The sequence below is a fragment of the Martes martes genome (genome assembly GCF_963455335.1).
Source record: "Martes martes genome assembly, chromosome: 3".
NCBI lineage: Eukaryota > Metazoa > Chordata > Mammalia > Carnivora > Mustelidae > Martes > Martes martes.
The window spans coordinates 149,435,890-149,557,885 of NC_137890.1; the positions used below are offsets into that span (position 1 = coordinate 149,435,890).

The following is a 121,996-nucleotide window of genomic DNA, read 5'->3' on the forward strand; positions in this document are numbered from 1 at the left end:
CATTCCGTGGCAGAAACGTCCCGCTTGCTGGGAATCGGGCAGCAGCTGGCCCAGCACCGCATCTGGGGTGTTCTGAGCAGCCCAGGTGGGTCCCAGACATGACAAGGACAAAACACCTGCTGATGGCAGCAGATTCTCCTGGGCCCGAAGTTGACCCCACTCCGAGGACAGTGTCCAGGTCTCTCCCTGGAGGAGTTGGCAGTCCGCCAGGGCATGCAGTAAAATGACGGTAGACACCCGAACTCCACTGGCACCAGGCTGGCGCAGACTTCAGCTCGGGTCATGGTCTTGGGGTCGTGGGATCGAGCCCCACATCAGGCTCTGCACTGAGCCTGGAGTCGGCTTGAGATTCTCTTTCCCTCTCCTGCTGCCGCTCCCCGGGGCTCTCTCACTCTCTCTATTAAAAAAATAAATAAATAAATCTTTTTAAAAATTTCAAGAAGCTAAAACTCCAAATTTCATGAGGACAAAGAGAAGAGAGAAACTCAAGACCCCAGCACAGAACAAGGACTGTTCTGTGACTGATAGGCCAGTGACCAGCCAGTGGCCCTGCAGCCATAATCCCAGTGTACCTGGGGCCTTAGCCAGCCAGTGTGTCCCAGAGGCCCTGGACTTAGGGCCCACCCCCACCTTCACTGGCCCTGGGGGCCCCAGGCTGCAGCTGCCTGGCTGGCAGGTCCCTTTTGGTCCTGTTGTCAGGACACATGATCTTCCCAACCTGAGGCTCTGGGCTTCCGTGCCAAGCTGGGAGGTACAGGGCTCACTGTGGTCCCATGGCATCTGCTGTCCCTCCCCAGAGTCTAGCTCAGTCAGTGTTTGTGACCACGCATGAACCACGTGGGGAGCCTTTAAAAATCCCTGCCTGGTGATTCACAGTTGGGGCACCGGCTCTGCCCAGGTGGCTGTAAGGGGTCACCCAGCAAGACATTGCTCTCCCAAAGGGCTCAGGGTCTGTGAGGAAGCCAGAGACACCACTGTCAGATGCCAAACTCATGTCCCCATTAAACGGAACCAAATAGTGGAGCTGACCCTGCCCAGCAGGACTAGGGGAGGGGATACAGAAACCCCACCCAGCAGGACCGGGGAAAGGGGGACAGAGCCCACCACCACCCAGCAAGACTGTGGGGGGGTCAGAACCCCCCCACCAAGCAGGACCGGGGAGGGGAGACAGAGCCCGCCACCCAGCAGGACCACAGGGGGATGGGGGACAGAGCCCAGCACCACCGAGCAGTACCGGAGAGAGGGGAGAGACCCCCCACACCCAGAAGGACCAGGGGAGGGTGGACAGACACACTACCACCCAGTAGGACCACGGAGATGGGGGACAGAACCCACCACCCAGCAGGACCATGGGAGCATAGACAGAGCCCCCTCACCCAGCAGGACTGGGGGAGGGGAGAGAGACCCCCCACACCCAGCAGAACCAGGGGAGTGGGGACAAGGAGGCACATGAGGCTGGGGGTCCACAAGTTGGGTGCAGGTCCAGCTGACAGGAGCACAGGTGAGCCAAAGGGGGAGAAGCCCAGGTTCTCAGTTCAACCTACGCACACCATAACATGTTTCTCCTTGGCTTTTCCTGGATTAGTTTCTTCCTGAGCCCCCTTCATCCGCCCATGGCTGTCCAGGGCAGGGCCGTTGCGGGCAAGGCTGGCCCTGCTCCATTCCCCTCCATCCCAGCCCCCCGTCCTCTCCACCCCCGTGTCTCCTACCCTGTGTCTCCCCTGCCTCCCCCTACAATGGATTGCTCTGTCCGGGAAGGAATTCCGCCAGACTTTCCAGGGTCTCACACATTCAGGGTGCGACCTTCCAGGCCACAAACGTGAGAGCAAAGTCTAAATGGTCAGCTGTGTTGGGATCCTGCTGCATCCAGAGCAGAAGCCCAGTGTTATTAATTCCCAAAACTATTATAAGTGACAAACATTTATTTTGAATGTAAACGGAAATAACAGACATGCACCTGTTTTTAAATAAGCCCCTTTCTGTCTTGAGCCTTTTTTCAAACTATGATTACACACATAAATGATGGTAAGGGGCTGAAGGGTTATGTCCGTCCAGGTGGGACAGGACAGCTCGCGCACCTGTCCTGTATGGAGATAGTAGCTGCGCCCAGGCTCCCACCAGAACCACCAAACATCCTGCAGGCCAGGCTCATCATCGCCATCCTCAGCACATGCCCGGCCTCCAGCAGCCGCTCCAAGAATGGGGGCAGACACCAGGAGGGGTGGCCAACAGGGACCCTCATGGCCCCTCTTTCAGAACAATTAGCATTTCCCGGGATGAGTCACAGAATCCTGCCCCACGATGAAGGCCAGCTGAGGGCCGGGCCCACCTGCACACGGGAGCTGGGCGGTCTGTCAGCAGCCGAGCCCCCGCCCCATGTCCATCTGCCGGTTTCCGTGGGACGAGAACACCACCTAACCCAGCAGGCCAGCTGCCCCCAGGCCCTCCCTAGGACAAAGCAGCTGGGTCACAAAGGGACCCTACAGTTGGGTCCGCAGCTCAGTTCCCACGAAATCCACACCAGGTGCCAAACTGCCCACAGTTCCGGGGCTCCCCCTGTAGACGTCAGCTCCAGGCCGGTGAGCAGCATGAACACGCAGGACACCCTGAGGAGCTCCAATGATGTAACTTCCATCCCCATAAGCCTTGGCGCTCCCGACAGCAGACATGGGGGCCGCCTGACCAGGGACCCCCAGGTCCCAGCAAGCAGGAGGGAAGTGACTGTAACTGGGCAGGGGGACTACAAACCCTCCTGCAGCCCTCGGATTAGCACATCTCAGCACCATCCGGTCGTGGGCAGAGGGACGAGGGGCATCACGCTCCTCACTCCGGGCAGAGCAGCCCCAGGATGGCCATCCTGGCCAGGGATGCAGGCCTTCAGGTGAGCTCAGGGCTGTCTCTGGGGTTGGGGGAAAGGGGTGTGTCTGCTGCAGTCCACAGAGCCTCCAGCTCGGGCAGGGCAGGACTGAGATGACGCGTCCTTCACCAGTAAGGCCCCTAGCACACCTGTGGAATAACGGGGTCCAGACAAGCCATGAGGCGCTCTGCTGCTCCGGGCGGGACTGCCCTCCAGAGGTGCACACTGTGGGATGATGGAGCCGTTCCATGGCTCGCTCCTGGTGCAGGCTGTTCCCGGGGACACCCTTCCTCATTGCCGAGTCGTGTTCCCTTGCATGGAAGCACCGAGTTTGTGGGTCCATTAAGCGACTGGTGGCACTGTCTCCCGTGTGAGGCTACTCTGCAGAGTCCCCGGAGCGCTCGCCTGTGCCCCTTGTCTTCACTCCTCCAGGTCGGCCAAGAGCACGCATGTACCCATATTTGGCAAACACCACCAGTGAATGGGAACAGGCTGTCCTAACTCCTCCCAACCCCAGCTCCCCCAGGGCACCTTCTGGATTAGGGGCTCGTGCCCTGACTGCCCTCCCCCACCCACCCTGATGGGACCATTGGAAGCAGGAACCTGAGATGCTTTTCAGGCCAGGGAAGCCTTTCTCACTGTGGAGACCAGAGACCAAGAAGGGGAGCCCTGGGAGAAGCTGCCCACAGCCCTGGGCTCTGGGTTTGCTTTGATGCCTTCCTGACCCTCACGGGAGAGGCCCACAAAAGCCGGGTTCCGCATGCCCTACCTCCTGGGACCCACGGACAGCAGTCGTTCTGAGTCAGAGACAAAGAGGCCCTGTCCAGTGGAATAGACACCGAGCACCAACATTTGGAAACCCAGACCAGGTACGCATGGAGCCCAGGGGACCTGAAGACACTCCAGCCTGTTTCTTGGAGGGGAAGCAGGTATCTGGGTCTCATCTAACCAGACAAGGAAACACATCTCAGGCTTCTGTCATGTGTCCCCTTCACTACACTCCTGGCAGCAGAAGAGGGATTTAAATCCCTCAAACGAACTGCCGATTCCCGCTGTCTCATCCTCCCTGCAATGATGTTTATCTGCATAAACACTGAAAGCAAAATGCATCTACGCTTTCAGACACATGCCTGCGGGTTCAACCCTTGCTTTGGGAATGTTTTCAAGAGTTGTGTTCTCTCGAGAACGTTCCCTTGGCAAGTGGAGCATTTGCACAATTGCTTCAAAACGGATCTCTCTCTCTCCCTCTGAAAGAGCGTCAACCAAAGGCTCTCTTTCAGCCATGAATCAGGCTCTAGAGTTTAGACCAAGCCGGCTGATTAAACGTCGGCCCAGACTCAGTGGCCAGTGGGACACTGCAGCCCCGGCTCTTGGCTGCAGACATGGGGTTGACCACCCACGCCATGGGATGGAAGCCAGAAGGTCTCACGGTGGTCAGGTCTGTCCACCGGCTGCAGACCGAGGCCATGTCCCCCTCAACCCCAGCCCTGGCGTCAGCCGCTCCTCAGACCTGCCTCCCTCGGTGTTCCTGTCACCCATCATGGGCCAGCACAACCTGTCCTGAGTCACAGTGGCCACGCACGTGACCCTGACATTCCCAGAGCAGGCTGGCTGGCCCCAGCCAGGGCACGGCCTTTCTGGCGGGGCCTGGAAGACGAGAGGCTGGCTTGGCCCGTGGGCCGTGCATTTGACATGGTTGCTCATCCCAGGAAGAGGCCGTGATGTCCCGCAGGGGACGCTCTGGTCCTGCTGCCAGTGTGGCTCAACAGCGCAAAGCTTGGGGTTTCTAGAACTCCCCACTCCAGAGACATCTGGGACCTTCCTGGTATCGGGGTCTGGGGGAGGTATCTGGACAGGTCCTCAGTTACCAGCACACTCCATGTGGAGACCGAGGACAGCATCACGCATCTGCCCCCCTCCCCACCACAGATGCCTGCTCCTCAATGCACAGCCCTCCCACCCTTCCCACCAAACAGCACTCTCCCACCCACCCTCCATCCCTGACTCAAGTCGCTGGGTGAAGACTGTGTGGTCCCCTGCTCTACAGACTCAGCTAGATTTGTAGAGTGCCTTGCTAGCCACAGCGTCTCCAGCCTCTGCTCCGTATGTCCTGAGGTCAGAGTAAGAGGCTCAGCTCCAGGGCCAACTCTGCACCCAGGGGACTTCAGGAGGGCAGCCCTCCAGGTGCACATGCCAAGCTGCACACCCTCTCCAGGTCCCCGCCTCAGGGTTCCAGAGTGCTGCTGTCTGATGCTTTCTCCTCAAACCCAGGAATGTGGGTCTTTCTAAACCTCCTCAGCTGTGTGCGAGGACCCTTCTCCCACCCCAGGCCTCCCTGTGGTTGTGCGTCCCGTCTCAGCAACGAGGACCTGCCCAGCACAAAACCACAGTCTGTGCTTGGGTGTACCTCCCGGGGAAGGGCACATGTGTCCGGCCCCGTGATCCCTACTGCCCCCCATGCTGCTCCTTTAAGACCCTGCCTGGTCCTGGGGTGCTGGAGGGACCCCACCGTCCTGACACCAAGGCCCCAAATTGCAGACATTCACCTTCAGACAGTCACCTGACCCTGCTCCTTGGGACATGGAGGTTGCTCTTCTGGCTGTTTCTCTCCACCTGGCTCCTAAGAGCCCCCCCCCCCGGCAACCCCCCACCCCAGGAAAGCCAGCCTCCAACCGCATGGTGGACGCTCCCCCAGGGGAGCTGACAGCCTTACAGGCTTCCAGCATCTTCTTCAGAAAACATGTTTCTTCTCATTTTTGCAAAAAAAAGAAAATCCCAGAAGCAACAATGTGCCTTAACCATTCCTCCTACAGGCGCCAGATACCCCTGTGAGGCTGCAGCTCTCCGTGGAAACCTGGTCACGGTAGCAGGCAAAGCACGCAGCCTGAAACCCTGGAGCCCAAGTCCTGTGTCCTGCAGAGATGCCTTCCCTGCGGCTACAAAGTGCATTTGTGCAGGGAAAGGGGGATGGCGCCAAGGTCAAGGGAGAAGTGCCCTACCCATGGAGAGAACGAGTACAGAAGGCTGAACCTCAGGAAACATGGGGTCTGGTCAGTTTCCATGGTTACTTGCCACTATCTCGGCTTTGGAACGTGACAGTGATGCCATCTGGGGGACCAGATGCCTTTGTCCCTGGAAGCAGCTTGGCCCCACTCTCATTCCATCCCCAAGACCAAGCCTGTGCACATAGGAAGCCACATGGGACCTCAGGTGAGCACATCTCCTGATGTGCACTGCTGGTCCCACTGCAAGTCAGACTATGGAGGCAGATGCAGCATCCTTCCCCGAGTTCTCCAGGTCCGGACTCCCAGCACTTGGCTGGAAGGGGGTTTGTGGTGTGCAGTCGGTTTCCAGAGACAAAGGTCACTTATAACCCTGCTCCGTCCTGCGGGACCCCAGCTCTCTGTCCTAGCGACTAAGCAAAAAGGGAAGAAACAGTGTGAGAAAAACAAAATTCATGTGCATCCATCCAGGATTGACCAATCGGCAACCCACCCAGCAGACGGCTAGGGCTCGGGGAGCTGTAGGCAACGCACACAGAACAAACAGGACGAGGAAGCCATACTGGCAAGGGGCAGGTGTCTGGACAAGGTCTCCACTCCCTTTAGGGGACAGCCAGGACCCAGCAGGCAGATGACCTGACTGGGTTAAGATTCTATCTCTGGGGGAGCCGAAACTGTAATTAGGTGAAGTCTGGATGGTGAGAAGGGGCTTTTCCGGGCCTGCTCTCTTGTTGTGAACAAGAGAGGAAAATGGGCCATGCAGCTCTGACATCCATGAGTCATGAACGCAAGGGTCTCTTCCCACTGTCACAGCTGCAACCCCAATGCCGGGGAAGGGGCAGCCCCACGCTTCCCAGCGTGAAGGTCACAGCCCAAATGGCAGGGCCCACGAGGGGCTAACACCTGTGAGCCCCTGTTCCCACCCGGGACCCCAGGAAGGATCCTCCTCAGAGCAGAGAGTTGGAACAATAAAAAAACAGTCTCCATCTGAACAATGAGGCTGGCCCCTCATCTACAGGGAAACCACGTTCTGTGAGCCACACTGGCTGCTTTGATTCTGTGGCCCCATCAGTGAGCCCCGGCCACCCCCACTCTCCTCCCCACTTAAAACAGCAGTGACCCTGAACGCATATTTACACATCGGCCCAGCGAGCACCCATGGCCAGAAGCAGCTGTCCCATGCCAACAGAGGTGAGCCGGCAGGTAACAGCCGTTCCCACTGCCCAACAGCGGCTGTCAGGGCCCCACCGAGCACCCCGAGGGACCCTGCAGGTGCCTTGGGTGCAGGTCAGACACAGAGCTCCTCCCCAGGCCCAGGGACTCACAGGGAGCCCTGTGGGGAGCACACGGGCCCAGAACTAAGACCCAGTGCCAGCTGCCCCCAGGCTGCCCTGTGCCTTTAATTCAGGCAAGCCATATTTTTATTTAACTGTTTTTTATCTTAAAGTGCATGGGAAGACAGTCGATGCCTAAAGGATTTACTCCCAAGTCCTGTGATCTTCCTCCCAATGGCCAGGGCCCCATCCCACTCTCCTGGGATCAAGGCCCAGCACTAAGGCCCCGGGCGGTCCACCAAAAAGTGAGGCACTGAAACAGCCTGGCATACAGGAAAGTTCTAAGTACAGATTCACCGCAGGGATATAAATAGCAAAACACCAAAACCCACCTAAACATCCAGCAATGTCTAGTGAATTCTAAACCTCCCCCACATCAAACACTGAGCAGTTAATGCATTTACCAAGAGTTTGAAACCACACAGAAGACTCCTGTGGCCCAGGGAAAGTAAGCTGTGAGATGATGCGTGGCCCCTCCCCCACCACCCCCCCTCCCCTGCCCTTCCCCACCCTCCTCCTCACCCTCTCCCCCCCCTTCCCTTCCTCCTCCCCTCCTCCACCCTTCTACCCTCACTCTGCCCCTTCCTGTTCCTCCTTCCCCTCCCCATCCTCCCCTCCCCCTCAGCTGTATTCTGAGGAATACAGGAGAGATGAACATCTTGCACTGGTAGGACCTAGGGGACACACAGACCCACACATGCAGACCTGGGTCCCACCCATCGAGTCTGAATCTCTTTGCCGACAAAATCGGAATTCCATAAAAATATATGTGACAAACTTTTAAACAGCCTTGTGTGGCACACCAATCCTGACACCACAAATCTGGTAAAATTAAGCTCTTCAATCTGCTTCGGCAGCCGTAGCCGGTCCCCAGAGCTCAGCACAGCATTTGAAATCACTCAGCAAACCCTTCCCAGAAGCTGAGTAAATCTGGTCATCAACACAACTCTGATTAAAGGGAAGGACCCCGAATGGCTGCTGAGAAGGAGGAAAATGAAAGAATCCCACCACCAGGACCCGCAGTGACCCACGGTAACCTCGGGGGTCCAGGTGGGGTCAGGCTCAGCTGCCCCGTTACTGCCCACGTCCTCGCCACCTCCCCTTCACCAGCTGGAGAACGGAGAAGTCAGCCCATGGAGAGGGCACTAAACCAAGCAGCAGGGGCCTGGCCTGCTAGGCGGCCTGGGGCACGAACCCAGGGCCCCCAGGCCCCACCCCTCCTTTGCAGTACAGAGTCCACCTCCCAGCCCCTGCAGCAGACCCCAGGAGGCCTGCCCACTCTGGCCTCCTCTCCCGTTCCCACCATGAGGGTGTGTAAGACATCTCACGACTGTCCCCGGCTGGCCTGCTGAGCACACGGACACAGGATAGCCAGACTACCCTGCCCTCACTTCCCCTGCGGCTGAGCTCAGAAGCACGGTCCAGCCCTGTCCGGTCAGCCTGGCCTGGCTCAGCCGCCACATCCTCCCCACTTCTGCCGGCTTGTGGGAAACGAACCCAGGTCCGTGGCTGGTTTGTTACATGGCAGTAGCTAAAGGACGTGCGCGTAGCGAGTGTTAACTTCTCCTCTCCCACTGCCACCAGGTCACAGGTGACTGTCTGACAACCACATCCTTGTCCTTTGTAGATCCATCCCTAGGGACCTAGGTTGGGCTTCCAGCCGGATAACAGCCCTCGTGCCTCTGGCTTCGGGACATCGGCCACGTACCGCCAGCCCGAGGCTCTCCTCCCAAACACGGGCCCCTCTGTTCTGGGAGACAGAAGGGGCATCATGCACCTGCAGCTGCACTCTGAGAAGCCAGTCGTGTAAATCACACAGGAGGCTCACAATCAATGTGGTTTAGCACCTGTCAGAGTCCAGAATCCTTCAAAACCTCTCTGAAGCGGCTGAAACCTGCAGGCTCTCCTAAGATAACCTCCAACCTCTGCGCAGCCTGCCAAGTGGGCTAAAGCCGGTGTGAGGAGGACCCCCGGTCTTGTGACACTCGGTGGCTCAGACCTAAGTCCTCTCCCTTTCACATGGTTTGACATGAAAAGAATCTCATCAGGAAAATCTCCGCCTCCACCAGCCGCCCTGTCCTTCCTGTCTCTCAGAGTAGTCCCAAGGAGTGATTGCTGTTATATCAGTCTCAGTAAAGTCTCATGTCCTGGAGGGCAGCTCCGGTGCCAGTGGGGACCCCCTGGGACTCCCTTCAGCGTCCTTGCCACCCCAAAGCTCTGGGCCACGTGGCAATGGGGCTGTTCCCTCCGAGCAGTGGAAACACTGTATTTTATGGTGGTGCTTATGTGCTCCCCATTTCCAAGAAGATCCTTAGGGAGATTTTAACAGGACACAAACGATTAAAACAGAAAACCAAAGCTTCAAGAGAAGGGGTCAGTGATGCGATAAACGGAGAAGAAGCCCAGTGGGCGCCGTGGACCCCAGACTGAGCACACGGCCAGCCTGTGGGCCCAGGAGGGGCAGGGGCACCCCCCCACTTGCTGTTCTATTTGCCCAGCAGTGCTGGGGGGATGTACTGACGGAGGCTACCCCTCTCTCCTCTGCCCCCGGTCCCCACAGAACGGTAGCCCCACTCTGGAAGCCTGGCAGGAGGACCTGTGACTCTTTGCCACTGAAAGCCCCAGAGCAGCCCCTCTCATGGATGAACAGGCACTTGACATTGTGTCTCAGCTCCATTCCATTTACCTGAAGTGACGGCACGACTTTACTGCTGCTCATAAACCCCAGGGTTCTAAGGGTTTGTTCTAATGTTTGCAGTGCTTTCCCAAAATCTGAAAAGGAGTTCTCTGTCACCTGATGCCCCAGCTTCCGTGGGCTGTTCTCCTTCCTTGAGGGGTGGGGGGGAGGGGTTTGAACCCGATCACAGCCCATCTCCCTTCAGGGGATGAACGTCTGTGGTCGAGCCAGACAGGGAGAACGTTTGTGGATTTATGCTCTCTGCGCTCCGCGTTTACAGCCTTTCAGCCTGGCGCAGGCAGCTGGAAGGAAAGGGGGCAGCATTTCCCATAAATGTGTCCTGCTAAGAACTGCCAAAACGTGAAATCAGCAAAGCAGCAGCTTCACAGTTTCTGCAGAGCAAGTGCGCCTCAGCGAATCCCCTGAGAGACACATCTTCGCTCTGGGGGCCCGACACATGACTCATTTCCCTTGTGATGCCACGTGGCCTTTCCGGTAAGCAGGCGATGCACCGTTCAGAGCTAAGATCTGTTCAGTCGATCCAACCGCCCAACAGCCACTGCCCAGCAAGGGCCTTCATGTGCCAGGCAGGGGGTGAATGCTGGGGACACAAGGGTCCCTGCTCTCGGGCACCCCAGCTAATGACCGGCAAGTGGAGAGTTGGAGGGACCCAGGGAGTGGTCCTGGGTTTTCAAAATCCACCCCTGTGGTTTACCTCCCAGTGTCCACACCCCTCCTGCTTTGCTATCAGCTATGGACGCACTCTGCTCCCCACCGGGCATGTGTTCCTGGTAAGACACCGAGTCAAGAAGACCTCCCCAGTCTGCTGGGACACACAGCCCTCTTCTCCACTGGGTTTGGGCAAGGGGTGAGCTGAGAGGCGAGAACACCTGAGAATGATCAAAGAAAGGGGCAGAACCAAAAGACCAGAAAGAAGCAAGCTGCTCCAGATGGCATTGAACCCCTGGATCCAACTGTACCTGAAGGCAGCCCATGCTACACTTTTCAGCTTTATGACCCAATGAATTCTTTCTCGCTTGGCACTTTTTTTTTTTAAAGATTTTATTTATTTATTTGACAGACTGAGATCACAAGTAGGCAGAGAGGCAGGCAGAGAGAGAGGAGGAAGCAGGCTCCCCGCTGAGCAGAGAGCCCAATGTGGAACTCGATCCCAGGACCCTGGGATCATGACCTGAGCCAAAAGCAGAGGCTTTAACCCACTGAGCCACCCAGGTGCCCTCGCTTGGCACTTTTGAGTCAGTTTTCTGTCCCTTATGGACAAGATCCTGACATCTATTCCATTCCAAACAGACTCTGTGTTTCTTTGATTCCAGCAACGTGGTGGTGGAGATACAGTGAGCCACGGGAAGCAAATGTCCCAGAGTCATGGGGCTTCAAGACCTACACCCACACTTCCCACGATGAGGGTGGGACATCTGACGATATACTTCCTGGGGTCAGGGAGTCCGTGAGATTTTTGTAAATGCTGTGTGTTGTTCTTAGTGATGATCTGAAGCCACAAATAGCAACACTCTGGCTCATACGAGTGACGCTCAGCGTGGAAGGCGGCCACCTGGTTTCATAGCCAAGTCCACAAGCGAGCGGATGGTCACATCCTCTCTGGTGGGCATGGGGGGCCCTCACAGGGCACTGTAAGGGCCAGGTATGCCTGCGGTGTGAATACAAGGAAGCAGACCTGTCTGGCCTCACTCAGCACGGAGGGGCCCTCAGAGGCACGCCCCAAGCTCACAGCCCACACGCCACCCAGCACTGAGCAGAGCAGGAAACATGAGATGGCAAAGCCTCCTCGGAAAAGTCATCTTCATTTCTCAGCACGACTTCGGGCGTGCACCATCATATTGATTATCCCATCAATATGACCTGCCGGTCAGTAAAGCTATTGCAAATGAAAAATTACCACAGTCATGATGAAGAGCCAAGTGACAAGTCATCTGGGCAGAAATTCTCATATCCAGGTAGGACACCAAGAAAGCATAAAGAAGCCAAACACACCTGTGGTTAAATTCAGCACTGGACTTTTGTTTCAGAAGAATCTCACCACACAACTTAATCAGGGCTATTACTCGGACCGATTCTGTGGGGAATCTAAAGCTCCATGTGGGGATGCCCGGGTGGCTCAGTGGGTTAAGCCTCTGTCTTCAGCTGAAGTCGTGATCTCAGGGTCCTGGAATTGAGCCCTGCGTCGGGCTCCCTGCTCAGCGGGAAGCCTGCTTTTCCCTCTCCCACTTCTCCTGCTTGTGTTCCCTCTCTCACTGTGTCTTTCTCTGTCAAATAAATAAAATCTTTAAAAAAATAAAAAATAAAGCTCTGTTTGGTCAATACCTTTGTTGTCACTGTGTAGTGGAAAAGATGTGAAAGAAATAGATGTTTCGGGCGCCTGGGTGGCTCAGTGGGTTAAGCCGCTGCCTTTGGCTCAGGTCATGATCTCACGGTCCTGGAATCAAGTCCCGAATCGGGCTCTCTGCTCAGCGGGGAGCCTGCTTCCTTTCTCTCTCTCTCTGCCTGCCTCTCTATCTACTGTGATCTCTTTCTGTCAAATAAATAAATAGAATCTTTAAAAAAAAATAGATGTTTCTACACCGTCTGTGTTTGCAGACAATTTAGCAACATGAATAACTTATTGATACCTTTCCCTTCCGGCAGCCTGTGCCCGCTTCTACAACAAACAACACATATTTACTGCTCACCATTCTGGAGGCCTGACGTCCAAGATCAAGGTGCGGTCAAGGCTGCCTCCTGGCACAGCCCCATCCTGGTTGAGGGCCATCAGCTTCTTGCTGTGCCCTCCAGGAGAAGTGGTGAGGGAGCTCTGTGAGGCCCCTACAAGGGCTCTAACGCCATCCTCGGGGCCCTACTGCACTTGCCATCACACTGGGGTCAAGATTTCTACATACAAACTAGGGGGAGGGGACATAAATATTCAGACCATAACATGTGGGTTTAAGCAAATTATGATAATTTTGCAGGAAGGACCCTGAGCCCGAAATGTAGAACAGTCTTCCCCCATCTCTGAGAGAGTCTGGGGCAGGGGGCTGGAGGGTGGCCAGCCCCCACCCACCAGCTTGTCCATGTGTTTCTAGCAGGGAAGGGAAGGCACTAACTGCACCCCCATAGGACAAGGGGGCTGCAGCCCACACCCCACTCCCTGCACCGCACTAACAGCACCATTTCCCAATGATGTGTCCCACAATTCACCATGAGAGCCCACTCCTGGTGGGGTCGGTTAGGGCCCCTTGGCCTCCAGCTGTGACCTCAGGAAAGCAGCATCCGGAACGCAGGACCTCATACCCGCTCGGAGCCCAATGCAGCACACCCAGCTTTGGAGAGCCTGCCGGTCCTGAAACTCCAGGGATGGGCATCTTCTGATTATAAGCCTGTCTTTCTCCCCATGAACCTCCCCTTTTGGGCCCCCGAAGACAAATCAAAGAGAAAGGTAACCTCAGCAGCTATTGTCGCTCCCATGATGACCAGCCATAAACACAGTCACGGGGTGACACCTTCGTCCTCAGGAAGCCACCACATTTAACCGCCTCGTAAGCTCACTGACACCCTTCAAAATGCAAGGGGTAGAAAGCAAACCAGTGGTGAAGGCACTCCCGGCTTCTAGGTCACAGATGAACCTCGTGGGAGGGCAGGAAGCCTCTGCCTCTGTAATCACCCCCCTCTCCATAATCTGCCCCAGGAGCCCACCCACCAGCCTCCACCCACTGATTGGATTTAACCAGAATCTTCCAGGTTACAGAGCTGGGTGGTAGTCCCTGCCCCCCACCCCCTCCCACCTGCACCTCTGCTCCTATGCCCTCCCACCCCACCCCTTCCTATCCCCTCCACCTCTACTCCCTACCTCCCCACCCCCACCTCCACTCCCTACCTCCCCCTCCCACCTGCACTCCCACCCCTACACCCTCCCACCCCTACTCCCCACTTTCATCCCCAACCCACCTCTTCCCATCCCCTCCAACCCACCCCTATCCCTGACCCACCCACTAGCCCCACTCCCACGCTCTCCACCTCCACCCCCTATCCCTCCAGCCCATCCCCTTACCTCCAACAGTGTCTCTCCAGGCTTTGACCAGGAACACAGGACCTCCACCCAGAAGAGGGTCCTGCCACCACCACCCAGTGCAACCAGCCTGCCTCACAACAGCCCTGGCCTCCCCCACCCTGCCCCCGGCCCAATCCAGGGGACATATGGCCCCAGAGGCAGAACCTGTGAGAGCCATCAAGGGACAGTTGAGCCCAGATGGCCCAGGAGTGAACACTGATTAGCGGGTGGCACAGCTATAAGCAGTGACCACAGACTTGGTTATTAAAACCAGAGATGGGTTTTCTCACGGCAGCAAGGGCCAGTGTCATCCACAAGACCATGCTCCCGGGGGTTCTGGGACAGTCCGTCTCTCTCATGTGGAGCATTACCAGCAAGGGAGACGCCATCTGCTCCAGGCTGCTCCCCTACATCTCATGTCTCCTCTTCTTGGAAGGACACCCATCGCTGGATCTGGGGTCCACCCTTGGATTATTAATGACACCTACAAAGACCCTTTATCCAAATAAGGCCGCATTTTGAGCTTCCAGGTGGACATAGACATCAGGACACCATTCATCCAACCACAAACATCCAAGAAACAGAGGAGGAAATGGACCCTGTTCTCACCTGCAGCTGCTTCCCACAAAGAAGAATGGTCATGGGGGTGACAGCCCACCATCCCCAGGAACCATGCCCATGCCTTCAATCCCTGCCCCCGACTGTCCTGCCCACCGGGAGGTCAGTATTGTCACCCCTCCCACTGTGGTTCTGTGATCTCTGCTCTCAGACCAGTACAGGGGGAGAGCACAGCTGGCCTGTTCCCACAAGCAGCCCCTTCAGCTACTGTACCTCCTGCCAGGAGGTCCCCACTGACCCTGTGCAGCTCCTTGGGACCCCAGCCCGCCCAACACGTCCCAACCCACTGCCTGACCACACGGTACCCAGTGCTCCCAATCTTCCCCCACCCCAGCGGAGGTTCCTTCAGTCCAGGGCGCACCCCACTTCGCCCGCCAGGGCCAGTCCCAGCACCCCCCACCAGGGCACCTCCCTCATGTTCCCAACGCCAGCCCCACACCATCCTCGACACCCTCACACAACACCACACGTGTCTGCTGACCACGCACGTGAGCGCCTGCAGGGCGTGGGGGTCCACTCCTGCACAGTGGGGCAGGGGTCGGGGGGAGAAACAATGAGGGCGGGGCTTCACGTGCTGATGTCTGAGGGCTTTGCTCCTTCTTCCAACCTCACCTCCCTGTACCTTGTTGTTGATCAATCAGCCTTCCCTAACTGGGCTCCTTCTCTATTAAAACGACCCCCTTCTGATCTCCAGATTCTCCAATGGCCTCCAGTGTTCCGGACTCTCCTACTGGAGCTGCAAAACTGGGCAGATGAAAACTGGCCCCTGTTGTTCCCCCAGGGGTCCATGAGATGGTGAGTCATAAACCCCCATTCCAGGGCTGGAAAGCACAAGGTTTCAGGAGGAGGCCAGTCACAGGGTTATAAACGATTCACAGGAAGCTGGGATATGTCTAAGAGCTCATCGGCATGTGGGGAATGGTCAGCACATCCAGGCCTCTCTTCCCATCGGATCTGGCAGGTTTACGCAAGACTCGCCCCTGGACTGGAGGAAGGGGCCCAGGAAACCAGACCCAGGAGGTGAGGCACGGACTGTCCCCACTCCCAGCCGCGCCAGCTGCAGATGGAAACCATGCCGTTTGCACAGGGAGGACCTCAGGCCCATGACGCTACATGACCTAGGCGGGCATGCACTGGGCGGCATGAGACACGCAGGAGGTCCTCTCTCCTTGTTTCTTATCACAAGGATTTTTATTTTGCTGTTGCGGTTATTTCTACCTCCGTTCGTCCCACAGGAGTTGGAGCAGTTTTTTGTGCATCTTTCTGGAAATCTGCAGGTTTCCAAAGCAACTGGCATAGCATGCCTCCCCACCAGGTGTCTAGGGGCCACTGGCCATGTGGACGCCCACCAAGGGAAGAGGAGGATGGCTGTGTGGTTCCCCAGTGGGTTTCAGGCTTCTCTTCGGGGTCATTACAAGTGGACCTGCCACATCATTCACCCTCTTGTCTTTGCACAAGTGGGCTCATGTCCCTGGCATCAGTCCCCAGGAGGGAAATGCCCGCACCCGGGCAGGTGTGCGCTCACCCTTGTAACGGACTGCCAAGCTGTCCTCCAGAGTGGTTCGGTCTTGCCTTCCTTCCCCCACGTCCTCGCAGTGCTGGACGGGACCCACGCCTTCCACATTAGCCACTGGGAGACATGTGTTGTGGATTTACTGTGCATGCCCCTAGGCATAAGGAGGGGAGCATCTTTGCGTGTGCTGCTGAACCCACGTCCCTCTTTTGGTGAAGTGGCCGTCAAGCCTAGTGCCTGCCTTTTCACTCAGTTGTGGGACGTTTTCCTGTGTTCAGGACACAAGTCCTTCCTCAGATTCATGGTTTGCAAATGTGTTCTGCTCCTCTGTGGGGTGACTTTTCATGCTCTCCACGGTGTCTCTCAAAAAGCAGATTGGGGAGCCTGGGTGGCTCAGTGGGTTAAGCCGCTGCCTTTGGCTCAGGTCATGATCTCAGGGTCCTGAGATCGAGTCCCGCATCGGGCTCTTCTGCTCAGCTGGGAGCCTGCTTCCCTCTCTCTCTCTCTCTGTCTGCCTCTCTGCCTACTTGTGATCTCTGTCAAATAAATTTAAAAAATCTTTAAAAAAAAAAAAAAGCAGATTGGATTTAAGTGACGTCCAGGGTCTTCGTTGTTTCTATATGATTGTGCTATTTGGGGTCACTGCTGAGGAACTTTCCCCTGGCCTATAGTCACAGAGACTCTCCTTCCCCTCTGCTCTCCTCCAGCTGTGTTACACACTTAGTCGTGCGAGGGATGCACTGGGGAAGGGGGCTGGAGCCACAGGACGCTTGTGGGCCCAGCCTGGCTCTTCCCTTCCAGGCCCCCGGGGTTGGGGCAGGTAAGAGAAGGAGTCTGGACTCCTGCATACCCATCCATCTGTGTGACGGCACAAGGTGAGGCGGCCCCTGTGGCCCAGCCACAGACTTGTGGTCATCCGAGCCACCCACAGGGACACACAGTGTCTAAAATGAGCAATCAGGAATTCACACTGTTTCCGGATAACATGCACAATCAGACTACTCTCACTTCAGCTTTAAAAAATGCACTCAGGTGGGGGCTACTGGGTGCGCAGTTGGTTAAGAGTCAGGTCATGATCCCAGGGTCCTGGGGTCTGGGGATCGAGCTGAGCCCTGAATCCGGCTCCACACTCAGCAGGGGTCTGTGGCTCCCTCTGCCCCTGCTTGCACACTCGCTCTCTCTCGCTCTCTCGCTCTCTCGCTCTCTCTCTCACTCGCTCTCTCACTCGCTCACTCTCTCGCTCTCTCTCACTCTCTCACTCCCTCTCTCGCTCTCTCACTCGCTCACTCTCTTGCTCTCTCTCGCTCTCTCTCGTTCCCTCTCACTCCCTCCCTCCACCAAATAAATAACTCATACCTTTAAAGGAAATGCACATGTGTGTGTTTGTCTGGGAAACCATACCTCCCGGCTTTGCAATCGCATCTGCCCCCTGGCGCCCGATCCACTGCTCATACCAACAGAGCAGCAGGCTTCCAAAAACCCAGCGGAGGAGAACTGCTCCCGGGAGCAGCCTGTGCTGTTTGGAACAGACCGACGGTGACGCCTGTTGGAGGGAAATATCCATGTTAGATGAAATGCTGGGTTCATTTGAATCAATGTGGCTCCTGATGCCCCCGAGACCACATAGCATGGTTGGCTTTTACAACACATCCTGCCAACTCAGCAGATCCTCATTTACACATTTTCCTACCGAATTAAACATCTGTGTACAGCTTTTTTGGTTACGTGGCCTGGGAACTTGTGAATAGCAGAATTATTTCACCTTTCCCGGGTTGACATGGTCAGGTTGGCAGCTGGAAAGTGTCTCAAGTCAGCGGTCGGAACCGATTCCACTCCTCACCAAGAGAACCGGCTGGGACACGCACATGGAAAGGGCTGTGTGCTCCCCGTGCTGCTCAACACAGGGCCTGCGGGCTCGGACCCCCGCCCTTGGACGCCGTCCCGGGAGCCCTGCCCGCCTGTGCCACCAGCTGGACTTCTCTCTGCCCCCCGTTTGTCAGGTCCAGATGCACCGTTCTGTCCGTGGCACTGCTAATTGTCATCACTGGTAACAACCATTGTCCGAACACAACATGCCATTGACTGGCCTACCCAGGGGACGTCTGGGCCCTGGGGGGTCATGCGTGTGCCGAAGACGGGACTTGCTGGGCGGGCATGCACATGTATGACTCTAGTATGTCGCACGTCAGGCTGTGTTCTGAGCACGGTACCAGCACCTGTGGTCCCCAGCAGCCCAGGACGCGCTGGCCGCTCCCTGCTGGCCACAGGCCAGCACAGACGCCGTGGGACTGACTGCAGCCGCGCTCAGCGTGGGGCCAGCGCTCCCACCTGTGCCCTTTGTTCTTCCCATTTGTGACGCGTTTGGAGGATCTGGCACCAGTTCTTTAAGTCTGTCACCTGCTGCTTCTGCTTGATTTGTGCCCATCCTTCCCATGTTCTGCTCAGGGACCTTTGCAGCCAGACCTCATACCAGTATCTTCAGTGTCCTCTCCCATCCCGCATGGGCCCTTCCCGTTCTTTGTCTTTGGGTGGTTTTCCAGACTGAGTTCTGGCTCCGGGCTCTGCACCCGCTCAGCTGGAACCAGAGTTCCTGAGTCCAGGGCTTTGTCCTTGAAGAAACGCTTCTGCCCTGACCCCATGTGCAGCGGAGTGAGGACACGCATGGCCGCATGGAGACAGGCAATCGGAGGATGAGCCCACGTTGGGAACTGACATCAGCCTGCTATGCAGAGCCTGGGGCTGTCCCTACATCCCCAAGTCCAGACGAGAATTATTTCTATGTCTCCCCTTAGAAAGTAGTTCATTTACACACTGACAGTAGCTAATTGCATTTGAGAGGGCTTATGAAAATAAGTCAGAATGAGAAATTAATAGATTGGTACACTAATAGCTGAAAAAATCAAGGTCCAAGGAAAACAAAGGCAGAACAAGTCAGCAGTCTTGAGTGGACAGTTGTCCCGTTTGGTCCGGGGATGAAATTCAGATTATCAAGAATGATGTTAATATTCAGATTAATCACCAAAGTGTCAAAGTGTGTGCCCCAGGATGTTGATAGAATGTCCACAAAATAGATGTGGGTCCTATTATCAAATACATCCAAGAAATGTAGGGTTGGAGAGAAAGACAAGGGCCACCCAACCCCAGAACACTTCCAGCCAAGGCTCGTAACTGAATCTATAAAATCCAGCATCCCTGCATGCAAAACCCTCTTCTGTGTGCTCTGTGGTGCACAAGTGGGGAAACTGAGACCAGGAACCCTTAGCCTGGATACCAGAACCCAGGGACTCTAGTCTCCGGTCAGCACCAGCCAGCACTGGTCAGTTATATATCCCGACAAGGACCCAGAGTGTGGTGACGCACCCCCCTTGGGCCGGCCATGCTCACAGTCACCCAGTGAGAGCGGGACCCAGGGATCCACAGCCTGTCCCAGCTGAGCCCGCTCCCATCACACCAGCGGCCTCCTACATCCCCTGGGCAGACTTAAAGCAACTACCAGAAAGCGCTAGAAAACCACCAAAAGCAGAAAGCAACTGGCGAGACCCTGGTCCTTGGAGGAAGACATGCACTGGACATGTTTCTCTCTTTCAGGACATTTTGCCGGAGTGCAGCTGGCCCCACGCAGGGAGACAAAACTGTCTTTAGAAAACCCACATCCTGGGGCGCCTGGGTGGCTCAGTGGGTTAAGCCTCTGCCTTCGGCTCAGGTCATGATCTCAGAGTCCTGGGACCAAGCCCCACATCGGGATCTCTGTTCAGGGGGGAGCCTGCTTCCCTCTCTCTCTCTGCCTGCTTCTCTGCCTACTTGTGATCTCTGTCTGTCAAATAAATAAGTAAAATCTTTAAAAAAAAAAAAAAAGAAAGAAAGAAAGAAAGAAAGAAAAAGAAAACCCACATCCAGCTCGTGCAAAGAGCCAGAGCGTGGCTGGGTGGCTGCCGGGGTGGCGGATCCTGGAGAGAGGAGCTAGAGAGGGAGCCCCAGGTTGGCTGCTGACCCCAAACACACGTGTGGGACTCCCAGCGGCCCTTGGGGACTGGTCAAGGAGCCAGGGACTCAGAGCTGGGAATTTACCTAAGTAACCTGATTCAACAAAAACACAACATCCAAAAGTCCAGGACGCAATCCACAGTCACACACACAGGAACGGGGAGCTGGGACCTGTCATCCTCGCAAAGGCAGTGAGCCCAGCCCGCCCCATGGCCCAGATGTCCAAGACAGCAGACTCAGGTTCTGAAGGGCGGTTAGAATTTGCTCATTTTGCATGAAATGAAAGGAAATTTCAACCACAATGAAAACGACAGTCAGTGATCTATTTGAACCTCAGAACCCAGAAACATGGAGTCCTACAGGCACAGAGTGGATCTCGGGTGACAGAAGCACGAGGCACGAGAATCCAGCTGGCCTAGGAGAAGGGGGGCTGCACAGAGGGGCGTAGGGTGCAGCTTGTGTGGTTGGAGCCACAGATGGAGAGGACACGGGAGGGACACACCCGAGTCAGCAATGCTGGTGACTGGCACCCTCCGCCCCAGTGCACAGACAGCCGGCCCAGCGCTCATGGAGGAGAAACGGGAGGCCCAGCCCTCCCCGCAGGAATCAGCCAGGGCTTTGCCGGCAAGTTCCCTGTGTGATGAGAGGTGGCTACGCGATGCCTCCTGCACAGTGTCCCCCAGCCACATGGAAACATCGAGCCCACGCACCTGCCACAGGGAGAAACTCAGCACCTAGCCAGGCATCTGCGTGTGTGTGGAGCCCTCCAGAGACAGAGCAGACAGCGGGCCTTCCAGGGATGCAGGGACCTTGCCCGGAGCACCCACAAGCCCCGTCAGCCCTGGGCTGGGCCACACTTGTGTTCAGCAGCTTCTCGTTCCAGCTGCCCTGACTCCACCTGGGGGGTCCGGGCCAAGCCCCATGCCACCTCAGCTCCCAGATCTGTCCCCTCCTCTTGGAGCCCAAGCTTTGAGGTGAGCTGCTGTGCCCAGGGAGTCAGTCTGGGCCCTGCTGTCCACCCTCAGGGGCCCCCCACTGGCCCTTCCTCTATAGAGGGCCTGGCCTTCACCAGGCCCCAGGAGCTGAGCCCCTCTCTCCCGCCCCAGCCCCTCCCCTGCCTCCTGCCCTGTGCAGAGGGCCCCACAGTATCCGGGTGCGAGCCCTCTGATGGCCCCCATCCCCAGAGCCATGGGAAACACAGCAGAAGCATCTTGCCTTGCAGGAGGACTCCCTCAGTGTGAACTGGGGGTCGTCACCGGGTGGGATCCTCCTGCCCACCAGCTGGGAGCTGGTTCACACCCTCCAGACCCAGGAATAGTCAGGGGCATCCTCCGGGGCCATGCTTGCTTCCTGCAGCGGTCATGACAGCTGTGACCACAAACAGTGGCTTCAAACACCAGAAGTTTATCGTCTGGGGTAAGACCACAGAATCCCGAGCTCAGGCGCCAAGCAGGGCGGAACCCCTCTGAGGACGAGAATGTGTCCCAGGCTCCCCGGCCACTGGTTCTTGTCCTTCCCAAAACGTGGACACGAGGGCACCTGGGTGGCACAGTGGGTTAAGCCTCTGCCTTCAGCTCAGGTCATGATCTCGGGGTCCTGGGATGGAGCCCCGCATCAGGCTCTCTGCACAGCAGGGAGTCTGCTTCCCCCTCTCTCTCTGCCTGCCTCTCTGCCTACTTGTGATCTCACACATTCTCTCTGTCAAATAAATAAATAAATAAATCTTCAAAAACAAAAAAAAAGGTGGACACGACTTCTCCACTTGCCTCTCATGTAAACCCACAGTCCTTACTCCCCTTGTCCCCAAAGCCTCCTCCCAGTACACCTCTGGAGAAAAGGTGGCCGCTTCTGTTGGATGCAGGATGTTCAGAGCATGGGGAGCGCCTGAGCGCCCCCCGGAAAGTTTCAGGGTGCAGCCCCCGCCCTGTGGTGGCAGCAAGGCCACTGAATGGGGGAACAGCAGTCTGAGAACAGGGCGCCCCAGGAGCCGAGCCAGGCAGTCCCCGGAAACCCAGCCCTGCCGGCAAGGTGCGGACTCTGGTGGGCTTCATCCCTGCGTACTCCTGCCAGGGAGACTTGGGAGGAGGAATACAGCTTTGAAATACATTTGGGGGAAAATGACCAGATTTAAAGAAAAATAACATCAAGCAAACCAGGGCGTCTCAGTAAAGATGTTAGGAAGCCCTGGCTTGCGGAACAAGGCACCTGGCGATCGGGGTCAGCAGCGGGCGAGTCCACAGGACCAGCCACACGGGGGAAGAGGCAGACCCGCATCAGGAGGGCCCCTCTCAGTGCCAGCAGCGCATGGCATGGACGCACAGGCCCTGGTCTACCACCACACAGGAAATGAGGGAGGTCCCTAACTGGACACGCAACCCAGACATTCGAGAGAGAGGCTCCAGCCCCACTTTGAGTCACAGCCAAACACACACATGTGCACGTGTGCACACCCCCTAGTTTCTCCTGTCCAGGGTCAGCACTCAGCCAGAACACCGGTCACCCCTGCCAACCACAGCTGGGGAGGGCTCCCTGAGCAAGGGTGAAGGGTCGCTGCAGGCCTGGTGTGCACGACTGGTGTGCAGCTCAGCAAGAACTCAGAAACCCCAGAAGGAGGGGCTCATACTCCAGCTCCACAGTCGGTGAACCGGGAAGAGAAGAGGTGGCCGGGCGAGGCTCATGGGCTCCCAAACCTGGCCCCTGAGCCAGGCCACGTTCCTGCTGGCCTGGAAAAAATAAAGCATCCAGGAAAAATGGCCTTGACAGGTGGTTCTGGTCAGGAAACTGATAACAAAAAATCACCTGCCCCCCAACACCGATGGTTTGTGAGCTGCCTGGGGTCTGTGCATCCAACTGTCCTCTCCTGGCCATCCTGGCCCAGCACAACAAGAGGGAACTGGCCCAGGGCTCCTGACCATCTCCAGGCAGGGGTTTTGTCTCCTTCTGGAACCCAAGTCCCCCACAGTTCCTGCAGGCTCCCAGAGCTCCCCGTGCCTATTGTGCCCGGCCCTTGTGCAGCTGGCTGGCTCGGTGACTTGAAGTTAATTACTAGCCAACACTTAAAATCTGGATATGGCCCCTGAACAATCCAGACTTGGGGCTTCCATTGAGAAAGCATCTTCAAAGCATCAGTGAGCCTGGGCTGATGGCCAGCTGCCCTTCCTGCTGCACTTCCTGGGTCTCCGTTTGCCACAGACTTCACCGCTCCCAACACGAAGCTGTTGTAAAGGAAGGTTGCTGCCCACCTCGTGCTGCCCCACCCAGCCTCTCCCCCTGCCTCATGTGTCCCTTCCCCATCCTCCTCATTCTGCCACTGAGATCCCCCTTGTCTCTCAGCCACTGCAGATGCCGCCTCCTCTGTGGGGCCTTCTGGGATTTCTCTTCACACCCTGGACTCCCACAGCATTGGGGTTCGCTTCTGTGGGAGGATGTGTACCTCAGTGCCCTCATGCACTCGATGACCAGTGACGGCTGCAGCCTGGACGCCGCTCTGGTGGACACGGCAGCAAACCCCTACCCCAGAGAGCAGCATTCCAGTGGGAAAGCAGGGTGGGCCCTGGGGGGCAGGTGGCTGTTTCAAATAGCAAGGCCACAAAGGACCACATGCCTGCCCAGAGGACGTCCTGAGCATAAACACCCGACGTCGGTCCTTTGAGAAAGCACAGCCTTCATCCAAAAATGGCACCCAGAAGGGGACAGCCCTCCAGGGATGGACAGGCACCACACCCCACACCGGGGCCCACACCTGGCAGTCTGCCCTGACCACACCCCACTTCTTCCCCGATAGGTGTCCCACGGACGCTAGCTTTTCCTTGAGAGTCTTGTGTTTTATGTACTTTACTGCATTTGCAGATTGGCCCAGGAAGGGCTGGCAGGCACCAGGCTGGCAGGCTGAGTGCTGGGAGCTGAGAAGCTACAGCCTCTGGGCCATGAGCCCCCGAAGACCAGAGTCACCGGCAGGCTGCCGAGGACCCTGCCCGGGCATCCATGGAGCATGGGGCATGGCTGCTGAGCCCTGGGGAAGAGGGGGAGTCTGAGCCACAACTGTTGGGGCTGTGCTGGCCTCTCTGAAGCCGGGAGGCTGGTGAGGGTCCCAGGACCTTCTCTCCACGCAGGGGCGGCTACGCAGCCGTAACAGACACCAGGACTGGGTTCCCCGGTTTTAAGGGAGGGCTCCGCCGAGAAACAGGTACTGTTTCCTGGTCTTCTACCACCATCTGTTGGCAAAGGTGGAATTCTGGATGCGGGAGGAGACGTCGCATCCTTGCCCAGGGGACACACAGCAGCCATAGAGCCCATGGCTCCATGGGCTGCTGCGTCGCTGCACCCGCCAACCACAGACCCAAAGACACATGAGAACATTTGGGGAGAGGACCTTTCTCCCAGCAAAGCACTTCTTCGCGTGGCTGGCTGACCAGCCACAAGTATCTCCCAGCTTAACCAGGACGACAGCCCGCGCTGGCCAGCCCCTCGCGGCTGCAGGGAGTTCTGCTCGCACATCTGGCACCCGGCTCTCGCCACAGCTCTGCCGTCACCTTGCTGTCCTGTGACCTCCTGTCTCTTCCCTTCTCCATCTGCAAGTGGATTCAACCTTCCTTTTCTGTAAAAGCTCTCTGAGTGTTGTGGACACGTCGTTTCCCTGACATCGAGTTGTGAGGTTTTTCCAATTGTGAGGTTTTTCCAAACACATCCCTGGCCGGCCATCTCGGCTCACTGACTCCCTACAGCTGAAAACCCGCATCTTGTTTTAACTTGACCAGCTTGTCTGATTCGGGGTTTTTGCAGGAAAAGTCTATTCAGAGTGTCACAGATCCAACCTCCGGGTCCTCCTGAGTCGTGCCCTGGACTTGGGAAGATCAGAGGAGAAACCCAGAAAGTTAGAGCCCCTGCCTACGGCAGACTGTGTCCCAAATGCCTCCCTCGGCTCTGGTTTTCCTGTTAGACAAATAATTCCTGCTCAACTCAAAACACCTCGTAACCTGCTGAGGAAAGGAACGCACCCCCGGTGACCTTGTCACCATGATGGAAGCAGGACCCGCACACACCGTGGTGACCTCAGAGGTCCTGCCTCTTATGTGTAAAAGAAAGGGGTCTCTCTCACTGTTTGCTTGAGTTGGAGATGGGCACTTTGGTGTTGCTGGTGGGCGGGCTGGCCTCCCTCATCCACCAGCCAGTTCCAGGCAGAGCAACCCAAAACACCCCTGGTCCCATGTTGGGTGCGTCCGGTTGTTGTTCTAAAGTGACCTGCCATGTACTGGCTGCAAAGACCTCCCTTCCCGAGGCACAGGCCTGGGACCCAGCGTGATGCTCAGCCAGGCCACATGCTCGGGTAGCAGTCAGGCCCGGGGGCCACCCTCTGCTCAGGCTCCAGCTCCCCGTCCACCTACTGGGCTCCCCGGGAGCAGCATCTCAGCAGAAGAAAGCTGTTGGGTATTATAACGCCAGCCGGCAGGCAGCGAGCTCAGCAGACTCCACAGTCCTGGACTGAGGGCCGAGGCTTGCGTGTCTGCCAGTAACTGTGTTCCAGGAGCCAAATTATGTCTCCAGGGCCTGCAGCCAGATGGGAGGCCGCTTGTCCTTCCTGGCAACTGGACTGGCGCCAGGTGCCACGTCACAAAGGCCATATAAGAGTGAGCGAGCTCCAGAGAGACGCTCAGAGGACGGCCACCCCGGGGGAGATGCCCTCAGGACACCCAGAGATTTGGCTGGGGAACCCCTGAAACGTAAGCTCTGTCCTATTTGCCAGATGACACTAACCTTGTGGGAGACGGGCTTAGGGTTGGGGGCCCCATCAATAAGAAAAACAGAGGGGAGCTGGGGCGCACACAAGAACTGGAGACTTTTCAAGCATATTTCTGGGGCAACACCCCAGGTGCAGACGCGGCGGGGCGTACGGTGCTCTCGCGTCTGGCTCTGGGCCCTGCTGGCGTGCTGCCCTCTGCCCACTTTCTGGTTTTCCCTTTGTCTGTGGGCTGGTCGTCTTCACTGCAGAAGGGTTTGCAGGCCGAGCCTCTGGGGAACCCACAGAGGAGAGCAGCCAGGTCTCAGCCTCAAAGCCTTGACTTGCCACACAGGAAGTTGATGCCAGCCCCTGGTTTCTCTGAGGACTTCCATCCAGACCCCTGAGGGCCACCAAATCTCCCTGTGGGCCGCTGGGGATGGGTGCGGTCTCAGGCCGTGTGTCCAGCTCTCAACCAGCCGACACGCTCACTCCCTCACCCACCGGGCACACTGACTTTGCGCTGGTGGACATGGCTGATGGCAGCCTCTTGCAGGAAACTGCCACATTGGCTCCGTATACCCTCACAAGGGACCTGGGAGCCAGAGTCCAAGAGGATCCGTCGCAAGGGACATATTAGGCAACCTGCCCGGACCCTTCTCTCTCCAATAGTGGAACTGAACTTTTTAGTGTGTTCTGGCCCATTCAACTCCCCAGCCAGGAGTATTTCAGACCAAGGGTTAGTGACCATCAGGAAGCTGAGTGAAGGTGACCCCAGGGACAGTGCTGGTGACAGGGTTGGCCCAGAGTCAGTCCATATGCTCCGCAGCCCAGAACTAAGTCTGCCAGGCAACCAGTGCTGGTGGGCTTGTCGGCCACCAGTCAGCTCAGCACAGATGGGCCACGGCTCCACAGTCACCTTTCTCAGAGACTGGAGCACTCCAAGGGCTGAGCAAGAAGCAGGAGACATAGACCCAGAAGCTGGCCTCCTGGGACCCCTGCACTTCTCCTGAGACCCTGCCCTCCCTTCAAAGCTTGCATCTGCTCCCAGAATCCCCCGCCCCTCCTCCCATCTCCCCTGCCCTCCTTCTCCCAGAACTCCTTCCTCGCAGGAGTGAGCATCGCCTCGCATCCTCATCAAGATGGGCTTCCTCTTCTCCTTTGTCTGACTCCGTCCATGTGTTTGTACAGCGCCGTCTGATGGGAAGTAATTTGACATGAAAAGCTCTGCATTCCTGGCTGGGTCTGACCCTCCCTCGGGCATCTCTGTTGAGTCTCACACGGCTGAAACAGGATAAAACCGAGAGCCCCGTGGTGTGGCAGACACCACTGTTCTCGCAGTCAGATGTCTGGGGTGGCATCAGCTGTGCTGTGACCCTGGGGCCAGGCCAGACCCAGAAGCAGGCAGGCCCTGAATGCTGCTCGCACGCATGCCCACAAGTTACCCCCTTGACAGATTCACGGGGGGGTGGGGTCCCCACAGGGGTGTCTAAGAATCCCTGAGAGCACAGTTAGCCTATGGGGCCATGTCCTGGCTCTAGGATCCTAGTAAGTCCCGTGACAGAACCCTCCAGAAGACCCTTGGGGTGCGAGGATGCCATGTGGGGGCAGTGGGCGTCCGAGCTCCGCAGCATGTCACACGGCCTGCAGCTAGAAGTTTAACTACCGATTCGCTGCAAGCCAGACTACAGGCCACCCTCTCCTTCTGGACTCCTTAGTTTTTGCCAAAAGGAAGATCTCTATACTTACTTCTAACCTACACTGTTCAGTGCTATTTCTCTGCATGACTAGCAATGGCTTCTGGGGCTTCTCTTGGGGCCTCGAGGCCCAGGAGGGGAGCTCAGACCTCTGTCACTCACCAACGGGGCTGCAGCACAATTCTGAGGCTCTGCTGCCAAGACACTGGCAGCCTCCACTCACCCCACTTATCCACACTGCTCCCACATCCCCCCTTCCCCAGCGCGCAGCAGACAACCACCACTGTCACCAGACCATGCCAAAAAACAGGTGGACAGGGCCCTGTCTGGGAAACAGATGTGCAACAGCTGGATTCTGCCGTGACTATTTCAGAGCCTTCCTCTGCATGGCCTCTGTGCCCGCCTCAGGCTCAGCGCCAGGCTCAGTCCCCCGGCATTCCAGATGATGCCAGCCCTGGCTGGAGCCCTGAGGCCACCCTCCCAAAACCACAAAAAAAACTAGACCCTTTCTTAAGTTTGGAGAAGCCCGAAGGTCCCAAAAGCGTGTTTTATCAGCTGCTGCCTGCACTCATGCGGGAAACCATTCAGAAGGCAGCAGGGCAGAGCGCCTGCTGCCCACAGCTGTGTGCTCCTGAGCCCGCCTTCCCGACATCCCGGCCCCAGGGTGCCCCCAGAAGCACAGGGGGGCATCCGGTGTGTGGGGCTGAGCCAACGCCATGATTGTTAACACGCTGGTTCCCTGTGCTGTCCAACCGCATGGGCACAAACGCTAAGTCCTGTCAACTCTCCCTTTTCCAGAGAATGAGTGACAGCCATGCTCTGAAGCGCCCAGGAAGGGTGGCCTTCGACGCCGGTGTGATAAAGAAGTTTTGGGAGGAAAAAATTGAGCTGCACACAAGACAACTTCAGAGCGAGGCCATGAGGACCCGCAGGAGTGCCCTGGACAGGTGAGCTCGCTGAGCAGCAAGGCTTGGTCTCCACGGACAGGAGCTCCCACGAGGGGCCACCCCCGCTCACGACTGGGGCCGCAGCCACCTAGCCACCAGTGCCGCCCCCCAGACCAGCTGTCACAGCAGGAGGGGTCACTGGTGTCACTGCAGGAGGGGCTGGAACTGCAAAACCACACCCACATCAACAAGGCCTGCAACCACCACCAGGTCAGCAGGTGGGAGAGGGCAGCAACCCACCCATCCACCCCCACCCAACACCACCTGCCCTCCATCCCACTCCTCCATCACCCACCCCTCCATCCCACTCCTCCATCACCCACCCCTCCATCCCTCACCCCTCCATCCCCCATCCCACCCCTCCACCCCTCCATCCCCACAGAGCACCACCTGCCCTCCATCTCACCCCTCCATCCCACACCCATCCCTCCATCCCTCACCCCATCCTTCCATCCTGTACCCCATCCCTCCATCCCATACCTCATCCTTCTATCCCATACCCCATCCCTCCATCCCTCACCCTATCCCTCCATCCCAGCCCCATTCTCCTACCCTACAATTCACCCCCATCACTCACCCCATTCCATATTTCCCCATCTGCCCACTCCTGAAGGTCTTGTGGGAAGTTGTCAGAGAATCTGTGTCTGGTTAGGCTGATTTTCTGACAGGCACTCCCCGAGGGCAGGATAAGTTCATCATACTCTTTCCCACACATTAGCAAATCCAAAGCCCCCTTTCATCCCTGGCATGGAGGCCAGGGGCCTGTGGGTGCTGAAGAGGGTCTCCTGGGTGACCGTGAGCAGACCGAGGAGTGCCTGGTCTCAGGGACAGCTAAGAGGGCAGATTAGCACATAATTCGCACCTAGACAAGGGCTCGAATGGACAGATATTCCAAAGTGGTCACAGCTTTCATCCCCAAATAGCACCAGCAACTGCTATCCGGGAGCCCAGTTGGAAAGAGGGTACCTGGCAGCCGCGATGGGACCAGACTTGGTGCTGACCTTGCCAGAGTCCTGGTTGCTGGGCAGGCCACCCACCCTGTCATCCAGGACATTCCCCTGTTAGGTGTGGTATGGGAAGCCATTGTGCCATCCCCCTAACCTCTCAGGGTGGGGGTCCCAGGACAGAGCCCAAAAGTAGGAAGAAGGGACCTGCTCTAAGGCCCCCTGCTCCCCCCTGTGGTCTCCAGGTCCTCATCCTTGTCCTACACATGCCATCAGGCACTGGAAACTTCTGGTTCTTCTGCCCACAGTACAGGCCCCAGAGATGGGCTCGGGGGCAGATGGCGAGAGTGTGGTCAGCGATGGCCAAGTTAGTCACCAAGGGTCTGGGCCGCTCAAGGACTGTGGAGGGTGACATTCTGCAGGGACATATGGCTGCTAATGAGGGCATGGACCACAGCCAGAAGGACTGTGCCCCATCCCCCAGACAGTAGCAGCTCCTCACAGTACCCCCTCGGCATCCCACAGGCCCCCAGAAGCCAGGGGCTTGGTGAAGGGGGCAAGAGACTTTCCCATGGGGGAATAGCCAGGCCATTCCCACCCGGGTCGCCCCTGTGCATCCTGCTGTGGTCACTTTCCCAGGCAGGGGCGCCAGGCAGGCGGGCGGCACAGGGAAAGGGGAGCACTCCAACAGGGGTGCCAGTGAAGGAGTTCAGTTCTCTGGGCCTCAGAAATTTCCAGAAGCTGCTTCCTGGGCAAAGCACTTCCCCTCTCCAGGCTAGAGACCCGAGTGATGTCCTCCATGTGGCCCCCTGGCCTGGACCGGCCAAGCCCTGGGAGGTTGGCTGCAGGGCTCTCTGGGACCCCACAAGGTCACAGCCGCTGGCAGCCTGGGGGTGCTGGGCCGTGTTAGAACATATGCTCAGGTGCCGACAGAGGCCTGGCTGCCGCCCGGCCCTAAAACAGTGACTCACAGGCTGAAATTATCACTGTCCCAGGCTCCGCGGCGAGTGGGCTCGGATGCTGGAGGGGAGGAACAAGGCACTGCAGGGCCCCCCGGAGGTGGCCACCCGGCCTTCCCTGCTGGGCACTGAGCCCTTCTCCACACAGGACACTGCTGCCACCTGAGGCCTGCAGACTTGCCCTGCCCGGGGTCCAAAGTCACCCGAGGCTCAGTGAGGAGGCTCGCGGCAGAACAACCGCCGGGACCAGAGCCGCTGAGAAGCTCACGGGCTCTCCTGGCAGCTTTTGCTTTTCTAGCACACAGCGCATGCCCAATAAAACCTAAGATAACTGCATTATGTGTTTCCTGCAAAATTTTACTCCTATCATTAAGTCTTGCCCACATTAGAAGCTTCCCGTGATGTTACTGAGCTGGGACAAATCCCAGAGGAAGTTGGAGCCTGAGGGGGACAAGTCGGTGCTCCCATCTTCTCCGGCCTGCGACTTAAACACATCTGTCCTCCCTCTGATCAAAATATGCACGTTAATCCCCACCCTGGGATACCGTCCAATGCGACATTGTGTAAAGCTTCTTGCTTTTCCAAATCCCCTTAAACACATCATTCATGACCCAGAACATCTCAGGAACTTACACATCCTTATTTTTACAGTTGGAATGTGTGTGATTCCGAGGTCCACGAAGGCCCTTAGCACCAGGATCAAGGGCTTTACTGCTCTCAGTCCTGTCCCTCTGGGGCCCCCACGGTGGCTGTGACCATCCTGGAGGGGCAGGAGGGCCAAGCACACAACAGAGGCCAGGCTGCCCGAGGACCTGGGCCACATCAACTGATGGGGACCCAGACTGCAGCCAGCACGGTCCCAACAGCTGAGCCCAAACCCCACTACCCGCATTCCTACTGCGTGCACCTGCTGTCACCACTGCGTCCCATCCTCAGTGACTTAGGACCCGGCGTGGGGGATGGGATCCAGCCAGTGTCATGTCTCCAGATGTAACTACCTATTGGGTTTGGGTTTTGTTGTGACTCCCCAATCAAGCTGGCAAGCAGAGGGGGGATAAGCACGGCTTTGCCAGTCATGAGACACTTCCCGGAGAAAACACATCGACCAATAGCTAAGGGGCATTTGGACACCTTGTAGGGCATTTCCAGAGGGCAGAAAGACAGGTCCAACCCTACACAAAGCGCGGATGTCTGGTTCTCCAAATCAACATGTGGAGAGAACCCAGAGAGTGTCCCTTGTGACACCAGCCCATGAACACATGTTCCTCCTGTGGCCCCCAGGCTGTCCGACATCACTCGTGACTCAGATTCCACTGATGAACACACTGGGGGATGTGACCATTAATAGCCCCAAGTAGTTCCTGGGCAGAGGTCACTCCCTGGCGCCCGCAACGCCCCAGGCTGCGGGAGGGTAACTCTGTCTAGTGGTGTACTCAGAATGCTGTGGCACAGAACGCTAATCAGCAGAGCTGTCCAGTTAGACTGCGGCGGGCAGACGAGCGTGTTCACACAGCGGCCATGCCGCCAGGATCTGAGGAATCTTCTAGAACAGTCATGCCCTCCTTGCTTTCTGTCGGTGGTTGGAGCCCGTGTCTCTCCAGTGAACCACTGCCTTCCGACGCCGGGGTGTGGACCAGGTACATGTGTGCTCTCTCCACCACTAAGTGGCTCCAGGACAAAACCAAGTCAGGCTCCCAGGCAGGAGACATGGAGTGAGGAAGGGGTTAGGAATGGGCAGGGGGTGGGGTACTTTGGGCCCCATGGCACTGTCTGGACGCAGGGACTGGGCCCCGAGCTCACCCAGCTCCGCACCTGGGCCACCGTGCACCGGCCACTCTGAGTGCTCCCACCCAGTGCTCCTGCACACAACCGTTGGGTGCCAAGTGCACAGGGGAGAGGTGCCTTGACCCTGTGGGGCACTGACGGGCACCCGCTTCCCTGCTCTCTGAAGCCGTTCCACCCAGGTCTGCAGCTCGTTCTGAAGAGCCCGGCTCGCTGGGCTGCTTGTGCCGGCCACAGCCTCGGAAGGCATCCCATACTCTGCACCCGATTGTGCCAGATTCACTACAGGCAATGGGACAAAGCAGCCCTGCATGTGAGATGGGCTCGGGGAGCATGGCCACAGTCTGCATGTGCCCACGTGCCTCTGATGGACCAGAGGCCAGATGGTCCCTTCCTTCCTCACCGGCTACTGGTTTGTCCTCGAGCCTCTCTCATCCTTTAAACACAGAAACACAGCCATTCACTCTAGAGGTTCCAGGGATTCAAAGTAAAGCTGGGACTGTCCCCTCCCACCAAGGACCAGCGACAGGGCCTCGGTCCACAGCCTTCCACACCCCAGTGCAAAGGATCCCCTGGGCTCCCCTGATCCCAACTGATGGACCATCTCACCAGGGGGATGACCCCCCCATCACCCCATCCCCTTACCAGGGGCTGACTCCACCACCCGTCACTCCTTACCCTCACCAGGGGCTGACAACCCCCCATTGCCCCCTCTCCTTCATGGGCAGCACCCCTGCCTGAGGCTGAGGGCCCCTTCACCGGGAACAGTTTGGTCCTAGGGTTCATAGACAACCATATCAGTAACTGTATACAATGCAAAGAGAGAAAACAAATATAAGGCAGAGATTGTCAGACGAACAACAAACCTGAGGATATGTAAAACATGAAGACACAGATGGGCACCTGGGTGGCTCAGTTCGTTGATGGTTGATCCTCGAACTCTTAGTTTCGGCTCAGGTGATGATCGCAGGGTCGTAGGGTTGAGGCTGGCATCCAGCTCTGCCCCTGGTGTGGAGTCTGCTTCAGATTCTTCCCCTCTTCCCCACAGCCCCTCCCCACAGAGCTCTCTCTCTCTAAAACAAATGAATCTTTTTTTTAAAAGAAGAAAGTTAAAAAAGAAACATAAGGACACGGTTAAATATTCGAAGCAGAGACAGATATGCCCTGCAGAACCCAGCGTAAGGAAGCTTCCATGGAATGCTGTCGGGCTAAGTGGTCTCACCAGAGGAACGAGGGCAAAGAGACAGCCTTTCAGGAAAACATAAAAATCCTAACTACTTATGAAACTGATAACAGAGTCTCAAAATATATAAAGAAAAACGAGCGGAACTAAAGGGGAAAGAGAGAGCCAGAGCTTGTCCCATGACTGTGGCCACTGGTGCAGGGGGAACATTCCCCCTCCAACCAGACGGGGCACCAGGAGGCACAGCTTCACCCTCCTGACAGATCAGGGGCTCAGCAGGGATCCTCACAGAGCAGTTCACGGCCCCTGTGAGGGACACACCACCCTGCTGCCCTCGGGCTGAGTCACAGATTCAGGGCCTGCAGTCAGCATAGCTGTGGTCACCCATCCCCACCTCTGATACCCACGGACCAGCTGAGACCTTGTCCATAAACAGGTCACACAGCCAAGGCCCAGACAAAATGTGGCCCAGCCGCAGCCCCTCACACCTGTGCTGGTCCTGGTGGCTCCTGGCTCCAGCCGCCAGTCCCACAGCCTGTCCTGCCCTCAGCCTCTCGGGAAGACCTGACTGTGGCCTCGGGCTGGGTTGCCGGCCCACCTGGACCCCGGCTGGGGACAGCAGCCTGCCTGAGCTCCATAATGGGCCCTGCTGGGATCTTATAGCCAAGCTCCAGCCAGCCCCTCCTGGCAGGGGGAAGGCCAACTTTGGGAAGCCTGGCATAGGGCAGCACCCACTCCCCCACACATGAGGAAGGAACGAAGCCCTACTCGTCGGCTGCATCACTCACGGCCTTCCCCACTGCTGCCACCCCAGGGCCCCTGGCCTAGGCTAACAGTCAGCATTCTGAGTGGGCTCCTGGCAGGCTCTTCAGGAGGGTATGGGGGGGGGGCCGGGGGAGGGGATCAAGGGGCTGGTGCTCCACCCCACACTTCCCCGAACCCCTGAGCCGCTGGGAAGATCGGGATTGGGAGGATGAGCGGCCTTGGAGCACCATGGAGGGGGCTGGGTCTCTGCTTTCCTCTTTTTCAATAATAAGTGTGTGTCACTTTCATGATGTTCTTCTTGTATTTAAAAGAAACACGACGCCATCTTTCTGTCCTTGCCCTGAAGCCAAGCCCAGTCCTGCAGGCCCTGGGTCATCACCGGGGAAAGTCAAAAATCCCAGGCAGGCTCAGGTGGCGGGGTGGCTGAGCCGGCGCAGGAGGGGACTCAGCTGTTCCAGACTCATGTTCAGTGAAGAATTATTCTGACATTGAAAGGACACACAAAGTCCCGTTTTGTCATGATCTGAGGATAATAGTGCTGCAGGAAGGTGTAGGGTAGAAACTCTAGGAAGATACACAGCAGACACCCCAGTGACATCCAGAAGCAGAAGGCATACACAGTTCCCGAACCCTCCACTTCCCCGGGTTTGAACTCTTCATGTGACTCTCCTAATAAAAATAGGGGGAACGGTTCAGACCAGGAGCAATACTAAGTGTGTGTTTCCTGTGAGCGCCCCAGGAGCTCTGCCTGGAGGCAAGCCCACCCCGTCTTGGGTGCTTGGGGTCTTGCCCCACCCTGACCAGGGAAGGGTTTGAAGATCTGCCTGCCCCCAAACTCACCCAGCCCTTTTGGGATTATGACGGTAGAATTCTAGAATTTGCTGGGAAGCAATGTCAGCCTACACTTGCTGATGAAAATAGCTGGACATACAGTAGATGTGTTTTCTAATCTAAGTCAACAAATTGTCCTCTGACCTTTCAACTCAGAGAAAACATTAAAGAAGAGCATTTCAGGTGGGGCAACTCAAAATCAGGAATCCAGCTGTTGCCGTGTGCGGAGTGGGGTCCCAGCTGCCTGCTGCTGGCTCAGGCGAGGGCATGTGGGACCTGCAGGATCTAGCCACGTGATGGGACATGTGCTCTGGGCACTGTGTCCAGGTGCGGGACATGACTATTCTGGGTCCCCGGCTAATCAGGGTCTGTTTGGTGGAGCCCCCTCCCCCCTGCCCTGCGGGTGATCTCCTTGAAGTCCTCCCTCAACAGACAGGCCCTTGCTTCTTCCCCCCAGCTTGAGAAGTTCATATCAGTGTGCCCACTGCCCAGGGTGCAGGAAGTGTGATTCATTCCTTCACTAGAACATTTAGCAAAAATCAGGAAACTGTTCACACTTTGAGGCCCCAATTTTGGCTGAACTAACAATAATTGCATTTAAAATGTGACTGCCTTTGGTTCTGTTTAAAATGTTGTATACATTCTGTGTCACCATTACCAATTGAGTTCCCAAAAATGGTTACTGCTACATCATACTGAATTAGGCCCAACTTGATCATTCAGGCTGTACTAGAGACAGGTGTGGAATTAGGTACAGACTCAAGTACAGGTTCAGGTGAGGGCTCCAGTGTGGGCTCAGGTGTGGGTTCTGGTGTGGGTTCAGGTGTGGACTCAGGTGAGGGCTCCAGAGTAGGTTCAGGTGTGGACTCAGGTGTGGGTTCAGGTGTGGACTCAGGTGTGGGCTCAGGTGTGGACTCAGGTGTGGGTTCAGGTGTGGGTTCAGGTAGATTTGAGTCCCAGACTTGCCCTTGGCATTTTAACTGATGTCTGTAAGCCTGAGGTTTCCCGTGATTATGAAGGTAGACGTGGCACTCAAAATACCTGATCTGTTTACACATTGGTCTGCCACCCAGCAAGTGTGTCTACTGCATTTGCTCTTGGTTTTATTAATGAAACTTAATTCTTCTTTTAAAAGATTTTATTTACTTGAGAGAGAGAGAGAGTGCGCGCCCGCACCTGCACAGGCGCATGAGTTGGGGGAGGGGCAGAGGAAGAGGGAGAATCCCAAGCAGACGCCCCACTGAGCAGGGAGCCAACACAGGGCTCGATCCCACGATCCCACAATTCCAGGATCCCATGACCAGAGATCATGACCCGAGCTGAAAGCAAGAGTCAGAAATCCGCTTAACCAACCCAGCCACCCAGGCGCCCTGATGAAACTTAATTCTTCATGAATTAATTCTTAATGACTTAATGAAATTTCACTACTCATAAAGACTAATGTTAATGATGCTGATGGCGAATGGAGTTTGCTAGATTTTAGCAAAACTGAGAAAACTGAAACAGTTAAAACAGCAGCAATAGATCTCCCATCTCTGGGCTGCGCTGCCAGCCAGCGACCACACGGGGGCGCCGCAGGACAGCGCGGTCAGCCAGGACAGGAGCAGGAGCCCGGGGTCTGGAGGAGGGGGCTGGGGCTGGAGGAGGGAGGGGAGGGACGGAGGAAGGGGGAGGAGGAGGGATCTGGAGGAGGGGATGGGGGCTGTGGCTGGAGGAGGGGTTAGGGGCAGCCGGGGACCAAGGGCTGGAGGAGGGAGAGGGGGCTGGAGAAGGGGAGGGGGCTGGAGGAGGGGGGAGGGGCGGGGACTATAGGGAGGGTCCAGGAGCTGGAGAAGGGGGCGGGGGTGGAGAGGGCCCAATGCAGCCAGCGGGGCGGAGAGACCAGGCAGACCCACACGTCCTTACTCCTACCCGAGCTGACTGGCTTGGGTCCCTCAAACAAAAGACACCAGGCGGGAGCCGCTGGTTTCAGATATTAGGCCCCTCCCCAGGGCGGCCCTGGTGGGCAGGGTCCCCGATCTGCAGAAAGTGAGCCAGAGGGAGCCCTCTGCGGGGAGGAGCAGGGCCTCTGAGGAGCCCCTCTCAGGTTCTGGGCGAGGGTCAGGAAGGTCTCCACCCGCAGGCCCAAAGGGGTGCTCCCCAGGATGGGTGGGGTCTGTCCTGTCCTGGGACCCCTGCGACAGCAGACAGATTGTCTCAGGAGAAAGTCCAGCTGCAGTGCCCCCACAAGCAGCCATTTCCAGGGAAAGCCAGTGATCTGGGCAGGGACCGCTGTGTGGGGACCATACAGAGCCGGCCACATGGAAACTTCCTAATCAGACACACCCCTACCGAGCCACCCAATTCGGTCTTCACCCCCAGTGTGGACAGGACCCCCATGGTGGGAAGGTGCTACCTGCTCAAGGACAGAGGGTTCTCACCTGCTGTAGACAGGACCCTGAAGGTAGGCAGTGGATCCTGGCCTTACAGTGAGGGCCCCACCCGGTGTAGACAGGGACATGGAGAGTCCGGGTTTAGGTCTTCCCTGCCTCCCCCAGCAGGGTCCTGCAGGATCCAGGTCAGGCTCAGGGCAGCTGGACACAGAGCCCTGGACAGAGGTCTCCGTACACTCACCCCTCCCCACAAGGCAAGGCTTCCCCAGACCCTCTTATCTGACCCTGGGGTCCCTCCAGACCCAGCCCCACCTACCTGGGGTGCTGGGAGCCAGGTCAGGCCTAGAGGAAGAGGGTGTGGCGACCTGACAGGGTCATGCCCACTGACCTACCTCGCTGGGAGCCACGCAGCCCAACCCCCACCCTGTGGAAGTGGGCTGTCTGGTCTTTGAAGGTGGAAATCCAGAGTGTAACTGATGGACAGGAGGGCTCTGACTTCCGGCACGGACAGCCCTTCTCAAACCGCACCAGTGCTGGAGGGGTCCAGGGTCCCGGGAGCTGGCAGGGCTGTGTCTCGGCCCCTGCCCTCTGGGTGGGATATGTTTTCTTGGCCACGGTTCAGGGGGAACAGCTTTGGGAAAGATGCATGCTGGGGGGTCACCAGCCCAGGCTCAAGGGGGGCTTTAATCATTCCCCAGAGTTGTGGGAGCATCCAGGAAAATTCCATGGATGCACACAGAAACGCTGCTGAAGGCGAGGCTGGCCTGGATGTCCTGTCCCGTCACCCCTGGCCAGGAATCCAGAAGCTGTCAGGGGAAGAAGTGCATGTGACCCACTCCCCACAGGGGCCGACGGGGGACAGTGACGTGCCCAGCACACCCTCCCACCTAAAAACCTTCTCCTGGGGGCCAGCTTCCTCGCAGCGCAGGCACACTCTGTTGTTTTTCTCCTTTTAACTTTTATTTTATTGGACCATAACACTCACACAGACAGGCGCCTGAACCCCAGGTGGGCAGCTTGGCGGATAACCACAGTGTGGACGTCCATGAAGCCACGACTCCCATCAGGAGACTACACACACAGAAGCAGGGGTGCAGGAGAAGGCTGTGGGCCCAGGCTCAACTCGGGGAGGGCGGGCAGGAGTGGGTTGGGGGCCCTGGGGTTGCGGGCAGGGGCAGAGGGTCCCGCTGCTCTGCGGCTAAGGGGCACGGGGAGACCCCAACAGGCAGCGTCAGGCTTGCGGTGGCCATCAGGGGCTGAACTTGTACAGGTACATGATCCAGAGGACACAGACGGTCATGGACACCCAGATCCACACTTCTTCATAGGGGTCGAAACGCGGCGCGCAGCAGCCATCATCCCAGCAGAAGTCCTCCTCCCAGCCGGGATCGGAGCCGGACCCGCTGATCCTGGCCCTCGGCTGCATCATCTTCTTGTCATAGCCATGCATGGCCAGGCCACTGCTCCGGCGGCCACTGGCGATGGAGCCGGGGCCCTTGTGTCTTATGAGGTTGAAGACCGAGAAGGGGATGCTGATGGAGCCCTCGCTGATGGTGACGGGTCTACGTGCATTGGTGCCCGGGAGAGGCTCCTGGCCCGCAGGGGCAGGGCCGTCACCGCCACCCTCCTTCTCCTTGCCTTGGGGGGTATTGGCAGGAGCATTCTTGCCTTTGTCTTCATCCGTAAAGATGAAGGGGAAGGTGACGCAGCCGTCAATGCCAGGGATGGAGTTGTCTCTGATGAGGTCTGCCAAAGACGAGGGGAAGGTGACAGAGCCTTCTCCATCATCCGTGAGGCCAATGATATAGGAGACTGGCGGGGGGTCATTTCCAGCAGCACTGGGGACCGAGCCCAGGCCCTGCTCAGGGTCGGTGGGGCTGGAGATGGAGCCCCGGCCTTTGAAGATGAAGCCTTTCAGCTGGAAGGGCTTGATGCTACTGATAAGGAGGCCTCTGCCATGGAAAATGGGGCATTTGATATTCACCAGGAGGCCTCTGCCCTTGGGCGTGGCCTCGGACCTGGCTGGCAAGTAGATGGAGCCCTTGGCTATGATAAGCGGTGTGTGGGGGTCAGCCACTGGGGGGTAGCCCAAGCTGGGGCCGACGTGCCCCTGGTCCCTACGCACATGCACGAGGGAGAAGGGGACGGTGACGATGTCATCATCTTGGCTGAAGAAGTTGCTGCTCTCAGAAATCGGGTTCCTGATGAAGTCGGACACCGACAGGGGGATGGTGATGGAGTTGGGGGTGTAGCCCCTGGCACGGTCAACCACAGGCCCGCTGCCGAGGGTGAGCAGCTGCTTGCCGGCAGCGGGGGTGGCCATGCCATCCTCTCCATACAAGGTATACCTGCCCTTGATGGTGGGGGTGCTCCTGACCTCAGGCCCCCAGGCTGGATCTGGGGGCTTCTGGAAGAAGCAGACGCCCAGATCACAGGCCTCACAGCGCTCCCCGAAGCAGATCTCGGGGCACTGGTCGGAGCTGAGGCTCTCCCCGTAGCACTTCTGCAGGATGACCGGGACCAGCTTGTTGAGAAAGAGCCGCACGTTCAGAAGGCTCACCTGGCAATCACCCCCAGTGCCCGGCGGGCAGAGCCGGCACCGCTGGCCCCAGATGCGCATCTTCACCAGCCCCAGGCGGCTATCCTCGTCCAAGCACGCCTGGAAGAGGATGTGCACGTGGGCTGAGGACCAGCCCCACTGGCAGCGGCCACACTGGAGCCTGGGGATGGGGAGGACAGAGGCAGCCATGAGCAGACTGGCAGGGACGGACCTTGCCCCTGGCCGGGTTGGGGGCTGGCCCAGCAGGAGCTCCTTCACCCGAGACCCCTCCCATGGGTGCACGACCCTCACCTGCAGCACGTCATCAGGAAAGCTGAAAAGCAAATCCCTTTCTATCAGTTTCATACCAAAAGCCCGCTGGATGGCAAAGCCTGGGCTGACCCCTGTAGGAGGTCACTCCCTTGCTGCTGCCTCGTGCTGCCCTTTTGTGTTGTGGCTCGGGCTTCACTGCCCTGAGGACATGTCACCAAGAGCCAAAGACAGTCCTGTGGGTCCTGTGAGGGGAGCAGATGGTGTCTCCATGCTGAGCAGAGAAATGAGGGGAGGTCCTGGCAGGAAGAGCCCCATCCCCACAGAGAAAAGGTGAGCTAGCATGGGCGGGGGAATCTTAGGACACGGAAGGTGGGGGAGAGCCAGGAGGGCTGGGGAATCCCAGGACGATGGCAAGTGAGCCCCTTGGACAGGTCCTCTCTGGCTCCAAACCTGTGAGCAAGACTGCCATGCACCCTGGGGCTGAAGAAGGTACCAGTCCGGGACCTCTGTGGCCATGTGCCCCAGGGCCAGGAGGTGGGCCCCTTCTCCAAGACCCTTAGGTCACGGACAAGCAACCACACGCACACCGGAAGCCCGCCCAGCATCTCGCAGGCAGTCCCATGGAACTTTCTGTGACAGTGAGGACAGGCTCCATCTGCGCGCCCAGCCTGCAGCCCGCAGCCACAGGTGGGGCTGGACTCAGCGAGCGCCCTGGGGAGCTGAACTTTCAGCTTCATTTCAGTGTAACCGAAGGCCACCTGTGGCCAGCGGCTACCATGTTGCAGAACGTGGCACGGTCCCTTGTGCCCCACCCAACCCGCTCCCTGGTCTTTCTATCTGTAGGAAAGCTGAAAGGCAAGGGAACGGTGTTTGTGACCCTCCCCTACCGCTGAAGGCAGCTCTGGCTTGGCTGTGGGAACAGGTGCTTCTCAGACACAGGGCCGGGGGGGGGGGGGGGGATGGGGATGCTGATTCTCCTAATACCCGGGAAACACAGCCTCCCACTGGACACCTCTCCCCAGGGGTTGCAGACACCGCGAGCTGTGGCATCTGTGTCAGAATGTGGCTGCCCAGAGTCCCCACAGTGACCTGTCCGTGAGGCTCCCTCCCCCACTGGCCCCCCTCCCTGCCGGCCTCTGGAGGGCCAGGGATGCCTGGCTGGGTGGGGTCCCTGCAGGCCTGTCCTGTCCCCACCATTGTCACCATGACAGTGAGGAACAGGGCTTACCCAGGGACCCCCACAACACTGGGGCTCCCAGCCGGGCCCCTGCCTGGCCCACAGCCCAGCCCAGACACAGCTCCCCCTCTCTGGGCCTGTGCCCCTTTGGGCATGACTCAGCCCCCGATCCTCAGGCCCCTCTGCAGGCTGGGGGGTGAGCACAGGCACCTGCCCCTACCCAGCTCTGGCTGGCTCTGCTGCCATGGAAACCAGGAGATGCTGCCTCAAGCAAACAAGGCTCTCAAGCCAGGGTGGCCGAGTCACACCCCAGCATCTGCCCCGCCCCCGCTTCTGCAGGGCCCCCACTGGGGTGGCCAGCACTGAGGGACTGAACAGAGGTGGCTCCCAGCCCCCCACCTCCCCCGGCCCACCTACCTGCTGGGGGCCAAAAGCCAGCTGGGTGCATGACCCCTCCCGGACCATGAGGGCCGGTCGGCGGCAGCCCAGCCTCCAGACTCAGGGCCAACTGAGCTGGGGGTTAAGCAGCTTCAGCCCCTCCCCTCCCAGTGCCCCATCAAAGCCCCTGCCCGCCGCCACGCACCTGGAAAGCCCCCTCAGCCGGTACTGGAAACCACCGCCCTCCATGTGCCCAGATGCCAGGTTCTCCTCGGGGACCAGCTCCCAGGTGTCCTGGGGTTTCCTCTTGGCCATCAGCTGGGCCAGGGTGCTGGCCCACACGTCCACCCCGTCCATGCTGGCACCGGGCTCCGCAGTGCAGTCTGACAGCTGCGCCAGCCCCAGCTCCCAGGAAGCCCGGGATCCTGCATCCCGCACCCTCACCAGCCAATCGCAGCCTTGACAACCGTCCAGTCTCCATGGCAACCGGGTTCGTCTCCAAGACATGAGAAACAGGCCTTTCCTTCTTATCCCCTTGAATATTTTTTATTACGCAAGCAATATATTTTCATTTTAGGAAAAATGAGAAAAAAACAGATACATCCAAAGGAAAACATACAATAGAAAATAAATCTGCACAGAATCATCACGGTGGGCTGATGTCCGTACGTGGCCCAGACACACATACACACGCACACTCTTATGTCTTCTTCTCAAGCAAGAAATCACACTGAACGTGTGCTGGTGCACCCTGGCCTCTTCGGCCCACAACCTGTCATGGACAGTGCTGCCCACTCATCCACGTGCAAACATCACCATCCATCCAGCCACCTTGGTCCCTGACCGCTCGGTGCTCCTTCGCCATCGGAAACAAGGCCAGGAGGACATGCACTGTGTGTATCCTTGCAAATTCTCCCATGGGTTTTTTTCAAACTTTATGTTGGCTAGAAACATAGAACGTTTGCATAGACAATGGCTAAAACATAATGCAGAGCATCACAGTTTTGTAAAGACTTGTTGGGCACCTGAAGGGCAGCCCCCCACCTACTCCGTAGGCTCCTCCCCTGCAGAGGCCCCGCCAGCCTGGCCAGGACCCCTTCCAGCTCCATGACCGGAGACGTTCCCCTTCACCACTTTGGGCTTTATGTAAACGGAATCATGCAGGACACATTTTGTGTGTGTGGGTCTGGGTCCCCGCCCTCCCCCTGGCTCACAGAAGCATCACAGCAACCACCCCCCTCTTGTGCACACGGCCATGCTGCCATGTGCCCCACATGAGGCTTGTGGCACCCGCTGGAAAACCATCCTCAGGCCTCAGGCTTCCACCCCTCCCGGGACCTGGGCTCCCTAGGTCTTTCTGCCTGCCCCCCTCCCCGTCCCCGTTCCCATGCCTCCTGCTGGGGTCACAGTTTCATTTTTCCATTCCCACCCCTCTAGGGCTTCGAATGCTGCACCCAGTCCTGCTGCTTTTTTGGTGGCCCCAGAAGCTCCAGAGTGGGACGTGAGCCCACACCTCCCAAGGGTAGAGCAAACGCCTCACCCCTGTGGCTCCCTGAACCCCTTGCTCACCCTCTGTGCTTCCATGACAGCCTCTCTGACCTGCGTGCAGAGCGATTCTTCTCCTCTCTCAACGGCTGACGAATTCTCTGCTCATCTTTGTCCCGTCCGCAGCTGATCCTGGCAAGTGAGTGGATGTCCCTTTCGCATTTTGCATTTCCGAAACTTCTTGGCTGTCTCAGCTATGCGCCATCTGTCTGCCTTGCAGCAAAGTGAGATCGCGGGGTAGGAGAGGAAATGATTGGAATGTGCTCCTGGGAAGGCTGAATCCTGCAGGACCAGCTGGCTGGGAAAACCCCCACCCCTGCACTCTTCCCTACGTCTGTTCGTTGATGCAGACATGATGTCTGGCACTCCTGCAGCGCCCTTGGACCATGAGGTGAACTTGCAGTTAGAATCCACATGCGGAGGAAGCAGAAAGTCAAGACTTTGGAACCTTGATGACAGCTGGAATCCCTGTACTACTTTAGGATCACCTACTTCCAGATTTTTTGTTCAAAAGAGAGGTAAACGCCCAGATCCTGCTCTCATGGTAAGTAAGACCTCATGCTCCGGGTTTTCTGGCTGGTCTAGGGCCATTGTGTGTAGGTGAGCAAGCGTGTGGACCTGGTCACGTGGCCAGCAGTGGTCCCAGGGGACAGCTGGAGCATGGTCTGCAGAGGTCCCCACAGGGCTTTTCCTCTCCATGTGGCCTCTCTGGACCCCTCGCCCTAAGTAAGTCCACAGCCTGCTGGGTGTGGGAGCCTGTGCTCCACCCCGTGCTACAGCCCCATCTGCATGGCCCACCCCACAGCCTTCTCTGCTCCAGAAACCACAACCTGCCTCTGAGTTTAGGGAAGTCTTGGTATCAGGACTGACCACCATCCAAAAATAAGCTTTTTGGTTCAGGAACTTCCTTATACCTTTCCCAGAAGATTGCTTGAAAGGCATAGGGGACAGACCCCAGGGAAACCAGCCTCCATGTGCCTCTTCCCATACGCCCATTTATCTGTCCCCCCAAACCCACAAACCAAGCTCTCTGCAAAAGCTACTCACACGCCAGCTAACAAGTTGGTTGGCTTCTTCACCAGAGGGTGATGGAAAAGGCAGAATACGGCACAGTGTTCAGCCAACACCTGAGGGCTGTGCGTGACCCCGAAGCTGGCCTGCTGTGTGGGGTCCACCTGCATGGACACAGGTCCCTCCAAGCATGGACTCTAGGAATGAGGCTGGCTAGCAGCCCCTTCCACCCTGCTCTGCCCTCCGCCGTCTGCCCACCACTCTGTGACCAGCCTCCCAACGCATCAGTGACTCCAGAATGGGCCGGGCTGGGGATGGAGAGTGGTGCCAAGGGCAACTGCCCTTGCTGCCGCCCACCTGATGGAAACAGCACTCTCTTGTCCCCCATGGACACTCCTTTTGGCTCACACTCCCCTGCCTGGCACTTAGCTTCTTGAGTTCAGTTTTTGGAGAAGGTGGTTAGAAGGCAAGGCTCAGCCCTCACCACTGGGGGACCTCTAGCTGGAGCATTTGAAAGCAGATCTTCTGGCAGCCCTGACGAGCCATAAGGACAGTCTCCTGCAGGTGACGATGCTCAGAGCCTCTGTCCCCCTCTTGGCCTGGGCAGGTCCCCCCAAAACCCCTCCAAGCCATGCTGGACCAGAGAAATGCCAGCTTTGGGACAGGACAGCATAGCCAAGGAGTCAGAGCTGAAAGCCTGGCTGGGAGAAGAGGGTATCGCAGGGTCCAGCTCTAGGCCACCTAGCTGATTGGACCCCACCTTGTGTGTCTGGAAGGAGAGAAGTTGAGAGAGACAGACAGACAAGGAGAGAAAATCAGGTGGAAATAATCATGCTGGGCTCACCCCTGCCTTCCCCCAAACCTCGGCTCCAGGGACACAGGCCACTTGGGCAGACCCCAGGCCCAGTCCCCAGCAAGCAGGCAAGGTGCTTGTCTCTGGGCTACGGGCGGGGGCCCTGGAGTCAGCGGCTGGGATAGCAGTGTCTGTCCCTTGCAGCCCCACGTCCAGCGTCCAGCGTTCTGCTCCCACAAGCCCTTCTCACCCACCCCCCACTCCCCAAAGTTCCTTGCCCTGGTGTCCACCGGCTGCTGCCCTGCCGGGGGCCAGTTACATCTACCAAGCCCCGGTGGGGAGGGGGCTCGCCCTGGATGGAGCCATGAGAGCCACGGAGACTGACCTTGGGCCACAAAGGGATGGACCAGGGACCTCAGGGCCAATGAGGGGGGGCCCGGGTGGCTGGCACTTTGGCAGCAGACTTCTTTGCTGTAAGCAAGTTCATCACCTAACTGACCGCCCACACGGCACTTTTGTGAAGGATAAAACATAACTGGCAAGAACAGCTTGGTCTGACAGTTCAGTTTCCCACACAGGTGCACAGCCGGATTTCACAGCTCCACTGAAATCAGCAGGTGAGTGTGGGGCAGGGCAGGGTCCCTCCTCACCCACATCCACCAGAGCAGAGTGGAGGTCCCAGAGGGCAGGTAGCTGGCACGTGCCTGGAGTCACAGCCTGCAGGGGGGCTGCCCCTGTGTCAGCCGGGGGACCAGCAAGCTGGGAGTCCGAGCGTGGACACACGGAGCACACGTCTCACATACATGTGTGAGCGCAGACACACAAACACACACACGTACCCATCACACACACCCCACACAAAATGCAGCCACATATACACACAAACACACATGGAAATTTAAACTGCAAGTAAGTTCACGTTAAAAAGAAGCGTTCTCGAAAGTTGACAAAGCAAGGGGAGCAGGAAACCTGTAACTTGTCACCTTAGCGAACAGACACCCCAACCATCTCGGTTCTTGTCTATAATAAGTGGTGTCATGTTTTGTTCACATTTTTTACACTTGATCTTAGCCAAAAGGCTGAGAAGCGATTGTTGTTCACATTTTTTAAAATTGGGTTCTTAAATTGGGCAAATAACTTGGGTGCTCTTTTTTAACTTCTGGGAAATGCTTCAAAAACAGGATAGAACAAAAAGTTTTTATTTGCAAACACTATTAACCATTTCCTGTTCCGACCTCAGAAATACTGCGAACCCGCCGCTGCCTCCCGGGGCCGCAGCTCCGTCCAGGCCGGGGTGACATCACCGCCCAGCCGCACAGAGGCATTTTCAGGATGATCCTTCTGCTTCCTTTTTTATCTTTTTTCCTGTTTTACCATAAATGGAAACTTCCCTGTGACGGGCTGCTGCCTCGGGAAAGCGCGGGGAGATCCCCGTCTCCCCCACTTTCCATCGTTCTGGCTCAGGTTCCGCCCGCGGACCCGCCTGCCTGCCCGCCCGCACACCCCTGCCTGGCGTCACAGCTGGGCTGGCACCTTGGAAACTAGACTCCTCTTCTCTGACGGGGAGGGTGGGAGGGCCCCGGGCAGGAAGCTTCTCCCGCCCCGACAACCAGACCCTCCTGCTTCAGGGGAGATAGCGGCACCCACCTTGCCAACAACCCCCCACCCTCAGAGCCATGTGTTGGTCTGGCAGGAAGAACATGGGGGGGCGGGGGGGCGGCGGGGGGACAGGGGGAGCTTCCCCAGGGAGCACACACGGCCCAGGTGGGACCACAGGGCAACAGGCGTGTGGCGGGGAGCACGTGGGACAGGAGGCCCTCATGGGACGGAGGCTGCAGCTCCCAGACTCCCTGCACTGATCGGCCCCAGCACAGGCCTCAGCCAGGACCAGCCCGCCAGTGCTCAGCCCACTGAGGAGCTCTGTGCGGACACAAGAAGGAGCCCACCACCCATGCAGGGATGTGGACAGATCGTGCCATAGGACACCCACCCCACAGGCCACATGCTGGATCACCCCCAGACTGACATGGAGCTGATGTGAAGGCCGGTGGTGGCTGGAAGGAGGGACAGGCGTGAGGGGGCGGTGACTCCTGTGTGCGGGGGTACAGGGTGGTCCCAGGGCCAGAAGACATGCACACAAGAACCACACACGGGAACTGACTGTGCTCAGGGCACGGTCCCCGTGTCAGCATCCTGGTTGTGACACCACAGTCGGTTGTGCAACGTGTTACCGAGAGAGCCTGAGCCACGTGTGAGGGGCCGGCTCTCGGCTGTTTCCGAGACTGCGAGGGATCCTAGTTACCTCAGTGACCACACACATCTTTCTTCATCAACCATCCCTTGAACGGGGCTCCTGGGTTGTCCCTGATGCCTGCTTATAAGTGGGAACAGGGATGGGCAACCCTGGCTGTGACCTCAGCTGGGACCCCCCCAAACCCAAAGGGGTGAAACCACAACACAGGGCAGGGAGGAGAGGGCCAACCTGTGGGGAACACAGGGAGGGACACAAGGGACCCTGATCTTGCCTTTCCCTCCAGCCAGGAAGCCTGTTCTATCCCTAAGAAAAGATGGTGAGGGAAGGAGACAGTGTGTGTGACAGGGACAGTGTGATGGGGACACTGTGTGACAGGGGCACTGTATGTGATGGAGACAGTGAGTCTGACAGGGACGCATGTGGTCTGAACAGTATGCAGTGGGGACAGTATGTCTTGGGGGGATGGTGTGTGTGATGGGGACAGTATGACGGGGACACTGTGTGACACACACTGTGATGGGATCAGTGTGTGTGATGGGGACAGCATGTGGTTCGAACAGTATGCAGTAGGGACAGTATATCTTGGGGGGATGGTGTATGTGAAAGGGACAGTATGACAGGGACGCTGTGTGACAGGGACACTGTGATGGGGACAATGAGTATGATGGGGACAGCGTGTGGTTTGAACAGTAGGCAGTGGGGACAGTATGTCTTGGGGGGACGGTGTGTGTAATGGGGGCAGTGAGTATGACAGGGACACTGTGTGACAGGAAGAATATGTGTTTGGGGAAAAGTGTGCTATACTCCCTTTGGGAGTATAGCACCCCAGCAGTCCCTGGGACCCCTGCCCCCTCCGGCACCTGTCCCAGCTTCCTTCCCAGACTCTGATCCCATCACCTGCTGAGCCTGCCCACCCTAATGTGGAGTGTGAGGTTCCTCCAGGCTGTGTACCCCTCCCTTTCCCTCCTCCAGGGTCTTTGTGCCCTCCTGTGACTCCGAATTGGCCTCTTGACCCAACCCTCCCGGCCGCAAATGCCCCTTCCAGCCTTTTGAGTGGGCCGTGCCCACAGCCCCTCACCCCAAGGGAGCTCAGCGGGAGGGAGGAGAAAGGAGGCTACAGAGGGTGCTGGGGGAGGGACACAGTGCATCCCGACTCAGGACAGGTGGACATGCATCCAAGCTCTTGCTGATGGAATCACAGCTGGGGTGGCTGGGGGATGGAGGTTGGGGATGGCCAGGGCTCTGAAGTCGCCTGGCATCCCAGCGCACACCCTTCAGACTCGCCTCCAAGGGAGGCATGTCCCCCAGCACAGAGCCTCAGGCTACAAAGTGCAGGTCCCCCGGTGCCCACGGGGTCCGAGACTTGCCGGGCGCCTGGCAGCCCCGAACCGCACCTGACCGCACATCCCCAGTCCCGGGCCCTAGGGGAAGCCCCGAGGGCTGGCGGACCAGGAGACACCTGTCCGGAGGGCCCACCCACCCCCCAGCAACCCGAGCTCTCCGGGCGCTTGCCCCGCCCCCCGCCGCCCACGCGGGGCTCGGGGAGTGGCCCTGCGCTCACCACCGAAGCTTCCTCTGCTCGCCTTCGCTTGCAGACACCATCTTTGATGCTCTTTTTCCACCGTTTCAGTTGTCTTTAATGTTTTCCCTTGGCAGCCGAGCCCGAGGTGAACGGGGCCGGGGCGGCGCCAGCTGTCGGGCTGCTGCTCGGGCTGTGAGACCCACGCAGCAGGCCTGGGGCCGCCGCTGTCAGCAGTTTCCTCTTGCGCTTTCCATTCATCACCAACCGCTTCCAGCAAACCCGCCGCGGCCAGACATGTGGCTGCACGCTGCTGGCGCCCTGGAGACCCCGGGCCCACGACCCAGCCCGCGCCGCCCCCTCCCCGCCCGGATGAGCCTGGAGACCCCAGGCCCACGACTGCCCCCGACCCTCCCTGTCCCCAGCCTGCGCTGAGCGGGCGCTGGGTGAGCCCTGGGCAAGTGGCCCCGAACGCTGAAGGTTAAGCCCCCAACACTGGACGTCCTCAGGAGGCCGGCAGGTGGCACCCCGAAGCTTGGAGGCTGGGGGTGCCAGCCTCCTGCAGCAGCCCCCTCCCCCCACCCAGGGCCAGGGCACTCCAAGGCCTGGGGCAGCATTGGAGTGGAGGGAGTCTCAGGTAGGCCTACCGGAAATGCCCTTCCCAGACCCAGCCTTGGGGCTCAGGCACACCATCACCTGCCCCAGTGTGGCCTTGCAGCCCTGGGGGGAGGGGCACACCCTTGGCAGTGGCCCTGCCCCCACCTTCCCCAGCACTGGCTGAGTGTGGTAAGTTCAAGCCTTTAAGAGAAGACAAGGTGGGCATGGGCTTGAGCCCAGCCCTCACCGCAGCTTCAGGGGCCTGAATGCAGACAGTCCACCTGCAAAGGGCAGAATGGATGGGGGAGAGAACAGAGAGTCCAGTATCCCTCACCAGCCTCAGCAGAAGGGGAAAGAAGCCACAACAAATGACAAATTGCTCAGATGGAGAGACCCCACAGGGGAAGAGGGGCAGCTAGGTGCACCCCCTCCTCCACCCACCTGTGCTTCACTCTTCCCCACCCTCCTACCCCCCACCCCGCCCCCCACCCTCTGTACTTCTTTCTCTCGCCCATCCCCCTTCTCCATCCCCCATTCTGTCTCCCCCATCTTTCTCTCCCTCAGTCCCCCAGTCTCTCTCTCGGGCTCCCCTCCTATTTCCACCCACGTGGAGGAAGAGGAGGAGGAAGAGGGGGTGGGGCTGGGGCGTGTCCCTCCGTCCTGACCTGGGACAGTTTCCTTTCTGCTCACACCTCTGCCAGAGCCGTGGAGGAGGAGACTGGCAAACGAGGCTGGCTGCGATCTGGGCATGGGGACCCCACGGGCGCCCTGGCCGCTCGTCTGGGCCGTGCTGCAGCTGGGCTGGTGGCCAGGACGGCTCCTAGGTATGTGGGTCAGGGCTGGGTGGCACAGGATCAGGTCTCAGGGAAAGACCGCTGGCTCTCGGTCCCTGGCAGACAGACAGGGAGGAGGCTGTGCTGGGGTCTGGCCTCATAGGCCTAGCACTGCCCCTGGCAGGGTGCTGTGTGGCTTTGGGTGGGTGAAGGGCATCTCTGGGCTCCAGCTTCTTGCCTGCCCACCTCACTTGGCGGTGAGTCCAGCCCTCACCTATGAGCAGGCAGGAACGTCCCAGATGTTCCTCAGGGTCCCATGGGACAGGCTTGCCCCTCTGTAGGGTAAGGGCTGACCAGAGCTCCAAACCTCAGCCCAGATGCCTCATATTTTCCAGGGGTTGCGACCAGCCCCCCAGGGGACTGACTGTCTCTGTGAGGTCCCAGGCAGATGGCCAAGAGACATTTCTCTAATTATATCAGAAGAGTGACCATTCAAGTGGAGACTCTCCACCTCTGCAGCCCACCTGCTGTGGGCCTAGGTCTCTGGACGAGACTCTTGTGTGTATAGGGTCTGGGTATGGCTGCGAGCATCCACGGCAGGTTCCGGCAAGGGGGCCTGGCCCTTAGCCCCCTTGCACAGGTCATCTATCACTGGGGGCCCCTGGTCGAAGTCCAGTGGTAGGGGAGAGGGGCCAGCTGCCCTTGTCCTCGGCTACTGCACAGATGGGAACATTGACGAAGGTGGATCCTTGGGATGGGCCCAGGGTCTTTCCTCTGGACCTCATTGGGCTGGGAGGTGGCATGACCCCCAGAAGGACCACGACGAGGCCCACTGGGACTGCCCATCCTGGAGTCTTGGTGCTCCTCCCGGGCCTGCTGGGCAATGGTGGGGTGCCAGGCGCCCTATGTTTCCTCCCCAGCCCAGCCTGGCTCTCCAGGAAGGTCTGTAGGCCACTCTCAGGATTAGCGGAGGAAACTCAGAGCTGAGGTCAGAGGCCCAAGGGCATGTGGCCAAAGGTGCCCCGTCGGGGGGCCTTGCTGGGGAGCCCAGGCACAGAGGCAGAGGTATGAGTATCACCCCAGGAGGGGGAACTGAGGCATAAATGGGGGCCCTGACTCAGCCCTGGAGGCCCGCAACCCCCCAGGACCCCTTCCCCAAGTAGGGGAAGGTGAGAATGAGATTCTGCAGCCACTGTCCAGAGTCAAAGGCACCAGCTTGGGGCTCACCCGCCTCAGTTTCCCCATCTCAGCCCTGAGCACACCACGTTGCCAACATCATATGTCGGGTCACCCTCCTCCCCTTCCACCAGACTCAGGCGCTCCCGGCTGCAGGGACATTTGAGTCCGTGCTATCTCTTTGCCTTCCTAATTTATTGCCCTTATTATTTGGGTCATTCCCATGGATGTCTCCCCCCCCCCATACCTCCTTACGTACATGTTTTTCTTCCATTTAATGGAATATCCCAAACTCAGTAGCTGGCTGGCCCAGATCCTAGTGAATGAGAGTAAGGAAGAGTACAGGCTTTGAACAGGACAGGCTTGAGTTCAAAGGAAGGCACAGTTGATGAGACCTTTGGCAAGTCATCTCGTCTCACTGGGCAGCGGCATTCTTACCTGCGGCTGGGGACACTAGTGTCTGCCTTGCACTGAGAATTCAGCCAGGTCAATTCTGAAAACTGCCTGCATAGCCCATGATCTGTTTTTTGAAGTGAGATTTGTTTTAGTTATTTTTCCAACTTATAATTTTGAAAAATGTCTGAAACATACAGAAAAGTCACAAGAACGCAGCAGTGAACACCCATTACTTCGAGTCTCCGATTGGCCATATTGGCACCTTTGTGAATGGATTTGCTGGGGCTGCGGGGACAAAAGCCAGCCCCTGAAGGCTTCAGCACCTGGAGGTTGTGGTCTGGCATTTCTGGAGGTGGGAAGTCCGAGACCAGGTGTGCATGGGGCCGGTTCTGGCCGGGACCGTGAGGGAGGCTCCCTTCCAGGCTCTCCCAGCGCCTGGTGTTTGCCAGAAACCCTCAGCCTGTGGACGTTAACAGCCCATCTGGCTCCAGCGTCATATGGCTCTCCCCTCATACACTGGTGTCCAAATTTTCCCCTTCTTGTAAGGACACCAGCCGTGTTGCGTTAGGAACCCATGGGTTCCAGCTTATCTTAAGAAATTATGTCTGCAATAACCCTTTTTTTTTTTAAGTAGTCTCCGTATCCAACATGGGTCTTGAACTCACCACCCTGAGATGGAGAGTCACAAGCTCTACCCACCAGCCTGGCGCCCCTACCTATTTCCAAATAAGGTCACACTATGCCATGCTGAGGCTCAGGGCTGCCCCAGCAGGTGCACTGGGGGGCACGGCTCCACTCATCTCACAGAGGTCAGACCTCTCTACTAACACTCCAGGGGCTCTCCCCCGGGCCCTTCGTTCTGATGTTCCCCCTTGCTGGATTATCTTGCCCTGATGAGAGCCCAGTCAAGGGCCGCCTACCTCCCTGGATGTCACTGTCCTCAGCTTCTTTTGACTCTGGTCAAACGCCAGTTCTCTCTGTCACCACCCCTGGCATTCTGGTTGGTTTTTTTCTTTAACTCAGATCTTAAGTTTATTTTAGATATGGAAAACTTAGAATTAGGAATATATTTTTTAAAGATTTTATTTATTGGGGCGGCTGGGTGGCTCAATCAGTTGAACATCTGCCTTTGGCTCAGGTCATGATCTCAGGTCCTGGGATCGAGCCCCACATCAGGCTCCCTGCTCAGCGGGGAGTCTGCTTCTCCCTCTCCCTCCTCCTTTGTGAGCTCTCCCTCTCTCTCTCTCTCTCTCAAATAAATAAATAAAATCTTTAACAAAAAATATTTATTTAAGAGAGAGAGCACAAGCAGGGGGAACAGCAGAGGGAAAGGGAGAAGCAGACTCCCTGCTGGGCAGGGATCCCGATATGGGGCTCAATCCCAGGACTCCAGGATCATGACCTTAGCCGAAGGCAGACGCTTAAGCAATTGAGCCACCCAGGCGCCTGAATTAGGAACATTTATATTAGTTGTAGGTGTACAGTGAAATGATTCGCTATTTGTACGTATTACAAAATTTAACCAGTTAACACATGTCACCGCACAGAGTCACAAAATCTGTAAGGAGAACTTTCAGTATTCACTCTTCTAGCTACTTTGAAATATGCGAGAAAGGATTATTAGCTACCATCCCCATGCCTTACATCCCATCCCCGTGACTTACTCATTTTAAAACTGCAAGTTTGTGTCTCTTGACCCCTTCATTCCTTCCACTGACACCTCACTCCCACCTCAGACGACTACTAATCTGTTCCCTATATCCAGGAGCTAAGTTTTTGTTTAATTTTTTCTTTTTTTTTTTTTTTTTAGTTTCCGAGTGTAAATGAGATCACACAGTATTCATCTTTCTCTGACTGACTTATTTCTTTTTTTTCTTTTTTAAGATTTTATTTATTTATTTGACAGAAATCACAAGTAGGCAGAAGGCAGGCGGGTGGGGGCAGGGAAGCTCTCTGCTGAGCAGAGAGCCCAATGCGATTGGGGACTTGATCCCAGGACCCCGCGATCACAATCTGAGCCAATGGCAGAGGCTCCAACCCACTGAGCCACCCAGGCGCCCCTGACTGTCTTATTTCACTTAGCGTAACGCCCTCCTTGTCCACCCATGTTGTCACAAATGGCAAGATCTCATTCTTATGGCTGAGTGACGTCCCATTGTGCGAACACACCACATCTTCCTAACCACTCATCTGTGGACGGACACACGGGCTGCTTCTGTACGTGGGTCTTGTAGATAATGCCGCAGGACACATGGCAATGCACATGGCTTTTTTCTAATTTGTGTTTTTGTTCTCTTTGGGTAAATACTCAGTGGTACAGTGGCTGGATCCTAGGGCAGCTCTATTAACTTTCTGAGGACCCTCCACGCTGTTCTCCGTGGTGGCTGCACCAGCTCTCATCCCCACCAACAGCGCACGAGGGTGCCTTTTTCTCGTTGTTTCATGTCTTTTTGAGTCTAGCCATCCTGACAGGTGTGAAGTGGTATCTCATTGTGGTTTCCATTTGCATTTCCCTGACGATGAGGTTTGGTGAGCGTCTTTCCTGGTGTTTGTTGGCCCTATGGACGCCTTTAGAGAACTGTCTATTCAGGTCCTCTGTGCATTCTTTAATCTGATTATTTGGGGGTTTTTGCTATTGGGTTATGTGAGTTCTTTACATGTTTTGGATATTAACCCTTCATCAGATAAATGATTTACAAGTATTTCCTCCCGTCCTGTAGGTTGCCTTTCCATCATGTTGATGGTTTTCTTTGCTGTGCAAAGGGTTTGAGTTTGGTGTAGTCCCCAACAAAAACTTGCTTGTTTTCCCTGCCGTGGACCCCCATGTACCCCTGAGGGGTCCCAGCAGGGTGGGTAGGTGCGTGTCGTCTGGGTGCTTCCCCTGTGGGAGATCAGGGATGTGTTGGTCCTCCATGTGGCAAGTTCAGGGACCCCACGGCAAGGAGGTGAAGGCACCCTGTCCCCCTCCTGCCGAGTGAGAGACTCATGGGGGTTGTAGGAGCTGACCGTGCACCGGGTGACTCTTCCAGCACCACAGGCGGGTCTTGCGTAAATCAGCTGCTGGGTACTAGATGAGAAAGTTGTGACCTCCAGGACAGCAGCGGCCGTGCCCCCTGCCACGCAGCCCATCCCACCACCCTGGGCCGGACCCCGAGATCTCCCCGCCTGACCCCGCCTGCACACACGGGTCCCTCCTTGACCCACTCCCCAGACAAAGAAAGGCCCTGGGGCCCCTTACCAACATTTTATTATCAAATATGAAATAAATACATGACACTTCAATGTTTAAAGCCAAACAACACAAGATTCACAGGTGTTCCTACTGTAGGGATAGCCGTACTCAGTCAGGCTCTACTACCAGTGCTCCTCTGGGAAAGTTTGGGTTGACTTAGAGGTGTGTGTACACAGGGTCCCTGTCCCATCTGGCCGTCACACCTGCTCCCAGAAAGCAGAGAGCCCAGTGCCCACCGAGCCCCCCTCTCACCCCAGTGAGGTCTCAGCCCCGTGCTCCCGCCGGCCCTCTTCCCGGGTGTCCCTGAGCCCCCATTCCAGGGAGTTCATCTTTCTCCCTGTGGACAGGCTGCTGAGCACCCAGCCGGGATCCCCCCATGGGCCTGCACCCAGCCAAATCGTCAGAGACCTGAACAGCCATGCACCTTGTGACTTTGGGGAGGTGGGTGCTCCCTGGTCAGAATGGGCTCTGGGGCAGCTACAGGTGAAGGGCTGCCCCTTTCTACACTCCCCACAGGGAAAGCCACCCCAACCTGTCTCGGGCCGGACCCATGGCTGCTGCTGCATCCAGGCCCTGGCGCTGACCATGCTGTGAGACCCCCAGGGGTGGGGGTAAAACAGGCACAGAGATGGGAGTGCCCTGGAGAGGGGTCCAAGGAGAAGCAAGGAAGCCATGGTGCCCAGAGGGAGTGGGGTCTCGAGGGCCACCAGGAGGGACCTGGGAGTCAGCAGAGCCTGAGCAGGACCAGAAGGCTGCCACGTAGAGACCGAGCAGAGGCTGGGCTAAGGGCCACTCAGTGTGCCCTCCTCGCTAAGTTCGGGTTCCCCAAGAGATGCTGCAAAGAGCCAACCAACAGACAAATGACCCAAATGGTCACCAATTTGGGTGAGGGGTGGGGAAGATGAGGGCCTGACCCAGAGTCCACTCAAGAGCCCATGGGGAGGCCTGCCAGGGTCGGGGGGCTCTGCAGGAGGGGAGGGGATGCCACGCACCTTGCGGGACCCCAAGGGCCACTTCTCGGAGGCCCAGATCCCGGGAGGGCTGGGGTCTGTCTGGAGGCCTCAGTGGGAGGGGGTTCCTGGTGGGCATTTGTCAGGAGGCAGGCGCAGGCACGTCTCTGGTGGGACCAGGGGCATGTGGGGCTGGGCAGGAGACATGCAGAGATCTCTGCATGGGAAGGCCCATGGTCTCTCCATGGGAAGGCCCACGGACCCAGCAGCCAGGGCCAAGGCGGTGATGCCCCAGCTTACTTCAGCACGCCCACGGCCCGATTGCCTGGTTACCCCCATGATGCTCTCTTTGTAAACGTGTGTGCTTCTCGAATAAACGGATAACGAAGACATCTGTCAGGACCACCAGGGAGGTCCCACTGTGGTGGGCCGGCTGTGAGTGGGTGGGACACGCAATGACAAATAGTAAAGGGGTTTAGCGTGGTCCCCTGTGGGGGGGGGTCTCCCCTGGGAAAGCCGGGCTGGGGGCCATGGGCAGATGCCTGGCCCCACAGAGCAGTGGGCCTCTTGTCTTCGCAGTGTTTGGGAAGCTGAGGGGTGTGGGACGTGTAGGGGGGCCAGGAAATGACCTCACTGGGCCACGTCTTGGGTCTGGGTATTCCCTCCCTGGTGAGGAAGCCAAGGCCTAGAGCAGCATGGCAGTGGCCCAGGAGAAACCCCGGGCTTCCAGGCAAGGTCCCCTGGCCAGGGTCAGGGCAGCCGGAGGCAGACCTGGAACTGGGTCCCGAGAGAGCAGCTTGAGGCCTGGCGCATCCTCCATCTGCGCCTTAGTCCCCGTGTGTCGATCAGGAATCACAGCACAGCCTCCCTGGTGAGCCAGCTACAGAGACTAGAAGGCTTAGCACATATGGGCTTGGTCGTGGCTCCTACCTTGGGACCCTGGGAGCCTCTGACCTGTTCCTGTGTCACCTTGACTCTCTGTGGGGTGTTGCTGTCCTGTGGCCTGGGCCAGATGGGAGGGGCTTCTGCCAAGTGTCGGGGGGGGGGGGATGGGCACACACACTCACGCAGGCATGTGTGCATGTGGTGGTGAGGCAGGCACCGGTGGAAGGAGGCGTGAGCCCCTCCAAGGATGTGGGGGTATCCCCGGGGCCAGGGCCTGGCAATTAGGTGTTCTTGCAAGAGGAGTGTGGGCCAGAGTCCAGGACCATCAGGGGCCTCCATCTCTGTCCATATCAGGGGTGATGGCCCAGCTGCTCTGAGCTCCAGTCCCCAGAGTCATGGCAGAAGGCAGAAGGCAGACCCCGTCCCAGCTCTGAGCTTGTCCCGCAATGGGCCGAAGGCTGGACCCTGAGCCTGCCGGATGCTGAGCTTTCCAAGGGAGGCCCCCACCGGCCCGCCCAGCATCCCGGCCCACCCCTGCCCCCCTCAGGGTACACAGGACCAGGCTAGCCCGATGAGCCAGGGACCCAGAGTGGTGGAGCTAGGAACATGATGTTTAGGCCTGTGGGGAGGACCTGAAACCCCACTGTTTGGGGGAGAAATGGGAGACCTGGGGGTCAGAGCCGGAACACAGCCCGGGCCTCGGGTCCTAGTACCGTCAAACCCCACCCCACCATGGAGTTGCCTGGTGAGAAGTGAGCACCACATCCCTGGGGGCGTGCAAGAAGTTGCAAGGCTTGGAGGCAGAGGCCCTGCAGTTGGGGGAGTTGGGGGGCAGGATCTGGGCAGCCGTCCCCACGCCCCTCCCTCACCATCTTCTGGTCCTCCCCCACAGACTCCCCCGACAGGCCCTGGAGCCCCCTCACCTTCTCCCCAGCGCAGCTCACTGTGCACGAGGGGGACAACGCCACCTTCACCTGCAGCCTCTCCAGCGTCCCCAAGAGCTTTGTGCTTAACTGGTACCGCATGAGCCCCCGCAACCAGACAGACAAGCTGGTCGCCTTCCAGGAGGACCACGTCCAGCCCGGCCCGGACAGACGCTTCCACATCACACGGCTGCCCAGCGGCCGGGATTTCCACCTGAGCATCGCAGCTGCCAGGCCCAACGACAGCGGCACCTACCTGTGCGGGGCCATCTACCTGCCCCCCAACACACAGATCAACGAGAGCCCCCGTGCGGAGCTCACCGTGAAGGGTGAGGCCTCAAGCCCGAGATGGAGGGGTGCAGTGGCCAGGGCCTCCCCGGCTCCACGAGCAGCTCTGTCCACACCCAGGCCCACAGGAACAAACGGCATCAACCATCAACGCTCTGGGATGGGACACACCCCCAGACCCCCTGTCCTTTTCGGGAGGGCACAGCTTGAGGGAGGGCGGCAGGTGGCTGGCGCCTCTCAGGATGCAGCAAAGCTCAGGCTCAGCGGAGGTGTGGGCAGGGCAGGGGCGGGGGTAAGACTGGCTAGTGCAAGACCAGGAGCCAGCCCCCTGGACATGGAGAGCGGAGGGGAGGGCCCTGAGTCCCCACCCTGGCCTCCCTCCTGCGACCCCCTCCCTGAGTCCCTTCCCTAAGCCCCCTTCCTGTGCCCTCCTCCCTGAGTCCCCTCCTTGAGTCCCTCCCTGTGTGCCCCTCTCTCAGTTCCCCTCCCTGTGTCCCTTCCCTGTGTCCCCCTCTCAGAGTCCCTCCCTGTGTGCCCCTCTCTCAGTTCTCCTCCCTGAGTCCCTTCCCTGTGTCCCCCTCTCAGAGTCCCTCCCTGTGTGCCCCTCTCTCAGTTCTCCTCCCTGAGTCCCTTCCCTGTGTCCCCCTCTCAGAGTCCCTCCCTGTGTGCCGCTCTCTCAGTTCCCCTCCCTGAGTCCCTCCCTGAGCCCCCACCCTGATTCCCCCTCCCTGAGTCCCCTCCTTGAGTCCCTCCCTGTGTGCCCCTCTCTCAGTTCCCCTTCCTGAGTCCCTTCCTGAGCCCCCACCCTGATTCTCCCTCCCTGAGTCCCCTCCTTGAGTCCCTCCCTGTGTGCCCCTCTCTCAGTTCCCCTCCCTGAGTCCCTCCCTGAGCCCCCACCCTGATTCCCCCTCCCTAAGTCCCCTCCTTGAGTCCCTCCCTGTGTGCCCCTCTCTCAGTTCCCCTCCCTGTGTCCCCTTCCCTAAGTTCTCCTCCCTGTGTTCCCCTCCCTGAGTCCCCTCCTTGAGTCCCCATTACTAAGTCCCCTGTGTGAGTCTCTCTCATTTTGCCCCCCCAGAGAGAATTCTGGAGCCCCCCACGGAGAGCCCCAGCCCCCCACCCAGACTCCCTGGCCAGTTACAGGGGTTGGTCATTGGCGTCACAGGTGTGCTGGTGGGGGTCCTGCTCCTGTTGCTGCTGACCTGGGTCCTGGCCACTGCCTTCCCCAGGGCCACTCGAGGTAAGGCCCCACCAAGCCCCACTGCTGTCACTACCCCAGTCTCCTACAGCTGGGACCCCCCACACACTATCCTCCCCCCAGCCACCTCCACCCCTCCCCTCCCCACCCACAGTGAGCACTTCTCAAGGAGGGGCTGGGGCTGAAGTGGGACTCCCACGTTCTGGGGTCACCCCTCTCCCATGCACCTGCTCTAAGGAGGGGTCTGAGGGGAGTGGGGTGGAGAGGGTCGTGGCCAAACTTACACAGAAAGGCAAGCAACAGCGCCCCCAGGCTGAGCCATCTATGCTGGGAACACAGGGCCCTCCCAAACCTCAGGCCACACCACAGCCCACAGGACACTGAAGGGATCTCTCACAGCCGCTGGGCTCTGCCCTTGACAACCACAGACACCAGGGTGGTTGCTGTGAGCCCCCCAGCCACCCCCGCTCACTCCCACTCTGCACACATCCTGACCTCCTGGTTGTCCTAGACTGCTTGGACTCAGTCACTCTGATGACCGTGTCTGGAGCTGGAAGGAGGCACCCAGAGGGGACCCAGCCCAGGGGTCAGCTCCTCCGAAGGCCGGGTCCTGGTCTCCTGGGCCAGGGGGCACCCCAGGGAACATGTGGCCGAACAGGAGGCTCCATGAGGTCCCAGACAAGCCCCCCGGCAGCCATGTGGCCTCCGTTGGAGAGAGGCTGGCCGCCGCATTGCTGATCAGGCGTCCGCTGTGCGCTGGGGGCTGGTGCCTGCACGTGTCCCCGTGGGGGGTTTGTGGCCAGAGATTGCAGGTTCCCGTGGCAGGAGTATGGGAACTGGAAGCCAGTGGGCCTGTGTGGCCGCCACCCAGCACAAATCCCGGTCAACATGGGACCTCTGGCTCTCCACTTGATGATCAGGGACACGGGGTCCTTGCGTGGGAGGCGGGGTTAGCCAGACCATCGGGCAGGGGAGAGGACGGTCTGTCACCCTCGTAGGAGCCCCTGGGGAGGAAGGGCCCTGCTACAAAGCCCCCCAGCCCCACCACCTGCAGGAGCGTGGGGTGTCCCGGACCTCCTCACTCCAGATGCGCTTCTCTGTAGGTACCTGTGCCTGTGGGAGCGAGGACGAGCCCCTGGTGAGTTCCTTCCCCTTGTGGCCCCGGGTGGTGCGGGGTCCGCAGGCTCAGGAGCACGCCTGTCTCCAGCCTTGTCATGGGGTCTGAGCACAGGGACACCAGGCACTAGCAAGGGTCTGGGAGCCCAGGCCCTGCCCTGGCCCCTTGTGGGCACGCGTGCACCTGACTGTCCACCACTACAGACCACTAACGACTCCCTCTTTCTCTCCCCAAAGAAGGAGGGCCCCTGTGTGGCGCCTGCGTTCACCGTAGACTATGGGGAGCTGGACTTCCAGTGGCGAGAGAAGACGCCGGAGCCCCCCGCCCCCTGCGCCCCTGAACAGACGGAGTATGCCACAATTGTCTTCCCCAGCATGCCAGGATCCCCAGGCCGCAGGGTCTCAGCCAATAGCCCTCAGGGACCCCAGCCTCTGAGCCCCGAACATGGACCCTGCCCCTGGCCCCTCTGAACAGCAGCTTCCTCGGGCGGCCTGCATCCCTCAGACCCTCCACTGGGAGCCCAGGTGGGAGCCTTCCCTGAAGAAGCGTGCAGTGGAGAGGAGGTGGGGGGTCGCCCCAAGGCTGAGCCCGGTGATGGTAACCAACCCTGCCTGCGCCAGCCCTGCTCAGCTCCCCTTGTACAACCTGGGAGCGGGAGGTGTCCCTGTCACCCGCTGTGGTCAGGAAAGGAGACTCACCCAGGACTCCAGGCCCAGCTGCCTGAGCCAGTCACTTTCTGGTTCTGCTGCACTGGGCCTCCCACCAGTGCCTCCCCCGGGGGGGGGGGGGCGGTGCTGGTCTAGTGCTGTGGCCTCCAGAGGGTCAGGCTGCCTGAATCTCTGTGGCCCCCCACCATCTCCCAGGGGAGCCTGCTGCCGGGACACAGGAGCACAGGGACCCTGGTTGGAGACCCTGTCTTGGAGTGGCCCGGTGACGTGCCCCCTCGTGCACCGGGAGGGGCCCAGGTAGGGGTGGGGACCTTGTGCTCCTCCAGGCCTGGGAGGGAGCTCCTGGCAAGGCAGAGTGGGAGCCCATGGGCCACCCCGGGGCACGGCCCCACCCACCAAACAGCCCCAAGGTGGGTGGCTAGCAAGGAGAAGAACAGGCAGAGCTTGAATCACCCCCTCAGAGGCCAGTCCTGGGGGACCATCCCCCGGGAGGGAGTCGCCCTCCCCATTGGTGACCACGCACGGTGCTATTTAAAGGGGCCTCACCCAGCAGGCAGGTCTGCTGTGGGGCAGTCCGGGTCCGTGGCTGCCTGGGTGTCAGAGACTCGGGAGCACATGTCCTGTCTTGCATTCCACAAACACTTCAGAGCCCCTCACCCTATTCTATTATATTATAATTAAATAATGACAAAAGCTCTAAGAAAAGCCCAAATTCTCTCCTGCTCTTGTGGTGGGAGGGGAGGGGGGTGAGTTTCTGCCCAAAGATGGAGGACCCAGCCAGCCCTCCCCAGGCCCTCATCTTCACTGTCCCAGAGACCCCCTCCCAAGGCCTCTCATCTCTGCTCCCCCCACGTGCATGCCCCACAGCCTCCGCAGGGTGAGATCCCTATAGTTCAGGGTGCCATGGGGCATCACCCCCCAGGAAGCCTGTCCCCAGACTGCCTTAGCCTGGCACGGCTCCCCCCGACCTGAGAGTCCCTCCCAGGCAGCATCAGGGCCCTGGGCACTGGGCATGCAGGTGGGCTGCACAGGGGGAGAGAGGGTGCAGCATCAGTGGAGAAAGAGCTCTTCCCACTCTCGAAGGAGTGTCTGTCCATCCTCCGGAAGAAGATACAGCCCCACTGTGAGGGGACCTCAGTTCTCATCCCAACCTCGCCCCTTCCCAGTGCGCTCTGTCCAAACCCTCAGGGGCCGTGCACAAAGCTCCCCCCAGGTCCTCTGTGCGCACACCCTGGCTTGCCGCACAGGGGTCCTGTCCTACTGCGCTGGGGTCCTGGCCAGTGCCGCGCAGGACATATATGCACCTCGCCCAGGACAAGGCAAGGAGGCCGCCTTGCTCTGAGGATGCCAGGCGGAGTCACACATGGAGGGACACTGCTGGGGAGTCTGCGGGCTGTGCAGGCTTGAGAGTCTGAAGAAACCAGTAGCTTCCATGGAAAGACAAGGACAGGAGTAAGAAAATGTCACACATTTAAAACTAACACCCAGAAACACATGGCTTTCATATTTTCAAACAATAAGCAGTCAGAAGAAAAAGTGGCCGAGATCTTCTACTGAAACAGCAACAGAGATCAAATGCCCGAGGCATCGGTTTTATGAGAAATGTGCGACCCCACAGGACAGCTTAGGTGCGAGGGCGGAACACCCTTGTGGCAGGAACACTTGGCACCGTCCAGAGGCCAGTTCTCCCCACATTAACCTGTAGCTGTAATACAGTCCCAATAGAAGCCCACATCTCTGCAACTGAGAAGTTCATACGGAGAAACACAAGCAGGTAAGAGCCAAGGAAACCGAGAAAAGAAAGTGAAAGATAGCAGCCTTATCAGACCTGCAACTAGTGACGGACAGTGGCACACACACCAGAGGACGGCCATTAGGGGACAAAGACAGAGGCAGTAGTAAGTGGTGTTTATAGCGTGAAGAAAAAGTATCAGGCAAACTCCCTCTCCCTGCCATGCACTTGCACACATCCCAAATGTAGGTGTAAAACAGAAACCCTGAGACTGGAAGGCAGGGGTGAGCTCCTCACACTGGAGCAGAAGACCTTCCTGACACTGGCTAGAATTCACAGCGTCATGAAAGAGAAAATGGAGACATTCCATTCTACAAATTAGGGAAAATGCTTTAATGTGGCAAAGAGAAGTGTCAAAGCAAACTAAGGGAAAGTATTGATAATATTACAAAAAAGGTTAATACTCCAATTAGATAAGCATCTTCTAAAACACGGAAAGGGCGAGGTCAAAGGGACAGTGGGAAAGTGAAGAGAAGCTATGATGAGGCACTTCCCAGCTACGCGCACATGCACGTGTACATGTGTACACTCATGCACGTGCACATGCATGCACAAATGTATGCACACATACACATACACATGCATGAGCACACATACATGTGCACACTTGTACAACACAACCATACGCATGGGCACGCATGTGTGCACATATGCATATGTACACAAACATGTGTGTACTCAGATGCACATGTACCACACAAACCACAAACACTATACATACGTGCACTCCACGTATATGTATGTACACATCCCTTCAGCAACAAAAGCTGTTCCATTCACTCATAAGGAAAATGCAGATTACAGGGAGACTGTCTGCAGGCAACACTGAACCATCGTCCACATCACCGATGAGGATTCAGGGACGGAGGCCCCTGAAGCACCGGGAGTGTGGCAGGCGGGATATCCACACTGGAGAACTGACACTAGCCAGGCGGGAGCCAAGCATTTGCCGTTTGACCCACGAATCCCGCCTGTGAAATACCATCCAGGGGTGAGCCAGGTGCCCGGGAGGCCCCAGGGCAGGTGGCTGGAGCAGGAGGGCCCAACACAGGCTCTGAGTGAAGAGGGTCCCTGGGACCTCGGCCCATGCTGGTCAGTGTGGGGCATGGGCAACTTGCTGCCCCTGAAAGGAACCGAGTTGGCGTCCCATCAAAAGACCAGGGAACACTTTGAGCATAAAAAAATAACAAAATTAAAAGTAAAAATCGAATTAACACATTTTGAATATGTTTTTAAACAAATGAGTTCATAATCTAAAAAAAAAAAAAAAAAAAAAAGACAAAACACACACAGCAGAGAGGGCAGGAAGCGGTGGCCTCGCCAAGCCACCGGCCGGACCACCCACTGGCAGCAGCGAGGCTCTGATGAGACCAGGCACAGTCAGCACTTTGCTGCTCACCTTCCCGGAACGCGGCCTCTGCAGCCCGCCTCCACTCACTTTTTCCGTCCCCTGCCCTGCCCTAGCCCCATGTGTCAACGGCCCAGGCTAGGGCATCTCTCCCACCCCCACCCACGCCCGCCCGGCAGGTCCCTCCCTGCCAGCCCCGCGCATCTCACGGGTGGTGGCAGCAGGAACACAGGGCGGGGGTGAGCCTGGGCTTTTCAAATGAGGCCCGAGGCAGGGAACCCAGAGCATAAGGCATGTGGTCGCCCCCACAGCCAAGGCCCACCTGAACCCCGCACTTGGAGCCCCTCTGCCCAGGAGGACGACCCCTCCCAAGACCTGGGCTACCCTTTCCTGGTCTACAGAGCTGGAGCCAAGAGCTGGCCACCGTCAGTGAGGAATCCAAGGTCACGCTGGACATACAATATCCCCTGGGGTCACGTCTCCTGTTAATGGGGTACAATGTTGTAACTGATGATTCCAACGGCGATACAGAATTATCAACCGAAGTCATGGCTCACTGAGGGCTCCATCTCGGTGTCACACACCCTGAGGTTTGGACAAATGCACAGTGACACGTCCCCACCATGAGAGCATCACATAGCATCATCCCACATCCCTAGGAGTCCTCTACACCCCACCTGTTCATCCCTCCTCCCCACAAACTCTGGCAACCACCCGTCTCTTCTCATATGGGGTCACAGGGCACGTAACCTTCCACTCAGTGGTACACAGTTCAGGGTTCTCCATGTCTTCTCTGTCTGAACGGACCACAGCTTGTCCGCTCATCTTCCAAAGGACACCCGGATTTCTTTCAAGGTCCGGCAATGACGAATGAAGTCACTATGCACACGCACGTGCAGGTTTCTGTGTGGACATGAGTTTCCAGCTCATCTGGATAAGCACCAATGACCACAACTGCCGCATCCTATGATAAGAGGTGGTTGTTGGTAAGAAACCGCCAAACTGTTCCTGGTGGCTACCCCGTCCCACCCTCTGCCCATGTCCTGCCGTCCCCACCCTCGCCAGCAGGTGGTGCTGGCAGCGCTCCAGATCCTGCCCATTCTGCTAAGCGAGCAGCAGGACCTTCCCTGACACAGGATATGGAGCATTTTTCCATACTCTCAGTTGCCAAAACATACAAACAACTCTTAAACTCAACAGTGAGAAGACAAACAGCTCAACTGAAAAAGAGGCAAAGCTCTAAACAGACACTCACCAAAAAGATCTACAGATGGTGCCACCACTTTGGAAGACTGGCGTGACAGCTTTCCCGCACAGGAAACTACAGAGTAAACCAGCACTGATGGTCCTGAGACTCCTGGCAGAATTCCCGGGGAAGCTGGGCCACCCAAAGCTCTCCTCTCCTAGTGTGCAGACTTTCAGTGAGGGATTCGGGGTCTTTAGTAGGGTTTTTCCGATTTTCTATTTCTTCTTTAATAAGTTGTATTTTTCCAGGAATTGTGCATCTTGTCTAAATTTTTAAGTGTATTGGCATAAAAAGGCTCCTAATATCTTCTTGAAATCTTTGAACATCTGGAGGAGCCCCGCACACCCTCTCCCATTCCTGATGCAGCTTATTCACGGTTCTCTCATTTTTCCATCACCAGTCTCAACAGCTTTATCAGCTTTATCAGCTTTATCAGTTTTCTAAAAACCCGGCTTTGGCTCTCTTTATTCCCTCTACCGTATGATTTTTGCTATCCCTCTAGGTTTGCTCATGACTGTTCTCTTCCTTGTCCTCCCCCTTGGATTCAGTTTCCTGCCTCCGCTACGGTGGGGCGGAGGCGGCCCCCGCTTCAGCCCCTCTCGCACAGTGCGTGCAGTGTTCACATTTCAGACTCTTTCCTCACTTTCACCAGACCTGCTTCTTTGGACCAGGAGCAATTCAGTATCGTGTTTCTCAATTTTCAGAAATCTTCACAAGGAAGATTTTAAATTTCCATTCGCATTTATTTCTAGCTCAATTTCACTGTAATTGTCAATCCTTCAAAGTCTTGTAGGGACTTGAATTCATGACCCAGCATGATGTCAGTTTTTACACCTGGTTGTATTTGAACAGGTGTAAACAGGTGTATTTGAACGCAGTTATCTCCTGCTGGGTTCTCTGTGTGTCCATTTAGTAAGGTCTGCCCAGCAGCCTGACCACATCTTTTGTATCCTCACTGATTTTGTCCATTTGCTCTATCGGTTACTGAGACATGTGTCTAAAATTTTCCACTACAACTATGGCTCTATTTTCTCCTCTAGGTCTGTCTGCTTTTGCGTCATATTTCAAAGCACAGTGTTAGGGACATAGAAATGGGTCTGGCCAGAGGGCCCATCAGGAAGGCCGGCAGCGCTCCCGAGGCTTACCCCCGTGGCTGCGAGGTTTGGGGCCTGCCGGCACATTCTGCAGGACCTCAGCAAGGGAGAACATGCAGAAGGAGATCTCCTCGTAGGAGACCCTGGCCCCACTCTCATACAGACAAGCAAAGGTCAGGGCTCCCTTGAGGGTGGGACCGATGGAGGCCAGGTCAGAATAGCCACTGGGGCCCTCGTAGATCACCCAGGGCTCCGTCCAGCTGTGGGGGTCCAGGGGGGACCGGCTCAAATGGATTCCCATGTGGAGCCGAGCCCTGCGTCCCACCGGGTGGGAATACAGGAGCCAGGTGGGGCTCTGAGACAGGGTAGCAGGGAGCCAAGGGAGTCTTGGGGCCCAGGCACCCCTGGTCCCACTGAGCCCAGACCCCAGGCCAGGCTCCTGAGGGCTGGCCCTACATCCCTCCATCCCGCTGAGCCCTTGGTCCTCTTGGACCTCTGTAATACCCTCATCTGAGGGTTGCCGGACTCCGGGACAGAGGTGTGGGAACTGGGGGTGGTTCCTGGCACCTGCCGACCATCTCTCAACCCTTAGAGAGTGGAGCGGGCCAGGGAAGCCCAGGATGCTGCCTTGGCAGCCCCAGGCGGTCTCAGCCAGTGCTGGCACGAGCTCCCCGGGCAGGAAGGAGGCCCCATCATCTGTACTGAGTGCCTGCACGCGGCTGCCCAGGGGACTCCGGGCATTGCAGTAGAGGAGGCCGCCCGCCTGTCCACCATCCAGTGCAGCCAGCTGGCACTCGCCCGAGCGAAGGTTGGGCACAAGGCCTCCACGATGCCAGGTACGACCGTGGTCATCGCTGTAGAAGGTGAAGGCATGGGGGCTGGTCCTGCAGATCCTGCCGAAGCATTCCCTCCGGTCCACGCGGTAGGTGTAGGCTGGCACCAGGAGGCGGCCGGAGCGCAGCTGGATGCCGTGGCCTGGGCCGACAGCAAATGTGGCCCAGTCTGTGGAGGAGAGGGGCTGCTGGCCATCCCAGCCAGGAGACGGCTGTGGCCGCAGCCTGGCACCGCCACCCACCCCGGGGAGCTGGGGAGGATCTGCAGCCAGTGCCTCGGATTAAGGGACGGCTCATGAGGAAGCCCCCACCGACCGTGCCCCCGCCCTCCACTCCTGCTAGCCGCTCCAGATCGTCGGGGGCCAGACAAGCCTCTCTCTAGCATCAGTAGGAGCCAGGAGCCCGGGCAGACTACTTGGCTAAGTTCTCAGCTTGTGAGCAGGTAGCCAGTCCCGGAGTGTGGATGGACAGCCACCAACAGTGCTGTCCAGACAGAGGGGCAGCCAAGGGCAGGGGCTATGCAGACCTTCAGGGTGGGGTCGAGCCCTGGGCCTGAATCCCATGGAATAGGGTCCACGGGAGAAGATCGCTCTCTAGACCAGCTCTGTGTGTCCTGTGCAAGCCTCAGAGCCTGCCACACCTCTCAGCTTAGATCCCACCTACAAGGGTCAGGGTGACCCCTAGGTCAGTGTCCCCATGCCAGGGTTGGGGTGGCCTCAGAGGGCAGTTGGTGGTCAGGCCTTTAAGGAAGGGGCAGAAGGAGTGGAGGAAAAGCTTTAGGGTCAGGCCACCTGCACAGACCTGGACCCTAGGCTGGACACCCCCGGGTTAGAAGGCAGAGGGCAAGCAGTAAAGAAGATGAGGCAGCAGCGGAGTTGGGAGGAGGGAGGGACCTCAGCGTTCAGACAGAGACAGTCTCAGTTAGATGAGCCTACTCTCCAGGCCCAGGGGGGTGACCAGCACCCATCTCCAGGACTGAGGGGTTCAGGGGAGGGGGTGGCAGCCCCAGGAAACGGTGGGAGTGGTCCTTAGGTTGGGAGCCGTTGTAGGTAGCCCCTTGACCTGTAGCCGGACCCTTCCCCTGTCCCCCATCATGTGGACCCCCAACCCAGTGTGGACACCCCCAGACCGCTATGCAGACACCTCCCCATGAGACCCTGCCCGCCACTCTGCAGGCCCCCTCCCAGTGCAGACAAGCCCAGGTGTGGGCCACGCCCCTCCCCCGTGCATCCCACCCTGCTCCCCACCGCCCCGTGAACATCACAGCCCCCTACCCACACCCCACCTACCCTGCTCTGCGCCGCCCACCGCCTCCTCCGTGAGGTCCCTGGCCGCACCCCAGCTGCGCCCCGCATCCCGGCTGGTCACGCAGCAGAGGCGAGCGGCATTCCTGCCGGTGGCGATCTGCGTGGCTTCAGGAGTGCGGCCCCGCACCGCGATGAAGAAGAGGAAGATGGTAGCCGTGTGGGCGTCATGCACCGGGCAGGGGTTCATGGACCGGTGCTCCTCCAAGGCCGCCGTCGCCAGCACGCGCACGGCGCCCCACTGCCCGGCGGAGGGAGGGAGGAAGGGAGGGCGGGCGGCCTCAGTTTACCTGTGCGCCGGGCGGTGCCCTGCCCGAGTCCTGCCCGCCTTAGGTGCCCACCACTCACCCGCACGGAGCCCCCGGCCAGTGTGCCACTTCTCTGCACCAGGCGGTGGGCGTGGGCATCATCAGGGCTGAGCCGCTGCTCCGCAAAGGCCAGCAGGGTGGGCACAGGCGGCACAGACAGCAGCGCGGGCACGCGGTACGTCAGGCCGCTCCTCTCGCGCTGGAAGAGCACAGTCCGCTCGGGGACACGTGGGGCCCCCATGCTCTGTGGGGCACAAGCCGGGGTTCAGTTTCCCCAAATAGGGGTCCCTCAACCACAGGCAGCAGAGGAGACACAAACAGACACACCAGATACACAGAAAATGAAACAAGGAGAGACTTAGGCACTGAACAGAGGCAGACACAGATGCACGCGCATTCACCATACACGGCCCTGGGAGACAGAAAGACGCTTGCATTCCACACACTCAGACACAGGCTTCTTGGAGAAGGCGCCCCAGCTGCTGCCCCCACCCTTCTCAGACCTGGGGGGCTCTGGGATTCTCAGGAGTGGCCAGGATGGATGGGGGCGGGGCGGGGGGAGTGGCCTGCTGAAGGCTGTGGGGGGTGCCAGTGGGTGTCCTGCTGAGAAGGGGCCTGAAGTCCAAGTCCGAGCAGGACGTCTGCAGGTGCAGGGGACCAGCGACCCTGCTCCTTGGGCTCCTGAGCCAAGCTGGGATTCATGGGAGATCCAGCAGAGCCACCCCACCCGCAGGGTGCCCCAAATGGCTCCCACATGGGCCTCAAGGGGGTTAGAGGCCATGCAGGCTGGAGGAGCAGTGAGCAGGACCCTGAGGAGGCCAAAGAGGTCACCCCCCTGCTGTCCTACCCCACCCCCTCCTGGCAGAAAGGGGGCCCAGCCAGCTCCAGCCTGCACTGGGGGTACCCTTAGAAAGAAGCTGCTCCCCACAGTGACAGGAGGAAGATCCGCACCCACAGTATCTGAGGCCAGCAAGCGGCTGCTCACAGAGGTGGGAAGCCAGGCTGGGGAGATTGTGCTGAGCCTGGGGGCTTCCTGGAGCAAAGGCTAAGAGGGGAGGGGAGAAGGGCAGAGAGGAGGCCACATTCCAGGCACCAGGCAGATCCTGGCTGGAAGGACCCCGGGAGGGACTCAGCAAGGACAAAGAGGGCTGTCCCCGCTGCAGTCCTGTTCCCAACTGCTCCTGCCCCTGTGTCCGGCGCCCTGCACCGCCCTGTTCCCCGACCTTGGCCGGTCACCCGGCCCCCCTTACCACAAGTTGGGGCTCCTGTAAGGGTGCGGGGGAATGACCAAGGGCAGCCTCCCTCCCAGGAGTGTGCTCCCAAGGGAGGTCACGAGGGGGTATATCTGGGGTGCACCAGGGGTCTGCGATCTCCCAGAGGGGGGTCTCTTACTCTGATTTGCACAAAGGCAGCCGTGGGCTGGCCCAGCCCCCGACAGGGACGTGAGTGAGGGAACACCTTCGGGGTCTGGGGCCAGCAGGCAGAGCCGGACTTGGAGCAGCCAGAGCCTGTGGCCAGACGCTGGTCAGCGCTCCACGCCAAGGGGAGGAGAGAGTGGGAAAAGGGGGAGAGCACAACACCCCATATCCCACTTGGGAGCACCACTCTCAGAGGGTCAAGCCGCTGCACACAGGGCACGGCCCGGGCACGTCTGAGGAGAAGGGACGGAGAGGGGCTGACCCATGACAGGAAGAACACCCTAAACAAGAGTGGCCTCGCTCAGACACACGGAAGGGCGTGCTGGCTGGCTCAGCCGACGGCCCCAAAACACAGATACCTCACCTCAGTCCACCTCTGCCCAAGGCCACCTGCTCCTGAAAGGCTCTCATGGGCAGCGCCGTAGCCTGCCCCACCGCCCGCTGAGCCCAGCAGGCCCCCTGCCAACCTCAGGCCTCGGGGGCTGTGAGAGCAACTTCCTGTGTCTGGAAGCCCTTGGGCCCCACGCCCACTCTGCCTCCAAAGGGCAATTGTGCCCCAGCAGGAAGCAGGTGTCAGTGGCACGTGTCCCTCCAGGCTGAATGGACACAAGGGCACATTCTCTGCACTTGGCTTCCTCCACTGGGCCGGAGACCACCTGGACTGCGAGGCTGCCCAGACCCGCTGCTCACTCTGCTGCCTGCCCAAGCAGGATGAGGGCATCCCACGCCGTCCTTGCCTAGGCCCCAGGTCTCTGCAGAGCCCCAAAGTCCCAGAGAGAACCTCTCAATCTAAGAGGCAGAGCAGAGCCTCGTGGGCAGCTGGCCCAGTTTGGCCAAATCGTTAGGGTCCAGGGGTTTGGCTTGACCAGGATAGGACGGCTGTGTCCCAACATCCTGTCGGGGCTCCTCCCTGCAGCCTTCTGGACAGCCCAGGTCCCCACCCACACCCCCAGAGGAGCACAGTCCCTGTCCTCCGGCAGGATCCCAGCCTGCCGCAGGGCACTTAAAAGCACGCGTATGAAGAGCAAAGGGCCTTGCATACAAGTTGGGCAGAGGGGCCGCCCAGGTCTGTCACTTCGGGAAGGGTCTCAAGTCTGACCTGAGTGACCTGTGCCAGGTGAGGGGCCAGGACTCAGTTGCAAAGCTCGGGCCTCGTGGAGCAGGGCCCACACACCCGTCAGCTTCCGCAGGCCGGGTCAGGCCCCCAGCTCTGAGCCCCAGCCCAGTGTACCTCTCCCAGCCTCTCAATCAATCCCTGGGCCCTTGGGCACCGCTGCCGCTTGGACCAGGCAGTGATCCCAGGGGGGGCATCCGTGAAGAGCATCTGGCCGGTCAGCCCTCCATGCACGGACCCTGCCCTCGGCCCAAGGAAGGGCAGCCAGGAAGACGGAGGAGCCCATTTCTGGCCCTCAGGGGCTGGGGTTCAGGTGAGCGGGGAGGGAACTCACCAGGCACCACAGAGAGGCAGCAGAACAGCTGTGGGGCAACGGCAGGAGTGCCTGTTTCTCCAAGCCAGGGAACAGGGTGGAGACAAGGGCTGGCCGGCTGTGTGGGCTGAAGCTGGAGCTGGCGGGGTCCCAGGGTTGCATCAGGACCCAGGTTCCGGACCCCCCACCCTCACACTGTGTGGCTTTAGTGCAGTGAGGAGAGGGTTCGTGCCGGGCCACACTGGGGAGGGCCCAACCAGGGCCACACAGGGCTCCTCTGTCCACCCTGCGGTGCTTGGATCTGGGGGCTCACCATCCCACAAGGCTGTGCTGGGGCAGCCTGTAGCAAGGGGCACACAGATCTCCCTGTCCCCAAGCCTCCTCCAGAGACAGCCTCCCACAAAAACCCCAGTGAGCCATCAGCCTCCTGGTGAGGTTCCACGACCTTCCCACCAAAGCCTGGATGCCAGCCCCTTTGGCTCTCTCTCAGCTCTGGCCTATGTCCGTGCTAGGCGGCCAGCGCAGCCTGGGGGTGGGGTAGCACCGCACCCCCTTCCTAGCACCAGCCACCTTGTCAGTGCTCCTGCCGGCTCTCACCAGTGACCACAGCCTGGTGACCACTGCCCAGGCCAGCGCCTCCGGGGAGCCTCAGCATCCCAGCCCGATCAGTGAAGAGGACCATCCCCCTCAGGGGTTCCCTGGGCCCCACCCACACAGCAGGACCCCACACAATAGACCCCAAGACCTGACATTTACTGCCCACCTGCTTGTACCCACTAACCTTCATCCCACGTTTTTCCTGAAGCTCTTCTTTCCAGCTGATCTCTAACTCAGGCCAAAACCCCACAGGTAAAGCATCCCATGAGGGATGCTAAAACTGCTCCCCGCCTGCCGCTCCCCCCCACCCTGGGTAATAACAACTGCCTGGACCACCCGGGACAGTGGGAGCTCAGCCCCCGACTCAAGGACTCACGCCTGTGCACATGGACTGTGGAGTGGCCGACTGATACCCCGACCTCATTATGACACTAAGACCTCTGCCAAAGGAGGAGCACTAGTCTTTCCTTGAGGCGCACGCGTGACCTTGTGCCCACCTCTGCATACAGAGACAAGGCTCCTCTTTCTGAGGATTCATCCTAACCCTAAACACGAGGACTCCATCCACCCTTGCTCAGGGAGTCATGGCTTTGGAACATATTCCCCGGGATCTCCTTACTTGGAGCAAATGAAGTTTCCTTTGTGCGACAGCTTACCTGGTGCAGTTTCCACGTGTGACTCACCGAGGAGGGAACTCAGGTCCACTCGGTTATGATAGGACTTCAAAGGGAAAACAGGGCTCTGGGAAAATGAAGACATCCTATGCTGTCCACGGGGAGATGACAAACTTGCCGTGTCTTCAGGTCCTCGGGGGAGCTGGGGAGGGGACAGAGGAAAGCCCAGGGATCTCTGCCACTGAAGGAAAAGGGGAGACTGGGAGAAGGGGTCAGCACTGATGTGGGAAACAAGGGCAAAAGATAAATTAAATTTCTTCACTACCTACAGCCCATTGACAAGTCCTTGAAACGGGCAGAGTGACCTTCCCCTGGGAGCTCGGCTGCCTCCATGTGGACACCTTCCTAATGGCACAGGCAATCGTAGCCTGACCCCCAGGATCCTGTGAGTCTACTTTAACTATAGAAATTCCTTTGGAAACTTCATCACTACCCCACAAGATACATGTTGGCCATCACCCCCACGCATATGACCCACTGATTACATCTGGAGGGTCTCATGACTGAGTTTTTACTAAACAGTAATAAATGACATTTCCCAGCAATAGTTAGCTCCCTCAGGATCCTGGAAACCTTGTTGCCAAAATACCTGGGAGGCTTACACTCTCCCTAATCCCCTCCCAACTTTATAGTATATATAATGGGCCCCTCCTTAGAACCCTGGAGCAACTCTTCCCGCCCATGGATCCCGTCCCCGTGCTTTAATAAAACCACCTTTTGGCACCAAAGACATCTCAAGGATTCTTTCTTAGCTGTTCACTCCAGACCCTAATGCTTCCACATCAAGTACCATCTCCCCATCTCTCAGGGCCTCTCTGAATCCATCCCCCTTCCCCTGTCCCCCACGTCTGGGTCTGGTGCTGGGCCCCCTGCTGAGCCCCCATGCCCCCACACCACCTATGTGAAGCCCCCGTGTCCAGCTGGGCTGTCGAAGCAGGGTGCCCACTGGGGCCCTGGAAGGAGGCAGCCCAAACACAGGCCTCGTTCCCTCTACTTGGGGATTTGAGGTTTGGGTGTGTTTGTTTTTTCATTTTAACAACACCAAAGAATGCTTAATAAATAACTTATCATTTGAAAAACTTTTATTCATAGAGGCTTTCAACAATATGGTGAAAAAAATTTTAAGTATTAGTAATCTTCCCTGTCTACTGATGTCAGAGCTAGCTGTGTTTCATATATTACTATCACCTTTCCTCCATAAACAGGATAAGAGATCTATGAGGTTTGTTTTCTGTTGGGAGTATAGTTGACACAGGACATTCTGTGAGTTTCAGGTCAGAACACAGAGATCCGACAGGTAGGTGTGTGACAAAAAGGCTCGCCTCAGCCAGTGGTCACCATCGTCCGCACAGCAGACCACTGCACAGTGATGGGCTGCATCCTCTCCCCTGTCCGCCATCCTTATTTCTGCCTTCCTAAACTGAAAGTTTGTATCTCTAACCCTACTCCTCCATCCTCTCCACCCCCTTAATGTTCTAATGAGACACCAACCTTTTTAAATATAGAGATTTCACTTAGAAATCTGTATTTCTAGCTTCTCTTGAAAAATCAGAAGGAAGGTCTGGCTCCTGGGCGTCCTCCATCCCCTGGGGCCATCACACACCCTCCCCACTCCAGCATCACCAAGGCACCAAGGGGAGTTTCTGCAGACCCTGTGCTCCCAACGCTATCATTTAGCAGCTGCAAACAACTTCAGCATTCGAAACCTCCCTTCTGGACGGAGCTCCCTTGCCGGCTGTTTTCCAAGCTGTCTCTTCTAATCCACACACACTTCACTTTGAATAAATAACCCCGAAATTCCTTCCAAAGAGACAGAACTGATTTATGTTTCCTCCAGTCATGAAGGCAAAAGCAAACACCCTTGGATTTCTACTGGAACTTTGTGGTCCCGATCCGCGTGCCACTGAGAACAGACCCCCTTCTGGGGCGGCAGGGACAGAAGCAGCCACCTATCTCCCTTACCCCACACTGGCAGGCTGGCCGGGCTGACCCATGCAAAGGGCTCTGTGGCTCGGGGGGCCCGCCTGATGCTCAGGGCACCACATTTGACTGGATACTTCCTTCCAACCAGGGTCATATTTTCATTTCTCTCTTTGGCTGTAGCTTCTTACTGATAACCCTGACCCTCCTTCAGGTTCTCCATTATCCGCCTAATGGCTCTTCTGCATCTGATTGCTTTCTCCGCTGTCCCTCAGGACAGCCCTCCACGATCTCCTCTGGGTGGAGGACGACGATCCTCGGGATGGTGTCCCCACCGCCCCTGACTCCGCCCTGCCCGTTCTGTTCTTTTCTGTCTCAGTGTGGTGCTTTGAAAGTCAAGTTTTCAGTTTCCAATATCCTCTTTTACTTTCAAAATCTCGGCAATATGTCCTCTAATCTCACTGAAAATTCATTCTTTTTAAATTTCCCTCCACGAAACTGGTGTCCCAGGGAGCTGTCTCTTCTGATTGCTAGCAGGTTCCTTGACAGGTAGATCCCCAAGAAGGGCAGCCATGCCCATACAGGGAGCCCCTCCTCAGGTGCCCCGGCCAAGCTCCTGGGATCGTCAGGCCCGAGGACCTTATGAGGAAGGAAGATGGACCGGGTGCCAGGCAGATGGGCCAGCTGAGCCTCTAGGCTTCACATGTAAGAGCAGTTCTGTTCCGTGAGTGCCCCAGACCCCCCACTTTCCTCAGGACGCAGGGTCTACAGCACTGGTGTGCACCCCACTCTAACCTCCGGGCCCCCAGGCACCCAGGATCACATCCTTCGAGATAGGGGCCCTCCGTCCCTCACGACAATTGACAAACGGGTGCCTGGATGCTGCCCTCCAAGGAGGCTCTCCTAATGCCGTCAGCCATGGGAGCATGGGACTGCATCCAAGGTGCCCTCCAGGACAACGGAGTGTGCTATGAACCGCAGGAGCTCCTCCAGCAGGTCAGACACCCCACATTCCAAGGGGGCCATCCGGAGAGGGGGCTGTGGCCCTAATCCTCACCTTGAGCTCTGGCTAAACCATTTGTCTCATAAGCAGTTTCAACTTTTCTCAACCTAAAGCCATTCTTTACTTGCAAAGATGCCTCATCCAGCCACAGATGGGAAGCTGAACATTCCAGATCCTTGCTGCCTCGTGCCAGCTTCCCAGGGCTCCCTGTGGGCATCGCACAACCCTCTCTGTGACCAGCCCCATGTCCCACAGCCAGCAGATTTGGGGAGCTGCCGGGGCTCCTTCAAGGACTCCCAGACCTGCTGCCCAAGCTTCTCCTGACCCCCTGCACTTGAGTTCCTGTGATGGTCGATGTGCCCACGTGTGTCCTTTCGAGGGGCAGTATGTCAACTTGTAATTTAGTGTCATTCACTTTCCTACCTTGTAAGTTTTTCTACCTGTTAACCAGGTTCAAACCCTCAGGTCCCAAAGTGGGACCCTCACAGCAGTGGCGCCTCCAAGAGGATGGATCCCAAGTGGGTGCTTTCAGTGGGATCTTCACCCCGACGCACGGCTGCCCCAGGAGTCCCCCTCCTCACCAGTCGGTACCCTGGTCTCCCAGGGATGACAGGAGAAGGGCTGGGACTCGTGCCCTGTCCCTGGCGCTGCCCCCCTACTCCAGGAAGGGGAGGCGTTTGGGTTTCTTTTCCGGGAACTGCAGGGCGTACAAGTGGGCCATATACTGAAGCTCGGGAGTGACCATCCTCTCACACATCTTCTGTGTCTGCTCATCCAGGCCCTGCCTGAGGTTGTAGCCCAGGATGTCGGCCTGGCCCGACTGGAAGGGGCGCAGCTGGGGGTCGGCGATCTGCGACTGGTTCTTGGCCGAGCCGTCCTGCAGACACCGGTCCCTGAGCTCCCGCCGCCGCGCCCGCAGCCGCGCCACCTCGGAGCGCAGCAGCCGCGGGCCCAGCTCGGCGTGCGCGCGGGCCCAGAAGCTGCGGTTGAAGTGCTGGTAGAGCTGCCAGTCCAGGGCGCACCAGCGCTGCGCTCGCGCCCTGCCCACAGCCGTCAGGGGGGCCACGCTGCGCGCGCTCCGCGAGTTGAGCCGGAAGGCCACCACGTCGTCCAGCCGCCAGCGCAGCGCACGCCGCAGCATCACCATGGACTCGTCGAAGTGCTCGGCGATGAGCACCAGCTGGAATTGCCGTTCCACGTCGGCCAGGCGCGCGCGCACGTAGCCCTGGTCGTCGGCGCGCGCGTCGTTGTCGAAGCCCAGGTCGAACCACATGTTGTTCCTGGCAAAGGCGTTGGGCAAGCCCGCGCTCTGGTTGTAGTAGGTCCACGGGGAGGCCAGGAAGGCATCCAGGCTCTCCACATCCCTGAACGCAGGGACGTAGTCTTTGTAGTAGGTGAAGGCGGATTCCAGCTGGAAGACGGGGTTTCTGATGATGGAAAAGTAGAAAGTGTTGTTGGGCATGACTTTCTGCACCTGTGTGGAGACCCGGCAGAAAGGGCTGGTGACTCTCAGGCTCCTTGCAGCAGCCCAGCACGCAGACGTCCCCTCCCACAGCACACCCTCCACCGCTGCCAGGAAGGATCCTGAAGCATCTGAAGTGGGCCCTGCCCTTCCCCAGCGCCCCCAGCCCCTGCTCCCCCTGCGCCTTTGGAAGGCCAGTCAGGGGAAACCCCCCACCAAGGAAGTGACCTCTACACTGAGATGCAAATGACCCAGAGAAGGAGATGTGAAGAGTGTCCCCTCAAAAATGGACCCTGGGCAAAGGTCCTGAGTAGGAAGAGGTAGAGGAGTTTGGGAAGCAAAAGAGAGGGCGGCAGGCCGTGAGGGCACTTGATTCCGAGAACAATGACAGCCAACGGTCTGCGGGGGAGAGAGCATGGAGCCTGGCCAGCCACCACTGCCCCCAGGTGAGGCTCTGGCAAGGTCTGCAGGTACACACATCCACAGCCTTCATCCCTCTGGTGTCTCAGGCACAATCACCCCCCAGGGTCACACCTCGAAGGTACAACCCCACGGGGAGCCTGGGACCGGTCCAGGCCGGTCCTTCCACTTCCACCCCTCCTGCCCACACCCCACACCTCAGGCAGGTTGAACCTCAGGTGGTTGCCCATGATGTTGAAACGCTGCTGCGGGCCTTGGGGTTCTGAGCCCTCCACGTAGCGCGCCAGGAAGAGCCAGGGGTAGCCCAGGTGGAAGCTGGAGCCTGCGGGCAGGGCCACAGACAAGTTGTGCGTCTCAGCGAAGCGGAAAAGGATGTTGAGCACAGTGCTGCTGGCCGTCTTGTGCGTCTTGAGGAACATGACATTGACGATGGGCGGCCCCTCGGCCTGACCCCGGAGCAGGCTGGGAGGAGAGCATGGCCACTGTCAACCAGGGAGGGTCCGTGGACCCCCCACCCAGCGCAACCCCCGAACCATCTTCTGTCACCAACCTCTCCCCAGTCCAAGATCCCCTGCCCCACACTTGTCCTGCCAATGATACCCAGACCCTGTGCCCCCAACTGTGCTTCCTTCCACTCACCAAGAGACTCCCAACCGGGCCCCCGGGACCCTGGCGCCCCCTCTCTGGCTCCCAAGCTCCTGTCTGGTCCCCAGGGCATCCAGCATGGCTTTGGCCCTGTGGCCTGGACCCCACACCCAGCGTTTCTTGGCTGACATGTCACACAGGGACCGGCCAGCCTGACTGCAGGGCTGAAGGGGATACCGGTTCCCACTCTCATCGTCCCATGATGGCACCCAGCCCGCTGTGCCTCCAGCCTGCAGCGGTGGGCACCCCTTCTGCCCCAGTAAGAATAACCCTTGAGGGGCGCCTGGGTGGCTCAGTGGGTTAAGGCCTCTGCCTTCGGCTCGGGTCATGATCCCAGGGTCCTGGGATTGAGCCCCGCATCGGGCTCTCAGCTCAGTAGAGAGCCTGCTTCCCTTCCTCTCTCTCTGCCTGCCTCTCTGCCTACTTGTGATCTCTGCCTGTCAAATAAATAAATAAAATCTTTAAAAAAAAAAAAAAAAGAATAACCCTTGATAGTGGGGGACAGGATATGCAGGCATGTGCCAGCCCTGGGGACAATGGAAGGAACAAGAGAGAGACCCAAGGAGCTTTGGTGCCCCCTGGGGAGATCCAACCAGAGAGGAGGCCTGGAGCCACAGGACCTCTCAGCGGCCTGGCTGAAGCACAGGGCCTGCGTGAACATCCCTGCAGACCCTGGGCCTCACAGAGGACGAACCCCAAGCAGGCAGGGGAGCAGGGGACCTGACCTCCCCAGGCCCACCCTGGACCCTAGCCCTGCCTCCTAGTACCTTGTCACCCTCTGCACACAGCCACTCCGCCCAAGACACATCCACCCCTGGCCCACTCCCATCCTCCCTGAGCCTTGCCCAGAGGTGCCTTGCCCAGAGGCAAGCTTGCTGCCCACAGGAGACCCTGGAGGGATCCAGAAGGCTGTGGATCCCTAAAGGGAAGGGCCCACCCCTCCTCTCATAGACAGGAGGAAGCTGAGGCCCCGTGTGGAGGCATGAACTGCATGATCACTAGCCAATGCAGAGTGTGACCCGGAGGTGGGCAGGCCGGGGTCACAGGCCCTGCCCCAGGGGCGGGCACACCGCGCAGAACTCACGGTATGAGCAGCCCCACGTCCATGTGCAGGATGCCAGCCAGCAGGAGCATAGTCAGAGCCAGGAGGAGGACAGCCTGGAAGCACCTGTGGGGCAAAGGAAGCCCTTCAGCCCTCAGTCAGGAGCGGGGAGGGGCCGGCACAATCTCTGCCCCCCCATTCCCCCCCCACTGCCCATCACTGTGAATCCATTCCTATAGAGAATGTACCCGCACCCATCCCCGGGGGGCCCTGGGGTGGGGGAGACCCAGGAAGGGGCTGAATCATCAGACTCTACCCCCCTCCCGCCCCCAGCTGCATTGGCAGCAGCTCCACAGCGGCTCCAAAGCTAGGAGAAGCTGGAGGGCAGAGGATGGAGAGGAGCCAGCTGATAGGCCCTGAGCAGGGTTCCCTGGGAGACTATGGCCTGACAGAGACTCATGAGCTCACGCACCCCCGGGGCACATCAGGGGAGAGGCTGAGAGGTGGGACATCCTGTAATTCTACCCCTGGAGGAGGGGAGGGGACCCAGGAGAGAGAGGCCCTTTGGAGGGTCTGCTTGCATACCAGGCGCTTAGCAGGTGGGCTGGAGGCATGGGTCCCTCCCCGTCCCTGTCACCCAGGGGAGATGCTGCAACCAGATCAGAGAAGAGACAGGACTGGGGCAAGGGGAGCCCCACAGAGTCAGGTGGGGACCCCCCCTTGTCCTGCCATCCCCGGGACAAAGGAGCTGCAGCAGCACCCTCCCACCCCACCCCATCCCACCCCACTCCTGCTAGGTGTTCCCGCTAGGGCAGGGCACCGAGGAAGCACTGGACCGCAAGCGAACTTGCCATAAGGGATGCATAAGGGATGCATGCTTTCCCTCTCCCACTCCCCCTGCTTGTGTTCCTGTACTTACTGTCTCTCTCTGTCAAATAAATAAAATCTTAAAAACAAAAATAAAAATTAAATAAATAATCTTTTAAAATCTTGAAAAAAATTAAATAAATAAAAATAACTCTCCAGGCCAACTCTCCAGGTTGTTCCTCCCTCCAGCCACCCCCTTCCTCTAGTCCTCACACATCTGGCTTCAGGGCCTTTGTGCATGCCGAGGATTTAGCTGCTGCATGCCTCACCCCCAGCTCCACTGGTCTCTGCTCCATCCTCACCTTCCCCAGTGACCTCCCCAACCCTCCTGCAGGAGCTCTCACTACCCTCACTGTTTCTCCCTCCAGCCTCACTGCTACCTGCAAGGGTCATGTATGCTTCTGTCTGAGTATAGTCTGTAGTGCCCATGAATGAGTAAGCCCCCTTGGTCCCTGGAAGAGCAACAGCATGTATAAGTCACATTTGCTGAGCGAATAAATGAAGCCAAGCACACATTCCCTCCTCCTGCTGCAGACTTAGCAATTTGGGACACGTTTGGAAGTTGTGGGAGCAAATCTTTTGGAACAAAATGTCCTGAGACCCATAAGCGGAGCTACCAGTCAGTGGCTGGAAAAGGAGTCAGCGCTCAAGGAATTGCTGTGGCACACATTTTCATGTCGGCATGAAAATGCCACATCACTTAGCTCCTTGGTCCCAAGAATCAGAAAACAGTGGTGGATTTTCCTCATCAATCTAGAAGTCTGGAGAGGGGAGGCTGCTGGTTCTGGCAGACTCAGCCCCACCACACTGAGGATGTTGACATGTCTCTTTTTCCAGGTTTGTTGCCATGGTCACAAGATGGCTGCCAAGCTCCAGACATCACATCAGCAAGAAGGGAGAAGGAAGAAGGGACAGGGCCAGTCATGATAAAGAGCCAAAAAGCCATCTAGAAGCTCCTAGAGAGCCTCCACTTCCATCCTGTTTGCCAAAATTCGTTCACATGGTCACCTCCAGCTGCAAGGGGGAGCTCAGAAAGCATTTGCCAAGTGTTTACAACTGTGTGGCGGGGGGCCAGGGAGAAGGTGGTGAGTGTCTATATAGCTCCGTTTCTATAAATCTATGGGAATGCTGGGGGGCAGCCGGGGCCCAAGCTGGGCCTGCTCACAGAGGCAAACATGTCTATGAAAGAAATACAAGTGGCTGCCCCAGACGTGGCCTGGCTGGTGGCCTGGGACCCACGTGGCCAGGCCAGCAGCTGGGGCCCCTCACAGCCCAGGGCTTCCCAGCAGTCAGGCCTCTGTTCATCCCAACACTGGGATGGCTGGCACCTTCCAGATGCCAGGCTCTTCAGACAGGATTCATGAGCACGACGGCACTGGGCACGGCTGGCTGCAGCATACCACGGGCACACGGCAGCCCACTGGGAAAACCCCGTCTTCGGGGCCTCGGGCAGTCCGCGTCTCCGCGGGTGGTCTACGTCTCCGGTTATTTTCCCGGCATGTGATAGATTAAGTGCCCATTACATTGCTGCCTGTTACTGATTCCAGCCCTTCAGCGCTGGAAACGTCCATCTGCATCGAGGTATCTTCCGCCGTGATTTCTAGCAAGCTGACCTGCAACATGGCTGCTCGAGAGAACCACGTGGACCTCCTCACTCCACAGCGGACAGCATCGCCCCACCCAGCTCACCAGAACCCTGCCCTCATGCAGATGTGAGCTCAGCTGGGGAGAGGGAGGGGTCTCTTCTGCCGGGGTCAGAATGCCACCAGGAGGGGCTGCAGCCTCTTCGGAGCCCACGGCCCTGCCACACCCCTGCACGTGGCCCAGCCATCCGACAAGTGACCTATATGGTTTAGTGGACTGTTGACTAGATTCCTTCTGCGTCCGGACTTCTTGGAGAGAGGAAGCACCTACAGAGACCTGCCTTCACCGGGGATGACACAGGGCTTGGATTCTGAGCTCTGAGAAGGGTGACCCAGTTGGAGCCACCCAGCCCCGACCCCTACCTCCAGGACAGGCGGCTGCCGGGCCCCTGTCTGCAGACACACCCAAGAAGGTTCCACAGCTGTCCTTCCCAGGTGGTTCCAAGTTTTCACAGCCTTCTCCAGACACTGTCCCCTCCCACCTGCTTCCCACGGACACAGACACCACGGAGTAGACTCCTAGCCTCTCCTTGGACAGGATCTGCAGTCAGAGGGTGAGTTCCAGACTTCCCTGTGTTTGAAGAGGGAAAAGGACAGAGGGGTCTCTCCAGGAGCCTAATCCGGGGCCTGAGTCTCCCCAACAGGCTGTGCCTGGCAAGGGCAGACTGTCTCATGGGCTCCAGCCACACAGAGGACCAATTGGTACTAAGGCCTCTGAGCAGAGGAAGTGGGGCCGAGGGGACTCTGGAGGGGCCTTTAGGAGGTCAAGTTGTAGGTCATGAGGGGATTGGATCCCACACCTGGACTCCAGAGCTTAGCATCTGGACAGGACACATGGAGGAGCTTCCTGCTTGGACAGGCGTTTTTACATAGGGCTTTACAGGGTGCATAGGAGTGTGACAACCAGATGGGGAAAGCATTCCAACCAAGGGGAAGTAGGACTGAGAACCTGGCCTAGAAGAATGGGGCAAGAGCTGGGCACCTCCATCAGGGCAACAGTGGAGCAGCAGGGAGACCAGACTTGGGCCTAGTAGGACACCCCTCAGCCTTCCCATGACACGAAGGTAGATTGGTATGGGCTGACTGCTCAGTGGCAAAAGGTGTGTCCACGTGCCAACCAGGGAAGTGGAGAGGAGGGCATGGCTGGCCCGGTCACAGCCCTCTGGCCCTGAGTCCGAAGCAAGGAGGGCTCACCCCTGCACAGCTACGGCCAGCACCCCTCCATCCTGGGGGAAAGGAGATGACTGATTTCTGCAAATCTCAAAGTTTAGGGGCACCTGGGTTGCCCAGTCAGTTAAGCATCTGACTTCGGCTCAGGTCATGGTCCCTGGGTCCTGGGATTGAGCCCCCACATTGGGCTCCCTGCTTGGTAGGGAGTCTGCTTCTCACTCTGGCCCTCCTCTGTGCTCTCTCAAATAAACAAAATCTTTTAGAAAAAAGGAGGGGGCTCTTTAAGTTTAATAATAAAAAAAGTGGGGCATCTGGCTGGCTTGGTAGAGCATGTGACTCTTAACTCTCGGGGTTGTGAGTTCGAGCCCCACACTGGGTGTGAAGCCTACTTTAAAAAATAGATAAAATACAAAACACTTTGAAGTTTAACATAATTCCCAAAGGAGAATCTTTAACTAGAAAGTCAGTTTTAAAGTTCAAATGGAAGGAAATCATATAGTAACAGCCAGGGAAATTCTAAGCGATAATGAGCAAGAGTGCCCAGTCTATACCACAAGGCCCAGAAAATCAGTCTCTGGAGCTCTTTGGGGTTTGTGCAGGATGGAAGGAGCCAGGGGCGTGCGGGGAGTGAGGTGGCTTTCTGGGCACGGGGCAGAGGGAGGCACGGCAGATGGCGTGAGCTCAGCTGGCCAACTCCAGAAAAGGATTATGTTGGATTTCCACCTCACCCCATCAATCAGAATTCATGCCACATGGGCCACATTTCAACAAGAGCCCAAGGCTGTCCCTCACTGTCACTGGTGTCCTGATCGGTACCACCTCTTTGGACCCCTCAGTTAAAATGCACAGCACACTTGCCCAGGGAGGTTGCATCCTGGGATTGATCCCGTAGTCACCACGGCTCCCCAACCTCAGCACCCCACCTGCTCTATGCTGTGAAGTCCCCACCGGTGGCTGTCGGCCCCTGGGCAGAGAGAAGCCACATGCCTGGCCTGAGGCCCCCACCAGGCAGCAGTAAGGAGCCCTGTGGCCCAGAGCTGTGTCCCCCCACAGTCCCCACTGTCCCCGCCTGGGCAGCCTTCACTGCGGCCCAGCTGGGGACAGAAGGAGACAGCACCAGCGTCCTTCCACGTGGAGCAGCGCCAGGACTCCAGGTGGAGGACATGGCCATGGTCCAGAGCCACGACGTGTCCCAGAGAGAGGGCCAGGTCAGGTCAGAGCAGAGCCGTGGTGGAGCGGGTGAAAATTGGGGCACCCCAGAAGCCCAGGGAGGGAGATGAGGGGGTGTTGGTGACGAGGAGACAGGGACTTTGCTACAATGTTGTCATCCCACGGGAAGCACTGTGCCCTCCTTAGTCAATGGCCGACCTGGGAGCTCTGCACCCGGCCTGGCTGTCTCCACGTCTCCACGGGCTCCCGAAGCACACATCCTGGCTTGCTGGCTCTCGTTGCCGCTGGAAAGGAGAGATTTCTCCAGCTTCCGTTTCTGGGCACTTGCCATTAGAGGAGAAAACCACCTGTTTCACGGTATGGCGTCACTTCCGGTCACGCCACCTATTTACCATGCATCACGGTCTTGTCCCAGAGTTCTGGCGGCCCTGATTTGGCATCCCTGCCATCTGGACTTGTCTTGGGCTCCTCCCGGCCCAGGCCCGGAGCCAGCCGCATCTCTAAGGAGCCTGGTGTCCTACTGGCAGGAATGGTCTTCAGGGACCGTCCTCTGGGGGCAGCTCAGAGAAGGTGGTAGTTTTGGGGCCCTGTCGGGCAACAGAGGCAGAATCCCTCATGAGCTCACATGGGCGTGTCCAGCTCCAGTTTCAGCTAAAACCCCAAGCCCGCAGCTCTTTGAAGGAAACTTCTTACAGCATCTCGTCCCCTTTCCCGCATAGCATGGTCTTCAAGTCACGGGAGATGGCAGAACTGGGGTCTCCCATCCTTACTCATCTCTCTACCCACAGTGCTCACACGAAACCAAAGCGAGGCCGCGTCTCGGCATCTTCCGTCCCTTGTCCACAAAGGCAGAAGGAGAGCCCACTGCCAGACGGGAGCGGGGCCCCAGCTGGACGTGCGTGATTCTCAGGGGGCCCGGGCACCTACAGCCAGTGAGAAGGGATAAGCTTTCCCGAACCCCACAGGGCTGTCCTTCGGAAGGCCACGCCCTGGTCACGGGGTCACATGGTCACGGGCTCTTGCACTAGTCCGGCCGTTTCCGCCGAGCCCTTCCCCTCCTCCTGCCCTGGGAACCTGAGTGCCAAGGAGGCCACAGAGGTTCACAGCCTGGACAGGACCATTCCAGTGCCAGCTGGTCTGCAGCCCCGCCAGCTCCCTCCAACACCGCACTATCCCGCCGCGGACAATTCCCTCTTCCAACACCACGTGTCCCCTGGCCCCTGCAGCATAGACTAGGAAAACTCTGGCACATGCTGCCCATCTGTTACAGGTTCCTGCATTGACATTTACAATCGCCCCTCTGGCCTTGAGGCAACAGGAATTTGTCTCTGTTCTTCCAGCTGTACGATGAGAACAAACGGTCCTCAGAGAAATCCGTTGGTTTCTAAAGAGAGGCTCCTCTTTCGCCAAAAGGCCCTCTGGTCCAACACTCACGGGGCCCGCAGGGTCCTGGGTTCTGGAGCTGCCGGGGGGCCAGGTCGCCAGGCGTCCGGGCTGCGGCCCGGCCCGCAGGTGGGTGGTATGTTCTGCCAAGCGGCTTGATGGGGACCGAGCCCCTCCGTGGCCTGTATGTGCCCTGCACACAGAGCATCCCACAGACGCGCGGTCAGCATGAGAGCCCAGTGCACGTGCAGTTTTAAATGGGGGCATTGTCTGATATGTGAATTGCGTCAATAAAACTGTCTAAAACAATAAAAAATAAATTTAAAAATATTCTTAAAGAGATCAGCTACCAAAAAAACCTGAAAGCTAACAATTGTGGTAATAAATAAATACAGCTGGAAATGATTACCACGTGACATTGCTTCCAAGGGTGTCTGCCAAGCTGCCTTTCCTTTGGTGGTCGGCCTGCATGCTCAGTGAACACCTTCCAAAGGGTCTCAGACCTCCTGCATCTGGAATCACCGGGGAGGGCGCTCCAGGCCCCACGTCCAGGCTGTGCGCCTGCTGCCCGCCTCAGGAATGTTTGCGAGGCTGCTTCCCAGCAGTGGTCAGGGGGCCAGCAGGCTCTCGGTCAGGCTTTGCCAGAGGGGCCGCGGTGTCCCAGCCTGTGAAAACGGAACCCCTGCCACAGAGGACTGAGAGCCAAGGCTGTCCACCAGATGCGGCTCTGGTCCGGTGCCGGTGGGGCACAGGGAGAGCTCAAGGCCCCCAGGTCCCTGAGCCCCAGATGAGTAGCTGAGGGGCAGGGGCGGGGAGCCCCTGAGCCCCAGGGGAGCACTCCAGGTGGGTCTGCCCTCAGATCACTTGGGAGAGTTCTCCCGTGTCTGGGTAAGAACCAGTCAAAGAGCTAAAGTCACAAATCACAAACAGGGTTAAGACATCCCCACTCCAGCTCCAGGAACTTCTGGTTTCACTGAGCTTGTTTACTATGTGGGAGACTCACAAGGGTTTTATGGAAATGGGATTTTTATATCCAGGATCTCTCTCTCACACATGTCAATCTATCTGACCAGTTCCTGAAAGACAGACAGACATCCGCCTCAGAGGGACTGTAGACACAGAACCCAGTATCTGCCAGTCATTCAGTGGCCAACCAGTTTTAGCCAAAATCTAGAAAAACAATACTGAGCCTTATCTCAGAGCTGACAAGTCAGCCCCACAAAATCCACAACCACCTCCCCAGCCACCCTGTCTCTCTTCCCTCTCGGTGGCCCCACAGCCTGAGGAAAGCAGAGTGGACTGTCCCCTCTGCACCCCACACACACACAATGGTTGTTACAAAGCCCTCTGTCTTGTCTGTCCTCTGGGCCTCCAGACACAAGCATGGACTTTCTTAGAACACATTCTTCCTCAGCGCACCTGGGCCCTAACCCAGAGCTCGTGTGTAGGGTCCAGAGTTGTCAGATAAAGCCCCTACCTCCACCATTCATTCTTCACATGGTCCTCATCGAGCCCCAATGCACTGCAGAGCACAAGGACAAGCCAAGGGGAGCAGGTGCAGTGGGAGACTGGAATTAGTGGGGACCGAGGACAGTACTGACCGTTCCTCAGGGCTCCCTCCCCATGGCCAAACACTTGGCCTGAAATGCTGTCCCATCAGGAGACCAGGCCCCGCAGGCCCCCTCCCCAGCTCAGCAGCCCGAGAACCAGCAGTGAGGAGCTGGCCTCCAGTGCCCCCCCAAGATGGATCAGTGTGAGGCCAGCCGAGCTGCCCAAGGTCTCCCCGAGGCTGGGGGACAGCTCCCAGGGCTGAAGACTCTGTCAGTGCCAGGTGGATGGAGGCCACAGACCAGGGAGTCGGGAGCACAGAGCCATCCATACAAAAGCCAAATCAAAAAGGAACAGGGATGGGGTATCAGACATCCAAACTCAACATCTCACAAAGAACAGAGGGGAATGTGGGCCACCCTCCACCCAGGGGCTCCTTCTAGAGAAAGAAAAGAAGGCCACATCGTCACTGTCTGCTGGATGTGACAGAGCAGAGACACAGCCACAGATGCCTGTCCCTCCACCCACCTCCCGCTGACTCCCTCCCACCCAGACTGTTGAAGCCCATGGCCCCACACCTGAGTCAGGAATGATGGCCATGCTTTGACCAACAGAACATGCCAACGTGATGCTGGGAGGTTTCTGGGGGACCCTTAAAAATCTTGCTTCTGCTCCCCGAAAACACCCCCAGAGATGGCCCCCCAAGGGGGCTGCAGTACTTCCAGAAGAGAAAGACCACCTGGAGCTTTGAGGTGGCCCAGCCAGGAACTAGTGAGCGAGGCCATCCAGGGCCTTCCAACCCCACAACCACCAGCTGAACACAGCACCTAGGGATATGCCAGGCAGGACCCCAAGAAAGGGCATGGCATCATTTCCCCTGGCTGGTTCTTGCATCTCTCCGGACTTTTCCCAAACACCCCTGCATCGTGCTCAACAGCTCAGGCTGTTGCTGGCCTAGCTGTGAGCAGCACCCATTTGCTGGGTAGTCAATTCAGTGGGTCACCCCCTCGGGGCAGGGCCATGGAGCTAGCACTGTTAGAGAATAGAGTAGAATAGACATAAAATACAGTGGAAAGGGATGGGGTGGGATGGGGTGGGTGGATGGGATAGGATAGGAGGCGCCTGGGTAGCTCAGTTGGTTAAGCATCTATCTGACTCTTGATTTCAGCTCAGGTCTTGGTTTCAGGGTCATGAGTTTAAGCCCCACATTAGGCTCTATACTGGGCATGAAGCCTACTTTAAACAAAAAAGAATAGGATAGAATGGAATGGATAGGATGGGTTAGAACAGATACAGAATAAAATATATGACAGAATAGAAAAGAATAAACAGAACAGATTAAAATAAACATGGAGTAGACAGACCAGACCAGAAAATGCCTGAGAGCATCAGCTGTGGAAAGGTTGAGGGCTGTGCTGTGACACTTGTCTTCACACTGACACACAGACTGAATTGTGTCCTGGGCAGCAGTCCTCCCATTGTGAGAACTGTGAGAACACAGTTTACTGTCACTGTGAGAACACTGTCACTCCGCTATCCCACAGCAGGTGCCATCCTGCTTCTGCCCCCATCGTGCTTAGTCTGGGGAGCCCCCGTCCACTGGGAGGGCTGCCCCAGGCCCAGGAGTCCTGGTCTGTGTGGGGAATGTGCAGGCTGTGGTCTCTCCCAGCCTCTCTGGCCCGTCCCCACTTTTCCTGGGAGCCCCATAAGTCCTGGTACAGCCTCTTCCCTGCACCCACCCCAGGTGGTGGGAGACGCTATCCGCTCTAAGGGGCAGGCTCAGACCCTCCTTCCCTCCACTCTGGCCAGAGCTGGGGTGGTGGTTCCTGGGTGGGTGAGCCTGGCCTGGCCCTGGCCCTGCCCCTGCTCGGCTGCCCTGGCTTCCCTCACCCTGCCTGGGGAGGGGGGATGAGCAACCACCACACAGAGCCACACCACCCGCCTGCCCTCCCACCTCCCAGCTTGTCCCAGCCAGCTCTCACTTGAGCAAGGACAAACACTAATGTTTGAAAAACAATTGTAATCCGCCTTGGGGCAGAAAGGAAAGGGACCCCCTTCCTTTTGTCCCAGTGTGGACTTTGAAGACTTGTAATTGTGAATTCACCATCTGTACCCTTGAGATATGTGTACAGTTCTAAAGAGCTGAGTAGATTCTTGCCGGTCTTACAGCCTGGGAAAATGTGCATCCTGCTGGGCGGGGGTGGGGGGGGTGTGGCGATCAGGCTGTCAGCTGAGCCCCCGTGTGAGGGCATGACTCCCAGGGGATTCCATGCCCTGTCCCTTCCACACTGAGAAGGACGCTGCACCCCAAGGCCCCAGGCCAGCAACTTGGGCAAACAGCCTGGTCTCTGAGGCCCTTGTCAGCCTGAGCCTCCCACAACAAGCTGAGCAGCTCCATGAGCCCACAGCCCACCAGGCCAGCCAGGAGGACACCCCCTCAGAGCCAGGCCCTCCCATCAGAGCCCCTCGACCTGGCCTGCACCTCCCCTCCTCATCGACAGCAGCCCCCTCAATAAGTCTGCTGAAGCCTGCACACTTGCTGCCACTGTGGGCGCGGGGTCCACGTAGCCGGCCCCTCCCCTGGCCCCGCATACCCAGGGGACCCACTGCCTTGGGGGGCCCTTGGCAGCGCCCACCCCCCACCAGTAGGAGCAAGCCGGTCTCCACCTGACAGGAGCAGGTGGGGGAGGGGCAGGCAGGGTCTCCTGGTCCCACCCACCCCCGACCGAGCTCCCAGGGTGCCTGCAGGGGAGAGGCGGCACCAGGTCCCTCTGGAAGACCCCGTGGACTGTGGCCTCTGGGGCTGGACACCTCACACTGCGTCCACTAGCGCACTGTGAAGGCCCCACCCTCAGGACCACTGCAGCGGCCACCAGGCTTGAGTCTGGAGGGCCAGCGGTGGTGGCCTCCCCCTACCTGGGCGCGCCACCCCAGCAGGCACCAGTGGGCCATAATGCTGGGAACATAGAACACAACTTGCAAAGCACTTCCCATGTGTCCTTCACAGAGGAGTCCATGGTTCTGAGAGGCCAGCAGGCTGTGAGCCAAGCCTCTTCTGGGGCCAGGAGTGGGGACAACACGACCTCATGGTCTTCAGCCCTCCGTGCTCCTCCCACCCTGCTCCTGCTGAGAAGAGAGGAGCCCCACAGGGTACCAGCCACCAAGATCAGGATGGCCACATCTCCAAGCTGTGGTCAGATGCCAAACACAGTGCCTTCCAGAAGGCGTGGTACTGACTGCTCCTGAGTGCAGCAGGAGCTCCGCCCTAGGGTGTCTTCCAGATGGTTCTTTCCTCTATCCACCGTCCCCAGACCCACACAGCACGCCCCCTCCCCCAGCAGGAGCCTCCAGGAGACCCGCACTGATGGCCCAGCCTCCCCGGGGTCCCAGCCAGCCGGCTCAGCGGACACCTCTCCGCCGCTCAGTCGGGGCTGCCCACGGATGGGCCAGCACTCTCGCTGTGGTGGGGTTGTAGGACAGCTTTCAGGCAGAAGCCAGGCTTTTCCCAGGAGCATGGTGACCTCACCGGACCACAACTGGGGCAGCACCCTGGGGCCTGCCATCAGCCCCAGGCCTGGTTCCCTCTGGCCTCCACGCACACCCTGTCCAGCCCATTTGGGGCCCCCACAGCCAGGCACCAGCAGACTTTCCCCAGAGCCCCCTGCGCAGCCCCCCACTACTCTTAGAACTGGACCCATGGGTCACATGCCTCCCAAGGGGTCACACATGGGGACACACTGGCCCTATGGGCAGGACTCCTCAGGGCTCAGCACTCCAGGGGCTCCCTGGTCCCCAGACACACAGGTTTTCAGAGGGCCCCCCATGACACATTCAGGGCCAGGACTCAGTACTTTGGGGTTTCCGTTCTGCCATCCAGAGACTCCATCACCTGGGGCTGGGGTCCCCAGCAGCAACAGGAGTCTGCTGGGGGTGCCAACCACGTCTGGGCTTGTCCCGAACCTTGGGGCAGCTGGGAACGGTTTGTGCCTTCGTACATCACGATCCCGGAACTCTCTGAGAGGGGGAGGTCTCGTCTCTGCTCTAGGCAGCTCCTCGAACCACCCAGGGCCCGTCTCGGACTGTCCCCCTGTCCTCAGGGCCATGGCTGAGCCCACCTATCAACCAGCCAAGCACACTGGCCTGCGTGGGAAGAGCCTCCAAACATTTGCATAATTCAAGGAAAATAAACAAGAAGTTCTGGACAGTCCGTGCCTCTCGGGGTGTGGGAACAGTAAGTGAATGTGGCCACAGTGACCCAGGGGGCCCCTTCCTTCTGGGGCTTCAAGCCAAACCAGGGAGCCTGGGACACACAGAGCACCTGCGGCACCAACCCTGTGTCAGCATGGTCACCTTCGGTAGGACTAAGACACACCATCGTGCTGCCCCACCAGGCAGCCTGCTTCCTGGGTCTCCCCCTGGGGTTCCCTCTCCTTCCATGTCACCAGAGGCCTGGGCAGCCAGTGGGGCCCGGGCTTGGCCTCTAGCTAGCCAAGAGATCCTTCCCAAGCCTTCACATCTCCCCCTTACAAGCACGGTGACCCCATTCACCTCCACGGAAGAGGGACACCTGGACCTTCCCCCCTCGGCCAGCTCCTAGGGGACCCCCTGTCCTCACCAGCGGATGAAAGTCATGTCTTCAGAGAGGTTGGTCGTGCTCAAGCCCAGGGCCCACAGGGAGGCACCCAGAGGCACTGACTTCTCCCCAGAGCATGTGGGATGAGATAGAGAAGGAAAATGCAAAGCATTTCCAGGCACACCCACCTCCCCTCCACACCTAAACTGCGTCAAAAAATCCAACTCCTTCTATGTCTACAAGAGAAAACAGCGCTTATGACTCAGAGCCAGCAGGGCCAGGCACCCACACCCTAGAGGGTACTCGCTCTAAGTCCCTGGAGCCCCCAACGAGCACCCTAACACACATGCGGGGAACTGGCCGGAAGGGTCAGGGGCTCAGGCAGGGACACCCCCGAAGCCGGGAAGACCCATGCTGCAAACATAGGGGCCTGGCCATGGTCCGGGGACCAAAGGCCTGGAGGTCCCAGACTCCTAGCCGCCGCCTGCCCAGGCCTCAAGCCCAGACACCGAACTGTTGTCCCCTGAGCTTGAGCCCCATATCCCCTCAGAGCCCCAGGACCCAGGAGGGGTCACTCACAGTCCGAAATGAAGCCCCAGCCAGTGAGTCTGGGGTATCAAAAGAGAAAAAAAGCCCCAGATCTAGCGACTTCCTTTTTAAAGACACAGAATAACTTCTGCCAGGTCCTCAGACCACCTAGGAATTCAAGACATGTTTTGTGTCTGTGCTGCCAACACCCCCAGCTTACCTGTGTGTGCCCCCCAGCAGGGGCGGCATGCTGTCTGGGGCCTGCGGTGACGGCAGGGGCAGCTGGTGGGCTGGCAGATGGAGCTGGCTCTCAGCCCCTGGGCACAGGCACCAGGCAGTGAACTTCCCTCCCCGGGGAGCTGGCCCACGGCTCAGGTGCAAGTGAGGCCACACCCTCCACCCTGCGGACAGCTTCAGCCTCGGCTCTCAGGAAGATCCGGACTTTCCTGGGGTGCGGGGGGGGTGGAGAGTCTCCTCTCTGGGCTCGCCCCCCAGGCTGCACCCTGCTCCCCAGGCTTCGTCCACCAAAGGGGGGTTGGGGGCATGGGCAGCTTCCAGGGCCTCTGGATCCAGAGCTCAGGGCGGGGTGGGAGGTGAAGGCGGAGGTTCAGCCGATCCCTTGGAGGATGAATAAGGGAAACATGAGATCAAACTCAGACCTGTTCTCCTCTCCTGCTTCACAGCTCGCTTTATGCTAGGGGAAGTCCAACTATTTTGTACGTCTTAGGATGGAAAGGAACTTTAGAACAAGGACACTGCAATGTGAGATAGAAAGACGAGTAGAGAGTTACTGCAGGAGAGTTCAGTTCAGGAAAGAAGTAAACACGGTCTGAAGATGAAGGACAGACAGGGGCGGGGGGAAGTGTCTGCAGCTCTCCCTTAAGCGCTACATCCATCAGAGGACAGAAACCCCGGAGGAGCCAAGGAGGCGGGCTCGGTGGACACCCCTCGCCACACTGGCCACTGGGCACCTGCAGCTTCATGCGCCCAGCCAGCCAGCAGGCAGCAGGACATCACCGCCCGGCCCGGCCCGTGGGCCACCTTCCCACCACCCACGCCCCTCCCGGGCCAGCTGAGTCCCCACACCGTCCTCCCTGCTGGCTGGCGCCTGGCACATTGGTTACATTGAAAAGGCGGGTGGGCCAGCGGCTTCGAGGAGGAGAGGGGTGCCGTGGACAGAGGCCAGGTTAGGCTCCTCCCGTGTCCTCTGCTGCTGGGCCTCCCACCCCCAGGTCAGACGGCAGGAGCATCTTGCCACCATGCAGTGTCACACAGGACTCCTAGGTCCAGCTCGGAGGGCAGGGAGTCTGCACCCTCAGGACAACTCTCCACTGAATGGGGTGGGGGGAGGATGAGGTCTGCTGCCACCCTCCATGGGGCTCCAGGAGGGATCTCTGTAGAGCCAGGGCAAATGCCCGCCACCATGCTCATGGGTCTGAAGGAACTGGGGCTCTGCCCTCCAGGCCACCACAGATTGGACCTTTGTTCTGGGCCTGAGCAGCTGCCCAGACAGCTCTCTTTCCAGGAGGGTCACAGGGAAGCCAAGAGCACACTTCACGCCCCCACTGCAGCCCAGTCCCTATATCTCACAACATGAAAAATCACATGGCCGAGCCCAAGGTCAAGGGGAAGGGTGTGGAGCCACGCCGGGAAGTGGGGAGCCCCTCCCCATAGGGGGCCCTTCCCGGAGGTGGCAGTCATCCACGGGACATCCTGTTCAACACTCCCAGCCCCAACCCAGGTAAGAGATGTCACTGGATGTAGACCAGGTACCCGTGAGCCTCCTGTGGCCCTAGGGAGGGTGATCGCAGGGGGATGGGGCCTGGCCCGGGCCCTAGACAGACTGCGGGCCCTCCTCCCCTCTGTTTCTGAGTTCCCCGTGCAGTCCTGGCCACAGTGTCCCCTGTCCACCCCCACACTGGGGAGTCCAGTCCAGTCCAGTCCAGAGAAGCCCAGTCCTTCCTATAGCACATGGTCTCCTCTGTTTCCTTGGGGTCACCCCTCCTCGGGCCGGGATGCAGGTGCCTATCTGGCTGCCCGGGAAGGGCTGTGGTGGGGCCAATAGACCAGGGCAAACGGCCATCACTCCAGCTTCAAAAGGTCCTTCATCCACCTCAGCAGGTTCCCCCCCACCATCCAAGAAAGCATGCTTCTGGCTGACAGGGCATTCATCTGTCTGTCCACTTCGAGATGGAAAGGAGCCCCCGGGTGGGCACCGGGCCAGAATTCTCCAGCACGGACACCCCACCTCCCTACCTGCCAGGGCCTCCAATTTTGTTGTTGCTGGAAATGATTCCCTTCCCCCTGACATGCTGTCCCTGTAACCCTGACTGTCCACCAGCGCCCTGTGAGGACACTGGCCGCCCCTCACAGGGCCAGAATCTCTGACGGGTGACAAGCATCCAGCTCCATCCTGAGTGACCTGAAAAACCACAGAGCTGCCGGAAGGCCTATCCTTGTGGTAGCCCCGGACAGTGACGGGCGGGGCTCAGGGTCCAGGGTGATGCAGCTGGAGGCACCAGGTGTCCAGAGCCACAAGCCCCAGGGGGGCCTGTGGGACCAGGCCTTGGCCAGGGGCTGGGAGGCCAAAGTGAGGGGAGAGAATAAAGGGTGGTGCAGCTGAGCTCAGGGAGGACAAGGCAAGGATGGACCATGGGGTGGGGAAGGCAGGGGCTCCGGGAGAGGAGACGTCCATGGGAGCTACCCTGGGGACACGGGATGGGCAGGACACGCTGCAGGGTGCTGGGACATGAGCCCACCCCGCAGCCTCATCACGAGGCTCTGAACTTGGGAGATCTGGCTAGATGACCCTTTCTTCCACCTTTCAAGGCCTAGCAGATGGGGCAGAAAAGGGGCCCTGGTGGCACCCTGGAATGCCCCTGTCAATGCGGTGGGCTCAATGAGAGGACAGTGTGCTTCTTGCCCAGCCCCCACATAGGCCCCCCACGTGGGATGGATGTTTCCCTGTGCCTCTTGGCCAGGCAACTGCATAGGTAGGACAGGGTGGGGCTGGCCAGTCTCAGAAGGGGTCCCGCTGCTCCTCACCTGTGATGCACCCACGAACCCCAGTGTCCACTCTGACAAGGGCCTGGGATGGGGAGCCCCACATCACCCCACAACAGGCTGTTCAGGGGAGGCCCAGGGGGCAGCGTGGATGTGGGCCCCCAGAGAAACCCACGGCCTCCCTTCCCCACTCATCCATGCCTGCAGCCCAAAGTCATGATCCCAATGGCAGGTGGCGGCCTACTCTACCTGGACACACCATGAGCCTCCGCATCCCCCCTCCCTGCTCCACATTTAAGGGGGACACTGCCTTTCCACCCGCTGCCCAAACCTAGACTGTCGTCAGCCGGGAGTCACCTCTCTGATCCCTGCATTTACAGACACTGGGGCCCAGGGACATGTTTCAGCAGTTGGGATCCCTCTCCCCTGGCCCCAGGTGGGAAGAGTGGGATACCCACTGCACCCCCAGTTTGGACTGGGACTGGGGGAGCAGAACAGGACAAAGCAACGTGACATGGAGCCTCGGCAGCCCAGCCCCAGGGACGGAGGAAAGGAACCATCGTGGTGCCCAGGCCGTGGGCTGAGCCCCCAGGAGAGCAGGGTCCACTGGGGTCTAGCTTACACCCAGCAGGAGGATTCCAGGGGACACTGGGAGCAGGTGCAGTGCCCCTGCTGGCAGAGCCACAGCTGGAGGGCCCAACGGGCACTTCCATGCTGCCCAACCACAGGGTCCCTGTCCACGCTGCCCTGGCCTGCCTCACAGGAGGAGCCACCTGGCATGGGCAGGGTGCCTCCAGCAGCATGGGCCTGCTCGGACTCCTGCCTCTGTGCTGGACATGCAGTCCAGTCCTGCCGGGGATGGACAGACATGGAGGCACACCCTTCTTGCTGGCCCAGGGCTCAGGGGAGGGAGGGCCAGGACCTCTGCCAGCAGACCGACTGCCTGCCAGTGTCCACAGAGCAGGCCTCCGGGGCCCTGGCTTTGAACCACATCCGTAAACAGGAGCATGACCATGCCCGGGGGAAGAGTCACTGCCCCCACCCTGTCTCTGCTTCTGGGGCCAAAGGCGAGTGAAAACTCAGGCAGCCAGATCAGACAGGTCCCAGCCACGTGCCTCTACATCCCCTCGGACCCACCTGCCACTCATCTCCCTTGCTGTCCAGGGGCCCATGGCCACTGGGCCCAAAAGCGGTCTGGGCCCTGCACACTCTGTCCAGAGATGAAAGGATGGCATCTGACTGGGCCACTGTCCCATGGAGCACCTAGCTTCGTATCCATGGGCCAGAGCCAGCAGGGAGAGGAGCCAGGAGCCAGACCTACCCAGAAAGCTCTCTCCTCACACACTCCTGCACAGGAGCTTTTTCAGAAACCTCACAGTCACTCTGGGTGTCCCCACAGGGCAGGGGGCAGGATATGCCAACACCCATGGGAGGCTTGCCCAGGGGCCACTATGAATGCAAGACTGCTGGGGGCGGGGTCCAGCCTGCACACTCCTCCTCAGTACCCCAGGGGACAGGTCATGTCCCCACCACCCACCTGGCCTTTGGGGCCTAGTCCTTTGACAGGACAAGATCCAGCCCGCTTTCCCCAACCCCTGAGGTCCAACGGGCCTCAAGCCTAGGATGGCATGTGGTGTACTAGGGAAGTGTAGGGTGAGGGAGCCCACTGAGTGGACCCTGGTCCCCATGAGGGTCAGGCCTGGGACTATGGCCAGCATAAGCACAGTCACTGATCAGTGGGCACTGTGTCCTACAGCTTGTCACCTCTTCCCCTCCCCAGGGCAGCACCCTGATGGACACCCTCAGGGGCCTGCAGAGCCACATGACCCCCAAACTCTTCATCTGAGCCCTCAGGGTCCTCCATCATCAGACACCACAGCCTCGACCTAACAGGAAGTCAGCTCTCCCACAGACTCTGCTCCCCTCAGGCCCAAGGAGGGCGGCCCAGCCCCAGCCACATCCCGGGGTGAGGGGTAGGCAGTGTCCTGGCTCCCCCGAGTTCCCTGGGGTCAGACCGCTGGGCCTACTCCCGCCATCCCTCAGGCAGCAGCTCAGGTCCCTGGCTGGGGCTTCCTCCTCACCACACCCTGTGCCCCTCCAACCCAGGGCCTGGCGGGCACAGGCCAGGAGCGGTGAGGGCCGCTGGCCCCTCTGTTTTGTAACCACTTCTCGTGTTGCAGCAGCTTAGAGGTTTGAAGGTGAAACTCATAAGCTTTTCCTAATCCAGACACAATAACAGCCCTCAACTCCTCCCAGCGCACTGGGAGATCATCCTCGCAGAAGCCCCGCCTGCCCGGAACTCGTCCAGGAGGGGCCAGGTTCGGGTCTGGAGAGCGGCTTTGGGTAGTCGACATTCCTGACAGCCCGGTTGCCTACCTCTTCACAGAATGTCTGGTGTGGCCACGCAGCCGTGAGCTGCAGGATGGTGCAGAACTCACTGCAGTCGGATGGATGCCCCACTAGGACTCACGATGGCCCACGGCCGCTGGAGAGCCTGTTCTCCGCAGGCATGAAGACAGGCAGCCAGCGCTTCACGGGTCTGAGGCGCCATCCAGACAGCATAGTGCACGCCAGTGAGTCCCGTACATGCGCGTCTACTGTGTGTACACACGTGCGCCACATCGGCATTGGCCCATGTGTACCTCATGTGCACGTGTGTACTGTATGTGTGTGCCGCGAATGGCCCGTGTGTACCGTGTGTGTGTGTGCATGCAGGTGCATTCCACAGGGCGAGCCCAAGTGGCGCCACTTCACACTCTGACGTTTGGAGGACCAGCTCATCCTCTGGGGAGATGGAGGCTCTTCCTGCCACCTGCAGCCTGTGAACCCCAGTCATTGTGCTGCCTTCTCAAAGCCCCACCTCCACTCTAGCAGAAAACACCTAAGATCTTAAGCCTTTTAATACCTCATGTTGTTTCCATTCTCAACAGTAAATCTGCTGAGTCACGACTCTTGCTGACGATGACTATGCTGCCTCCACGCCCCGCAGCACAACACCAACATCAACCACCTCCCAAGCCCATGAGGTTTTAAGTCAGGGGTGGGGAGAAGGGATGGGACAGAGGAAGGGGTTGGGCTTGGGGTCACGGTGTCGGCGCCCAGTGTTCCAGTGCTGAGGGAACAGGCACCTCGCCATAGGCTTCACCAGATTGTTCCAGGAACAGATACAAGGACAGCGTTGTGATTAATACCCATTTTTTACTGGAAGTTCATGACAGCCAGAAAGAGAAAACGTGTCCAGACCTTCTTCACAGCCCCAGGAGTGGCCCCGGGCTCAGGGCAACAGGGGGATAGGTGAGGGTGCAGTGTGCGCGCCAAGCCTGCCCCACTGGGCACATGCACTTGTGCACGTCGGGGCTTCTCACGCTAGCCTCACGGACGTGGAAGCAGAAGCAGAAGTGAAGCCACAGCTCCGTGCACATCACTGCGAACCACCGGGGTGAACCACGAATGACTAGCGTCTGAAGACTGTCTTGCCAACAGATGGGCCTTCTAGAAAACGGGGGAACGATGCCTTCCAGGGTGGAGACCATCCCTGTTACTCTGGCTCATCCGTAGGCCCGGTCATCCACAAGGCACCAGTGAACCAGGCTATTGCTCAAAGCTCCGGGATGGAGCCCACGCTGTCCCACGGAGCTCGTCACCTCTGCCAGGGACACATCCTTCCTGGGGGACCCAGGTACAGGACCATCCATGCCTCCTCCCACAGTGGCAGCCCCCAGCACAGTGGAATGTGGTCTGGTCTCCCAAATGGGCAGAAGAGCTCGCCCACCCAGACCACACAGGACGTGCCACAGGAGGCTATTGCCCAGCCTGTAGAGGCGCCACACGGGCTGAGAGAGGAGACCAGGCGGCTTGGGCGGCTCTCCGCTCTGCCCGCCCAGCAGGGCTGGAAAGAGCCAGGAAGAATCCTGCCTGGGGGCCAGCTCTGGCCCATCGCCAGTGGCTGGGCCCCCCCACCTGCTGCTGCCCGACTCAGCTCACGCCAACCCCGCAGGCCCACAGCCACGGGCAAAACCAGGGTTGGGCTAAGGCCCCTCCTGCAGACCCTGTAGGCCCTGTCAGGCCTGAGCAGGCAGTGTCTTGTAGGGGTTCAGGATGCCCTTGGGGTCCAGGAGTGCCTTGAGCTGCTGCATGAGCCTCAGGGCCTCAGGCGGCTTGCTGTAGCTGAGGACGCCCCTCTTCTTGAAGCCCAGGCCATGCTCGGCGCTGACGCTGCCCCGCTGCCTGGCTGTCCATTCGTACACGTACGGTTCCAGGGCAGCCAGCAGCGAGGGGCTGAAGGCCTCCGACGTCACATTGAGGTGCAGGTTACCATCCCCTACAGGCACAGGGACACTGGGGTCAGGCTGGGCAGGCTGAGACCCGTTCCTGACAGCCCCTAGTCCTGCTCTGCCCTCGTGCCTGAACCACTGGCCACAGGCCTGCAGGGACAGAAGGGGCCTGCAGTGACCACGCCGCATCCTCCCTTCTACCCACACGGCCCCCTGAGGCTCCCAGCTCCCAGAGACAGACCACCAGCCCAGCCAGCCTCTGCAGGCAGTCCCACATGCCCTGAGGGGCAGAGAGCCTCATGAGCCCCCAGGAGGAGCTCCTAGAAGCTGGAGCAAACAGAGCAAAGCCCAGGGCAGCATGAGGCGCAGGCCTGGGGCCTCTGATTCAGTGACAGAGAGCCTCTCATGGTCACCTCCCTCCAGGCTTCTCAGATATAGGGAGCACATGAGGGACCCCCCTCTCCCACCAGAGTGGTCCCGCTGCTACCCTGCAGGCAGAGGCTCCAAACCCCCCTAGGAGGGGCCTGCACAACCACCAGCCAGCCTGCGGGTTTCCAGCTGGAATTCCCGCTACCTTAGCGGTCCCACGGACCCTGAGCTGAGAGTGTGAGGATGGGACAGGCTCCAGCTGGGGAGACCCAGCCCCCTCCACTCGCACCCCTGCACAAGCAAATCACCTCCAACCCAGGCCTCAAGTAATCCCCATAAACGAAGCCCCGAGAAAGACAAGCCCACACCCAAAATTCCACGCACACAAGAGCAGCCACCACGAGCAAGAACTGGCAACCTGACCACAAAGGCTTCAGATCCCCTAACTTCCAGAAACAGAACCCAAATGTCTCCTACGTTTATAGAAGTGAGAGATAAAGCACAGAAGACACGGATTGAGCAAGCATCTCAAGTCAACCAACTTCCAGAAAAGAAACTACCAATCACCAAGAGGCCAGAGTCCACAGACAGGTTTCGATGCGTGTTACCCCCCGCAGGAGATGAACAGCGCGGAAGGGAAATCAAACATGCGAACTGAACATGGTGTGAAGTCAGGGCTGGGCCGTGGAGAAGGCAGGCGGGGAGCCACAGGGCTGTAGCCCCAGGAACGCAGCCAGGAAGGCAGGGGAGGATGGGCAGAGATATCTGGGGACAGAAGGGCAGAGCCATCCCTCTCACCATAGCCCCATGGCACTCAGACGCAAAGGCAAATGCTCACCCAAACGAGTGACCCAGAAGAGCCCCCCAGACAAGGGAAGACAAGAAAACTGGGATCCCTGCGGACAGCAACACCGCAGGTCCATGCATAGCAGGCCGCCTCACCCCACGTGGGAGGAACAGTCACCGTGCGATGTTCGAATTTGAAGAAGCCCTGAGCAACAGGCCAGCAGAATCCGTGATGCTCGTCACCTCCTGTCCCTGGAGCCAGAGACAAGGCTGAAGCTCAGGCAGAGGCCACGACACCAGAATGAAGAGGGATACAGGTGTGGCTGAGCCTGGGCCATCGCCGGCTGCATAACATCGGCACCGCCACACGGGGTAGAAAACAGAACCAAACTACACTCCAGGAGGGGCACCCAGGGGGGCTCAGGTGGTAAAGCGTCTGCCTTCAGATCAGGTCGTGGTCCTGGGGTCCCGGGATCAAGCCCTGTGTCGGCTCCCTGCTCAGCAGGGAGTCTGCTTCTCCCCCTGCCACTCCCTCTGCTCTCATGCTCCTTCTCTCAAATAAATAAAAATCTTTCAAAATAAATAAATAATAAAGACAATGAACGACAAACTGCATGACAGGGAGACCCCACCTCCATGGTGTCTGTGAAAGACACATCTACACTGTAGGGTGGAAGACAGTGAAGGTAATGGGAACAAACACATGTCAGGGAAACACTAAATGGGAGGAGCCTGTGTGACTGGTCGGAGGCCAGCGCAGGTCCAGCATTCAGAAGGGTCTGTTGTGATGAGAGTGCCCGTTCACCCTAGAATGAGAGGACAGGAGCAACCCCTATCCTCCAAGAGGATGGAGCCACGGGAGAGGGGAGCAGCCTGCCGTTGCTGTGCAGACTTCCGCCCTCTCACTGATGCGGGGGGTGGGGGGGCCATGGGTGCACGCATGGTTCGGACCAGGGGGCACGCATGGCTCAGACTAGGGGGACGCACGGGGCTCGGACCAAGGGGGTTCACACGGCTCGGACCAGGGGGACAAGCATGGCTCAGAACGCAGGGGCAGGCGGGTGATCCGTGGGTTGGCAAACACAGGCTCCCCGGACGGCACAGAGCACGTTCTTTGCAGGGACTGTGGGACCACCAGGGAAACTGACCACGTGGAACACACCAGTGTGACCAAGACCAAGCTCTCTGGCAATGGTGCAACAAACAGCAAATCAGCAGTTTTAGAAACAGCAAAAAACACCTGCAAGTCTGGGAATTCATAATCCTGCCTGACGGATGGGTCAAAAAATGAGGCTAGCAGTCAGAAACGCATGGGACCAAGTGTGTGTCAGAACGCCTGGGGTCTCAGCATGGACACTGGTGACAGAACCCATAGCAGAGGCTCTCGGCAGCTGAATCTGGCTGGCCTCACCCTCCGGCCTGTCCACTCCCTGGAGCCTGAGGCCGAGGTCAGGGCAGCAGGTGGCACAGACACAAACGGCAGGAGCAGGCAGGCCAACAAGTGGCACAAAGTGCCAGATGCTTGCTCCCGGCGCCCCCTCCAGCCAAGGGCACAGACACGAAGACACCTGGGTTACCAGGTGGCCATGCCGGCCCCACAGGGGCCCCTCCAACCTCACGTGGAGCCCGACAAGGCGACACACAGACATTATTTAACAAGAGCCACAGTGGGATCGGCGAGCCTGGTCCTCGGGGGGAGTCTAACCCCTGCGACCAAGCGGAGAGGCTGGAGGCCCTGAGGACTCCCGTGCTTAGAGGCACCGCAGGATGCCTGACAGGGGAAAAGACACGAACACTGAAGACAACGGTAATGACAAGAAACATGAGACAGAACGCAGAGAGCGGCCAACTGGGTGGGACCACAGACCCCATGAGCATGCGACAGACGAGGAAAGACATGAGGAACAAACCCAACCGGAACTGAAACAGGGGCCACCTCACTAATGCTGATGTGACACGGGAATGAGAGCATGACAGACACCTCTGTGTCAACATGTCCGAGGCTTCAGAAGAAACGGACATGCTCCCAGAAAACAAAATGACTGAAACCGACCCGGGAAGCTCGGCCTGCCCTGCAGCTGGGGAAGAAACTGGCCTGCGGTCAGCCCCCCACCACCCAGCACACAAAACCCTCTGCCCGAATCCTCACCGTAGCTCCCGCCACATGGCCAATGAGGCATCGAGGCCAACCAGTTGGACCCCTTGGGGCCCGAGGGAGAGACCACAGCCATGCCACTGTGGGATGACGCTGGTGTCCATCACGGACACGGGGAAGGGACTTACAGCCCAGGACGTACCAGGGAAACCCCGCACATAAGACAGACACGCGGACCAAACAAGACACAGAGGACCGTGGCCAAGCTGGGCGACTCCCGGACTACGGCCCCACCTGCAGAAGGGGCCTGGCAGGAACAGCCTCACAGACCACAGGGAAACCAGGCCGGTCGCCCCACCGGACACCAGAGAAGCCCTCAACAGGCCATGAGTCTCGCCTCACCGGCAGCAAGGGCTACACTCAGTGCCCCACGAGGCACAAGGCGGGCCAGCAATCCCCAGCCCCACATCCGCACCCAGCAGCCTCACCACCTCGCCCAGGTCCTGGCCAAGGGTACCTGTCCTCCACCCCCGCTCGGGTGTCCACCTCCCAGAGGCCGTGCCAGGCTTCCTCCCCGACGCTGGGTTCGCCAGCCCCACATCTCCACCCGCCAACGTCCTGCTTGAGATTGCCCAATGGTTTTTACTTTCATGTAGTCCAAGTTAGCAGCAATCTCCCCCTATGGTTTATGCCTCCCGTGTGGTCCTGACAAGATCTCCCCACCTCAAGGTCACACACGCACTCTCCCATCCCCTTCTTAAAATTTAACACGTCGTCCTTCATGGGTGAGAGTCTACTCTGCACAGCAATGATGTCTGCAGGGAGGCAGGGACCTTTCCTGTCCCACAGACAGCAGGTGCCCTGAGCCACTGAATGTCCTCACTGTCCTTGATGCCGGGAACCCTTCCTCCCCCACCAACTCTGAGGGTCACCGTCTGTCACACACCGAGCATCCCAGACACCTGACTTGCGGAGCCTGCTCACAGGAAAAGTAAGGCATCACCTGTGAAAACCACTGTGATGACAAGTTCCCAAACCAAGCATCAGAGATGCCGGGACAGAGTATGCCATGTGCCAAGCCCCTCACCCCATTTCTCCAGAACCTCCCTCAACTGCAGGAGAGGGACCTGAACCCCCCATTACAGACAGGCCATGGAGGCTGCAGGCATGGGGCCCTGTGCATCCCGTACGCACGGCTTTCAGACCGCCTTTCCAAGGGCTGCCAAGAATCGAGAGGGATGAGACATTCCTTTCTGAGGAATCAATCACTTTAAACATAAAGCTTGATTTTTCTGCAAAATAGAATTATCTGAAACTAGTTTTCAAACGCTTGCACCTGGCAAGGGGAGTGAGAGGGACTCATCAGGGAAACGGCAGGCTGGGTCCGAGGACGGGCCACCGTGGTAGCCAGCAAATGGAGGTCCTTTCCAAAATGCCCGAGAACCATGAAGACGATTAGAATTCTCTCAACAGGGGCGCCTGGGTGGCTCAGTGGGTTAAAGCCTCTGCCTTAGGCTCAGGTCATGATCTCAGGGTCCTGGGATCGAGCCCCGCATCGGGCTCTCTGCTCAGCAGGGAGCCTGCTTCCCTTCCTCTCTCTCTCTCTGCCTGTCTCTCTGCCTACTTGCGATCTCTGTCAAATAAATAAAATCTTTAAAAAAAGAAACAAGAGAAGAATGTGTTAAAAAAAAAAAAAAAAAGAATTCTCTCAACAACTAGCATCCGCATCACCACCTGATCCCAGAACAGCTCACCCAAGTGGCCATAGCCCACCACATGCTTGGCCTGCGAGCCAAGGCGGGCGCGCAGATCAGACACAAGGTCGTAAAGCCTCTCGGTGGGCAGGGAGAGGTCATACTTGTACACGTAGCCGTCCCGGCTCAGCGCCTCCGAGATCCTCTCTCTCAGGGCCCACAGCGCCTGGGACGGACAGAAAACGAAGTCAGATGAGCACCGTGAAGGGTGTCTAACAGCAGTTAGAATGCTGCTGGCCTCAGATGACCAGGAAGGTCATGACAGAACTTCCCAGGTGACAAAAATATTCTGTGTTGTGACAAGCATGGGGCTCTGACCCAAGAATCCATACAGGACGAGACTCCAGAATGCGGCCATGGTTCACCCCAGGGCACATAGACAGCCCCTCTCCAGGAGGATGGAGGACATACTGGGTGGCATGGTGGGAGAGGCTGGTCGGGGCTGCTGGCCAGCGAGGGAACCTGAGCAAGAGCAGGGTCCGGCCGGGAAGACACTGCAGACAGAGGGTCGGGGCTGCTGGGCCCTGGGCTGCCCGAGACACACATGGGTGCTGGAGCTTGAGCGGGAAAGTGAGGGCAGCGTGGGGTGGGGCTGAGGGGGCCTGGGGAGTGGGGGGCTCTTCGCAGCACTGCCCTTCCTCACAAAGCCAGCCATGGCTTACTGGCTTGGCTGGCTGACTGGTCACAGAGGACACTTGAAGTCCTAGTTACAGAGTGGAGGAAACGGTGCTGAATGTGCCATCGCTCGGCTATGGGGCTGGCCCTGTCCCACTCACCACATGTCCCCCCATTCAGGAAACATCTCAGCAAAATTTCTACGTGGTAAGGACTGGTTCCTCCTGCTTTTCCACATGACACAATGCAAGGTCTGCCCCAGAAGAGCAGCAACAGCCCCTTACCTCCACAGATACCAGCCAGTGTCTGGCTTCCCCCATTCTCTCATTGGCTTTCAGGGTCACTACACAGTCCCTCTGTGCCCTCTCCTTGACTCCCACTCCCAACCTGCAGCAGCTCCTGCCCGCCACCTTTCTCACACACCCAGACCAGCAACGACCCCACACAGTCCCCCGCACTGCTGGACCCCAAGGTGGAGTACTACAGGGCCATGCTGCTGCCCACAGGCTTCCCTATCTGACCATCCATACCTGCCCCACCCACGGGCTCCCACTGCCCGGGCCCCCCAGGATGGTGACAGCAGCTCCCACCGCCACGGGCCCCCCACAATGGTGATGGTGGCTCCCACTGGGTGGCTCAGTCAGTTAAGTGTCTGACTCTTGGTTTTGGCTCAGGTCATGATCTCAAGTTGTGAAATTGAGACTGTGTCACACTTCATGCTTGGTGGGGCGTCTGTTTGATACTTTCTCTCCCTCTGCCCCTCCCCCCACTCACACTCACTCGCTTTCTCAAATAAACAGTTTTTAAAAAAAATAATTTAAAATAAAATATCACTGATCACAACAAAGACCCACAAAGCACATTTCCCAAGAGGCAGGATACCTGCTCACGTTCAGAAAACCCGTGCTCTGAGCCAAACACGAGGCCCAGCACACACGTCCTGGACCAGCTGAACACGGGGGATGCAAGGAGGCACGGGCAGCACACACATACCTTGAGTCTGGTCTGGTCCGTGGCCACGGTCCCATCGGTCACAAGGCCGGAGCTCAGCGCCCGCTCCAGGAAGTCACTCAGCTTCTCGGCGTCGTGCCCCGCTCTGGAGCCTGAGGTCTCCACTAGGACATAGAACGGACTTTCTGGAAGGCACAGAAAGCAGGATGAACGAGGCGGTCAGACAGAGTGAGGAGAGGCCTGGGTCGGCCTGTCTGAGCGTCTCTGGCAGCCCCTGTGCGGCCCACAGAACAGGAAGCCTCTGCCCAGACTTGGTCTCCGGTGGCTTAAAAACCGGTGTTTCATGGGTGCCTGGGGGGTACGTCCAACTCCTGGTTTCAGCTCAGGTCTTGATCTCAGGGTCCTGCGATCAAGCCCCATGTCAGGCTCCGTGCTCTGTGGGGAGTCTTCTTGTTCCTCTCCTCTTGGTCAAGCCCCTGCCCCCGCCCAGCTCTCAGGTACATTCACTCTCTTTCTCAAATAAATTAAAATAAAAATATAAATAGGTCCTTCCTGGGGTGCCTGGCTGGCTCAGTTGGGAGAGTATGTGACTTCTGACCTCAGGGTTGTGACATCAACCCTCACACTGGCTATAGAGATTACTAAAAAAATAAACTTAAAAAAATAAAAATAAAAATAGTTCTTTCACTGGGAAAGAAACCACACTCCCCAGAACACATGAACAGCCCTGAACGATGTCATGGGCACCTGCACAGGGCTGTGGGCAGGGAGCCCCTCTCACCTTCCCGCGGTGCTGGGGAGGCCATGGGCTACAGGAGAGACCACTGTGCCCGTGGGGTGCTGTGATGCCCACAGCGCTCAGCTTAGCACGACATGCAAAAAAGGCATGATTTTGCCCAAGCTGTCTCTTTTTTACAGGTTTTTTAAAAAATGCATTAGGAACTATAAGAGAATTTTAAGCTTGTCTTTTTTTTAAGGCTACTGTGAATTTATTTTTAACTTACTGAAATCAACAAATGAAAACACCAAATGCACAGTTCTTCCCTTTAGCACTACGTTAAAAGTGGCTTCCCGAAAAATACTACAAGCCCATCCTACTATAAGAAGAACAAGTGTTTTCTAGATATTGGCATTTCTCCATGATGAAATGCAAATTCTGCTCTTTAATTTATCACATGTCCTAGAAAACACTGGGAGTGTTTTAATTTCTATGGGCTCCTTTTCCAATTACGAAAGTAAAAACATGCTTATAAAAGGGAGTTTGGAAAACAAAGACAAGTACAAATGAAAAAAAAAATTCCCCAGCTTGCCAGATGTAGCAACCAAGCACGGTCAGTAGCACTCCTTCCTGTCTTCCAGTTAGGGAGATCTACACACTGAAACCTGCCCAGGACAGTGGGCTGGCCTGCCCTTTCTCCTAAATATGACCTTAGGAGCAGCTTTCTCACACACGCGCCCAAGGGCCACACAGATGCCCAAGGGCCATCTGCCCAGGGACAGTCCATCCTCCAAAGGACCTTCCGTCTACCCAGAGACAACCCATCCGTCCAGGGACCCTCCATCCACCCAAGGACAGTCCATCTGCCCGAGGACCCTCCATCTGCCCAGGGATGCTGTCTACCCAGGGGCACTCTGTCTATCCAGAGACCCTCTGTTCACCCAGGGATGTTCCATCTGCCCAGGGACCTTCCATCCGCCCAGGGACACTGTCTACCCACGGGCACTCTGTCCACCCAGACACCCTCCATCTGCCCAGGAACTCTCCATCCTCCCAGGGGCCTTCCATCCGCCCAGAGACGCTCTGTCCACCCAGGGACCCTCTGTCCACCCAGGGACCCTCTGCCCGCCCAGAGACCCTCCATCCGTCCAGGAACGCTGTCTACCCAGGGACCCTCCATCTGCCCAGGGACCCTCTGTCCGCCCAGAGACCCTCCGTCCACCCAGGAATGCTGTCTATCCAGAGATGCTCCTTCCATCTGGGTATACGGTCTACCCAGGGACCTTCCGCACACCCAGGGACACTCCATCCACCCAGAGACCTTCTGTCTGCCCAGGGACACTGTCTACCCAGGGAGCTTCCATCCGCCCAGGGACCCTCTGTCCACCAGAGACTCTCCATCTACCCAGGGATACTCTATCCACCCAGAGACCCTCTGTCCACCCAGGGACCCTCCATCTGCCCATGGGTCCCCCACCTTTCCAGTGATTGTAGCATATCTTATTTCTTTACTACTGGATGTTCCAATTGTTTCCCGTTCTATTGTACCAAATGCAACACCTTGTTAAAAATTTAGAGCATAAAGATCTTTCTGCCTGACCACACACTAAAGTCCTAACCCAGCCCGTCTGACTACAGAGAGGGACTCAAGGTTATATCAGGCCATAAGGGCAGGCCCGGATCCCACAGGACCGCCGCTCTCCTATGAGGATGAGGCACCATGGATCTCCTGTACACCCAAGACCGCCTGAGCACACAGCTAGAAGGGCACTGTTGGCTGCACCCGATACTGGCCGAGCCGCCCCACAATCCTACACTCTAGCCTCCAGAGCCGTAAGAAGCAGGCATCCCATGTGATGCCTTGAGCCTGTGGCTTTCCACCAGGACTACCTGCACCAAAGCCACCACATTTCGGGAGGCTCTCGGCGGTGAAGACACTGAGACCCACAGGAGAGAGCTCTCCCCTCTAGGAGCACGATGGAAGGTGGCCCTTGGAACGCAGGGCCAGGGCTCGGTTGGCTAACTGGGAAAGCTAACTGGGAAAGCTCCATGGACCAGCGGCTCCTCTGGTGGAAAAGAAGCACTTCTGACCAGCACGTCGAGGACCCTCAGAGACCCTGGGGCTCTGGCACAACTGGCAGCAGCAACTGCACCCACACTGGGGGCCCAGTTCCCACGCGGGTCAGAGAGTCTCAATGGACTCGCTGGAGCCTTGTTACCGCCTCCCCCTCTGTGGACAGGCTGATGGCCTGTCAGTGACCAAAGAGAGTGTCCCCTGAGACCTATGGCATGAGGGCTGCGGCTGAAGCTGCCTGGCCGCAGGGGTCGGTACCTTGCACGGGGCTGGCAAGGTGCAGGTGGTGTGTGACCAGCCACATGCACTCAGCGTCCATGAACTCGTACGCGGACAGGATCTCACCCAGCAGCTCCTTGCCACTGCTGAAGGTCTGCAGGACCTCAGCAAAGCCCGGACAACCTGCAAAGGCAACAGGACCTCAGGCGCGGGTACCAGAGCCCTGGCCAGACACCCCCAAGTCCCCCTGAGAAGCAGCTGCGCCGAGTGGCCCCGGGTGCTGGCCAGCAGGGCGGCCCAGTGGAGCAGCAGAGCACCGCCACGGGGAGGCCCACAAGCCAGTGGCATGCGCGTTCCAGGTAGTGATGGTCCAGGAGGAAAGGCTCGTCGGAGGACCCACGGTGGGCAGGAAGGTCACAGGAACCAGAGGGGCCGGGGCGCACAGGGGGCCAGAGACAGGGTTGCACTGGGAAAGGGCTTCACTGCCTTTCTCTTACCACAGTGAGCACTTGTGTTTCCAGGAGCCCAGGGCGAGTCGCTCAACTAACAGAACAAGGAGAAATCTCTGAGGCACCCGGGCCTGGGGAGCCTGCCGTCAGCGGCCAGGAGCAGGTGGGAAGGGCCCAGGATACCGACTCTACGCTGGGGACAGGGTAGGAAAGCTGATGGGAGTGCGTTCACAGAGCGCAAGGCCAGAGGCAGATGTCTCCTGTGCACACCCGGGAGCACGTGGAGTTCCGTGGCTGGATAGCAGGGCTGGACATGGGGGCTCAGCCACCTGGGGACCACAGCGTGCGGCAACACCGGTAAGCGGAAAAGATGGGAAACAACGCAGCAGGAGTGTAAAAGGGTGGAAACCATGGGAGGGATGAAGAGGACAGACCACAGAGCTTTGTTGTGGGTGCATCCGATCACAGCCCTAAACGGGGAGAAGATGGCCAGACGCCTCCAACTGACAAGACACCAAGACACGGGGTGAGGAGGCTTGGAAGATCCGAGGTGAGAATGTGTCCTCAGAGGCAAGAGACCCCAAACCACAGATGAGCAAACACACAGAAAAAATCTTTGAAGTGACCAAAGAACAAAGTGTCAGCACTGGGAGCAGCAGCCATGGAGGACACAAGCGTAGGATGCAGGACAACTCTGCACAGCCTCGTTTGAGAACCAACGACGGTGTCTCCATGGGCGAGGGCTGGGGAGGCGCGGCCAATGGGCCAGCTGTAAGACCCAGGCCGTGCTTACGGGGAGCACGAGCCCAGTGCAGAACGGCACATCAGGAAAAGGAAATGGCATGTTTGCAAGAATACAGCAATTCCAGCCACAGAGACAAGGGAGGCCGTGAGACCTGGCACCCTGCCATGGGTACAGACACCGCAGAGCACAGACAACAGCGGACTGGGAGTTAAGTTGTCCGCGGTGACCTCCAGAAGACCAGACGTCTCCACAACTACCAGAGTTTGACAGGCTCTGAGTGGAGGCAAGGTAGAATATGGTTTCAGAGAAGACCCAAGCCCACGCTCGCAGTCTGCTGGAAGCAGAGGACCGATGGGCAGCTGGGGACAGGGCAGAGGACAGAAGGGACAGCACGAGGGACAGCATGACAGTGGGGAAAGTAGGGGTACAGCAAGGGGACATGGTGGGGACAGCAGGACAGTGGGAACAGGGTGGGGGACAGGGTAGAGAACAGATCAGGGACAGTGAGGGACAGGGTGGTGGACAGGGCAGAGGACAGTGAAGGACACAGTGGGGAAGAGGGCAGAGGTGAGGGACAGTGGGGGACAGCATTGGGGACAGTGTGGGGAACAGGGCAGGGACAGTAGGGACAGCAGGGGGATAGCACAAGGACAGTATGGGGGACAGGGCAGGGACAGTGAGGGACAGCAGGGAGATGGAGAGGACGGTGTTCCTACGGCTGTGACTGATTCAGGAATGAACATACCAGAAATGACACTGCTTCACTCAGAATCAAGGAAGGAGATGGAGCGGCACAGCTGAGCAGAGCCCCAGTTGTGCTAAAGAACAGGGTGTTCTGCCCTGAGATGGGAGAAGCCCCCTGCAGACCCCCTGTCAGGAGCACCAACCCTCCAGACACAGAAGCCAGGAGACACAGGAATGGCGCCCCTCGTGCCAAGGGCCAGGCAGCAGGGCAGGGGGAGGGACAGGGTGCCCAGCAGTGCACCCCAACAGCCGGCCTACCGAGAAAAGCCACATTCACCGCCCTGGGCTTGGGTGGACACTGGATAGACACAGCTGTGATGACCCCCAGCGTGCCCTCTGACCCAATGAAGAGCTGCTTCAGGTCGTAGCCCGTGTTGTCCTTCCGCAGGGAGGTCAGACAGTCCAGGACAGTGCCGTCGGCCAGCACCTAGCCGAGAAGGGGAGAAGCAAGGCCTATACGTGGGCCCTCGCAGGCGCCCCTCTCCTCTCGCCCCCATGCCCAAGAGTCCCACAGAAAGCAGAGCCAAGCACGAGCCCCCACCCCACCCCAGATGGAGGCCCCAGGGTGACCCCATGCCAGAAAGCACCCCAGTGGGGCTAAGAGAGGACTTTCATGCCCCCACACCCATGGAGCTCAGGGCCCAAAGTGGGGAGGCAGTGGCAGAGAATCACAGAGCGCAGGGGCCACGCCCTGCAGACACCTCATCCACCAGGCCTGGGACCTCACCCGGTGCCAGTGCCGCCAGGCCCCTGCCCTGCCACCCCCCATGCCCCCACCCCCCTTGCCACTTGCTGCCCCGACCTCACCTCCCCCCCACTGACCCCGCCCCAGTCCCGCCCCGGCCTTGCCCCACACCACCCCAGAGAGAGTGCCCGAGGGGGCACAGACCCATGGAGTCAAGGCAGGTTGGGCGGGGGCCCACAGACACCTCACACTCTAAGTACTCTCAGCACTGGGAAGAGGCTGAGGGTCCGGCCACTCGGACACGGGCAGGGGGATACAGAGGAAAGTGGCCAGCGCCCCAGCTCACCACCTCCAGGCCCAGGACAGTCCCGTGAAGTGAGCCGTAGCGCAGAAACCGCAGGCCGCCTGCGTTGGTTGCCACGTTTCCCCCAATGTGGCAGCTGCCCTTCGCCCCCAGGTCCAGGGGCATGACGAAGCCCCTCTCCTCCACGTACCGGCTGAGCTCCTCCAGGACGCAGCCCGCCTGGCATACCAGGGTCCCTGCCAAGAGAACGTGCTGCCACGGGTGTTCTCAGCCCAGGAGGAGCCAGGAGACGCACCGCAGGGGCTCTGTGGGGGTTAGCCACCTGGGACGGGGGTCCCCCTCGAGGACAAGGAGCATGTCCCCCAACCTGTCGCCCACAAGTTACCATTATCTTTTACCATGAAGAAAAAGAAAAACTGATGGGGAAAAATAAAGAAGGAAATCCTCACGCACACACTCGTGAAAAGGAAGGGATGAGCATCGCTATATGGCAGTGGCCCCCACCCGGGGTGGGGAGTCCCACCACCAGGGGACGTGGACCTTGGAGCACTGCTGGCACGGAGCTATGGTGCCCCCAGCAAAGAGGATGACCCTCCCGAAATGCCCTGCTGGAGAGACTGCTGGGGCCGCTGAGCAGAAAGCACCTCGAGACCTCCTTGTACCCCATCCTTTGTGCCCCGTTTACAAGGGCAAAAAGAGCCATCCTGGTTAGAAAATGTCAGAGTTGGAGGAGCTGCAGCAACAGCCCATGCCCTTCAGTGCAGACCCACAGCACAAACCACCTGAGTGACCCCTGAACAGCACCCCCAGGGCAGACAAAGACAGGCCTCTCCTCCCCAGCCTGTACCCTTTACCACCCAGCCACAGTGCAGGCTTACCGGACATGCTGTGGAAACTGATGACCCGGTTCATCAGGGTGGTGGACAAGATGATCTCATCAAAGACAGGCACACTGCCCCCCACCATGCCCGTGTTTCCCCCCTGTGGGTTCACGGCCAGGTTCCTCTCATGACAGTACCTGGGGCAAGCACAGGACAGGCATCAGGGCTCCCTGCCCTCCCCCTGCACCACCATCACTGTGCAACATGATCCAGGCCAACCCTGGCTGCAAGCTCACTGAACCCGGAGTCCCCCTTCCTCCTGCCGTGACCAGGGCCACCCAAAACGGCAGAGAGCCACAAGTCTGCACAGTCCGAATCACAGACATGTTGGCATTCGTGCCCGAACATCCTGAGAGGCCACTGCTCTCCCTGCATAATGCACTGCACAATGCAGGTGCCAGTGGCACCCCCTGCTGTTCACCAAAAGCATTGCAGCCCCTCCACCCAACGTGTCCCTTCCACCTCCACCAGAAACTGGCCTGTAAGCCGAAGGAGCACAGAGACCGGCGCGGATATGGCCAAATGGGGAAGACGCAACGTGACAGTACCTAACCCCACCGGGCAGGGAAGAAGTGAGAGGAACAAAACCTCACCAGGGTCTGCATCTGGAGGGAAGAGGGCTTGCTTTCACGTGCCCTCCTCAGTCGCATACCCTCCATGGTCGTGTGCCCTCCCAGTCGCCCACCACTGCCCGGGGGCCCCTCGCACTCCTTACCTGAGGATGCGAGCCACCTCCTGGGAGGTCCGGGGCCTGAGCAGCACCTTGCTACAACCTGCAATACCAAGGACATGTTACACACAGAGAAGGCAGCGTTCAGTCTACCCTCCGGAAGAAGGTCCTCCTTCCTCTGCAGGCCACCCGCACAACCAGGGTCAGCACCAAGCCCAGGAACCTCAGGGACGAGGGCAAGGTGTCAGACACGGGCCCCACCTCCCTGAGCGGGGAGGCCACAGCTGGGGCGCCTGCCTGGCTGCTCAGTGGGAGGGGCCGTGTTTCCCCCACCTAACCGCATGTCTTATGGGGAGACACTTGACATCCAGCCAGCGACCTGTCCAAATCCACCCCTCCACCTGTGTTAGTACCTGACTTCCCGCCGTGGGGCGGGGCTACCCATCCCCCTCCCATATGTGTCTCATCTAAGTGGGGCACACTCATGGCTCCTTCTATGCACCAGGTGGCAGCTCTTAGCTGTGATTACTGACAGGATGCCAGGAGGTGGCCAGTGGGAACCCCTGGATGCCCGCGCTTCGGGGTTCCTGACCATGGGCTCCCCAAGACAGGCAGGCTCTCTCTGGCCCTCTGACTTCATTCCAAGTGCACAAGCAGGTGAAGAGGCTCCCGGGAGGCGGGAGGCACAGGACACCACCCAACCCCCCGCCACTGCCTCAGTGACCTCTCATGCAGCTTTGAGATCTGGCTGCAGTTCTTAGCTTATGTGCTTTTTAGGAAAGTCTGAGTTACTAACATTTACAATCCTTGTATTAAATATAATTTAATCGTACATTTACATAAGTTAATTTTTAATAACAGCTGTGTTTCACAACTGGGTTGATACAAAAGTCTAACAATTTTTAAGTAACTGGCTCTTCCTGCACGTCCCTGCCCCCAAGCCTCCAGGAGGACTTAGCAGTCTACTGTCCACCTTAGGACACTGGCCAAAGGGAGGCAGCCATCAGCATGCTGCTGGCTGATGACGGCATTGGCTTCTGGAACGTGGTGGGGGAAGCAGGAAAGAACTTTGCAGATGGACTGCCCCAGGGTTCACTAGCATTCATCTATGCCCTGGTCTTCTCTCTCACGTGCTCAGAGACTCTCAAGTCGAGGGACGGACTCAAAAGAACAGAAGGAAAAACAGAAGCAGGAAAGGCTTCAGTGCAGGAGCAGAGCCGAGCTCTGGAGGGGACAGACAGGGAGGAGCTAAGGCTGCGAGCCTCTCCGGCCCGCGACTCTCATCCCTCCGCTCGAGAAAGGCAGACTGAGTGCCAGTTCCTGGTCTCAGCAGCACAGTCCCCATGCTGCCCACCACCTGCTTCTCCACCCTCCTGGCTCCCCGGCAGCCCTCCAAGGCCTTTGCTCACTTGGGACGCCGAGGGCATGGGGTACAGAAGGACACTCCTGGGACATGGCCTGTCCCCTGTCACAGCATGACTACTCCCAGATGGCGGGCTCCCTGCCTTCCTCCCAGGGACCAGAGCACCCTGCCACGTCAGGGCTGGCAAACCCCGCACTCAGGCCAAGCCCAGCCTGGGCCACGCCTGCACATGGAGCCCTGGGGGAACAGCCCGATGCCCGTTTGTCTGGTGTGGCCGCTTTCAGACGACAGACTGTGGCAGACACTGACTCAACCTCTACAGGACGCTGTTGACCCTGATGGCTGAGACTTTCTCCTCCAACTCTTCTATCCCAGCGGCTCAGCCCTGGGGCCCAACACTCTGCCCCTAGGAACCTGGGCTGAGAGTCTTGCTTCCCAGGCTCCAGGAACAACTTCCCGGCTTGCTTCCTCCCACCCCAGGGCAGCAGTCCCTGGGCCCTCCCTGTCCCGTGCACTGGGGGACAGGCAGCAGTCTCTCTTGCACCACAACCCCCACAGACCATAGCTCTCACTGCCTCCCCCATCCTCATGTTAACAGTGCCCCCACCTGCTTCTGCATGGGCCCCCACTGCCATTCCTCCCAAGACTGCGGCCCCAGGAGGGCCTGGGTCCCTCCACGCCCAGCTCCTGGATGACTTCACGGTGATCCTGTTTCTCACCAAGCTACCAGTTCTTCCCTCTTGACCAGATCATTCCCATCCACCTATTAATCTGCTGCAATAGCAGTCTCGTCCGAAACCAGCCCCGAAAAGGCAAAAACATCTTCTCTTGACCCCATCCCAACCACCCCCCGGCCCCTCTGTCCCCCTAAGCCCAGTGCCTCCACTAGACGGGGGCCTCCCAAGCCCCCACGAAAAGCTCCAGCCGGAGGCATGTCCCTTCCACGCTACAGACAACCTCCTGCCACGGGCCCCGGTACACAGCTGCTCCTGACCAGGCAACCCCTGGCGACCCACGGCTCCCCTTTCTTCACACACGCACCAGGTCCTCCTCAGCCCCGGCCCAAGCTGCTCAGTCCCTTTGGCTGGTGCCTGCTTGCCCCCATGGACCAGAGCGGCCACTGGCCTCCTTGGACATCGGAGCTGCATGGACCCAGCCCTGGGCTAGCTGGCTTCGCAGCCCAACGGGCCCCTTCACGTGTCCAACTGGACTTGTCCAGACCCAGATTTCCAGTTTCCCCACAGACCTGCTGCTCCTGCCATTTTCCTCAGCAAGTGGAAGGCTGCCTCTGCAACTGCTCAGGCCATGGGTCCCTGCATCCTGGCTCCTCTGACACCCTACACACCCATCAGCACATCCCAGACTTTTTTTTTTTTTTTTAAGATTTTATTTATTTATTTGACAGACAGAGATCACAAGTAGGCAAGAGAGGCAGGCAGAGAGAAAGGGAGAAGCAGGCTCCCTGCTGAGCAGAGAGCCCGATGCGGGGCTCGATCTCAGGACCCTGAGATCACAACCTGAGCCGAAGGCAGAGGCTTAACCCACTGAGCCACCCAGGCGCCCCCCCAGACTCTTCTTTGCACACACACAGAGCTGACACCATTTCACCTGACCATCCATCAAAGACTCAGCTCTCCTCCGAGCTCCCACGCCCAGGGAGTGAAAGCCTCTCCTCAACACGGCAGCCCTACCAGTCTGTGGGCCTCTCTCCTCCTAGCCTTCTAGTAGCTCCCCATCAGTTACTGGGACTCACCTGGCCCTCGAGCTATCGATGACCCAGCCCCCTCACTCTCTGACCTCCCCCTTGTCCGTCCACTCCAGCCACACATGGGTCTACAGCTCCCCAAACATGCCAAGCATAGACTTGCTCAGAGGCTTTGCACTGGCTATTCCTGTCCCAGACCACCCTTCCAGATGGCTTCCCCAGGCTCCAAGGAAACAGCGTGTGCTGGGGGACTCTCCTGGGCACGCATGCCCACCTGGCAGGCAGTCCACCATTCATGCCACTGGCCCTCGGGTGAGCCTCCTGTCCATCCTGTCCCCAGCCCTGCACCGTGTGCAGACACACAATGAGGTGCTCACTGAAGTTGATGGGGTCCACCCATGAGCAAAGTGATCTAATTTTTGGACAATTTCCATTTCAAATAAAATTCATTTTTAAGAAAATTATAAAATCTTAATTGGCTTTTACTAGCTGCATTTTCTATAGAACTCTAAGACTAAAACGTTAAATGATCATAAGTTTAGACATGCTTTCTCCCCCTCAAAAAAGCTACATAAAGGAGTTATTTTGACAAAAACTGAACAAACGACTTCAACAGACACCCGCTGGGCAGGTGTTGTACACCAAGTCCTGCGGATTCAGAGACGCATACACCCCAGTGCTGCCCTCCTGAGCTCAGGTGTCAGCGGCCGGGGGGTGGGGTTCGTCCACACGAGCACACAGACACAGACAGAGGCGCATGGGGCTTCCAGGAAGAGCCCCCAGCACACAGCTAAGCCCTGTCCAGGGAGGGGGGGCAGACAGGCCCCATCCCAGTTAGTGTGCACTCTGGAAGCCCCAGAAGGAAGACACCCCGAGTCCTGAGTACCCAGCACCCTGGGTTCTTACCTCTGAGGTGGGAGCCCCATCCCCAGTTTGTGGGGTTTGGTGCTCAGGCCGCAGGGCCGGCCAGGACCGGGGCCCGGCCTGGTTGAGCCCAGGATGGACAACACCCTCTCCTGCCTCCAGGAGCACGCATGTGAACCTGCAGGCCCTGTGCGGGCAGTGGGCTCCCAGCGGGCACCATCCCCCAGCCCCGGGGGGTCCTGACTTAGCAGGCAGGGTGGGGCTGGAAGCCCTTCCACTCTGGGCACTTGGGCCACAAGGAACAGTCCAAGGAGGGTGCCTGGGTAGCTCCGCTGGCTAAACGTCTGCCTGGGATGGAGCCCTGCATCAGGCTCCCTGCTCAACAGGGAGCCTGTGTCTTCCTCTCCTCCCTGCTTGTGCTCTCCCCTGCTCTGTCTGCCACTATCTCTGTTTCTCTCAAATAAATAACAGTCTTTAAAAAATTAGAAGTCTAAGGACTTCCAAGGTATCCGACCCGAATCTCTCCCTGTGTGTCCCACACCCCACCTCCGCGTGCCACAGACTCTGCATCATAGGTCAGTTCACAAGCTGGTTCGGACCCACTCTCAGAGTTCTTCGAGCCTACACACAGCCCTTGCCATGGTGAGTCGCGGCCACTGGATACCACACACACACACACACACACACACACACACACACAATGCTCTGTCAAGTCCCACGGGTGCCAGATCCAGCCCTACCTGGCTGCTGGCGTGTCCTGGCGTTACATGTGTAATTCGTGACTCTGTTGTACGCAAGTTGTCTTCTGGGTCTCTTTAATATTCTATAAGAACACCGTATTGGTGTTTTGTGTTTTGTAACTGAAAAGGCAGCTTACATGATCTCTGAAAATGTTGCAGGACAGAACACAGAGTGACAGGATCTTTCCTGTGGGAAGGGGTGTGCTGGGTCTGGAAGGCTGAGAACTCCCAAGCTGGCGCAGGCGTGTGCTGCTGCAGACACGTGTGCTGGGAGGAGGGGGGCTCGGGCGGCCCAACCAGCACCCTGCTTCTTGCCCGAAGGAGCTGCCACAGGCGGACCAGGCCTCCCAAAGTGTGTCCCCGTCGCATTCCTCAGAGCCTGTGCATGTGCCCTGATTTGCATAAAGGGTCATTACATATGTAATCAAGTTAAGGGCCCTGAGACAAGGTCCTGGATTTAGGGCGATGCCAGGTGTCCTTAAAGGGACACAGACGCCTGCAGCCCCCAGGAAGGAGCCCCCCAGAGCCTCTAGCGGGAGCAGGTCCAGCCTCCAGAGCTGGGAGCAGGCGAGCCTCCATCACCCAGCTTGTGCTGGCTGTCACAGAGGCCCTGGGAGTTCATGCGCATCTCTCAGAGCAGCCAGCCACCTTGTCTTTTACTCTGCAGACATCACGCAGAACCAATAAACCTCCAGGAATGTTGTTTTCACAACAGTTTGAAACTACAACACAGCCTTTCCTCAGCATGAGAGGGTGTGTGTGCCAGGCACGCCCCTCCACCCCAGCGCCGTCACAGCCCCTCCCTGGAGCACGTGCTGTGGCCAGACCCTCACTCACCTCGGACTGTCCTCAGCCAGTCCACATTGGAAGCCTCCAGCACCTCTGGGTCTGTGACGACCCCGCCCGGGAGGATGCGTTCAAAGGCTGCCAGGTCTTCCTCAGACACCACCGAGAAAGGCAGCCGTGTCACGGGGTAGCGCTGCTGGGTCAGTACCACCTTGGGCGCACCAGGGGGTGTGGAGGAGCTGCTCCTGCGGACCAGGGGGCTGGAACCCAGGGCCCCCGCAGGGCTGAGCAGGCTGGGGATCCTGGACACCCCTGCCTGTGTCCTGTGCTGCACAGAAGCTCCCCAAGCGCACACCGCCTGCCACCTGGAAAGCCACACCAGCTGCCTGGGCACCACATGGGGCCCCATCGCTCCTGCCCTAAAAAGCAAGCGGTAGTACCTGCAGATCCAGAAACCACAACCCAAGCCCAGCTGCAGTCCAAGAACAGAGGCAGTCTTCCAGGGTGAGGCCATGAGGTTCCGGCCTCCTGGAGAGACCAGCCAGAGGGCATGGGGGCAGAGGCGCTGGGCAGGCTGCCTTTGAGCCTGACCCAGGCTCGGCTTCCCCGTAAGGCCCTTCTGGGCACAGGGCCGTGGCTGGGAGCTGGTCGAGTCAGAGTCGAACACTGGGAATAACAGAGCTCCCTCTTAACCCTCCTGCTTCAGGACGAAACCAGAGTCTAGGCACTAAACGGACGGATACCCTGAATTATGCAATGCAGAATGGCTGAAACGGTAAATGCTGTGTTCTGGGCACCCGCCGGCACAAGTGGGGACAGTGCAGGAGTTAACGACAAGCACGGGAAGGGAGGCTTCCGGGCTGCACACCGCGCTGCAGGCACCATCCGGCCCGCGCAGCCCCCCAGCCCGGCCGAGGGCACAGAGGGCAGGGCACAGGGGCGCGCCCCTCCGCGGGCTCCCCGGGCCGCCGAGCAGGGTCCGGGGTTCGCGCACATCCTGTGCGTCCGGGGACGCGGCCGTCGGGGCAGCCCACGGGCCGAGGGCCGGACGCGGGGCCACCCACGCCGGGGAGGGGACGCAGCCCCGCGGACTCGCACTCAGGACGCCCCCGCCGCCCCGACCCGCGGTCCCCCCACCGCCTCTAACCGCGTTCCCGGCCCCTTGACCCAGGGCCCTCGGCCCAGGCCCCGGCGGCCGCGCGCGCACACTCACGTCCGCGCCCCCGACCCGCCGCCGCAAGCGCCGTACGGCCCAAGCCGGGACCGACTGCGCCTGCGCACTGGCGCCCTCCGGCCCCGCCCCGGGCCCCGCCCCCCCCACGGGATCTGGCGACCTCCAGGCCCCACCTCCAACCCTGCGGGCTGCTGGTGCATCGGGGCGGGTGCATACTTCGGTCCGCCACACAGCGCGGGACAGCCGGCCTTGACCGGTGTCCGGCACTGCCCAGCAGGGGTCCCCGCACACTCCCAGCCCTATCCCGAGGGCCGGCTCCACCGTGGTCCACATAACCACCCCGCTCCTTGCCCTGCTGCGGGGCTCCCCCCAGGGAACTCTGTCCCGCCCAGAAGTCTCTGGCTCCCTCAGGGATCTCTGTCCCCTCAAGGGCACTCTGCCCCACCAGGGGTCTCTGGCTCCCCCCGCTCCCAGGGAACTCTGCTCCCCCCAGGGGTCTCTGGCTACCCCCAGAGAACTGTCCCTCATCCCCCCAACCCCTGCTCCTAGCAGGGAACTCTGGCTCCCAAGAACCCAGCACCTTGTGCTGATCCACCTCCGGCAGGTCGGGTGTGCATCACAGGCAGAAGCCACAAGGCTCGGAAAGCTGCCTGTGCCACACAACCTGAGCCTTTTCCTGAACAAAGGCTCAAGTGAGGAGAGGTCAGAGGGACCATGCCAGAGCTGGGTGGCCCGGATACCAACACCAACCCCCAGGCAGGAAGCAAAGACAGCCTGGCAGGAATGCTGCCTCTTACAGCCCCACCCTGGGCTCCGGCACGCCCTTTCACCTCTGGCCTGTGGGGCTGTGAGGCCCCGGCACCTGAAGAAGACAAAGGCAGGGGAGGCTGATAGATGTCCCAGTGGCATCAGCCCTGCAGCACTGTGCCACCTCCTGGCCTCGTCACATTCCCTTCAGGGGTGCAAGCTGCCACTGGGTCCCAGCTCCCCGGGGCACCCCCTCCCTGAGCTCAGCAACACCTGCCCCCCAACCTTACCCACAGCAGGGCAGCCAGCCCTCCAGGGCTCTAAGACCTAATCCGGGCTCCTGCTACAGGCTGCTCCCTCCACCAACTCCAGAACACACCCCACCAGCCTGCTCCTGCAATCCCCATCACCTCGGTGCTCCCCTTCTGCCTTTTCTTCCAACACTCCACATTGAATTGCTGCCACAGTGAACCTGGTTCTGGAGTGGGGCTCATCTCCCGCCCTCTGGCTCCCTGCCGCCCTCCTGGGGCATCTCCAGCGCTTACTGGGTTCATCCAGTTACCCGGTTACAGATGCCGACAGCAGAGCTGACAGGATGCTCTGGGGATGTTAAAATAACGAAGACATCTGGTCCACAGGACAGAGACCAGCCTGTGGAGGTGCCCTGTTGGCTTTGCCACATAGGACAAATGGCTCCTCATGGTGTTGTTGCAAATTGGCCGAGAGAACGAGCACAGGCCAGATCCATGACAGCATGCCATGTGCCAACTCTGGCAGTGATGCCAGATGGGGACAGCAGCTGCAGCTGGATGCATCACCTGTGTCTCCAGAAAACTACATTCCTTATAACCCACCCACCTCCTGTCCACGTGTGTTAAGTATGTCATACATCACCACTAAGTCTTCCCACTAGGGATGCATTTTGCCTTT

The 121,996-nt window shown here is 58.5% G+C and overlaps 5 protein-coding genes across 12 annotated transcripts; 1 reads left to right on the plus strand and 4 right to left on the minus strand.

The window, feature by feature from the left end:
* Positions 1-38,496: 38,496 nt before the first annotated feature.
* On the minus strand, positions 38,497-42,007 carry RTP5 (receptor transporter protein 5 (putative); the record flags this gene model as incomplete). Its single annotated transcript, XM_080799341.1, has 2 exons — positions 41,820-42,007; positions 38,497-39,967 (listed from the first exon to the last, which is right to left on the minus strand). Exons 1-2 carry the CDS (start codon positions 41,969-41,971, stop codon positions 38,497-38,499), a joined length of 1,623 nt encoding a protein of 540 aa, XP_080655467.1. The 5' UTR covers positions 41,972-42,007.
* Positions 42,008-50,035: 8,028 nt separating this feature from the next.
* PDCD1 (programmed cell death 1) lies at positions 50,036-61,645 on the plus strand. The gene is made up of 5 exons (XM_080798981.1): positions 50,036-50,157; positions 57,638-57,997; positions 59,032-59,193; positions 60,255-60,289; positions 60,505-61,645. Exons 1-5 carry the CDS (start codon positions 50,082-50,084, stop codon positions 60,736-60,738), a joined length of 867 nt encoding a protein of 288 aa, XP_080655107.1. The 5' UTR covers positions 50,036-50,081; the 3' UTR covers positions 60,739-61,645.
* A 4,790-nt stretch (positions 61,646-66,435) lies between these two features.
* Positions 66,436-69,102, minus strand: NEU4 (neuraminidase 4; the record flags this gene model as incomplete). The annotated part of the gene is made up of 3 exons (XM_080798978.1): positions 66,436-67,418; positions 68,539-68,794; positions 68,902-69,102. The coding sequence occupies 3 exons, from the start codon at positions 69,100-69,102 to the stop codon at positions 66,436-66,438; spliced, it is 1,440 nt and encodes a 479-aa protein (XP_080655104.1).
* A 7,453-nt stretch (positions 69,103-76,555) lies between these two features.
* On the minus strand, positions 76,556-85,083 carry GAL3ST2 (galactose-3-O-sulfotransferase 2; the record flags this gene model as incomplete). Its single annotated transcript, XM_080799413.1, has 6 exons — positions 76,556-77,374; positions 77,980-78,244; positions 79,512-79,595; positions 80,055-80,118; positions 84,712-84,869; positions 85,013-85,083. The coding sequence occupies 6 exons, from the start codon at positions 85,081-85,083 to the stop codon at positions 76,556-76,558; spliced, it is 1,461 nt and encodes a 486-aa protein (XP_080655539.1).
* A 13,449-nt stretch (positions 85,084-98,532) lies between these two features.
* Positions 98,533-120,418, minus strand: D2HGDH (D-2-hydroxyglutarate dehydrogenase). 8 transcript variants are annotated; one of them, XM_080798098.1, is made up of 11 exons: positions 120,359-120,418; positions 119,197-119,564; positions 113,733-113,790; positions 113,015-113,031; positions 112,179-112,372; positions 111,406-111,574; positions 109,249-109,392; positions 106,241-106,383; positions 104,633-104,798; positions 100,940-101,035; positions 98,533-99,675 (listed from the first exon to the last, which is right to left on the minus strand). In XM_080798098.1, the coding sequence occupies exons 2-11, from the start codon at positions 119,552-119,554 to the stop codon at positions 99,416-99,418; spliced, it is 1,605 nt and encodes a 534-aa protein (XP_080654224.1). In that variant the 5' UTR covers positions 119,555-119,564; positions 120,359-120,418; the 3' UTR covers positions 98,533-99,415. The 8 variants fall into 8 exon arrangements, with proteins under 8 accessions (XP_080654224.1, XP_080654221.1, XP_080654220.1 ...); XM_080798095.1 differs by having other exon boundaries at positions 112,182-112,372; positions 113,015-113,154; XM_080798094.1 differs by having other exon boundaries at positions 113,015-113,154.
* Positions 120,419-121,996: the final 1,578 nt, after the last annotated feature.

What these genes read in the sequence shown, in the direction of transcription:
- PDCD1 (XM_080798981.1), top strand. Translation starts at nt 50,082, where the DNA reads ATGGGGACCCCACGGGCGCCCTGGCCGCTCGTCTGGGCCGTGCTGCAG. An exon ending in GTGGCCAGGACGGCTCCTAG is followed by an intron (nt 50,158 to 57,637) that starts GTATGTGGGTCA and finishes CCTCCCCCACAG; the next exon opens with ACTCCCCCGACAGGCCCTGG. An exon ending in GGAGCGAGGACGAGCCCCTG is followed by an intron (nt 60,290 to 60,504) that starts GTGAGTTCCTTC and finishes CTCTCCCCAAAG; the next exon opens with AAGGAGGGCCCCTGTGTGGC.
- D2HGDH (XM_080798094.1), bottom strand. Translation starts at nt 119,554, where the DNA reads ATGGGGCCCCATGTGGTGCCCAGGCAGCTGGTGTGGCTTTCCAGGTGG. An exon ending in CCTTGCCAGCCCCGTGCAAG is followed by an intron (nt 106,384 to 109,248) that starts GTACCGACCCCT and finishes TGTGCCTTCCAG; the next exon opens with AAAGTCCGTTCTATGTCCTA. An exon ending in GACTGTTCCTCCCACGTGGG is followed by an intron (nt 99,676 to 100,939) that starts GTGAGGCGGCCT and finishes CTGTGCCTGTAG; the next exon opens with GGGATGGTAACCTGCACCTC.